Genomic DNA, 144,179 nt, shown 5'->3' on the forward strand with positions numbered 1-144,179 from the left:
TCCTCTTCAATAGGGGGTTCTTTAACCTCACCCATAGTGGGTTTCGTCTTCCTGCTAAAGATAGACATGATCATGAAAGAGCTATAATGTGGACCAAAGGCACGGCAACGTGGAATGAAAGAGTCAGTTATGTTAATCACCTAATTATAAGAAGAGAGGCGCTTGCAAACCCTACCGCTTGATAAAGAGAAGTCAAAGGGACGCGTCTTTTCGAGTAAATGGGTCATGAAACACTCACTACAACCCATTTATGTACTGGGAAAAGATAAAGATCATACGACAGATAGTAAAGACAAGAATTAACCAATCGTCGGGTATTAAATTCTAACGTTCATTTAATAATTCAGTTCAAAGGCTGCTACAACATGTCGCAGCTTAAAATGGGTTAATCGAAAATTTTACAAAAACTATATTCCATACCAACTGACTAGCAGCACCAACGTAAAGCACTAGATGCTGCAAGGATAGATAGAAGCAACATAAGACTAGCTGCTACAACGTGTAGCAGTTCCTGGCGATAAGCTGCTACAACGTGTAGCAGCTACGTAGGATTAGCTGCTACAACGTGTAGCATTTAGTCTAGCGTTATATTTTATGATGTAGCTTCTGCAACGTGTAGCAACTATTGGAATACCTGCTACAACGATGTAGTAGTTACTGATGATTAAAATAATTTAATATTTTTTATTATCAAGTTAATATACATAACAATATTATTTTTATTATTTTACCAGCTCTATATGTACTGCTACAAGGTGGACTCGGCAACTTCACAATACATATACTAACTGCTACACCCTTGGTATAAATAGGACTTACCAAGCGGCAACTCATTTTAGCTGCTACAAGGTGGACTAGCCAACTTCACAATTCACAGTACATTTACCGGTGATTTATATTACAATAATCCAGCTTTTATTTGTCCCTTATAGCAGCTACTGTTGATGGACTGCAATACGTTCTAGCAGCTACTGCCTAATAGACTACCACAATCTGTCAGTATATACATAATATTTGGCTTCTATACCCTGTATTAGCTTCGCAAGGGTCACGAGACAGCAGTATATTACAAAACACGTACACATCCTAGACTTATTTTATGGGAATCACAAAGTCATTACAATATCTGTATCAACACGTTTACACCCCCACCTTGTCATTAATCCAGTGTTTGCTATTAAAAATTTTATGACCAACAAGAAAACTAAATTCTCTCAGTCCAGTTTGTCCAAAATCTGGTGGCCTCCGGTACATTATGTTGGATCGTGAATTTCGATAGAGGGGGGGTGAATATCGATTTAAAATTGTCGAAAGTACGCAATGGAAAATACTAAAATGGAACAACGCTAACACAAGTAATTTTTTACTTTGTTTGGAGCCTGTGGCGACTCCTACTCCAAGGTCCGCACTCGTTGATGCTTTCGTTGGGTAATCCACTAACAGTTCGAAGATATAATTACAAGATTAAAGTATAAGAACTGTTGGAAAAAGGAATACCGACAATAGAACAGAAAAATAAAAACGGCACGTTGTCGGTCGCAGCGTCGCAGGAGCACGGCAGAGCAAGCAATGAAAGATCTTGTCGTTGTCGATTTAGCTCCAACCTTGATCCTCCTTATATAAGAGATTCGGGGCGCCCTGAAGTGACATAGCCGAGCCAACCAGGAAGCTCCACGTGTCGAGGCGATGCAATAGATAATTTTTGTACTCCGGGCGCTCGGATCCCTTCCGGGCGCCCGGACCACTCTTTCTCCAGGAAGTCCTTCTCCTACAAGAAATGATTAGTCCGAGACAAAGTGCAATTTAAATTACCCCTGCAAAACAAAGTGTTAGCATAGTTATAATCACCAAGCAGAGTATTAATTAGATTCCGTCTCTCCGAGACCGGAATCTAGTCGAGATCTCGACTTAGAGTTTTGAAATGGTTCTAAGTCGGATCGGCGCCTAAGTTCCCTTCCCAGGAACGCGTCCTCACAGTCACTCCCCTCTAGTGACTTACCTTTACTTACCTGCCAGACGTCCGGTCAGCCCTTCGACCCGTCTGGACTTCGTGCAAGCTATCCGGTCAGCCCGTCGACCTAGCTGGACTTCGTGCCAGCTATCCGGTCAACCCGTCGACCTAGCTGGACTTCGTGCCAAATGTCCGGTCAGCCCGTCGACCCATTTGGACTTCGTGCCAACTATCCAGTCGGCCCGTCGACCTAGCTGGGCTTCGTGCCAGACATTCGGTCAGTCCGTCGACCTGTCTGGGCTTCTTCTGCACACTCGGTCAGAGTGTTAGATCAACAACAAAACTAACCTAACTTGTCATTCATCAAAACCTGGATTAAACCGTTAGTGCTAACCGCACCAACACATTAAACTCTCAGTGTATCGCATAACAAAAAATGCACAATCTAATATGAAAGATACAGTTAATTTCACACTGTTAATATTATATTTGCTAGCGGAAGTATGGAGATGTATAAATATTATGATTAAACATATGTGCTTACGATTTTACTTGTGTTGGACCCGGGATCGTAGATACCTCAAAGTCCCTTGACATTAGGGACGGTAGCCCTGGATACCACATTTCATAGTAGGTTGGTCCATATTTTAGAAAAAAATCAACCTGCACGAGTATGAAGTTGTTAACCAATACAGACATACATCTAGTGGATTATGAGTTAATCAACATGGCGGGTACTCACAGATTTTTTAAACATTGAGGTGTATAGTTCTGAGGATCCAAGGGAGTTATAGTACATGTATTTAGCTTCTTGGAGGTCTATTATAAGTAGGTGTCAGTGCTCATCTGCATTATTTAATGGACAGAATATATACCTGAGTGGCTTGTCAGTGTCAGTGCTTGCTGATAGCCCAAATGCCTCATAAGACAACATTTCAAACAATTCTTGTGCTAGCAAACAAGAATTGTTAAAGGAATATATGGAGAATAAAAAAAAAGATAGGAGGAGTTGACATTATACTAACAACAAATCCAACAGCATAAAGTATAGATGGCCAATACGGTATGCCACAGGTTTTGGCTTCCTCTGTAATGATTGCAAAATATGTGTTGATGCAATCACTATCTGTGCCTATAGTCCAATCAAAAACACATTGGAAAGATGACATATCCAATGAAATCATTCCATTGGACCATATTGCCTTTGTCGTTGCCCTACATAAAAAAATAAAACATGTCCATAAATTATGTTGTACAAGAAGAGTGTCTATTACTGCTACAATTGGAGCAGTTACATAATTTATATGTGTCATACCAACTTATATATCTACCATGGTTGATTTTATTCATCAAAATCAAATGTTTGTTATATAATTAAATTACAATACACTTCCAAAGTAATTTATCCTCGTTTTACCAATATAAGTATACACATATAATACATAAATGTATAACTCAACAAACTTTCAACTCACTTGAACTGGCTCAGTTTCAACAATGCTTCTACCACCACAATGTCTTTGGTTTTTTTAAAATATGTCTTCGCTTGATGAAAAAATACATGGAGAACATTTTTCAGCGAGAGACTAATTATATGTGATATAGGAGTAAAAGACAAAAGATTAAACCAACCAAAATCAAACCTTTATGATTTTATATTTGTGTTTGACAAGCGCATGCAAGCGTTTAGAAGATGAAGTTGTGGCCGCTACATCAGTAGATGAGTCACGGCCCTCTTGAATATTCCCAGGAAGCCCAGTATTTTCCTCTCCACTGCCCTTAGCAACCTCTAGCTCATGTTCATCTCGGAAAGTGACTTTTTTAATTTTTTTGGCCAAGGGCACTAACTTAAGCTCTACTGTTGTTGAGGGTGTGATTCTCTTTCTAGCACTCTTTTTTCCCCTTGTTATTGGTCGTTTAGCAGGTAATGCCACTATATCTTTGCCAATTAACTGACTTTGAAGATCTGTAATTTTCCTCTCTTGCTATGCTATAATTTACTCTTTTATTTGTATAATTCTGTCATTCTCACCAATTATTTTATCCTTAGAAGCTATTAAACTTTCTGCATCCCTGACACTTTTTTTTATTCTCCTCAGTTAACTCACTAATTGTGGCCTCCATCTGGCCAATGATCTAGTCCTTGCCCTCAACCACGGACTCCAATCGAGAAATGTCGGCGTCCTTTGCTTGACAATTGTTGCAAGCCTCTTCCTCCTGAATATCTTCCGGAGTTATTTGCTCAGTAACTTGATCAGGCTTATCCAGAGCTTCTGCTGCGTCTGCAGGAACTGGGTGGGGAATTTCCTGAGCATAGGCTGTCTCTTCAGGAAATTGCTCAGGAAGTGGTTCAGAATTCCCCTCACCAGCTAATTGTAAAAAACCCTCGGCAATTTGTTGATCAATATACTCTACAAGATCTTCTATGGAATCATTTGAGAGCAGGTGTGTCTCTAGGTACGATGGACTTAAATCAACAATTATATTGGTAGGCGATATTTCTGCGATCCTAGACTTTATTGTCTCCATCGTGGAGCCTGACCACTTCCATCTACATATTCTTGGAAGGGCATGCTGTCTATAAGGATCCATTATTATGACATGTTCACACATCCAGACCTGCAATACAATAAAATAAAATTGTTTAGGTATGATACTCTCTGCATAAATCTTAGAAAACTATCACTATATTCAGGGAATTACCACCAGGAGATGTGCGAACCCTCTGAGCATGGGAGCTTGATTTCCCGATATGCCCTCTGGTTTCGGCCTTAGTGAAAGCATCGGACCAATGGCCAGTAGCTGTGGGTTGATATAGTCATATACAGCCTTACACCAATTATACCTAACTAAATTGGCAAAATCATCTACGCAATCTATTAGTGATTGTACTGGTAATCTAGATATACTGCTAGTAGTAGTAAATAAAACAGTAATAAAAAAATATAGTATTAATAATTGGCAAAACAGAGTATCGGATTCGACAGAGGGGGTTGTTTGCTGAGGTTGATCATCCTGTTCTCTAGCTCCTTCTGTGTACACTCCACATTCTGGAAGTGTTGAAGAAATAGTGGGGAGGTGGCTGCATGCTGTTGCAGATTTAATTCAACGCCTTGGTCTGGGAGTCCCAAAATCAATGAAACATCTTTCCTAGTGAAGCTAATCTCCTTATTATGAAAGATGAAGCATCTGTCTTACACGTCCCAATTGTCAAATATATTTTGAATAAGGCTTCGGATATTTACAATTTCAGACATGCCTATTGCCCAAGCAAATGGGAATCCATTGACCATCTCCATCTGTCGGTCGTTTATGTGGAGTGATGATATAAACCCCTTGAAGTGAGGGTAGTTACTTTTCTAGTGCACTTTCTTGTGATATACATGGGAAGCAGTAGTTCTTTGGCTTACCATTTTAATTCTGTAATTCAAAATACATGAAACTGTTATTTTTATACCATATTTACATACATTACAATGTCTATTATTTGTTTTAGGTAGTACAATATGAATTGTATATTATACAACATACGTATTGATCACGTTGTAGCAGTTAGGGTCAAGTAGCTGCTACAATAATAAGAAGACAATCTCGATGTAGGGTTTAATCACAACGTATCAATAAATAGGGTTTACCTACATTGAAGCAGTTCAGCTACAGTAGTTGCGACAGAATAGATAAACATCTCTTTTGAACCCTTGATTCTCTCAAAGTAAAGCCCTCACTCATTACCGAACTAAAGACATTAAACCAAATTATTGCAGCTAATGATGGTTCAAAACCCAAAAGATTCAACCTATCAAAGGAGGCGAAGCTTTGGATGAGAATCCTACCACAATACTTACGATGAAGGCGCAGCTTTAGTTGAGGTGCCAAATCGTCGCGGTGAGGTTGATTTAGGAAGACTCCGTGGGCCACCGATATACTATAAATGAATTTACTTCCAAATATTTGTCACACGGCGAGTATAGGGGTTAAAACTTGGTCCGGTGAGGGTAAAAATGTAATTGGACAATATATATATATATATATATATATATATATATATATTGCACAATATTTACAAAAAGGGTAATTGGTAAGAAAAGGATATTTGGACCGTTATCTCCAACAACGTATAGCAGCTTCTGACGACTAGCTGCTTCACCCTGTTGCATTTGTTTCTACAACGAAATGTAAGATACCTCATTTACTTGATCTATCTAAAAAACTGCGATTGCTATGATCAATTTTTGGTTAAAAATGCAGGCAGTTAACTGCACAAGGTGTGGCAGCTACATAGGGAGATATCTACTACATTGTGTAGCAGTTATGAGTCGAAATAGCTGCTACAAGGTGTAACATGACAGCAAAGCAAAGAGAATCAAAGGCGTTATAGCAGCGGAAATATTTTTAATTCAATTTTTTAGCAAGTTTTTATACTGCTACAAAAATATGGCTTCTACAAAAATGACTAAATGAGTTAACTGCGCCAAGTTGTGGCAGCTACATAGGGAGTTAGCTACTCGAAGGAGTAGAAGTTATGAGTCAAAGTAGCTGCTACAAGGTGAAGCTGTTAATAGTCTGTTATATAGTGGAAGTAGCCATTCGGAAAGTGTAGCATGGTAGCAAAGCAAAGGTGGAGCAGCAGCAGAAATCTTTTTAAATCATTTTTGTAGCATGTTGATACACTGCTACAAAACTATGCCTACTGGGTTAATTTCTGTTGGAAAATAGGCCTTACTAAAAAAAAGACTTATTGAGATAGCTACTACATATATATATGTCCATTCGCAATCTGTAGCAGGACAACAAACCAAGGGTGCTGAAGGCAGCAGAAAATGTGAGCAAAAATAATTTTCAAATCAAGTTAATATACACAATACAAAAAGTATGGCTACTACGTTAATCTCTCTACTAGAAAATAGGGGTGCAAGATAGACGACTTACGAAGTTAGCTGCTACAAGGTGTCACAGCTATACGGAAAGTTAACTGCTGCACGTTGTAGCAACTACCTCTCCGTGTAGCTGCTACACATTGTAGCAGCATTGTAAGGTCCAAAGTAGAGCAAACAGTTGTTGCAGCCGTCGACCTAGCATAATTTTGTCATAGCATAAATCGTTCCCACCATCTATAACGACCAATCGAAGATGAGCTGCTACAAGGACGGTTTTCTGCGAAGTCGTTGATGCAACGTTTAGAAGCGAAGCAACGACGAGGTGATTGGGAAATACAATTATACAATTTTTGTAGGCTATAACGGTGTGAATTAACAAATTAAAATGGAGTGAGGTGGTAGGGTCTCACTGCCAGCTTTGTGATTGAAGACGGCGGAGAAACTTTTCCGCCGGGAGGACAAGGGACGAGTTTAGGGGGAGAGCGTGCGGCGAGTACGTCTATTCAACCGGTCGGTTTACCGATTTATCGGTTCCGATTAATTCCAGTTAACCACATTTTATTAACAACCGGTTAACCGACCAGTATTATTACCGGTTCTACCGGTTCCGGTTGGTTAACTGGTTCCAACCAAAAACCGGTAAGACCGGTATTTTAAGGCCCCTTGGGCCTTGGCCGCTTTCCCGTTCCCTCCGAGTTTTGGGTTTGGGCCTTTGCTTGGTCACGGACTCATTGTCTCCAACGGCGGAGATGCAGGAAATTCAAGGAACATAGACTTCTTCTTCCCGTCGCTGTGGCTCCAGCGGCTGAACAAGGTATCCCAAAGCTTCCACTGTCGGCTCATCTCGGTGGATGTGCACTCCCTTCTCCACTCCGGCAGTTGCAGCGCCGACCTCACGGTTCGTGGACGGTACTCCCGCGCCGCTGTTGACACCAGATCATCTGCCTCGGACGACGACGACGACGAGATCGACCCAGATCTAGAGCCACTCTCCTCGACGAGAATCTGGCGTATGGTGATCTGCATGGCTGGAGGCTTCGCCGCACTCTCCTCCGACGAATGGAGAGCAAGTGAGTGGTCGAAGACAGGGTAGACGGGGAGGATGCGGCCGTGGGAGAAGAGCTCATCGGCGATGACGAAGGGCTCATCGCAGGTGCCACCGATCAGGAAGGTGAACTCGAAATCGTCCTCGGGTTGAGAGGGTCGGTCGTCTTTGTCGGAGCCAGCGCTGTCTGCGAAGGCGGTGCTGGCGGAGGGCATGAAAGAGTGAGTCGTTGGGCGTTCCATCATGGTGCGTTTTGGGGCTTCCGTTCGGCGCCCGAAGTACGACTGTACGGGGGATTTATCCAGGTGAAGTAGAAATGGTTGCTTGCGGATTGCGGTCTTGCAGAGGAGTCCAAACTATTTACTCCAAGTCTCCAACCACGTGTGGGCTTGCATGCTGCATCATCGCTGTTCTTTTAGAGGGTATAGCTTTTAGGGGACCTGCTCTTAACTGGTTTACCGGTTAAATCGGTTTAAAAAATATTGAACCGAAAATCGAACCGGTTAATCGGTTAACCGGAACTGGTAAGTTACCGGTTCGATTCAGTTTTTGGTTTGTCGGTTATTTTGCATAGCCCTAGCGGCGAGGGAGATTTTAATACTACATTTTCGCGGCGGGAGTGCGAGGTCGGCCGGAGAGGGAGGTAGCGTGGGAGAGAGAGAGAGAGAGAGCGGCGAGGGAGAGGGAAGGGAGCGAGGGAGAGAGAGAGGTCGGCGAGGGAGATTTTAATTTGGGTAATTTCAGCGGCGGAACTTTTGAACAGAGCGGCGAAGGGGAGAGAGAATAAAATGCATATTTTATTTGTGGGGAAACCGAGCAATATGAAAAGTCGTACTGCTGGGTTAATCTCGGCTAGAAAATAGGGTTGCTAGAAAAACGACTTACGAAGTTAGCTGCTATAAGGTGTCGCAGTTACACGGAGAGTTAACTGTTGCACATTGTAGTGCTACCTCTCCGTGTAGCTGCTACACCTTGTAGCAGCAAAGTAAGGTCCGAAGTAGAGCAGACGATTGTTGCAGCCGTCGACCTTCCACGTCGTAGCATAAATCCTTCCGACTTGCGGTTGTTGCAGCCGTCGGCCTTCCACGTCGTAGCATAAATCCCTCCGACCTTCTACAACGATCAATCCAAGATGAGCTGCTACAAGGATGATTTCCTGCGAAGTAGTTGATGGTTGTTTAGAACTTCAGCGGCACGGTGCTTCTTTATACAATTATACAATTCTTGAAGGCTATAACGGTGTGGATGCACAAATTAAATTACAGTGAGGTGGTAGGAGCTCACAGCAGCTGTGCGATAGAAGATGCTGGAGAAACTTTCCCGCCGGGAGCGAGAAAGGGGGAGCGAGGGACGCGTTTCGAGGGAGGACTTTGAAGGAGGAAGCGAGAAAGGGGGAGTGAGAACGACAAGGGAGATTTTAATATTAAACAGCCACCGGTGGGAGAGAGATGTCGGCCGGACATAGGACGCCGGAGACGAAGGGAGCGAGAGAGAGAGAGCGGGGAGGGAGACGACAGAAGCGAGGGGGAGAGAGAGAGCGAGGAGGGAGACGACAGAAGCGAGGGGGGGAGAGAGAGAATAGTAGGAATATTTTATTTATAAAAAAACCGAGCTGGCAACGCCACGTCTGCACGTCGCTCACGGTCGCGCACAAAGCGTATATATACTAGTTACACAAAGTAGATGGTGGCTTCTGGTAAAAAAATGGATTAGGGGATGAACCACTCATAATTGTGGTCGGATCATGACCGTGATTCAACCATAATTGATTGTGATTCTTCCTTGGATTCACCGTCCCCAGGTTATGTTTGGGTCAGGGCGGGTGGCCAAAGGTTGTTCGGAGGCCGCCGGAGGTAGGCAAGTGGTCAGGCTGCTGAGTGCTAAGCTGGGGGCGGCCTCCAGACGCTCGTCCTAACCCAAACTATACCTTAAGGGGACGATGAATTCAAAAAAAGATCACAACTAATTACGATTGAATCGTAACTATCATAATCCAATTTTTTTAATCCATAAAAATTTAATTCATTCTTAATCCAATTTTTTTTATGGATCAGAAGAGGATGATCTGCTCCCTACATGACTTAGTATTTATTTTAGATTGCTAAATAAAATTTATCTTTAGTATTTTTTATAAAGCATCAATATCTAAATTGACTAAATGATCACAAGTCAAAAACTCATGTACCAAGGCCAACGGGCTGCTTCTATACCCGTGCGATGAAGTCGCGAACTAAGTCCTAGGCTAGATCTTTAGCGGTATAAATAGACGGCAGATCCTCTAGATCGTTTTTTGTGGTCCAGGGAATGGTTCCTTGATGTGGATTGGTGAAATGAATGGTCCCTATTCATAAAATAGATGGAGACCATTCATCTCCACCAATCCACATCAAGGGACTATCCCTGGATCGCAAAAAGCGGTCCAGAGGATCCGGGCTGGTATAAATAGTATACGAGACAATAATAATAATAAATAACGATGAATTAGATAATATTAAATTTGGGATGATTGATTTGATTCTATAGAAAATTTTTATTGATCAATAAATCGGGAAGCACTCGTACTAGATAGCTTAGCTCTACTCGATCACAGACATTTTTACATTACAACACTTCTAACAGAGGAATAAATAGTTAATTTTGGAAGAATTTATTGTGAGCATCTTTCAGATATGAATGTATCCGATTCAAAATGAAAGAACTTGTATGAGTATCTCAGTTTCAATTTAAACATTGATTTGATTCACACTCCATGTTTTGAGAAGGATTTCTCATATGGAAAGAGAAAAAAAAACGGAGTCTTTCTCTAAAAAAATGCGTTTAGAAAGGACAGATGTATAGAACCTCAAAATGAAATCTCTTCTAAACATGTATGCCATGGTTTCTTATTTTGACAAGATGAAAATATCTAAATTTTACCATCCTTTTAGAGATTTTTTCAGAGCAATTGTTGATACTAAGGATACTAAGCAGTAGACACAAATTCCCAACATCCCATAGTTAAACGATTTATTTTAAGGAAAAATTTCTATAAATATATTGTTACTAGGATCGAATCATGGTATATGAATGGTAATTTGATGTTCTTTTACTGTATCATAGCTTTGAGGATATACGTGAGGTAATATAAGATAAATTACTAATTAAGGAGAGAAGAGAAATTTTTATAAAATTTAAAAGAGTAATACGATGGAAACTTTATGATTTACATATGACATGAAAAAAAATTATTAATATAAAAAGATATTTGATAATTTAATGAATATGGATGTGAGGATTGAATGCAATTTAAATCCGACCTATTATCCTTCCCAATTATTACAACCTAAATCTTAAAATCTATCCCAAATTATTTCATATAATTTATTTTAATTAGGACGTCCATTTAATTTTAATGGTGAAAAAGAGCACTTATGAGTCATGACTGCTCCTTTTGATTTTTACCTTTTTTTAAAAAAAATATGGAAGGTGCTTTTAAAAAAACGATTTTTAGTAAATCGACTGTGCGGCTTTCCTCGTTAAATTTCTCACGCCGTCGCCGGCGAAAGGAGCCCTCAGTCGCCACATCTCCTGCCTCATCACTGGCCGTATCTATTCTCTCGCTCGACTCGCCTCGCCTCGCCTCGCCGCCCACCTAGCGTATTGCGTTCTCCATGCCTGCCGAGGAGACTGCCGCGGATGGCCCTGCCATTCGAGCCCTGGGTTCCCTCTTCAGTCTCTCCGAAGTTTATCTTTGGTGAGCCAGCATATCGATATCCTCCTATTCCCGTTCTCCCTGAGCATTGGCTGTTCCTTTTTTTCTGTACTTTCTACATCCTCTTTTTGCTAGGGTTTATCTTTACCTCGTGTGCTCGGTTTTACATGGTCAGGGATGATGCTAAGGCTAGCGATTCGGAGGTCTCTGATTGCATCGTTAACTTGGAGGAGGATGAGGAAGAACCTATGGTACTTTTTCCTTTTTTTTTTTTTTTTTGAATCCAGCAACCAGCTTTTCACTTGCGCGCTCTCGTCAACTCTGCTCATGATGATGACCTTGATGTTTTGGATTTACCTAAAATAAATAATTTACTGTTGAAAACAGTTGGATAAAGCGTCAGCATGTAGAGTTGCCTCAGTTCATCAGTGCTCTGCGAAAAAGAAATATATACGTTTTCATTGTTCTTAAAGGTAGCTTAGGGTCATCTTTAATCATGGGCTTTACTATAAAAAAAACTAGAATACATTGTTAAAAATCACCAAGTAGATATAAAGAAGGCAGAAGATACTATACAATGGAGAGTTTACTCTAAATTTGAGAAAAGAGGAGTCTTATATAGAAGATTAGGTTGTATCTACCACAAGGTCAATGTAATGATTCTCATTGGTGCTCAATATACTGACGTGGTGATTAACACAATGAATTTAACTAAAATTAGATTGAGTTTAGATCTTCCTAATGTTGTACATAAATGCCACTTTAAGGGAGGCTTGCTTAAAAATTCTCATATTATGATCAAATGAAAAAAGACAAACTTAATTTATTTAAACTATACCTCTTAAAATATCATGATCATCAAATCAAGTTGATCCCAACTATTTTGGTTGACTACATGATTTTTTTTCCTCCATTGAACTTAGCAAACAAGGCTCTATTGCCATCATATACATGTCTTCAGAACCACTATGTTAATTATAATCTTCATTGATCTCTATATATCTTATACCTTCAGTTATTGATTGAATTTATTTAGTTTTTTTGCATGTGTAATTGTGTTTGAACATGCTCATATCTTTCTAACCTTCCTTTTCTCACCTTATCATCTATTTGAGCTACTTAGTTGCCATCATTTAATTTTTCTTTGAAGGAAAATATCGAATTAGCTCATCACATGGCTACTCTTGGACTCCCTGTTTCTTTTGGTACAACCAAACAGGTAAGTTGTGATTGAAGATCAGTAAATATGTACTTGCAATTTTGTTTTCCTATTGGTGTGCATGCTGCACCTTATATTGTTATTTTGCCATTTGCTTGCCTATCTTTTTCTTTCATTGTAGAGGAAGACAGCTACTCCAAGGAAGAGAAAGTCAGTGCTTGTGAAATGCAAGTTAGTTTACAATGATACGGAAAACCAACAACCTGGACTGCTTGAAGTTGAACAGGGAAAATATTCTTTGCCAGATTTTCTTCCTAATAGCACAGACAGAACTATTGAAGGTGAATGTATAGCCTCTGACAGTGACACTTTGGAGGAAAACTCCAGTGGCTGTGTTCATGTTGATTCTATTCCTGGGTGTGTGAGTGATACTTCTGTAATGATCAGCAAAGCTACTGAAAGTCAAGTTTGTGCCAAAATGGTAACATCGAACCATATGGTTGATGAAATTCAGACAAGTGGAACTGATCTTGGGGCCGAAGACTTATACGAGGCCTGCAAGCTTTCACCAGATATTTTGGAAGATTCAAGCTCGGGTTGTTATCCAGCATCACCTAGCAAACAGGTTAATCCTCCTATTTTGTCTGATGTTAATAGAAAAGAATTATGTTCTCGATAACAATTGCCATGGCTGCATAACTGTTATTCTCTTTTTGGTTTTTGCAGCATCCTCAAAGTACTTATGTCAACTGGGAATTTGGTGATTGGATGATAATATGGGATGATTTTTATGGGAGGAATTACTTTTACAACTCGAAAACTCAGGAGACAACATGGTATGCTCCTCCAGGATTGGAGTATTTGACAAACTCAGGCAGCATATATACTTCTAATGGGTTGTCTGCTGATGCAGCTCAAGAGCATCCATATTATAGCTTTGACTATGATGCTGCCAAAGATCAGGATACAAACATTGTTGAAGATGGGAGTGAAGTAGCAGAACCTTTGGAATTTGAAAATGCAAATAATCTTTCCTCACATTCCTCTGCAAAAACTGATGATGCTAGTGGTATTAATAGTTTTGCTTCGCATCTCAAAATAGCCACCGATATTGACAAACACATGGATAGTCTGTTGATGCACCATTCTGCTTCCATCAGTGACTATGCAATAGGTTAACCTAGACCTCCTCCATCAAAATTCTCTTTATCTTTTGCTTGTCCAATCTACATAGTTTTAATGAATTTCAGTCTGTTTATTGTGGATGTCCAACGTAAAATTGTTATATTCTGTCTCTAAAACAGAGGAGGATGCTGTTCAACATTCAGATAAACTTGAAGATAAGCCCACTTTCAATGAGTCATTCGATGTGCCTGATGAAATATTTCCACTCGCCATAAGCAATTGGTATATTATTATTTCACTTTCTTATCATTCAAATGTTGTTCACAATCACTCATCTAAGTTTCATCCTGGTATTTATTTGTTCTTGTACCTTTTTCAGTTTGTCCACTTCCTCAAATGATGTATGTTATGATAGAGGTACAGAAAATTCTAAGGTGGAGCAGCTTGATAATAATCTTGATTCTACTGTTATTGTCAAAAAGGAATCGAGAGAGAGAAGCCATAAACCTGGTTAGTAAAATTATATTGCTCGTATGCAAATGCCAGAAGCACTATTTTTTGTATTCTTTGCATCATTTTTCTTTGAGTTAGATATAATGTTCTCTATGGGGGAGAAAATTTGTAGTTCAGGATATTTTATGGAGGGTACTCGGGGGAGTGTAGGAGTATTCTTCCAACCAAAATCTGTATTGTATTCTGCATTGAGTATTCTAATTTTCCTGGTAAAACAAATAAGAACTAGAGTTTGTTGGAACCTCACCACCATCCTGGTGGCAGAGAGTGTGGCAAGCTTGCCTCAATGATGGGGTTGATTTCCATCTGAGCACATTCCATGCAATTTATTGACCTTATACTTCATTTTTGTTTCAAATAGAAAGAATTTCTTTTGACCTGCTCCATAATTATTAACTTTTAGATAAAAGATCCTCCCTCCCCGTTCCATAACTTTTTATATAATGTTCTTGCTATCCCCATTTTGCAATTAAGCGTCATGGTTTTGGGCCATAAGCATCACTTAGATTTATGTTTCTCTCCTTTCAGAACCTAAAATTCAAGCATCATCTGGAGACATTTCTGCAAATATTTTCAAGTATTGGTTCCAAAGGTATTTATTGTTTTCGCGATATGATAGAGGCATAAAGATGGATGAAGAAGGATGGTTTTCTGTCACACCAGAGGCTATTGCAAGACATCAAGCAACTCGTTGTGGCGGTGGTATTGTGATTGATTGTTTTACTGGTGTTGGTGGAAATGCTATCCAATTTGCCATGAAGTGCGTCAGTAAATTTTGTTTTGGGAAAGATCATCCTTAAATGTTTATTATATATATCATGCATCAGAACTAACCCTTTGACGATGGAACTATCCCTGCAGACTAGAACTTACTTGGTTAACTATAATTACCAACTGTATCCTCGTAGTTATATGAAATTGGCATCCTAAAAATGGATGTTTAACCCATGGATTAGACGCCTAGCTGAGCAAAACTCTTCCATGATTGCGATTCATTGGAGGTATAGAAAATAAGTGCGTAGCAGAATTAAAAATAATAAAACAAGTTCAGAGTCTTTGGTGACTCATACTCCAAGACATAGGTCCTTTGACCTTTCCGATGGGTAATCCACTATCAAATCGCTTCTTTACAAAAGATAGGTTGGTAACAAGACTACCAACCTTAGAATATAATATGTAGAAAGAAAACGAGAGTAATATAAAGCAATAACTACACGTGATCCAAGTCAAGGCTCGTTTGAGCACGTAGCGGCGTTGTGTCATTCTTGCGTCGTTGAGGCTTGAATGCGGCAGAGTATTGTCGTTTCGAAGCTTGAAGCGTAGTAGAAAATATTGTTATGGGAAGGCTGGCCAAACCCTTCTTTTAAGCAGTGTTGGAGGCGCCTCCAATGTGCTCCGAGGCGCCTCTCGGCAACGAAACTCTATCCTCAAACTTTATCCGCGCGAGGGTGCCTTCGCCCTATCCAGGGCACCTCCATTCAACTCCGAGGTGCCTTCCCACAGTCGTAGCTCCGAGGCGCCTCGATCATTGTTCATTCGAGGCTAACTTTTGCACTTTAGCATCTGCAAAATATGTTAGTCCAAATAACAAAGATACCCTACAAAACAGTGTTAGCTAATGAATAAAAGAAATAGATTTATGACTTAGATCTTGTCTTACCAAGACCAGAATCTAGTCAAGTCTCAACTTAGACTTTCAAAATGGATCTAAGCTAGACCAACACTTACAACTCCACTAGGCTCTTCCTCACTGGATCTCTCTCCGCCAGTGCTTACCCTTACTTACCTGCTAAACTTCTGGTCCTCCAGAGCTGTTTGGACTTTCTCTGGTCTTGCTTGCTGTTTGATTAATCTGATTTACTAAGACTTATCTGTAATATTGAGTTAGCACAATAAATATAATTATCATTATTAAGAATTCGTTGGTTCGGTCGACCGTGCGAGGTCGACCGGAAATCAGTCGGTCACACATGCTTGATGTTTACTCCTCCAACACTATTCATTACCTAGCGTTACTTCCCTCTAGGGTTGTCTAGCTTTACTCACTAGAACTTCTATTGTCTAACTTCACTCACTAGGATTTCCACCACGTAGCTTTACTTACTAGGATCTGGCTTCACTTACCAGGACTTCCACTTGCCTAACCTGCAGTTAGGACTAGTCACTCATAGACTTCTCACTTGCCTAACCTCCAGTTAGGGTTTATCCTTGCCTAACTTCCAATTAGGATTAGTCACTTAGTAGACTTCTCACCTGCCTAACCTTTGGTTAGGATTTACTCTTACTAGTCATCTAGTCCTTACCAGACTTCTCTCTTTCAAACATCAAATCCTGTTTGGATTAACCCTTAGTCAACTTGACCCGACATTGGTAAATTGTCAAATATCGAAACTCTAGATGCCGATTGCACCAACATATACGACCTCAGTAACCTGGGAGTAGAATTTATTGTTTATAAAGATGTTTATTCCTTTCAAGATAAGAAGTTTTCGGATAACTAACTTCAGTTTTGCTTTAGTAAGGTGACCATTAGTTTCTACAAGATTTGTTTACATTCCATGGTTACCTTGAGGCTTTTCTTGTCAGATTATCAACTAAACCTGCATGTTTTGGAACATGGAAAAATTTAGCATAATCAGAGTTGTCAGAGTTATTAATATGTTATGGGTTTAGTTCCACATGGTGTATATAGTTGTAGGGTGGTATCTTATATAAATTTGGAGTAATAGTTCTCTATGGAAGAACAAATGAATAATTCTCTCTCAGCTTCGACAAGCATATGGTGGGCCAACCAGCATCATTTGGTGAAAAAAAATTGGTTTAAGCACTTTGCTCAAAGTGATCTACTACCATAATTCCTCTGAAAAAAATTGTCAGCATCATTCCACAAGCCTAAAAAGTATAATATTGGGTTATTTAATTTTCTATTATAAAACATATACCATTCATGCAGATTGTTGTGCAGTTTTGTTATTCAGTGTTTGATAACATATTCAGTGTTTCAATATTGTTGTTTCAGGAGTGATCATGTTATTGCCATCGATATTGATCCGCAAAAAGTTGAGTATGCATATCATAATTCTACTATCTATGGTGTTAATCACAAGATAGACTTCATTCAAGGTGATTTTTTCAAGATAGCAGTTCATTTGAAGGTATGATTTCCAGCTAAATTCAATATATATACAGTAGTTTCTAACATTATACAAATAATTTCTTATAAGATGCAATACCATTTATTCCCAACATTACCATTCTTTACCCATATTTCATTGTTTATAGATCAATTTGTGAAGGTGCCTGCAACCAAGTTAGTAAAGACCTTGGGCGTCATTGTCAAGATCCTTGATTTAAATGTCTTTCTAGAATTGGATTCTTTTGTTTTGTTTGCAAAATATAGTTTTGAAACATGCTGTTGAATGATCTGTTCGATTTCAATTTGCTTACTTCATATTCATACAGATATTCCTTTAAAAATATTTTTTTCTTTCATTTTCTTTTCATGCTTGTATATATAAGTTCATGACTAGGTTTAGCTTGGGACCTTTTGTTTTATGGCTGAAGTATACCTCTGTAATTGACTCATTGATCTGATTTTTTAGTATTCGGATGTTTAGCAGAGTAGTTAATTGATGTATAAGTAATCCAGAAAGGATTAACGAATTGACAAACAGATATTTAAATTTCCTTATGACTGCTTGCTTCAACTGGAGTTCTATAGTAGCAAAATGATTGGATTATCTAGTCCAACTATTTTGGATATCAATATCTCGGCTTGTTGTAATTATCCAGGCCAATATCTTTCACTAATCTGCTATTACCTTGGTTGGTTGAGTGCAGGAATTTTTGTCATATATTGGTGAAATATTCGAATGATAGATCTAGAATTGTTTTACTTGAGAAGATAACTTTAATGCATTTAATCATATGGTTGTTATCTACCCATTTGACTTTAATGCTGTAGGGAGAGACAGTTTTCTTATCTCCTCCTTGGGGTGGACCTGATTATGTAAAAGTACAAACCTATGATCTCAGGACCATGCTTAAGCCTCATGATGGGTTTGCCTTCTTTTTTGTTGTTACTAATTTACAATTTTCTAATTCTGTTGTTGTTCTTTATTAATGAATTCATTTGATCGATTTATTAGGTTCTTTCTGTTTAAATGTGCAACTATGGTTGCCTCCAGAGTAGTACTGTTTCTTCCTAGAAATGTTGATTTCAACCAGTTGGCAGACCTTTCTTTATCAATGGATCCTCCTTGGAGAGTTGAGGTACATCGAATTCTAAATTGGAGCATGATTTTTGTGTGGGTTGACTGAATAATGCAGACAGTCTTAATTCTTTTTGGATATTATGATTGAAAAAAATGTGATTGTCTCTAATTTGTTCAAGCTAAATGCATTTTCTTGATCTAGGACTCAGTTTTTCAATCCACAAGTTGTGAATTTGAATCAGGGTATTACATCTTAGTTCTTAAAGGTCCAATTATTTGGGACAAAAAATATGAGGCAAATGAGGAAAAGGATCACAAAATTACATAGGAACTTCATCATTTATGTACAATTTTATGATCCTCTCTCTCATATCTTTCCTCCAAGTTGGACACTAAATGCTAACACCAAGATAAATGATCACATACTTGGCACAATAAAATGCCGAGGATGACTATGTTGCTGTACTATGCAATATTGTTTTGTACCAGATGACATATTGGTAGATGAATTATATTTCTACCTGTATGAAACCTAAGCTGTCGACTCAATTCTCGATCGAGTGGTGTCTCATGTAAAACAAGAAGTTTCATATGAGGACTACCAAATTTCTGTAGTGTGGGTGATGCCTTCAAGAATTTCATCTCCTGAGATTTCGCTAATACTAGAAAAGTTCATGCTGATTTGAACATGTTCTATATATTACTTTACTACCTGCATTAGTTTTATCTCGGATATTCAATGATATGTTTAGAATTGAAGGTGTGAGAGCTATACTCTACCTACATCTGCCTTTCCTCTATTTCAGGTCGAGAAGAACATACTGAACGGGAAGTTCAAAGCTGTTACTGCATATTTCAGTCGAACCTGAGCAAAAAATATGCTACTGAAGTGGAATCTTCAGTTTGCTTTAGCGACTGAAAGTGCACATCGGTTTTCCTTCTACGCCCATCCCCAACGTTCAGATTAGCGACTGAATGTGTTACTATCGCTGTAACAGGGTGTTCAGTGACACCTTTGCTTCTGATAGCAAAAGAAGCCAATATCTGCACCTGGAGATGCATATAGATTTTGTTTGTATGAGTACGCCGAAGGAAATTATATTTGTTAGTGCCCCTATCAGATCAGAGTATGATGTTCTTTAGGGGGAATGTATATTATTTATAGCCAGTCACCTTTATGTTTGCCTTGATTTTGTTTAAATGATTAAAAGTTGTATCTCTTACCTTTTGAGAAGCATTAGTGAATTTAAATCTGCAGAAAGTTGTCTATTTATATGGATTCATGCCGAACTCACATTGATAGAGCTGTAAATATGCCGAGTGAAACATTGTGGTGTTTAAACTTGTTTAATTGAGCCGAGTCTTAAATGTACCAAGTCGTTAAAATGATTCTTCAAGTTTGGTTTGATTTTTTTTTTTTTTATGAGCTTAGCTTTAATTTTGATCCGTTTAGATGTTATTGAACTTGTAATTCAAATTTGTTTGATTGTTTGAAACTTTTGCATTTTAAGTTTGTTTGATTATTATTATTAAGTTTGATAATATAAATTTGTTTGTTCACTTCGAAAGTTTTTTTTTATTTATTTAGCAAGTTTACGAGAGTATTATTGATGAACATTATTTACGAATATTAACAGACTTAACATATATGTTTTAAAGCTTGTTCATTTAATTAGAATTGTTCAAGCTTGTTCATTTAATTAATCTTATAAATATTAAATGAATATCAATAAGTTTTTTATCAAGTGGAACATTAAATTTGTTCACGAATATTTTATTCATTTATAAACCTATATATTCATTAGCTGATGTTGCTCCCATGAGTGATATAGTTGGTACTTACACATGATGTTGTTGTAATAGGTCATATGATTGTTTCCAATGTGTGCATGATGTTGTTGTAATAGGTCATGTGATTGTTTCCAATGTGTGCAAAATATATCGGGTTAACTGATCCTATGCAAATGACTACTGTGTTGAATGAAATTCTCTGTAATTTATTTCATTTTCAGATCGTATGGGATAATCTTAGAATGACTCTTATTGTTGTTTTATTATTTTGTGTTCAAAACTTCGTTAAGGGTCTTTTACAAAATAAAAACAATAAATATAGAGGGAAATTTTTTTTAAAAAAATTGATAAAATCAATTAATCTTGTTGACTATCCCAGAGATTAATATTCTTTGGTTATATTTCCTATTTGGAGAAAAAATTTCTACAAATACGTCATAATTGAAGATCGAATCATGAATCCTAAATGACGACCTAGATACCATAGTCCCGAGGACAACGGTAAATATAAAGAGAAAGAACAGTCCGAGGTTATTTTTGCAAATTAAATCCACGATTTTCAAATCAGACTACAATTTTATTGCGTCTAAACTCCCCTCCAAACGATAAATATAAACAGATGATTAAAATAAAAAACGAGCAATTCTTCAACCACCAGCAACAGCAACTAAACTTATCCCATTAACGGTGAGATCGGCTCTACGACCAATTTTATAAAATATAAATAAAAAAAATGCGTGTCCGCGAGTATGTAAATTGCATCAGTTATGTTCAAATATAATGCGAAAACAACTAATGTTTGAATATAGTTTTCCCAACAATCAAACTCCAACGTATTCAGCCAACAACCATACAACTCACGGTGGTCTAAAAGAATCGAAAAGCTAAACAATGTCTGATTTGATAATAGATAGCAAAGGAAGCATCATAGTTGTGACGACAACTAAATAAACAGCCTTCCCCTTCCATTTCCCAGGGGCGGTCAGTCCTTCCTCAACTCCATCAATTCCTGCCGGATGCCTGATGCATTTATAACGACGATTTCTACTTTATCACCCTGCAAAAACATCATTCCGGAGGAAGATGAGTATTATTGGATGAACAATCAAGCCAAACCCACAGCAGTTTTGAGAGATATACTGTGTATATGTCTCTTTCGGTGGCTGATGCAAAGACATCTTTAACCAAATCAACTGCCTCTGCTTCGGATAGAGGTGTGACGGCATCCTGTTCAATTCAGTGAGGATTAAACCATTAAAATAAATTCAGAACCAATTATTAGAATGAGAAACATACCTTTGCAGGTAATAATAGGGGACTTGGAGATTTTAGCTGGTTGTCCAGAACTGGTATGATAAGTCCTGCACCGGTGCCCTGGGCACTGTAGCCAACTCTCTCGTAGGAACCAACAGCATCATATGTGAAAACACAGCCCTTTCCTGAACAAGTCGGTGATGTAACTACACAGAAGATCAAGTACATTTTTGAAAAGTGGAGTTTGAACTGAGTCGATGAGAATTTATACCATCACTGTCAAGCCCGCCTAGGATGTTGAAAGTGTAATATGGGAAGAAGCGCTTGTAGTAGAGGGTATTAGACAAGAGCTGAGCCATCGCAGGGCAGCTCATTTGTTTGTTGTGTTGATGCTGATAGATCTGCAGAATGAAACAGATAAGATAATTACTAGGGATCATGTGACCAAACAACGATGTCCTCCAACTTTCTACTACCACTTCCGAAACCTTCCTATCTGGAATCACTGGTATGATTTTCATATAAACTTTAAATTCCTATTGATTTATTTGCTAAATTCTGAAAAAACTCAATTATCTGTCAGTGTAGGTGATTGATAACCACACATGACTATCTTCGAAAGGAAATTGAAAAATGCAAAAGTGTTATAAAGTAAAACCAACACATGCAAGTCAATAAAACCATTAATTTTCTCTATGTGCTATGTTTTAATACCATAAGATAAATGAATACTGATGATTAATAGTGAATTGATTCTCAAGATATCCACTGACTGCTGGAAAGAAATGCTGAAACATCTAACAGTAGAATCCAGAAAAGATACATTGGCCAGACAGAAGCCTGTTTTTTAACATTAAATATTGCTTCTGACAGTCGTTGCAAGATTAGTACAACATAAAATTTCATGGCGGTGATTTAGTTTGGCTAAAATGTCATGAGTAAAATTTCAAAATATTTATAGTGGTTAGATTATGATTCATGGATTGTTGTTATTATTGCAAGTAGCCTTTTTGTTGTTTTATTAAGGTTATTAGATGGGCCAAGTTTATTCAGGATCAAAGGTTTTCAAACAAGTAAACCAGGATTCAGTTTGAATTAGCATTCTGAATCCAACATTCCTATTTCATTCTTACAAGTAAGTTAAATAGTTTTATATTTCTAAATTCCCTCCTCAGATAACAACAAGAAAACAAAAAACCACTCAGAAAACAGGAATGAGCTTATTATTGTTCAGTACAGATTCCTCCTAAACATGTTATGCTACTCTAGATCATCTACAAGTACATTCAGTGTTAGCCATTCAAGTCAAGAATGATCGCCTTAACATTCTTGCAGTATCAAGATTAGTAGATTACCTAAAGAAACCATGACAGGTATCTGTTGACCATGGTCACATGTAAATGCAGAGGAGCCAATGAGGCCATCCACAGAATATGAACATCAATGCAATTTTGATCTTAATCGCTACTTGAGTTTAAATTTATTTTCAGATGAGCAATGCAAACATTTAAGATGTGTGGGTAAATTTGTAAAGAATGATAAATCCATCAGAATGAGATATCTCAATTCAATCAATGATATACTACAAATCTAAATCTTATACAATGCATGGAATTGAAGACGCTTGGAGATGAGGAACTTAGAAATATTCAGGAATATGACTTTAACTGAAATTAAGTATATCTACACTATAATCCATTTCTCTATTAAATGACCATTTTTGAAAGAAAAAAAAAATGTTGCTTGAATATACAACTCAAATTATGTAATAATAACTATAACAATGACAAGCTATTATAATTCCATCATCAACCAACACTGGCTACATAAATTGTGAGTTGCTTAGAAACACATCTAAATTTGTTAGTCGCTTAATTCTTAATCTTCTTCACTACCTAAATCTATAGATTATAAATAAATCAATAAATTTGGGTTTAACCAGTTGATCTATGTTGGCCTAGCATGGGCCCACATGCAGTTTGAACAAGTGACCCGAAGCTCATCCGATTCAATTTCTCATTCAGTTTTTGTAACTATGGACAGAAAAACCATGTGGATTTCAGTCTTGGCAGGAATGTCAAGCCTGAAACCCTAGTATAATCTAATATAGAGGGTTGTCTATTAATAAGATAGGTTTACAAGTTTCAACGAATAAAGTAATATTAACTTGAAATTAGGTATTTTTGGTCATTAATTAAACTGAATAAACATAATTGAGTAATTCATGGGGGCAGTCGTCGGTTTGCATCAGTACTATTGTCTAGATTGGACCGGAAGGAAGGTCAATCCAGGATCAAATCACAAACATTACTAGTACAAGCCTAAGTGCATTAACCTCCATCAGAACAACCATGTAGAGTAAGTTTTGGACTTGGCGGTCGACTATAAGCGCTGACCCGTGATTTACCTCTCTTCACATAACCTAAGAGCGGGCCATGAGGGGTGCCTAGGGTGATCGATCATAATCACCTTTTGCTACAATGTGGAGTAAGTTTTGCGTTAAATATTAATTAAAACTACCATCCATTTGAGATTGAGAAGTCATGCAATTAAAATTATCATGTATTATTCACTATGAATGTTTTCAAACAGCACTTTTGACTCTTCTACGTTCACTCAATTAGTAGACAAATCAGCAAAAATGCCTTCCAAAAAAGGCCAGTGTAAGTGATTTACAAAAGAAATCAGCAGGCCCTATAAAGGCCAATTTACTTGAAAGAATAGAAATTATGATAGATGGAAAATATAGAAAGGATAGGAAGTAATTAAAATGGATACAATTAAATTTCTCATTCATGTTGTTTACTTGAAATCATAGAAAAAATATAAAAGAATGAGTTCCCTTGCGATGCCATTATCCATGTTTGTCATTGAGGACAGACATCACGAATGAAATTATGTTGCTGAAGAAGAATAGGACAGTGTGGTTGCTGGCACGATAGGTGCTATGGTGACTAGGATTTATTGAGGATGAGAAGGAGATTGAAAATAAATTGGTATATGACAAAACTTAATCAAATTAAAAAGAGTAATCTAGTTATTATAAAAAACTTTCTTCCATTTCTGCTTAAATTTTTAAAAGGAACCAAAGTGAAATCACCCAAGTAAACAGCAATGGAAGCATCTCATACAATGTTTTTCATCCACCCACTTTCCTCTCAAGCAAACAGAGCCAAAAAAAAGTTCGACTGAGATTTGATATAAAGATTTCTATTCATGATCTAAAATTTCCATTCATCAGTGGTATCAGATCAAGTAGCATAGCACCCAAAAAAAGAAAAGATTGAAATCCTAGACAACCACCGGAGCTTGCAAAATAAAGAACATCCACGCCAAATAACCTAACGATGAAACTAAAGAACGAACTTTTCGCCACTTACCAAGTGTCTAGCTGCCAAGTTTTTCTGCAGAGCTTTCATATCGCCCTGGAAGCCAGAGGTGGCCAACACGCACTTGTCCGCCCTGCACCCAAAAAGCAACAAACAACAAAAAGAAAACATCTCCTCCGCATTAGCTCAGGGCCTAGGTCAGAATTTACAGTAAACAAAAGCAACAGAAACAAATGGAACCGTACAGATTGCAGATCTTAGAGAATTCCCGGGTATAGATGCTGTATCCGACGGAAAGCCTGGTATCGGCCGCAATCACGCAGTAGTCCGATCCGGCGATGGCGACGCACGTCCTGCACCGACAACAAGGAGGTTGAATCATAGAAGATACCGAATACCTGAAAACGAGATGGGATCAGGGGGATCGAGCGCACCCTCCATTGTTCTCGTACACCCAATCGCGACGAAGAGCCATGCTGCTACCGGCGTTGTCGATTTAGGTTTCGAGACCTCTCTCAGTACCTTTTGAGCAGCCTCGTTTCTTTTGCCTCAAGGCAAAGGCCTCGAGCGGCTTAATCGCAGCGGATTTTCTAATTTTTAGTATCCGATCCGCTCAAGGCGGAGTTTGGATTTTTTTTAAATTTTTGGGCCGGGTACTAATTTTTAGTGCCCGGCCCGCTCTTGGCGGAGTTTGGATTTGCATTTTGGGTAGGGTTCGAATCAATTTTCCTTCCAAACATAGGGCGAAGTGTAAAATAAGTATAAAATTATGTGAATGTGTATAGTTTGTTTTGGATTTGATATGTTGCACATCTCTCCGTGAGCATCCATGTTATTTTTTTTAAGGGTCTACTATCTAAGATTTAGGATTTAAGATATATATTTAGAGTAAAGGAAATAAAAATTTAAAAATAATAATAACATTTTTTAAATTAAGGATAATATATTAGATATCATGAAGGGATACATTTAAAATCTAAATTGGAAAAATACATTCAATACACGAGACAGGAAAGAGGTGAGTAGTAGCAAATTTTGCAATGCGATGAGCCACCATGTTAGCAGTTCGACTAGCAAAACATAAAGTGTTGCTAATAGATTTTTGAAAATCGAAGGTTGAAGTCACTACTTAGACGGCTATGGAAGACTTTGAGAACACCAAAACATTGTTGAAGGTCACATGAAGAGCAAGAAGGAGACTGTGATGAATAGCAAAAATTTCTGCATTGGGTCTAGTGACTAGCGCATGAGGTGTTGTCATCATGAGATATGGAGTTCGAATCTTGGCAAAGTCGAGATAAATGTCTCCATTATGTGCTAGTCACTATTTCAAAGGCTAGTAGTCGTCCGTGATCTATCTCTTTCGTATTGACCCTGGGACAAATTAGCGGGAATGTTGGGACGAATGTATTCACCTTTTTACCATCATGCAAAACATCAAAATGATCACGAATTACTGCACCAATACTAAAATGGTCATTCACTTCACTGAACCCCGCATCAACATCTATCCAAAAATGATTGGGCAGGGGGTTTGTCCACTTTCTCTCCTAAACAGGCAGACCCAAATGAGAGGAAGACAAGAGAGCAGAGTAAGCTTTTTGAAATTATTCAAAATAAGGCATGATCCATTCAATACAAATCGATTGTTTGGGCAAGTGAGAATCAAATATCTTTCCAAGTAGCCCACGCAAACATTGAAAATAATTCAAAATTTAGTCTCAATAGAACAAATGGCAAATATATACCGCAGTTTAAAAAAAGAAAGCTCATGACAATTCTTAAGATGCTCCCAAAATAAAGAACCCTTCCACAAATGAGAAATTCCAGGGCAAACTAAAAGGTAGTGACTTGTAGATGATAAGAAAGGACCACAAAGTGCACAATTTCCTTTCAAAGGAACATGATATCTAAGAAGATTCATATTAGTGGAATTAAAATCATGAATTGCAAGCCACAAAAAAATATGAACCTTAGGGGGATATGGAGAGACCAAATCGAATTCCACTAAGATAGTTGATCCTATCCGAAAGTTGAAGAGATGGAAAGTTGGGGATATGGCGCTCCCACTGACCGCTTGTAGATTCCGCTTAGACCTGCAACATAGATGACGTCAGTGCCGAGCCAAGGAAGGGGTCTCCGACGTTGGTCCTCCGACGCTCAAGTCAGTCACCGACGATGAAGTAGAAGGCAGAGCAAAAATGAACAGTAGAGAGCACAATGTCTCACGTATTACGTACCTCCGCCGATACTTGGACCCCCTATATAGAGCTCTTATAGCGCGCATACATGCTTCCCAAGGCAAGCACGCTTCCCAAAGTTTTTCCTGAAAAGACTTGTCCGTAAAGTGTCCCTGACACATTACTTTAACGGGTCGAGCATATCTCTGAAGTAATAGTGGAAGCTTTCGTCGTACGATCATCTGGTTGTCCATGCGCGGTGTCGGTGGCACCAACTCCTAAAAGGATGTCGATGGATATCAGAGAGGGTATACTGTTAGGTCGAGCGGGTTGGCCACTTGATTGGGATTTCGCCACTCTGGTGTCCTGTCCGGTCGGCCAGAACCTCACTACTCCTATGCGTGTGTCTGCTTGACCGAAGTTCCACTCTGTCACTGTCGAGACCTGTTGCCAAGCGGAGCGAGGTAGTCGCTCGACCGAAGTTGAACTCTGCTAATGTCGAGCTCTATTGTTTGGTCGAGCGGAGTAGTCGCTCGGCTCGGCTTCTGCACCCTGTCTCCTCCTCCGTTCGACGTCTAATAATTCATTGAGCGTCGGTCGTTTGACTCCTCCCCGTGTCGAAGGCGACGACGGATCGGGGCCTTCTCCCCTGGTCGAGGCATGTTTTGCCTAACCGGCCGATGCTATCTGCGCGTTGACCGCCTTGACTTTGACTTCCATAGTGGCCGCAGGGTGGGGCCCCTCATCATCACCACATCAATAGTAAAGGATGCGATGATTGAGAAGTGGGAGGGTCAAAGCAACCAATTTCAAATAAGTATGTCATTTTAATCGAATAATGACCTTTATCACTCCACTTCCAATATCTCAAGTCTTCTTAGTTCAGTTGTACCAGTGGAATATCAAGTATGTAATCCATAGGGCAAAGTAGCTCGAACTATGTCAACATTCCAAGTCCTTGAGGAGTGATTAAATATTTTACCATAAGCGAACTTGAGTTTGAGATATGCAAAGAGGTGCGACCATTAGGTAGCCCGAAATCCATGTTCTGCCATAAAAGACCTTTTTGAATTGAGATTATGGCTTCATAGTATTAATCTCCAAATGTACAAAGGTTTAGAACCCAGAGTTGCTTCCATGATATCAACATGTTTCAAATAACGCGCTTTAAGGATTTATACATAAAAGAAGAAGTAGAGCTCGGTTAAATTCACATAGCCTTCGTAATCCCAACCCCCTGATTATTTCGGTTAACACAGCTTCGTCCATCAAGACCAATGCATTCTTTTGCCATTATAATTTGAACTCTACCAAAATTTTGCACAAATATGTTCCAGCTCATGGCACAATATACTAGTAGCTTGAAACAAGACATAGCGTAGTTTGGAATAGCTTGTAACATCGATTTTATGAGAGTTTCTTTACCTCCTGCTGAAAAAAAAATGAGAGACCCATCCATTTATCTTTTTAAGAATCTGCTCTCTAAGGTAGAGAATTGAATATGCTTGCTTCGGAGTGAAAAAGTAGGAAACCCCAAATAGAGATCATTCCCCTTCACCACTTCAATTGAAAAGATGCACTGAATAGCTTGAATATTTGCCGTAGGAGAAACTGGACCGAATGTAAGTGCTAATTTTTCATAGTTAACCAATTGATTAGAAGCCCACTTGTAGGAATGGACGCAGTTCTTAATATGAATACAATCTTGCTCTGAAGCTTGAAAAATCATCAGCGAAGAAGATATGTGAAATTGATGGGCAAGAGTTGGCGATTTTAACCCCCTTAAATTTTTTTTCTCAGATTTAGTTTTAATGAGAAGGATTGAGAGCCCTTGGGCACATAAAGCAAACAAGTAAGGAGAGAGTGGGTCATCTTGTCCGGGTCCTCGATGTGGAATTAGAATGCTAAAGATAGAATGATTGACCTATATTGAGTAAGAGACCGAGGATATGCATATGATAATAAGATTCATAAAAGTCGCAATAAATCCCAATTTAATCATAATTGCCTCAAGAAAGTCCCATTCAACGTGATCAAAAGCTTTGCTCATATCAAGCTTGAGAGCATCGAATCCAGTCTGATTTGTAGTGTTGTTCCTGATCCAATGCATGCCACTCAAAGCCAATAAGGAGATGGCTTCTACGCGGCACAAGCGATCTTCCTCATCTCCATGGTGATGGCTTCTGCAAGGGGATTAAAAAGATGGAGTCTTGAGGGATTGTGGCAGAAGAGATGAGAATTAGAGAATTAGATTCACATACCTAAAAGTTACTTATATATGATATGTAACTTTATAAGTGAAACGCCATTTTATTTTTCATCTTTTATGTCCTATTCCGCTCTCCCAAGTAAACATGATATATGAATTTTTTTTTGCAATCGTCGTAGAGTAAACATAGTATTAGTTTGAATAATTGTTGATGACAAATTCTTTTCTTTTATTCCCTTAATATGAATTTAAAAAAAACAAAAATCAAATTTATATTTTTCTTGTAACCATTCATATATCAATAATAAAATAAAAAACATATTTTGAATAATTCCCGGATACAGACCATTTTGGGGTTGTCATCCACATACATCAACAACATTAAAATAAACAACACTTATCCTTTCTAGACGATTAAACCCTAATGCCCTAATAGACATTGACAACATTGATATTCCCATATGGTGCCATGCTAAGGAAGAAAAGTTTCTTCATCTTCAAGAAGACTCTCAGTCAACAAGCTATTAGAGCTAGCCTCGTGCGCCACCAACTTCCTGAGTGATCGCCAGCGTCCTGGTAACATTCTCTAATCCGCTGAACAATCCATTACCATGGCAAGAGTTTCTGGTAATCGTTGATCCAAAGACGATGCTTTTACCATGTAATCGAAATGCTAAAGGCAATCTAATCCTGTCTGAGATCTGCAGAGATGACGCGTTGGGCATGGTGGATGGATGATTGATCAACAGAAGACCTTTCTCTCCTGAAGGAAGTTTTCCTTCGATCCCACGCACAAGGAGACGAGCCAGCAAAACATCAGCGCCTAGAAATTAAAGGGGAGTCCCTGGCGAAGGCCCTTTCACGCTCAAGTCAGTACGAATCCGAACGGGTGGTTGAAGAACAATAAGAATGCTGACGCGAGAGTAAGTTGCAGATGTTTTGTGAGTGTACTTTCATCACTAAGAGGACTCCCCTTTATATACCACCTGACATAACCTTCATAATTATGAGATGGTAAAGTGTGTTAGAGGTTGTTAGGTAAAGGAGAGGGTAGACCTAGGCGATACGCCATAATTGCCCAAGGAATCTTCCATCTACTCATATGTATACTTCTTTTATCGTTTATAATTTCTTTTATCGCTGAGGTTAATGAAGAGATATGCTGTTCTAAGTGGTCGGCTGACGGGGGACAATGTGGTTCCTAAAGAAGACTCCAGAAAAATATTCTCTAACACATGGTTAGGATGTTGTCTGTTGATTATATCTTGGTTGATCCTTAAGTGGGGAGCCTGATTGGAATGTTCGGTTGCGTTTTGCATGATATGCTCCGTTGTGTATTATCTTGTATGTACCTTGGCCAACATTAAGGCCGATCGCCTTTATACCTGCTTCAGTCATTAAGCCGCTCGATTATATTCTGCACAACCTTGTTCGGAGAATGATGTGATGTCTTGGCCATGTTGGAATTCCATTCAAGAAACATAATACAACGCCTCATGCTTCTTGAAAATCTCTCTGATAATCTATGCTTTGCTAGAATTTCGTCCGAGTAAGAGTGTGAGAATAAACATTGTAGACCTGTTCGTCCTTCTACTCAATCTGGCATATAATGGGCCACTAAGCGAAATGCGGCTACGCGCTGAGAGGTTCGGTGAGTATTATACTAAACTGAGCCACATCCTATCTTTGCCTAATCAATTTTTTGTACAGCCGGGGCGTCTAAAATTTGTCTATCTTTATGACCAGATGGATACACATAGACACATTGTTGTCTAGAAATCAATTAGGGCGACCAACAATCAGGGTTGCCCGGGTGAGTACATGAGGATTTATATGAAGTAAGGAGTTTAGTTCTCCCCTTGATCATACTTATGGTTAATCCTTTATGGAGTGAGTTGATCATTTCGGCCAGCATGGGAGATCGCTCGGCCTCCACCTTAGTCGCTTCAATATACTAAATTCCTTGGTTCACTCGGCTTAAGGGCTGACTGTCCCTTTCTGACTGGATTATAACATGGTTTGGTTGAATTTAAGAACCTTAGCTTGGCTTAAGGGTTGACTATCCCTTCTCGAATAGGACCGCCACATCTTCTTGATTGACTATCCGTCATCTTGACTTTAACTACCACGTCATCTTCTGGGTTCGCTTATCATAACCCATATCATTAGTCTCTCCTTTAAATCTAGTTGAAGAAGATGTAGCCGACTGACTGGACTCAAGTCCTAATTTTGCTCGTTCGACCCTGTCACTATAGCTATTGAATAATTCTCATTTCCCTTTATGCCTTGAGAACTTAGCAATTTTCAAAAGTTGTCTATCCGCATCTAGTTGTGTAGGAGAGATTATCGAGAACATGTAGAGAGGTGCAAGGTCAGAAGAATGATTTGGTTATCATCTCCATTATAAATGCCTATTTATGGGATACTTCCACGTGGCTTCCTCCTTCATTTTTTTTCAAAACAGCCTTTGACACACGACTCCTCGTACAACTAAATGATTCCTTTCTCTATACAAATCAATGATCTGTTGCATGCAAGCTTCATCCAACGACCATCATTGAATCATTCTTTATGAAAACCCTAAATGATCCATACTCTTCGCACTTTGCCTTTCACTTTCTCCATCTTCTTTTCCGGTGACCTTTCACCTACAATGTCCCCCTCTTCTTCCCCTTAAGCAATCAGTAAGTCTTGTGCTCTCTCTTCACTTCGTGTTCTCTTATGGCTGAAGAATCTTTCGCCCCTTAGTATACTTTGACCTTCTCAAACTTTGATGCAACCGATAAAGCCTACATTTGTTCTTGATATGGAATCCCCAAGAACTATCAGTTTGTAATCACTTCTCCTGATGCCCATGCTTACCATCCTCCTAATAACCACATCACCTTCTTCATGGACCAACTGACCGTCGGTCTCCTTTTTCCTGTTTTCCCCTTTTTATCAGGAGTGATCTAATATTTTCGCATTCTTTTTAATAATTTGCCCCAAACATCATTCGTGTCGTTTGCGAGACCTTCATGCTATTCCGTCTGTTTAGCATTCCTCTTACATCTCAAAATTTCGTTTTGTTCTCCTATCTTAAGAAATCTAAACTAGGAGTTTTCCTTTTCTAAATTAGCCCAAAATTTGTTTTCTTTAAGGACATGCCTTCTTCCAACAAGGGTTGGAAGTTGTGATTCTTTTTCCTTGAGATGTCTAAGCCCGCCCCTTGGCCCACTGCCTGACAATCTTCTATTTCACCCCTTCCTGACATAGGAAATTATAAACAGGATGCTACCTACCTCACCTACCTTCTCAAGCTAAGCAGCTAACAATTTACGATTCACCGGTGGCTGCAAAAAGACTTTCTTTACTTGTTTAGCTTATGTCTCATACAAAAGAAGATTCCAACCTCTTTCGGTAAGATTTGATAACGTCGCAAAGGTTGATGCTTTTCTTGTTAAAGGTCATCCATAAGGTATACTTAGAATAATTGTTATTTGATTTTATTTTATTTTATGACCTTGTTTGCTCGATTTATATCTTGCATGTGTGTGGTGTGTGATGTAACAAATTAGTTTATTTATCGTTAAGTCTTCCATTATGCATGTTTACGAAACTTATTTTTAGCACACACCACATCGGGCATATCCCAACATGGGGCACGAGAGGTTGGTTGCCTGGTGGAATATAGGACGTCACTAAGTCAACCACCAAGGAACAAGCTGGTGCTCCCCCGGACCTCTCGCTCAGGCTTCTCGTCCAGTGTGAGTGCCTGTTGTTGACGTGGTAGGGTCATGTGGTAAAATACTGCTGGTCGTCGCTTGTTATTGTTGCTACATTAGCTTTTGTGCTAGGATATTTATCATCATTTCTAACTCTTCTTATGTCAAAGTAACTTTGGTGAGTTGTCCAACTTCTTTCATTCCTTCATTTCAGATTCAGGCAGAAATTTTCACAGACACTGTCAAATTTGATCCTGTCTGAAATCGGTAGAGATAGTGCGCTAGGTAAGTGGTTGTGTTGTTGACTGGAAGAAGACCTTTAATAAGAGAAAGAGGTTACGAACTGGAGCAAAAATTCTCTCTGCACATAGTCAAAAGAACAAACAAAATATTAGTGCCAAAACCCAAGGAAAGGATCCATGGCGAAGGTCTTCTAACACTTAAGTTAGTAGAGTGGCCGAGCAGAAAAATGGAGAGGTAAACAGTAAAGGCTCGCGCGTAAATGAGATTGCTGTAAAAACGTACCTTACCAACAGAGAAAACTCCCTTTATATATCACCTCTCATAATCTTCGTAATCATGAGGTGATAAAACATGTCAGGTGTCAGAAGCTATCGAGTAAGGAAATATGCACAACCTGGGAGACGTATAGTTACCGTCCGAAGAATTTTCCATTACCCGTGTGCACCCTTTTCGTAACTTATACCATTAATATGGTGGTTGAAGAAATGTGCTATCATAATGTGTCGGCTGACGTAAAGTGTAGAGTCACCTTCGAGGAATGTTTCATTGAATGCTCATGTAACAACAAAAGAATATTCTCTGACAAACGGTTGGTATTCTCCGACAGACTCTTGTGATTCTTTGACCATGTGGTCCCCGAATATCTCAATAGGATATTTAGCTGACCGGGTGAATATATAAAAGCATAGTACTGAATATGGTAAGACATTCAACCATTAGGGATGCTCACCCTTAGGACTGCTCAGATATATGTTGTGTGATGTTGGAGATCTGATTATGAAGTAATATAGAACTTAGTCGCCTAGGTCTAAATGACTTTATAATCGATCGGGCATATAAACTGAGTCGCTAGGCATACTTGATTCTGAAGAATGTGGAACCAGGCCTCGAAAGGCTCGATTGGTACTTTCATTCGATCAACCTTGCACTTGGAGGTTTGTCCATGAAGTGATAGCTTGAGTTTTAGAAATACGGTAGAGTTTCTTCTATGGTTTGCCTTGTATGTTGATTCTTCATAGATATACTGAGTCATGTAATTCTGATTAACTTTATACCAAGCTATCCATATACAGGAGGTCGGGCAAATGAACAGTGAAAGCCCATATATTTGACCGGCTGCATATTAAGTCGTAATCTGAGAGTGAAAGGCTGAATTTTCCAATCCCGGTCGGTCCAGTGGTAGGACGATCCTCTCTTAAACTCGAACGTATAATGGACCGTCGGATTTACACTAAGTACCTTAGCATAGGAGTAAAATGCTAGGTCTTTCGGATTTGGCCGGAGCTAAGGCTGATCGTCGGTCATCTTTGGATTGGGACCTTAGTGCTAGGTGGCACTTGGCGAGGAGCAAAATAGGGATATGCTAACTATCTCTTCTCCTTGACTTTGATTGACATGCGATTAGAGCACACTGTTAATAATAGTTTTTATGACGCACCCAATTATGTGCGCTGCGGATAATATAATATTTATACAAACGACAACGTGCATAAATAATACATTGTCAATAAATTTTTCTACAGTGTGTAAAGTGTGTTGTTAAAATTTAATATTAACCGTGTGTGGAATACGCTATTAATACTTATTATACATATATAAATGATGGTGTAAAAAATATATGTCGTCAATAATATAATATTATAAAATATTAACAATGTACTTGTGTGTTGTTATTAATTTTTAAAAAATTAAGAATTTTTAAATCCCTAAGCCTATGTTTGGATGGGGTGAGGTAAGGTTCATTGATGGAAGGGGATGGAAGGGGAAGGGAGGGAAAGGAAAGGAAAGTAATATATTTATCTTACCCTTGTTTGGAAGGGAGGGAAAGTTTATGTGAGAGGAAAGGGATGGAATGAAGATTAAATTAAATATACAAATTTACAAAAATATCCTCTTATTTTTTTAATAAATCTGTATGTGAAAAAATAAATAAGGATATAATTGTAATAATTTCTCCTTACCCTTCCTTATACCCCAATTTGGGGTAAGGAATTTCGCTTATTCCCGAGCATGCAAGGGGAGGCTTTACCCTTCTCTCCCCTTCCCCTTCCCCTTCCCCTTCCCCTTCCCCTTCATAGCTCACTTTCTCCTAAACAAGGATAAAAATTTATTTTACCCATATTTACCTTTTTCTCCCCTTTACTCACCTCCTCCCAAACAGAGGGTAAACTGCCGCATCTAATTATCTGTCAAAACATCTGCTTGTCAAAGCCCTTCGTCTAATTTTTTCCGCCCAAACATTTCGCCGAACCAACAAAACCCTTGGCAAACTTAAGCTCCCTCACCGAAATCTATCTACCGTCGAACCAAAACCCTCTTCGATCCCTAAACTCCGTCCACCGAAATCTTTCTACCGCCGAACCAAAACCTTCGATCGTCAAGCAGTAGATCCCAACGCTGAGGTGATCGACCAGTCTCTTCGCTTCCTTCGCCAGGCGCTAAGGAGACCTCTCTCACTGGCGCGACTGCCTCCCGTATGATTCTGCGGCTACCACTGGTAACGTCTAGTATACTGTTGTGACCCTTCTCTAAATCCCTAATATTCTTCTCTTTCTTCCTCCCGTATGCTGTTGCGACTGCCAGTGGTGTTGTCTGCCAGTTTGATTGTGTCGCGCGGCCGCTACAGCTGCCTTGCCTAGAAGAATCTCAAATCCCGCTCGTCACTATAGGGTTTTTGATCTCACTATCTGAGAAGTCGCCAAGGAACCTAAGCGTGTGTAATTGCCAATCCATTTTTTTCATTTTTGCCCCATCTTAGTGCTTTTTTTTCCTCCATATTTACAGGTTGCTAGATTTCTCAGATTCATTGATCTAGCATAATGGCCGCAAGTTGAGTTTTGTAATAATAGTTGCGGTTGTTTATGATAATATCTCCCTCTTTTTTTTGATCTTATCCTCTGGTTATTATTGTGATGTTCAGAATGCGAGATTACTTAAAGATGAAGCTACCGAGGAGAAAGGAGATTGTGTGAGAATGCTATATATTTGATTTAATTAGTAGTAAAAAATTAGTTAAACTAACACTAGTCTCAATTTATGTGATCGAGCTTACTCTACAGTTCTGATATGTTTTTTTTTAATGTTTTCCTATATGCTTAGGAATCTCAGATTGAGTTTGATTATAGGTTCTATCAAATTTTAGATTTTTTTGCATTTTAAATTTAGTAAAATTAGCATCTTTTGTCTTATTTCCTCAGTCAATAATTACATGGTTTATTGTTATTGTAGTAATAACTCTGCACATTTTAGTGGAACTATGTTGATGAGGATGGAAACCTTTTTCCAAATAGCTCCTGCAACCAAGCGTGTGATGTTAAGTTTTTTGGCATTATCATTACTAGATGAGCATATTAAACCTCAGGACAACGTCAATCTATTTACTTTTTACTCATTAATTGATAGAAGTTGGAAGCATGATTACTTGTTCGAGACTAGAGAAGATCAATTCTCTGTGTGTGTAAATTCATATAATCTTTTTAACAAAACTATTCTTTTGTTGATGACTTAACTTTTGATGTTATGCAGGAATCATTTGTTGGTGCTATGGCAATTGGGAATCTAGTCAAGACAACTTTTAAATTTGAGAATGTCGTAATGTAGGACATCATAGATTAAACTATTGTTTGTTGGGTTTGCCAACCATTTATAAAGCAGCATGTATTATTATTTTTGTATTATATTCTTATTTACACTGTCAGGTTATAGAACAATTACTGATGGTATCTCCAGTTCACTTGTTATTTTTTAATACAAATTGATTAATTGAATGACATGTTTTTAGTTGTACTATCTATATAATGCCCTTGTGATTTTGTAGGATACAGAATGGCTGCTAAGTGTGCACAAAGTGCATTGCTTCAAAAGGCAAAATATAACAAACAAAATCTAGGTATGAGATATTATTAAGCCTTGAGTCATGAATGTGCAACTTCGAACAAATATCTATATATTTATTTCTGTGCTTCTGTTGATGTGGGCAGTGCAAGTTTTGATGTCGGACATATGTATTGGTTGAGGTTCTCCCATTAGCTTTATTTGAACTAGTGGTTAAATCAAAATACAACTGCTATGTTGAGTGATGAATTTGTTTCCAATCCATATAATCATTTTTCTTATACAATGTAGATAGATTCAAGTCAGATTTGATGAAAATTGCTATGACAACCTTGAGCTCAAAAATTATCTCTGGACAAAGAATAATTTGTTAAACTAGCAGTACTAGATGTTGTGCTATGGTTAAAGGAAATATACTTTTCTTTTGCACTAATCAAGTGAACAATTGAAGCATTTCTTTGAGACAATTTCATTGTGTTAGAACATGATTGCATCAATTTGGCTTTTTTGGATTATATTATAGATATTTTTTAATTTGAAGATGGTTAAAATTTTCTTCTTTTTTTTTGATAATGTTCATTGTCTAGTATGTGCTAGGGGAGGGGAATTGAAGAATGATGAATATTTTATTTCTTATTCATTAAATTATCAAATTGGTATTTACCTGACACTTGTATTTAAACTTGATGTGTTCTTACGATATTTACCATGTCGTATAAAATTTCTCAAACCAACTTTATATTATTTTACAATCAAAATTGAAGAATGCGAGTCATAGAGATATCGATGATAATTCTAAATGTAAAATGCATTTGTTGATGGAGTTGTCGCAAAAGGTCGAATTGCATCTACTGATCCAAAATCAAAAGTGCATCATGTTCCTCTTGCTGGATATTGTTGGAGAGTTTGGAATGATAGAGTTTTTGTGGAGAAAGTGGATCTAATTCGACCAAATAAAGAAATGTTTTTTTTATTGAGGATGCAATAGAAAGCACATTCGCTTGGTTATCTAAGTTCATAATTTTGTATGAGTGATATAGATTTTACTTATTTTAAGTCAAATACTTTTTTGAATTTTTTATTACTAGTTTGTATTGTTTTACTTAAGTGTGTTGTTTATGGTTGTATATGATATTATAATTGTTAGTCTTGATTTTATAATTGTGTGTATGTGGTATTATATATATGTGATATTTGAATGATCATAACCGCAACGGTCGTCGCGCATTGTGAATGCTCTTAACTGCAGTGTGCAGCGCGTGTTGCGAATGTTGTTGATTGTTCTTAACTGCAGTGTGTACAGTGTGCTGTTGATTGCTCTTATCTGTAGCGTGCGTTGTGCGCTGTGAATGCTATTAATTGCAGTGTGTGGCGTGTGCTGTGATTGCTCGTAATCGTAGTGCGCAGTGCATGCTGTTGATGTCTTATTATTTTCAATAGCTTACAGTTGTGTAGTGTGCGATGCGCGCTGCGAATAACATAATTGCGCGTTGCAGAAAGTTATTTTTTGTAGTGGTCATTTTAACTTTCACATTATCCTGAGATCCACGTTTAACATCCTGTATCAATGGTATTGTTTATGATATGAGGATGTTTAGTTGGCAAACATCTAATGTAAGAGATGATGCATTTAATTGTAGAGAGCGGCTATCCACACCTCATGAATTATTAAACACATCTCATTTTCTAAATACACTTAAAAAAAAAAATTATAAGAATTCTTTCTAAATACACCCCATAAAATTCTTATATTATCCTTTCTAAAAACCCTAAAAACCAGACAGAACCTTAGCATCATCTTCCTACCTACGATTTCACCGTCGCTCCTACTTGTGCCATTTTCACCGTCACTCCTACCTGTGCCATTTTCATCGTCGCCTTCGTCATTTTCCCCGTCTCTCCCTCTTATCTCTTCACTTGGGCAACTCGATTTCTAGTCGAATCAAACAATGTTAGTGCTCATTCAAATCATTATATTATTTTTGTTAGATTTTTTTTTTAGGTTTCAAGTGTTCATGAAAATCTCTCAAATTTGAGTCATGTGTTGTTCTTCCCTGGTTTGTTGCTTGTTCATCTACAATCTGCCGAACACATCAAGATCTGTTCGGTTATGGTCTACCGAATGCAACATAATGTGTTTGATCAATGAACGTTGAACGAAACACTAAACGTTCGACCTCCAGCAGCTGAACACCGACAGATTTGTTCGGTTGTGTGTTGCTGGACACATTGTGTTTTGTTCCATTTTGAGTGGTCAAACATTTCTGTTTCTTTTCAATACATGTTGGTTGTATATCTAATTCAATTGTTTCTTTTGTGTAGTAAAAATGTTGAAAACATTTTCAAGAAGGAATAGACCAACGACTTTTGAGAGAGAGTGTTGACAAGAGAGACTTGCACGAGAGGTACAATCATTACAAGAAGAGGTACAATAATCACAAGTACTCCAATAAGAGGTATCATAATAAGAAGATGTGCATGAAAAGGTACCTCCATAAGAAAATTTACCTTCAGGAATGAATGAGGGTGCAGGAGAGCACGATCTTGTTGAAGGGAACAATGAAGATGATGAAATATTATGTGAACCATTTTCAAGTGGTCCACATGATCCATCACTGTCGTGGGGTTTTAAAATGCATGTATAACTATCTTGGATACATTTTAATGTGATTTTGCATAATTATTTTGGATATATTTTTGGAGTAGTTTAATATGAAGAATGTTTGTTGGAAAGAATTATTATTTAGAGTTTATAAATATGAATATGTTTGTCGGATGAGATTGATTGGTAAGTTTGTCAACAATTGGTGAGCTAAAAGCTAAGATCCGTGAGCAAAAGAATGTATAAACATATATACTAATCAAATGAAAACCCTTCAATCGATAGGGCAATCAATTGAAAAGCATACTCGCGTGAACAGAGCGCTCTCGAATCGATCACTTGAACGATTAAATTCCCAATCGATTAGTCGATCGATTAAGAAGCATACTCGTGCGAACAGAGCACTTCGAATCGATCAGTTGATCGATTGGATTCTCAATCAATCAGTCGATCAATTGAGAAGCATACTCGCGCAAATAGAGCGCTCTCTTTTTGTCTTTCTTTTTTCTTTTTTCTTTTTTTTTTATTGTTGGACCTGATAAGAAGATATATCAGACCCACATTAAGCTTGATATGAAGATATATCAGACTTAATGTGGGTCTAATCTCCTATAACATAGTTGAGAAAACAAATAAAAAAAAGAAGAAAAAAATAAAAACAACTAAGAAAAAAAAGAATTTATTTTTTCTAAAAACCTTTGAACAATCAATAGAAATATCGAAAATAATAATGAAGAGTATATTTAAAATTCTTGTAATTTTAGAAATCCATAAGACCTGAAATGATTATAATATGATATCTCTAAATCGATCAGTGGATTTCGATAGCTTAATTTTAAAAATTATCAAGATTATATGCATTCCCCCCTTAGCGAACCAAACAATAGAATCAGACACTCTCTAAGCTTACTTTTGGTAGCTTTCCACCTAATTACGCAGAAAAGTATCTTCATCGACATGCTCAAGACTAAAACTGCTTCGATAAGCTGATCCAGTTGACTGGATCATAATGAAACACACACTATCTATCTTGATCTTGTAGAGCAATTCATGAGCTATTTGTGCGGAGACAATGATGTGATGATCGGCCAGTGCAATGAACCTTTCGTCCATCATCTTGTCGATGAAGCAGAGCAACGAGTTGTAGTACGAACACGTTTATCAAATCCACACATCAATTCAGCAACACTGTTTTCCTACTCGACTCACAGAAGCAAATCAAAGGATCAATAAGCCCTATATACATGCTTGTCATGGATGCCAAGCAGAGCCCAAGTGATCACTTCCAGGAGTTCCATACCTCCTTCAATAGAAAAAATGAAAAAAAAAAACAAATTCATACAAATTGTATTAATGATATATATAAAATAGGATAATAGGTAATCATAGTTATTACAACTTAAAAATTAACTATTTTATTTTAATCAAAATTATTATACATAAAATATATTATATCAAAATACTCGTTACTAACTTGGTTAAAAATATTTAAACTTCATCAAAATCATTTTAAGTTGATTTAATTTATTTTAAAATAGTCATAGCAGCTATTTAAAAGCTAAATCATAAAAGTTAATTATAAAGATGGAGTCTTGGAGGGATTGCAAGGAAGAGGTGAGAAGTATGAAACGAGATTCCCGTACTTAAAAGTTAATATATTATGTCTGTAATTTTATAAGTGAAGCATCATTTTATTGTTCATCTCTTATACCCTATTTGGCACATATGAATTTTTTTTTTCTATCGTCACCGGATAAAAATTCTTTTTCTTTATTCGCTTAATATGAAATATTATTATTTTTTTTAAAAAACGAGTTTATATTTTTCTTATAACCATTCATATATCAACAATAAAATAAAAAAACACATATTTTGAACAATCGCCAAATACAGTTTGCGGATTGCTATCCATATACATCAACAACACAAATAAGTGGACTAAACACCAATGCCCCCACTGACAACATTGATCACAAACCCCAAATGACATTCCCATAAGGTGCCATGTCAGCTTCATTTGTGAAGAACAGCCTCTTCATCTCCAAGAAGACTCTCGTGGTCAACAAGCTATCGGACCCTGCCTCGTGCGCGCCACCAACTTCCCGAGTTATCGCCAGAGTCCTGGCAACCTTCTCTAATCCGCCGGACAATCCATCACAGTGGCTCATCAGATTCTTGACGTCGATAAAATTGCCGAACAAGTAGGCCACTTGCAGTAAAAATTCATTCAGAGTTTCGGGTAGTAGTTGGTCCAAAGATGAAGCCTTTACAAGATAACCGAAGTCATATACGCTGCCGAAGGCGATCCAGTCTGCGGTGGTGGAGCAGCATGGACAATGACGTACGAGACCAGCACTGTGACAGCACGCAGCAAAGCGACCGGGGTCGATCCCCTTGAGAAACAGCATTCTGAAATCGATTCCATCCGAATTGTAATCGAATTTGTCTCGACAGACGTCAAAGTCGCAGAAATTGAACTCCCAGATGAAAGCCTCTCCAACGCCGCCGGGAAGATTGCCATCGGCGTCGAAGAGGGTGAGACCGAGTTGGGTCAATTTCGACCGTTCTACATTGGCCTTCAAGAAAGCGTAGCGCTCGTCCGCCGAGAGAAGGTAGTGCGGCTTCTGCGGGAGGAGGGTGCATCTCGGGAACTCGGTGTCGAAAGACACCATGGGAAATCGAGGGAGCACTTGGGCGATGATGGAGAACTCAAGGTCCAAATTTGAAGCCCATACTCGTCGAACCCTCACCGGTCGCGGCTGCCCCCGAGGACGAAGAAAAGTCGCCAGCGGCTGCTGCTCCTGAGGATGAAGAAGATCGACCGGATGCAGCTGCTGAGAGGTTGCCATTGCTGATCGCAACGGCGCAGAAAACAACAAGAATCACCGAATCGCCGAATCGCCAGAGCGCAGAAAAGAAAACAGAGGAAAGAGTGATAAATGGCCGGACTCCGGCTAGGGGCATATATTTATAGTAAGTCGAAACCAAATGGGTTTAGGATTCGGAGGCGGTGCTCCGACTCCGGCCGGGTTTCCGGTCACCGCACTCTATTTTTATTTTTATTTTTATTTTTATTTTATTCGTAGCGTTGAAAGCAAGCAATTCATTTGTAATGCTGCGGCGCTGCGACTCCGGCTAGGGTTTCGATCACCGCCGCCAATTACGATTTTTCAAGAGACTGACTCACTCCGGCTAGGTTTTCGATCACCTCCGCCAATTACAAGAGACCATGGGAAAGTGCAAGCAGAGAGATCAAACGGGTTTTCTCATAGGAACTACAGCTTGGGTGCGACGCTCCAGAGGCCTACAATGAAGATGGGGCAAAGGATACCAGCAACAGGGAGGCACTCTCATATGGCAGAAATCCACGATCATGCATCTCATCCACTCATGACATATGCTCAAAGAAGAACTATTTCATCTGGAAATTCTCAAGATTATATCCATTCCCTTGAGCGAAGTAACCAGCAGAATCAGGCACTCTCTCAGAGCTTGCTTTCGGTAGCTTTCCGCCTAATTATGTAGAAAAGGATACTGAGGAACTTTATCAGGATTCAGAGCATGAAACTGTTGAAGAACTAACTAGCATGCAGAAGCTGGAGATCGAGGACAATTACTCTGAAAGAAAAACTCCAGGTGAAGAGGGATCATTGGTGTCTGCCGAAGTAAAAAAAGATGGTGGCGCCTACTAGCATTTCAAGTTCGAAGGTAAATCATAATATTTGTTTGTACATGGTTTATTATGAATTTAAACTCTGCATATTGCTTTCATACCATCACAAACAGTAACTTCTTTAAATAACTGACAGTTTTTCAATCATTACCTAAAGTATCTAACCTTGTGAACATGAGTTTTAACCATTTTGTTGCAAAGCTAAGCTCCGGTTTCCTTCATATGCATCCAAAATAGATGGCTCTTGCATGGTTTGATAAGATGATGTTGAGGCAAATGCATACTTCTTACCTCTTTCAGATTATAATACCAACAGACGATCAAGTTTTGCATACCTTCTATGACTCTGTACAATTTTTTGTTTGAGCAATTTTTCATTTCCTAAGTTGTCTAGAGGCTTTAAATGCGAACAAGATAAGATATACAGGCATCACCTTAAGGAAAGGAAATTTCTTTTAATTTATCTAACTTGGTCATGGTGTACATTTGTTACTAAGTCTAAGATAAGATATACAGGCATCACCTTCAGGAAAGGAAATTTCTTTTTATTTATCTAACTTGATCATGGTGTACATTTGTTACTAAGTCTGTCAGGTTTGAAATCCTATTGAGGAATGGTGAGGAGCTCATAGATGAGATGATGCAATCATAATATACTGATGCTTAAAATTACCATGTTGATTCCACAAAGTACACAATTAGGATATTTCTTTATTGAGACATACTTTCTTATTACATTACAATGTCGTATCATGTATCAAATTTCACATCGTTCTTTTGTATACAAGGACAGTTATATTATAAAATAGAAATACTTAAAATTAAGTATCTTTTTAAGTTTGAAAAAGTTAAATGTAATTCGATCTTCATTCAACAAAATATATATTAATATAAGCGAATGTTCTGAAGTTTTATTTTTTACAAAAATAGTGCTATGCATTTCAAGCCATCAGTTTTGTCCTATGATATGAATGTTTAGGTTCAATCCATGAAAACTAGGTGAACAGTTAATAATTTCCTCTTACAGTTTTTAGAAGCTGAATAGTGCATACTTATATGCCTGTTTTAGGTTTCCTAATTTGATATTCTTACTATATAAATATACCTAGTTCCATTGATGCCACTTGTATTGCCATTTTAGAGTTTTGGTTGCTAAGTCATACATCGAGCCTTTTCCTTGTATTTGTTATGTCACAAATTGCTGCATCGCAGTTACCTTGTGATGGTGATATGTAACATTTATTTGTACTGACTGTAAATATTCAATTAATTTAATGTATTTCACAAAATTATTGAGATTCACAAAATGTGTATACGGTGTGTGAGCTTTGATGCTTCTTTCAACCTAAGTTTATCATATCGCAGTTATCCTTTGTTCTTGACTGTACTTCAATTGTCGTCACATTTTAGATTTTTTTTTTATTTTAGGATGTAAGGTTAGGCTTGTACAGAGGAAATCATGTCTCAAGTCAGAGAATGAGGATTCAAAAAAGGGTAGTTCAATGCCGCCCCAACATTGATTCAATGACTCCAAGTTTTATTTCAATTTTTGAGTCTCTGGTACTGACAGAGGAAGAAAAGGCCAAACAGAAATAGTTATTCCTGTCTCTAGAGAATTTGGTGTACAGAGAATGGCCAAATGCTAAGCTGCATCTTTATGGATCATGTGCCAACACTTTTGGTGTCTCAAAAAGTGACATTGATGTTTGCCTTGCAATCAATGATTGGGGTTTGAACAAATCTGATATTGTGTTGAAGTTGGCTGAAATTCTACAGTCCGGTAATTTTCAAATTGTCAGGTAACTGGCATGTATTCTCTCATATAGATGCATGTGCTATCATTGGACGACTTTGTTTTCTTGAATGGTTATTATTTTTATTATATTTCTCATGTTAATGATTTTTTTGCCAAACCAAGACCCTGGTGAGTCTATATTGTGTCGGGCACGCCATCTTCCCATCTAATAATGTGATGTGTTTGACGCCTACATACATCAGGTTCTCCATACTCAAGTTTTAGTGATTTATTTCCAAAAATCTATCACAACATCATAGTCTGAAACTACATCTTTTGGAGAGCATTGTCAATGAGGTCCTATGATGGTTATGAGCCTTAGATTTGCGATTATGAGATTCACATCCTGATTGACCTGAATCGAATGGCCAGTTCAATCAGGCCCAAGTGTAATGTTTATAGATGATTCAACTCGCCCTTTCAAATAAAGCAATAACAAATTGCAGCCTCAACCAGTTCACCAGATGAAAGAGGAAGAAAGAAACACCCTCACTAGTTTTGGTACTGCTACTTGCTTGTACGTCCTATAGGCTATAGCAAGGAAGCTACTGAGGGAATGAAGGATTATTGGTAGATTCTGTTTAACGACATTGACTAGAAATGTAGGGAGACAATATTATAAAAAGAAAAGAAGGGGAGATCAAATATGTTAACAGAATTCTTCAGTTAAATTTAGGTGCTGAGATCCATGCATGATATGTACCCTAGTTTGTGTAGTATGGCACCTAAAAAGGCATGCTTGCATGGATACCCAGTGATTCATCCTATGAGAAATAGTCACAGTAGATATATGCTTTTGTATTCTAAAGATCTCTATTTATCCTCAAAATATCAATTTAATTAATATGCCTCTGGAGGATTTTAAAACTATGGTGGTGTAGGTTTGGGTGAAAAAAAAACATTTGGATTTGTTATGCAAAGGAGTCATCGACTAATCATGTTATCGTTCGAAGATCATAGCTTAGCTTCTGTTTTCTTATGCTGTTTTATTTGTCCTGAATGAATTGGCTTATTTGATTGTTTTTCAAACAGGATATATAAATAGACCCTTGCCATAACAATTTTCCTAAAATTACATAATTTTGTAGGCACTAACTCATGCTAGGGTTCCTATAGTGAAGTTGATGGATCCAGTTACTGGTCTTTCATGTGATATTTGTGTCAATAATCTTTTAGCAGTTGTTACACAAAGCTCCTGAAAGATTACGCACAGATTGATGAAAGATTACGACAATTGGCTTTTATTGTTAAACACCAGGCTAAATCTCTTCGTGTCAATGAAACATATCAAGGGGCACTTTCTTGCTATGCGTGAGTTGCACTACTGATACACAATCATAAGCTTATAGCATCTACGGGCTAAATATAGGATGAAGATAATTGACTGTGATTTATTTCCAGGTACGTGCTAATGTGCATCCTTCTGCAACTACGAAGACCTGTAATTCTTCCTTGTTTGCAGGTATGAAGCAATTTTATTCTCTTTTTGTGTGTGTGCGTGTGTTAGCATATACGGTCCTGAGATGTCTTTATACTCTTTCAAAAAGGGTTAATTCATATCCTATAAATCAGAACTACTGAGCAAGTGACTGGTTTTATTTGAAATAAATGATTTACCGAAGGAGACAAAAAAATGAAATTTCACCTTCACTGTAAACCATCTTCTTTTGATTTTCTATTATGTCATCAGTTAGTCGTACTCTGTAGATTTTCTAAGAATTTCACCAATACAAAATATATCTTTGGTTTTTTAGTCACCTTGTCTGATTCCAGGGCATACAGGTTGATATGAACTTTAGAATATTAGTAATTGCTCTTACACTAATAAGCATTTTTGGAAGTGCCTCTTATTTGAGGAATAAACTAGTTGGCCAGATTGTGTGACGAAATATCTAATCTACTTGATGTTGGCTTCTGATTGAGTAGTTTGGGCTAATTCTTAATGCAACCGATACTTTATTCACCAGATATGTTCTTTCTAACTTTAGTTGGACACTGTTTGAGAAATCCTTAAAGAGCCAACCTATTCGAGTTAATTGTGTTATCAGGTTGAGATTATGCTGCCCTGGACTACATTTACAATCTTTTTTTCTCATAAGATTAGCACTCTCTCCAGCAAAGGCTGCGTACAAGATATGACTTAAAAAAAATCATTTTGTTATCCTTTATTATTTAAGAAATCATCATTGTTAACATGATCTTAAAGTCTTTTGGATGTAATTATCGCATAATTTTGTTTCACTAAAATCTTGATATTTATGTTTGTTACGTTGTGTGGTTGAAGATTGACTTTGATTGTTGTTGTAAGCATGTGGTTGAAGATGACTAAACTTGCACCCTTTTGAGTCTTAACAGGCAATGAATACAACTTACAGTGTCACTGTGGAGAATACCAAATGCACCTTCTTCGATCAAATGGAAATGCTCCGCGACTTTGGCATCGGGAACAAGGAAAGCATTGCAAGATTGATATGGGCATTCTTCCATTACTGGACATATCATCATGATTATACAAATGATGTTATATCTATTCGCACAGGGAGCATCATCAGGTAATGTCATTCGTATTTTCTCGACACGAGTTCTTCAGGCTTTTGCAGTTTGGTAATTACTCCGGCTGGAAATGCCTAGCTTAGTATGGAAATGTATGTCTAGCTTAGTATTTCTTTCTATTGTTCTTTCTAATGCAGATCGAATTTGAAGTTTTCCTTGTCTACAGCATCTTCATTTCTTGATTCTCCATTCAGCAGTATCGTTGTATGTTCGTGTTAGGGGATCGAGATCCTTTTCGTTTATACTTCTCGCTTCATTCAAACTTATCCATTTTGTTTTAACTTCCAGTAAGCAAGATAAGGACTGGACGCGGCGAATTGGAAATGACCGTCACCTGATATGCATCGAGGACCCGTTCAACATCTCACACGACCTTGGTCGGGTAGTCGACAAGTACAGCATCAAAATCCTAAGGGAAGAGTTTGAACGAGCTGCTGACATAATGCAATACGACCCAACTCCCACCGTCACCCTTTTCCAACCTTACGAAAGATCATGGAAACTACTTTTTGTTAAGGTAACACAGTTTACAATAGATTATTCCTCGAGTTGTCATTTTTATATTAGAAGGTGAGTCTTGGTACAACAATAAACGGATTCGAATCTTGAAAATAATTTTTTTATAAAAAACAAGGTAAGACTATGTACAATGGATCATTCTTTAAGATTTCGTATGACGGGAGTTGTTTGCACCGGATAATCTTTTATGTCATATTTATATTAGAAAAATAAATAAAAATAATTTGTGTACAATGGTGAAGAATCAACTGGGAAGTGGCTCAACAGGTACACACATTAGTTGAGTTGGGGTCCACTGGCCATGTCAGGTTTAGGCTCCCAGCTCAGCCTCATTCGTACTGGGCTTGGCATTGGCTCGTAATCCTGCATCAACATGGTCAAGAGTTAAACTGATTCGATAAGCTGATCCACTCGACTGGATCATAATGAAACACACTATCTACCTCGAGCTTGTGGAGCAATTCATGAGCCGTTTGCGCGGAGATAATGATGTGACGGTCGGCTGCTGCGATGAACCCTTCGTCCACAGCCTTGTCGATGAAGCAGAGCAGCGAGTTGTAGTACCCATCCACATTTAGCAAACCCACCTGCCCATCAAATACATCAATTTAGCAACCCTGTTTCCCTATTCGACTCCTTGAAGCAAAACAAAGGATCAATAAGCCCTTTCTACAGGTTTGTCATGGATGCCAAGCTGAGCCCAAGTGATCACTTCCAGGAGCTCTTCCAATGTTCCATACCCACCTTCAATCCCATCAAAAAAAAAAAAGCCAATAAGCAAATTCATACAATTGTCTAAATGATATATAAAATAATTGTCTAAATGATATATAAAAATTCGGATATAAATAAAAAAGATGTCTTAAATTATGTAAATTGTCAAAAAAAAAACATCCTTTTTTGAATGATATCAAGATGTTTTGTATTCAAAACATCTTTTATTACTTGATAGTTATTACAATATGTAAAAATAACTATTTTATTTTAGTCAAAATTATTATACTTAAAATATTATTATATTAAAATACTCTTTAATCAAAATTATTTAAATTTTATCAAAATCACTTTAAGTTGATCAAAATTATTTTAAAATAGTTGTAAGCTAACTAAGTAACTAAATCATAAATCCTAAAATCTTAAATCTTGAATTGTTTTATATCAAAATATTTTTTACCAATTAATTGATAAATCACTTTAAAATAATTATAACAATTACCTAAGTAGCTACTGCACAATAGATATTATAATACTATTACATTGTTGTATTAGCTATTACATATTACTGCAATAGATATTATAATACTATAACATTATTGTATTAGCTATTACACATTGCTATAATAGATAATATTAGAAGTAAGGAACTATGTTATATTAACTATTTTATAGGTATTATATATTGTAATAGCTAGGGATGACAATTTTCTTTGAATTCAATAAAGGATCTAATACTTGATCCGAATGAAGGAGGGCATAAATCTGATCTTCTCCTTGGCTTCTCCCCTTTAACCTATAGATGTGTATTCTATTTGTGTTTAATTATATTTCTTTGATATGCTATTAATTTTAATATGCTTTTATTCAATATGTTAGTTGGATGAAATGAAAAAAAAAATTAGTACAGAGATATCTAATCATCTAATTGGGTATGAGAATAAAGATAGATATCCATCCTCCAATGGGCATAAAAATGAAAGTTGAATACCGTAATGAGAATGGAGCTCGATATGAGGATGAGGACTAAGAATATGCATTCTAACTCAAACTCTATCCATTGTTATCTCTAGCGGTAGTTAGTTATAGGAGAAATGATATGATGCTCAATGTCTCTTGTGCGACCGTAAGTGAAATCCGATATGGGTTATCTGACGAGGTTAAAATCTAATTTTTTTAATTCCTATCTCATTTGTATATAACAACTTTTCTCTCTTTCCTCTTAAATTAAAATAAACAATTTTTCTCTCTTTCTTCTTGAATTAAAATAAAATTCTCATTTTTCTCTCCTATGATTGGATGCAACAATCACTGTGATACTAATTTTTAGTGGTGTGTTGTAGCAGCTACTACACAGTTACTGCTACAGCGATAACAGCTATTAAACAGTAGCTACTACAATATAGCAGCTGTTGTACCTGCTAATGTATCGTTGTAATAACTACTTTATCGTTGTAACAATTATTATACTGTTGAAGTAGTTATAACTACTATAACATTATAGCCGCTACTATATAGTAGCTACTACAATATTGTTGTATTAGTAACATAGTAATTATTGCATACAATAATAGGAGAGAGTAAAGAGAATTTTATTTTAATTAAAAAGGAAAGAGAAAAAAAATTTATTGCACGAAGATGAGAAAGAAATTTTTTAAAAAAATTTAACCTTATCAAATTGTCCACGTCAGACAACCTATGATTTCTAATTTATAATAGTTATAGTATTACAATAACGCTCATAGTAAATATTCGTTTAGGTGATTTATATAATTTAGAATGTCCTTTTGATTTTGGCCTCAGAAAAAATATCAAACGCTGCATTTTGTTTACCAGGCAGCGCGATGAAAGCGTCGGCTTGGCTAGCCATCTCGGCCTTCCTCTGGTGCATGCCCGCCACCGCCCTCACCTCCCCCACTGCCGTCCCTGTTGTCTGCCCATTCATCGTCCCCGACTCCATCAGGATGCATGTTTACTACCAAGGAAAACAGAGCACTGGCAGCTGGCTAGCTGCATAATAATACTCCTACCTCACTGAGCATCAAAGCCCTCGGAATCACTCTGCAAACACACCACAGTCTGAGACACAGAGCATGAGAGATCAGAAACAGAGAGAGAGAGAGAGAGAAAGAGAGGGGAGGGAGTAAACCCCAAAACATGGCGACCACCATCATGAACAGCTCTGGAAACGTGCCCCATGAGCCCTACGCTTCCTCCTCCATACACCAAGTCGATCTTCCTCTGCACCAGTTCTTGACCGAGCTGAGTCGCCGCGATCTGGTAGATTTCCTTCTTCCCGCGGCTGCTGCCACAGAACACGCACACCCTCCTGAACCTGGACTTGCAGGAGGGTGGCGGCGCCGCCACCCTGTTCTCCTCTGTTTCCATCGAAACCGCCAGACTCCTCATCCACAGCAGTCAACTGCTTGCTTGCTTGCCTTTTATGCTCGCCTCCTTCGCCTCCTTCCTCCATTAATAATTAATTCCGCAATCTGGAAGCTTTATGATGCTGCTGTTGCACGCAGAGCCTTGCAGGACGGCCATGGCATGGCCCAGCAATTAATTAACAGAAACAATTGGCCTCAATCATGCTTAGGTTCGGTTTATTAGTTTAAGCATTATGATAATTAGATTTTTAAAAAAGGATCTCACTGTTGGAATTAAATAAAGGATGATCGAACTCTATTTATTTTCTGATAAGGTTTAGACCTATAGGATTCAAGTTGAAAGAGATTATCTTAATTCATCATTCGATCGTTATTGCATGCCTAAGAAATTGAAAAACTATTTTACCACTGCATTAGTATCTCGGGTCAATAGGGTGTAGTTGGCAAGTATCTAACGTAAGAGGTGGTGTATTTAATTGAATTTGTGCGCCCCTAATAACACCTAATGATAGATAGGGTGTTTGTTTGCCAAACAAGCTATGGATAGGGTGTGCTATGATTCGGTTGGTCTATGTTTTAAAATTAGTATAATGTAAAGTAATTTTGATTGATATTAAAGTAATACTAATTATAGAAAAAAAAATAGTCTGGTGCATGAAGTTCCTGCTATGTAGGGTCCTAGAGAAGGATTCATTGTACGCAACTTTATCCTATTTTTTACAAAAGACTGTTTCTAGGTCAATAGGTTGTTGTTCATGATATAAGGGTGTTTAGTTGGCAAGTACCTAACGTAAGAGGTGGTGTACCTGTGATTTTTTGGTCACATGACAATAATTTTAACATTGCGCCAAGACTCTCCTTCTAGTAATTCTAATTATAAATATTTAAAATATTTGTTATTTAAAAAAAATATTATGATGTAGTTATTTACAACATTTTGTATAATAATTTTGATTAAAATTATTTTAAAATTTAAAATGAATGCGATAATTCATAGAGGGCACAATTTTTTTTGTTTTTTGAAAATACCTCAATATATATTCCACTTAACTTTTATATTTAACATGAAGTACATTATTTTTTTCCTTTTCAAAATACTTTTTTTTAATAAATAAAAACTCTAATTATTTGTATGAAATTGTCGTCGATAACTCTAACTATCACTACAAATTACTACCCGGCTCGACTAATAACCAAAACGATAGTTTTCAGAGTGCGATCATTGCTTTTGGCTATGAAATCATGATTAGGCCGGTTGTGACCAAACCGATTGTGACTGACTAAGTCAGAATTTTATGATGAAAATGTTCGTCATAACCCGATAGTCATTTCTCGACTAGTTGTTGGGGCGCTCCTAATTCCATGTTAGTTATATATCTTTGTGAAATTTGATAAGTTTCAAGTATTTTTGATAGTTAGTGACATCTTTTAGTAAATTATCGATCTTAATTTTATCGCTAATAAAAACAAAAGACACTACGTCGAGGGCGACGACAGCCAAGACCAAGGTGAAACAGGCGATCTTCCTCATCTCCATCTGTGATAAGGCGCCCCAGCACAAATGCACTTTCTTGTTGATGAAGTGCAGCAGCAATAGCTGGTCTCAACCGATTAGTAATGGTACGAGCAATAATTTTATAACAAGTGTTACATAAGTGTTGCGTAAAGAAAGGGCAACACCTCTCAACCTCTAATGCGGAAGAAGAGGAAGAGAGGAAGAGATCGTGTGGAGCAACGAGACAGAGATGTACAAGAAAGAGCAAAGACTGGAGAGAAGAAGAAGAAAATTTATCGTGATTCGGCAACGTGCCTACTCTACAAAAATGACCGAAACTTTATTAGAATTATCTCTACACAAGAGAATCACATTCAATGATTCTCATTATACAATATATTTATAATGATCCATATAAATAGTGTCTAAATCCTATACCTGATAAAATCGTAAAAAATTTCTATTATGAAAAACCACAATAGAACTCTATTATGAAAAATCGTAACAAAATTATATTCTATTATAAAAAATCGTAACAGAATTCTGTTACAAAAAATCTTAACAGATTTTTTTATCCATGACGCTCATTACATTGACCTTCATCCAAATATGAGCCACCAATCAACAATCTCCGCCTTAGCGAATATTCATCTCTTCGAAGAACATGAGTATCTGAACAAAACTCTACCTGAATCTTTGGGTCTGGACTTCCTTCCTTTAGCATCTAGAGATATGGATCATGTTCAAGCAATGCTTGAACTTCTCTGTGGTCACTAGCTTTGTCAACATGTCTGCAGTGTGAATCTTCTCAAGTTGAATTTCCGAGGAAACAATTAGTTCTCTGATCTTATGAAACCTCATATCAATGTGCTTTGTTCTCGCATGATACATCTGATTATTCGCAAAATAGATAGCACTCTGACCATCGCATAACAACTTGACTCCACCTTACTGAACTCCCAATTCTCTGACCACCTTGTAAGCTATAAAGCTTCCTTCGCTGCTTCAGCTACTACCATGTACTTCGAATCCGTAGTAGATAATGCAACAATAAGTTGTATCATAGATTTCCAATAGATAGGTCCTCCTGCCACAGTGAACACGTATCTCATAGTAGACCTCCTGTTATCTAAATCTCCTGCATAGTTTGGATCTACATACCCAACAACTGAAAGATATTCCGATTATCTACTGAATATGATGTCATAATCAGTTATATTTCTCAAGTATATGATGATCCATTTCACTGCATCCCAATGTGATTAACCAGGATTTGAGAGAAATTTGCTCACCATACTAACTGTTTGCGCTAAATTTGGTCTTGTGCAAATCATGGCATACATCAGACAATCAATTACACTGTATAAGGAACCTTTGACATCTCTTGGATCTCGTCATCTATCTTTGGACACTATGTACTAGATAACTTGAAGTGATGTGTCCGGGGTGTGCTCATCGACTTTGCATTCTTCATGTTGAACCTATCCAGTACCTTCTCCACATTGCTACGTTGAGACAACCATAATTTCCCTGTAGCTCTATCCCTGTGAATCTCCATCCTAAGAATCTTCTTAGTTTCTCCCAAATCTTTCATGTCAAATTCTTTGCTCAATAACTTCTTTAATTTGTTGACCTCTTTCATCTTGTTTGTAACAATGAGCATGCCATCTACGTACAGTAATAAAAAAACTAGTGATTCATCTTCAATACTCTTTACATATATGCAGTAATTATACTCACATCTCCTATATCCATTTTGAATCATGTATGAATCAAAATATTTATACCATCGCCTAGAAGATTATTTCAATCTATAGAGCATTTTCTTCAACTTACAAACCAATCGCTCTTGTCCGGGCTGACTAAATCCCTCTAGTTGTGATATAAAATTTTGCTCCACTAAATTTCTATGAAGAAATGTCATCTCCAGATCCATTTGCTCCAACTGCAAATTATGATGTGCCACTAAAGCTAACATCACTCTAATTGATGTATGTTTTACTACTGGAGAGAAAATTTCTTCATAGTCAATCTCTTTTCTCTGTGAATACACCTTTGCTACCAACCTAATCTTGAACTTCGCTTCGTCTCCCTCTAACATTGCTTCTTTCTTCTTGAATATCCACTTGCACCCTATAAATTTCTTTTCTTCAGAGCTTCGTAGTGTAGCTTTCTGAGCGTAGAGATAAAGAGTAGAATGAAGAATCAGTGTCTTGAATGTAGAGCCTTCATCTCTTTTTATAGAGTTGGAACAGATCCTTATCTGGATCAACTCTTATCTGGATGAAGCCTTATCTCTATCCACATCATCTAGCTTATCCTCATCCTGATCCAAATCATAAAGATGATCTTTTGCCACATCATCTTCCATGTTAATATTTCTGACAACTCAGACCAAACCCAGTCGGTCTACCGAACTACCGATTCGGTCTCTTGAATCAGTTTGGGTCTAGTTCAACCCGAGTCAAGTCCGATTCACCCATTTGCATTTGTCTACTATCTATTTTGCTTCTAGCTCCAGGTTCTTGCAAAATAATCATACAAATACAAACAAGCAACCTATCCTATATTTGTAAGTCTACTTGATCTATTAGACTTACCTTTTGCTTGGAGGTCCCTACTACAAGTCTATCACCTAAGGGTCAATCCCTTAAGATCAAGCCGCATTCCTATAAATCCACCCGACCTACTAGGGTTCTTGCTTGGACTATATCCAAGACTTTAACATTACCTAGGGTTATCTCCTCGTAGAATTTTCACTACCTAGTTTCACTCACCAAGATTTCCACCACCGGTTATCTCCCCTAAGATTTCCACTACCTAACTTCATTCATCAGGTCTTCCACCACCTAGGATTACCTCCCCCTAGAATTTTCACTACATAGTTTTACTCACTAGGACTTTCACCACCTAGGATTACCTCCCTCTACAAATTCCCTTTGCCTAACTAAATTAGGACTTTTTCTTGCTAGTCTTTTCGAAACATTAAGTCCTATTTGGATCAACCTTTCGTCAAACTGACCAGAGTTAGGTACATTGTCAAACATGAAAATCTTAGAAGCTAATTACACCAACACTTCAGTCCAAAAATTCTTTGCTAGCCCTGCATTCAACCTGAGACATCTTGCCTTCTTAATGATTGTCCTATTCAACCTTTACGCCACCTCGTTCTACTGGAGTGTCTGCGAACCGAGAAATACCTCATTATCCCATGTTACTCACAAAATTCCTGAAACTTTAAATTTATGTACTCAGTCTCATTGTCTGACCTAAGACATTTGATCTACCTTCCAGTTTGGTTCTCCACTTCAGTTTTTCATAGTTTAAACTTTACAAAATTTTATGACTTATGACGCATAAATCATGTCTAGATCTTTCGTGAGTAATCATAAGTAAAACTCATAAAATACAAGTGTCCTCCATGTGATGTTATACTAGCTAGTCCTTATAGATCCGTATGTACGTAGCCCAAAATCTCCTTCATCTTTATTGCCATCTTGATTTGCACTTTGCTCTATTTCCTAAGAACACAGAATTTTCATACTTCAAGCTTGCACGTCTTGACACCCTTCAACAAATCTCTTTTGTGAAGTTCTAGCATCCTAGTTTCACTCATATGCCCTAGCCGCATTTGCCACAAGACAATATTTTCTGATTCAGACTCCACCGATAACTGTAGTTCCTATCAACTTGTACATATTCCTTGCTATCTTTTGTCCTTTCATTACCGTCAGAGCTCCTTTGATGACCTTCATCATCCCGTTCACTAACTTACAATTGCAATCAATATCCTAGTTAGATTAAATTCTTTTTTAGGTTTGGTATATGTCTGATATCACATAAAATTCTGATCACATCATCAAACATCTTAATTCTAATGTTTCCTATGTCGATGACTCTGCAAGACGCATCATTTCCCATCAACACTGAACTAGAATCCACTGCCTTGTAGGTATCAAACCTCTTTTTGTTTGGAGTCATGTGATATGAACATGCAGAGTCTAAAATTCATGCACCCGCTAGTTGCTCCGAACTCGACATAATTGATAGCATATCTCTATCACTGCTCTTTGAATTTTCTTTTTTCAATTATGTTTGCAGATTTTGTCGAACTACCTTTTTTCTCTGCAACATGTTTCTTTATCTCTAGACAATCTCTCTTCATATGACCTTTGCCTCCACACTTGTGGCACAAGATCATCTTCTTCCTTCTCAACTTAGAATCAGCCTTGTTGTCGTTACCCGATCCATGTCGAGATTTGCTCCTACCACGCTCTTGGTTGTTATTTACCACAAGTCCTTTTCCTTGAGAAACTTCATCGCTTGTTTTCTTTCTTTGGTGAAAACTTAGCAATACACCTATGATCTCCTCTGATTTAAGAGTTTTCTTACCTCACATTAAAGTAGTAACCAAATTCACATATGTAAGAGATGAAGGTAAAGAATTTAGCAACATCAACACATTGTCTTTTCCTTGATTTTCACATCAATCCTCTTCAGACCACTCATTATTTGGTTGAATACGTTGATGTGCTGGCTCAGATCAGTTTCCTTTGTTATCTTCAGCCTGAATAATTTCAGCTTAAGATACAGCTTGTTTGTCAATGACTTTGACATATATAGCTTTCCAGCTTTTGCCAAACTGTCATTAGTGACTCCTCATCCATGACATAGTACATTCTATCATCCGTAAGACAAAGCATGATTGTTGCCATTACCTTTGCCAAAAGTTCTTCTCAATCCGATCTCTTCATACTTTCTGGTTTCCTTTTTTCTAGCACCTTTACCATGCCTTGTTGCACCAATAAATTCTTGATCATTTCTCTGTCATAATATGAAGTTTCCGATTCCGTCAAACTTCATTATATCAAACTTCCCAGAAGTCGTCCACGATGTGTTGAAGAAATTTGGCAAAACCTTGCTCTAATATCAATTGTTGTGTAAAAAAGGGTAACGCCTCTTAACCTCTAATGTGGAAGAAGAGGAAGAGAGAAAGAGATCGCGTGCAACAACGAGACAAAGATGCACAAGAAAAAGCAAACACGAGAAAGAAGAAGAGTTGTCATGGTTCGACGGCGTACTTACTCTGCAAAAACAATCGAAGTTTTATTAGAATTCTCTCTAATAAAAGAATCATATTCAATGATTCTCATTATATAATATATTTACAATGATCTATATAAATAGTCCTAAACTCTAGACCCAATAAAATCGTAACAGATTTCTGTTATGAAAAAATGTAACAGAATTATGTTATGAAAAGTTGTAATTATATAAAAAAAAGTAACATAATTTTGTTACGAAAAATCTTAATAGATTTTTTCCCCATGATACTCAAACATTGATGTTCATTCAAATATGAGTCACCTGTCAACAGTAAACTTATGGGCCTAAATTATTTCCATGAAGAAGAGTTTGGCATCTTAGGGATGAGAGTAATAAGTGTGGAATTCCATCCATCCCTTCATATCACCATTATCATTTAATATATGAAGGACCGTAGAAATTATCGCGTGGTCGACCGAGGGTCAATTTTTTTGAAAGAATAATGTCGTAAATCCATCGGGCGCCAAGGCTTTTGAGGGGTCCATGTCAAATAAAGTTTTACGGACTTGACCTAAAAGGGACACAAAGTGAATCATTCATGAAGAATTTACAGTAGGCTCAATGCGAGAAACAACCTTCTCAAATTCTCGACCATTAGCATTAGAAGATGTGAATAATTCATCAAAATAATTGAGGAAAATATCCGCTATCTTGTTTGTCTTGGTGCACCATACTCCATTATTAAAAACAATCCATTTATGTGATTGTTTCTTTCTTTACCCCGAGAGAGAAAAAAAAACAAGAGGGTAAAACTATTTATAACGATATCATCAATTTTGTCATATGAGGAGGCTAGTTATGGACGTTAGCGCATTCGGAGGTAGCTGTAATTTTGTAGAAATTAAAATTATTTTAAAAAATTTAGTCAAAGTACTTGATGTTGCAGTTTTTTTTTTAATCAAGTCAGCTACTCTAAAGCAATTTTAACCAAAGTGGCTTAAAATAGAAAAATTTATAGGAACATGAGAAGATACGGCGGTTAGGGTGGCCCCTCGAAGTGGGTTCAAGTTCAGGAGGTCGGTTAATATGGTGGTTAAAATTAAAGAAAAGTGAATCTTCAAAGGCAGTATAGTTGATCCTCGTAGTTGAGGGGTTATCCGATCGGACTGTTGGGCCAGTCGAATATCGAATTCCTCAATATTGATAAATAGCTAAAAACGAGGCAACACTCTCCAAAGTAAAGACTTCTTTATCACTGGAAGATAATACAATTAACTGGCTCGGCCAAGTAGTACAGCCGATGGAAACTATGGTTCGATCGAATAGACTAGGCAACCGGTCCAATTGAACTTTTTGGCTAAATAGATATACCAAGCGAGGGATGAGTCCCCGACAACGCTCTATAAAGTCGACCGGCTTGCCCATGCAAGCAATTACCGATTGGGTCACAGGAGGAACTCAATTGGCTTGCCAGGTAAGCATATGATAGGTTCCTCAACCCAATGATCTCATATTCCTTTTTAGCATTTTGTGTCATAAAAGATAGACAATATTCTATATGCAAACTGTAAATTAGAAGCTTCCAGCCGGAACGCAAAGATTACGAGTCCATTTTGAGAAGGGTGTTAGAGCATCTTTATGGTCTGTCCTTTTCAAAAAATATTTTGAGATTCGTGCACAAATAAATAGTAATACTATAAAAGGGGTCTTCATCTACAGACGCAAGTATGTGATGCTACGTAATTTTACATGCTCACAACGACTGTTCATTTTACTGTTCATTCGACTCAACTCTATCACTGACTTAAGCGTCAGAGTGCCTACGTCGGGACCCCTTCTCTAGTATGGTATTTGATGTTCCCTTTGGCATACAGAATTGCTCGGAGCCACATTTTGCTAAGTCAAAGTCTTCGCACAATCAATATCTGAGCCACCTTCCCAGTGAGCCTTTTTCTCCACTTTTGAACAAGATCATTAGATTTTTTTTAATAATAATAAGAACAAATGACATCATTTTAATTTTGGCAATTTATCAAATGATGCACCTGAGATTCTGAATTAACCAAAAGACACATGCTATTTTAGTATTGACCAAAAAACACACATTTTTAAGTGCACTTTCTGTTTTACCCTTTTGACAAATCTTACTTTTTTAACCATTTTTTTCTACCATTTTTCGCTCTCTTCTCTTTTATCTTTTCTATGCATGCAACTTCCCACTTATTTTCCCTCTCCTTTCTTCTTCTTTTTTTCCCCCCTTTTTTTGCATATATGCATAATATATGAATAACATTTTATAAGGTTTAATTAATTTTCTATAACATTTTAATACATTTGGAGAAATCAAAATAAATAATGGATAACATATTTAAACTTCTTATAACCTCAGAAATTCACATGAAATAAAATGGATGCAATCAGAGATATCTATGTCTATCAGTGGATTTTGACCAAAATCTACTAATGGACCTAGAGAGCTCCAATTGCACCCATTTCAGTTCCTGTGGATTTTTGAAGTTGCAAGAAGTTCAAATATGTTATTCATTATTTATTTCAACTTCTCGAAGGTATTAAAATGTAATAAGGAAGAAACGTAAAAAATCTCCACGTTGGGCTCGATAACATATTTTGGGCCTGATATAGAAAAATATCAGACCCAACATGGACTTGATACGAATGGATGTAAATTACTTTTCCCACCCCCTCTTACACCGCACCCCTCCCCCCTCCTCTCTCTCTCCCTGTCAAATATCATTTCTATCATTTTTTTTCTTTATTTTTTTATTTTATCAATTTTATTTAATTTTTATTTAGTTTTATTTTTTAATTAATTTTATTTATTATTTTTTCCTCCATATTTATATATTTTTTAATTTTATTTAATTTTTTTAGTTAATTTTATTTATTATTTTTTAATTCTATTTAATTTAATTTATTATTTTTTTATCTAGTACCAACCCTACGGATATGGAGAGAGGTACATGTAGGTACACATGCGACCTTAGGTCATTAGTTCTTGAGAATCGACTTCTGACTATTACGTCAGAGATGTCATGCGTCCATCGTCTGTGCTACACCGTTTTTAAAATTTTAATACTTTAAAATTTATAACTAAACAATAAATAAAATATTACAAACATATAATAAAAAATAAATTATTTAAAAAGAATAAAATTGATTGGAAAAAACAAAACCAATAAAAACAAAAGAAATAAAACTTAAAAAAATGTGAATGTGAGAGAATAAGGAAAGAGTATAAAGGTAAAAAAATTACGTGGGTAGGGAGGTGAGGATATTTGAAGAGGTGGGAAAAGTAGCTCTCTGAATAGATTTATATTTTAGTCAATTTTTTTATTAAAATTTTTACATCTCGAAAGAAGCAGAAATATGCAATGAATGACATCATTGAACTCCTTGTAATTTCAAAAATCTACAGAATTTGAATAGTTGCAATCTAAAGTCTCTGGGTTGAGTTTTAATCAAAATCCATTAATTGACTTAGATATATTTGATTGGACCCAGTTTAAGTCCTATGGATTTATAAAGTTGCAAGGAATTTAACGATATCGTCTATTGTATATTTTGATTACGTTGGACCTGATATAAAAAAATATCATGTAATGTACATGCATGCATCCAAAGAGAAAGAAAAAAGAAAAAATACTACATAAATATGTAGATGTAAGAGAAGAGAGCAATTATTCTCAAGGGTTAAAATAGAAAAAGTAGTTGATTAGTAAAGATCAAAGTCTAATATAATTTTTGATTAATTTATAAATCTAAATACGTCGTTGATTAATTGTCATTTTAATTTATTATCAAATATTTCCACTCATTTACATGATATAAACTTGAAAAAGGACAAATTCTAAATGTGGAAAGACATCCTTTCCTTCCGCGTCTCCTCCGCGTCCTTCGCTCGACTCTGGGCATTTATTTATTCTCCTGATGGTAAAAGATGCGTTCCTAATATTTTTGTTAGTCTCAAGATTAATATAGAGAAGGTAAATTATAAATAATTATTAATTTTTGGAATAATGATTAATACATAAGAGAAATATTTATCTTGATTTTATCGAGATTCGAATCTCATACTTTATTATGATAATACTTCATGTGTTAACCGTTAGATCGTCTTGTAGAGACACATTTATTTATTCTCCTGCCATATGTTAATATATATTATATTTTTTAAAATCATATAATATATCTATTATATTAATACATATTTATATTTATTTTAATATTAACCCTTATTAATTACGAATCCAATGTGAATTCATTCCTCTCTTTTTTTACCCAACTTTTTTTATTTTTTTATATATTTTTTGATACAATTGAACGTGGTTAATACGTGGTATTATAACACTTATCTACGTCGATTGTAACATTATTCGAGTGTTATAACACTCTTATATTCACATTATTGTAGATTAATATGGTGATGAAGAGAGACCCATTAGAGAAGGATCAAAGTGAAAAAGGTCTAATGAGGTAGAGGATAAAGTTAAAGTGATTAAAGGCCCAAGATGGCGGAGTGGACGATGTTGGCCGATTGGACATGCCTATCGGACGTGACAATCCAAACGATCATCCTTTGAAAGCTTGAAACTAGAATTAAGAGACAAACTGTAAACTCCTCTGCCCATCGCTACCTGCTGAGTGGCTTGGTTATCCGGTCGGACAAAAGGTAGTCACTGATAGTAAAGAAGCCGAATAGAGGACAAGTTAGTGGCTCTGGTCAGTACGACCGAACTGGGTCATCCCAGCCAAGTGGGCTTTGATCAACTAATCGTAGGACTCATCTACATATCTCCTCGTACTCTTTTAGAAGTTTGTGCCGCTGCCAACAGAGCATGTCTAGCATACAAATCGTACTTTAGAATCTTCTAGTATGTCACATCAAAGATTTATGTGCTCATTTAAAGAAAAGTGTAAGAAATACTTTTTAATTTGTCTTTTCTTAGAACGCTTTAGAAAATATGCATCTACTTTGAGATGCGTGTATAGACACTATAGTTGTGGCAAAAAGGCGAAACGCTCGTCCCCAGCGCCCCCGCCGTACCCGACCCAAGATCATCATGAGAGAGGTAAATCGCAGCATCCGAGCGGACATGTAACATATGGTCCGTAAAACGCAGATCAAAGGATGGATCACTCTCCACCATTGGTGGAGAGTGGTGACCCCCACTTATTTTACACGTGGGGCCATCACTCTCCACCAATTGTGGAGAGTGGCCTTTCTTTGATCCATGTTTTGAGTACTAGAAGATCTGAGCTATAATTCTTTGACCATACAAACTATATGTGGTATGAAAATTGAAACGAAATGAATCACGTATAATAATAATAATAATAATATATTAATTAAACACATTATGCATAGCACATTATTTTGAATATTAAATAATTAAAATTACTTTAATATTAACCAAAAATATTATTATAATTTTAAAACATAGGACCAACCTATTCATAGCACACCCTATTCATAGGGTACCATTTTAGATTGTTCATAGCGTGTTAGGCAAACAAACACCCTATCTATCTTTAGGTGTCATTAGGGAGGCACCAAATACAATTAAATGCACCACCTATTACACTAGATACTTGCCAAATAAATCCGTCATATCAGATCATGAAAAACACCGGACCGGCGACAATAATACAGCGGCAAAATATATTTTGATCGAGTTTTAACTTTACAAATTAAATTAACAGATGAATTTTTTTAATAAATTATTAATCTATAAACTCTGGACTGATAGATTATCTGTTGAAAATATTTTTTAATTTATCCTGATGATCGATTAAAAATTTTCATAAGACTAACTTGGATATTCAATACCAACTTGAAAAAAAATGAAATTAGTGATAATCTCTTTCAACTTGAATCCTATAGGTCTATATACCTTATGAGAAAATAAATAGAGTTCGATCATCCTTTATTTAATTCCAACAGTGATATCATTTTTTTAAAAATCTAATTATCACAATGCTTAAACTAATAAACCGAACCTAAGCATGATTGAGACCAACTGTTACTGTTAATTAATTGCTGGGCCATGCCATGGCCGTCCTGCAAGGCTCTGCGTGCAACAGCAGCATCAAAAAGCTTCCAGATTGCTGAATTAATTATTAATGGAGGAAGGAGGCGAAGAAGGCGAGCATAGAAGGCAAGCAAGCAAGCAGTTGACTGCTGTGGATGAGGAGTCTGGCGGTTTCGATGGAAACAGAGGAGAGCAGGGTGGCGGCGCCGCCGCACTCCTGCAAGTCCAGGTTCAGGAGGGTGTGCGTGTTCTGTGGCAGCAGCCGCGGGAAGAAGGAAATCTACCAGATCGCAGCGACTCAGCTCGGTCAAGAACCGGTGCAGAGGAAGATCGACTTGGTGTATGGAGGAGGAAGCGTAGGGCTCCTAGAAATTGGCCCAAAGAAAAGAAAATAGCAATTTTGACAAAATCTTATATAATTAATTATAAGAAAAATTTTAATTCTAAAATGAAAAGCTAAAAGTCTAAATCACGTTAAAGGATATAAATAAATAATTTTAATAAATTATATCCCTCTAAAACTTATGATACTATAGTCAAAAGCATTGAAAGTTTATCAAATAATAATCGGAAGCACTAAGAGGAGTGAACATTGGTAAATATATTTGCTATATATTTGCAGTGAGGAAGTAATAAAAGGTAGTGTGATAGCGTCAAGCTGTAGATAATGACGAGTGAAATGACAATTTATCTCAATATGCTTTGTTCTATTATGAAAAATTATATTGCGCGCAATCTGAATGACACTCTGATTATCGCGATAAAGAGCGGTAGATTTCTAAAGAAAATTTTTCATATATGCAAGCAACCAACGTAGCCAAACAATCTCACGAGTGATGATAGCCATGACATGATATCATCTTCTGTAGAGGATATAAAAATAACATCTTGCTTCTTGCTCTTCCAAGAAATAAGAGAATCTTTAAGAAAAATATAGAAGTCTGTGGTCGACCTATGATTCGTAAGGTCGTCCGCCAAAACAATATCAGAGTATGCACAGAGCTCTAATGAGGAAGTAGAAGGGAATAAGAGACTCTGAAATTGAGTTCCCCGAAGACACCGAAGAATGTGAAGAACAACAGCTCAATAAACTGTGGTCGATCGGTACAGTGATAAACTAACTAATCACATGTACATCATACGTAATATCAGGACGAGTCATAGTGAGATAAGTCAAGCTTTCCACAACTGTACGGTAGAGGTTAGGATCTAACAAAGGAGAACCATCTGATAGAGAGTACCTAACATTAGTCTCAAGGGGAGTATTAACTACCCTGTTGTCAGTGAGACGTGCATGCTCAAATAAATTAGCTATGTACTTTGACTGATACAAGAGATAACCTTTAGGTGAAGAGGCGATCTCATCCTTAGAAAATATCGTAGTAAATCCAAGTCTTTCATAGCTAAACAACGAGCTAATTCAAACTTCAAAGACTCAATTTTATCAAAATCAACATCAGTAATTATCATGCTATCTACATATAAAGATAAAAGTATATGACCTCATGCGGCGTACACTTAACAAATAAAGATGAATCATGATTATTGGGACGAAAGTCAAGCGAGGTAATCACCATGGAGAACTTCGCAAACCAAGCACATTGTGCTTGTTTGAGTTCATAGAGAGCTTTGCGAAGCCTGCAAACTTCACCAAATCGATGAATACTCCAGGAGGAGGCACCATATACACTTCTTCTAGAAGATCATCATTCAAGAAAGTATTCTTGATATTCATCTGAGATATTTTCCATTAACAAATAGAGACAATGATAATTAACATACAAACAATAGTCATTTTAACAACAGGGGTAAAAGTTTCCTCATAATTCATGTCATACTCCTGAGAGTAACCTTTAGCAACAAGACGAGCATTGTAGGATCGCTAGAGAGGGGGGGGGTGAATAGCAATCATCAAAAATTATAAATTAAAATTAGTTACATAGCGGAATAAAGAATATGGAGAAAGAAAAACCAAGCACTAACATATGTAGTTTTTTACTTAATTTGGAATCTTCGACGACTCCTACTCCAAGGCCCGCACTCGTCGAGTGTTTTCGTTGGACAATCCACTAATAGTTCGAATGATTACAAAATTTAAGTACAAGAACTATAAGAAAAGATTACCGACAACAGAGAAAATAAATAGATCTTGATCGCCGGTTGTTAGAGGAGCTTTACAGCGTCGTAAAAGCTTTTTTGGAGCGCCACATAGGAATGAAAGTCATAGCTGATGATGTTCTAAAACTGTTGGTCGAAGGTCCTTATATAAACTCATTTCGGGCCCCTAGAACCCCTCCGGGTGCTCGGACCGTTGTTTACATGGCAATCTCTTGTCGAAATTTTATCCATAAAGTTTATCCACTTCCAGGTATCTGGACCCCATTCGGGTGCTTGGACAGTTGACGCAGGCTCGGCCATCGACGTACTCCAGCTCAACTTTAGGATAATTTTTCTGGTTTGGGCGCCTGGACCAGCTCCGGGCACTTGGACTGCACGGGTGCCTGCGGCTCACCTGGGCGCTCGGACTCGCTCTTTTCCGCTTTTGAATTTCTATAAAAAGGAGTTAGTTCAGGCAAATAACAATATATTTATCCTACAAAATAAAGTTAACATAACATTAATAAGATAAGAGTAATAATTATATCTTATCTTTTCGAGATCATGATCTAGTTAAGGTCTCAGTTTAGGTTTCCCAAATGGACCTAAACTGGACTGACGCCTACAGTTCCCTCAACCGGGAACGCGTCCACACTGTATCTCTCCTCTAGTTGTTTACCTCTTACTTACCAACTACAGTCACTTGACTTGTCTTTTGACCTACTAGGTCTTCCCGTCAGTTGTCAGGTCCACAGACAACTGGACTTCGACCAATTGTCAGGTCCCGCAGACCTAATCGGACTCCCGCCAGATATCGAGCCCCGCAAACCTATCTGGACTTCCCACCAGCTATCGGATCCTGCAGATCTAGCTAAATTTCAGTCTAGTGTCAGGTCCTCCAGACCCATCAACTCCTACACACTTGGCAAAGTAATTAGGCCACAAAACACTCTAATTTTAATCTCTTTATCATTAATCAAAATTCAAGTTAGATCATTAGTGCAAATTGCACCAACACTTTGTACCGTTCAATAGAACCATTAGATTTAGTTTGGATCTTATAGACCCAACAAGAACCAATGACGTGTTTCATTGGTGATAGAGGTACCAAATCCAAGTATGAGTATGATGTAGAGCAATTAATTTCCTGTCCATAGCATTTTGCCAAAGAGGATTACCAACAACTTTTTTATATGACAAAGACTCAGAAAGATGATGAACAGAGGCTACAAAAGAAGCAAAGAAGAATAATAACAAGAATAAGCAAAAATCAGGTAGTTTAGTAGACTTACGAGAATGTATAAACTGACGAATAGGATTGTCCGCAATCTGTAGAGGTGATAGAACAGTGAGCGGGAGGGGGAGGGGGAGCAGATGTCTCGAGAATACAAGATTCGATGAAGCTGTCATGTGGAAGAGTAGCCGTGGGGGAGGCTTTGTCGGTGTCTGTATTAAAGGGATCAATGTGAATAAGATCTGCATGAGTCATGTCATGTGGTAGAAGAGGTATGGAGAAGAAAGGAATATATTCAAGAAACATAACATGATGAGAGACATACACTTTTTTACTAACTGGATCAAAACAATGATACCCCTTTTGACCAACATCATAATCAAGAAAGACACAGAAAGTAAACTTAGAGGACAACTTATCACACTCAACGTGTGGTCAGAGAACAAAACAGATACAACCAAAAACACGTAAAAAGGAATAATCAGGAGAATGACCATACAGTTTTTGAAAAGGAGACAAATCTAAATTGTGAGAAGTTGGAATCATATTAATTGCATGAGTAGCAGTAAGAACTGCTTCTCCCAAAAAATACTAGGAACATCTGCAGACAATAAGTATGAACAGGTTGTCTCAACAAGATGTGTATGCTTTCTCTCTGCAATCTCATTTTGTTCAGGTGTTTCTCGACATGAGGTTTGATGTATACTATCTTCTAATGTAAGTAAATAAGAAAATAATACCTTTTGATGCAAGTAAATGAGAAAAAAAATATTAAAAGTGTACTTGCCCTCTAAATTACAACAAAAACACTTGATAATCACCAAATATTAAGTTTTGACAAAAGCTTTAAAGTCATTGAAGATGGTAAGATAATCATATATGTGTTTGATAAAATAAACTCAAGTATAGCGAGTGCAATCACATTAATAAAAGAAACATAATGTATTGATCCTCTTTTGTAGCCCACACACATACACACAAGAATGAACAAGATCAAAAGAATTAGGCGAAAAAGATAGACTTTAATTAAAAGGTAACGCGAAAAATTTTGCTAGTTTACAATCACTACAATTAGAAATATCATGACCTTTTAAAGTTTCTATACTCTAGACGAAGCTAAAAATTATAAACGAGACGCTAAAACATGACTTAGATGAGTATGCCACAAATAAAAATCAAAAGAAGAACGACTCAATTGAAAAAAATGACAAATCAACTCTAGAAGCTGCAACATCTGGTACTTGAAACTTATCCAAGACAAAGAGTTGAAACCTCTGATACTATGTAGAAATAGACACCAAAGAAAAAAAAAGTAGCCATCTTGATTTGAAAATCCAAAAAGTGATTGAAAAATAAAGAGTACAAAGCTTTATATAGTTAGTTACAAGAAAAACTTAAATCCTAAATTAAAAAGGTAAAAGACTAAATTATCTTAAATACTATAAACAAATATTTTAATAAATTATATAATCTAATAGGGCTCATGGGGCTCGTTTCCAAAGTTGTTCATGATGATGGTCACCTTGTTTTTGGGTTTAACCCCCCCCCATTCTCTTTGCTTTTGATCTCTCATGCTATGTGTCTCAGACTGCGGTTTGCAGAGTGATTCCGAGGACTTTGATGTCCAGTGAGGTACGAGTATTATTATGCAGTTAACTGCCAGTTCTTTATTTTCATTGATAGTAAACACGTATCCTGATGGAATCGGGAATGATGTATGAGCAAATAACAAGGACGACACGGGGGGAGGTAAGGGCAGTGGTGGGCATGCACCAGAAGAAGGTTGAGATGTTATAGTATTGTAATAGCTATTGTGTAGCAGCTACTTAGGTAACTGTTATAATTATTTTAAAGTGATTTTGATTAAGTAATTGGTAAAAAAATATTTTGATATAAAAATATTCAAGATTTAAGATTTTAGGATTTATGATTTATGATTTAGTTACTTAGTTAGCTTATAACTATTTTAAAGTAATTTTAATCCACTTGAAGTGATTTTGATAAAATTTAAATAATTTTGATTAAAGAGTATTTTTAATATAATAATATTTTATGTATAATAATTTTGACTAAAATAAAATAGTTAATTTTTCATGTTGTAATAAACTACCGAGTAATAAAAGATATTTTGAATATAAAACATCTTGGTATCATAAAAAAAAGATTTGTTTTTTGACAATTTACATAATTTAAGACATTTTTTTTATTTATATCCGATTTTTTATATATCATTTAGACCATGTGTATGAATTTGCTTATTGTTTTTTTTTTTTTTTGATTGGATTGAAGGTGGGTATGGAACACTGGAAGAGCTCCTGAAAGTGATCACTTGGGCTCAGCTTGGCATTCGTGATAAGCTTGTAGAAAGGGCAGGTGGGCTTGCTAAATGTGGATGGGTACTACAACTCGTTGCTCTGCTTCATCGACCAGGCTATGGACGAAGGGTTCATCGCACCGGCCGACCGTCGCATCATTGTCTTGGCGCAAACGGCTCATGAATTGCTCTACAAGCTTGAGGTAGATAGTGTGTTTCATTATGATCCAGTCGAATCAACTTATCGAAGCAGTTTAACTCTTGATCATGTCGATGCAGGATTACGAGCCAATGCCGAGCTCAGTACGAATGAGGCTAAGCGGGGAGCCTAAACCTGACATGGCCAGTGTACCCCAACTCAACTAATGTGTGTACCTGTTGAGCCACTTCCCAATTGATTCTTTACCATTGTACGCAAATTATTTTTATTTTTTTTTCTAATGTAAATATGACATAAAAGACAACCCGGTGCAAAAATACTCCCGCCATACGAAATCTTAAAGAATGATTCATTTACATAACATTATTCTACTTTTTACAAAAAATTATTTTCAGAATTCGAATATATTTATCGTTGTACTAAGACTCCCCTTCTAATGTAAAAATGACATCTCGAGGAATAATCTATGGTAAATTGTCTTATCTTACTTTACAAAAAATTATTTCCATGATCTTGAGATTACACGATAATAATTTTACGATTGTGTTAAAGCTCAACCTCTTCTACCTATAATAATTTTATATTATCTTATTTTATCACTAAGTCGACTCACCTAGGAAATAAGTTAAAAAATAGGAATCATCCATAACACAGTACAATCTATACACAAAGGAGCTGAAAGAACACTGCTTCTCAGAGAGGAATATACATATTTAGCATTCAGTGTTGAATAGCATTCACCTAGCTCCTGTCAATTTGTCTCTGCGGCGATCCTGGTTCATAAGGCTGGAAAAGGGTGACGGTGGGACTCGGCAGCTCGTTCAAACTCTTCCCTTAGGATTTTAATGCTGTACTTGTCGACTACCCGACCAAGGTCGTGCGAGATATTGAACGGGTCCTCGATGCATATTTGGTGACGGTCATTTCCAATTCGCCGCGTCCAGTCCTTTTATTGCTTCCCGGAAGTTAAAACAAAATGGATAAGTTTGAATGAAGCGAGAAGTATAAACGAAAAGGATCTCGATCCCCTAATACGAACAAATACAACGATACTGCTGAATGGAGAATCAAGAAATGAAGATGCTGTAGACAAGGAAAACTTCAAATTCGATCTGAACGATAGAAAGAAATACTAAGCTAGACATACATTTCCATACTAAGCTAGACATTTCCAGCCGAGGAGTAATTACCAAACTGCAAAAGCCTAAAGAACTCGTGTCGAGAAAATACGAATGGCATTACCTGATGATGCTCCCTGTGCGAATAGATATAACATCATTCGTATAATCATGATGATATGCCCAGTAATGGAAAAATGCCCATAGCAATCTTGCAATGCTTTCCTTGTTTCCGATGCCAAAGTCGCGGAGCATTTCCATTTGATCGAAGAAGGTGCATTTGGTATTCTCCACAGAAAGAACAATCAAAGTCGATCTTCAACCACACAACTTAACAAACATAAATATCAAGATTTCAGTGAAACAAAATTATGCGATAATTACATCCAAAAGACTTTAAGATCATGTTAACAATGATGATTTTTCTTAAATAATAAAAGATAAAATGTTTTTTTTTTGTAAGTGGTATCTTGTCCGCGGCCTTTGCTGGAGAGAGTGCTAATCTTATGAGAATTTTTTTTTGTAAATGTAGTCCAGGGCAGCATAATCTCAACTTGATAACACAATTAATTCGAATAGGTTGGCTCTTTAAGGATTTCTCCATCCGTGTCCAACTAAAGTTAGGAAAACCATATCTAGTGAATAGAGTATCGGTTGCATTAAGAATTAGCCCAAACTACTCAATCAGAAGCCAACATCAAGTAGATTAGATATTTCGTCAAACAATCTACCAACTGGTTTATTCTTTAAATATGAGGCACATCCAAAAATGCTTAGTAGTGTAAGAGCAGTTACTAGTATTCTACAAGTTCATATCGACCTGTATGCCCTGGAATCAAACAAGGAAGGTGACTAAAAAATCAAAGATATATTTTGTATTGGTGAAATTCGTGCGCGCGCGCGCAAACAAGGAAGAATTGCAGGTCATCGTAGTTACAGAAAGGGATGCACATTAGCACGTACCTGGAAATAAATCACAGTCAATTATCTTCATCCTATATTCAGCCAGTAGATGCTATAAGCTTATAATTGTGTATCAGTAGTGTAACTCACGCGTAACTCGCGCGCGCGCGCACACACACATACAAGGAAGAGAATGAAATTGCTTCATACCTGCAAACAAGGAAGAATTGCAGGTCATCGTAGTTGCAGAAAGGGATGCACATTACCACTACCTGGAAATAAATCACAGTCAATTATCTTCATCCTATATTCAGCCAGTAGATGCTATAAGCTTATAATTGTGTATCAGTAGTGTAACTCACGCGTAGCTAGAAAGTGTCCCTTGATATGTTTCATTGACACGATGAGATTTAGCCAAGTGTTTAACAATAAAAGCCAATTGTCGTAATCTTTCATCAATCTGTGCATAATCTTTCAGGAGCTTGGTGTTAACAACTGCCAAAAGGTTATTGACACAAATATCACATGAAAGACCAGTAACTGGATCCATTAACTTCACTATAGGAACCCTAGCACGAGTTAGTGCCTGCAAAATTATGTAATTTTAAGAAAATTGTTATGGCAACGGTCTATTCATATATCCTGTTTGAAAAACAATCAAATAAGCCAATATATTCGAGACAAATAAAACAACATAAGATAACAGAAGCTAAGCTATGATCTTCGAACAATAACACGATTAGTCGATGACTCCTTTGCATAACAAATCCAAATGTTTTTTTTTCATCCAAACCTACACCACCATAGTTTTAAAATCCTCCAGAGGCATATTAATTAAATTGATATTTTGAGGATAAATAGAGATCTTTAGAATACAAAAGCATTTATCTACTGTGACCACTTCTCATAGTATGAATCACTAGGTATAGATGGAAGCATGCCTTTAGATGCCATACTACACGAACTAGAGTACATATCATGCGTGGATCTCAGCACCTAAATTTAAGTAACTGAAGAATTCTGTTAACATATTTGATCTCCCCTTCTTTTCTTTTTATAATATTGTCTCCCTAAATTTTTAGTCAATGTCGCTAAACAGAATCTACCAACAATCCTTCATTCCCTCACTAGCTTCCTTGCTACAGCCTAGAGGACGTACAAGCAAGTAGCAGTACCAAAACTAGTAAAGGTGTTTATTTCTTCCTCTTTCATCAGGTGAATTGGTTGAGGCTGCAATTTGTTATTGCTTTATTTGAAAGGATGAGTTGAATCATCTATAAACATTACACGTGGGCCTGATTGAACTGGCCATTCGATTCAGGTCAATCAAGATGTGAATCTCATAATCGCAAATATAAGGGTCATAACCATCATAGAACCTCATTGACAATGCTCTCCAAAAGATGTAGTTTCAGAATATGATGTTGTGATAGATTTTTGGAAATAAATCACTGAAACTTGAGTCCAGAGAACCAGATGTATGTAGGCGTCAAGCACATCACATTATTAGATGGGAAGATGGCGTGCCTGACACAATATAGACTCACCAAGGTCTTGTTTTGGTAAAAAAATCATTAAAATGAGAAATATAATAAAAATAATAACCATTCAAGAAAACAATGTCGTCCAATGATAGAACATGCATCTATATGAGAGAATGCATGCCGGTTACCTGGACAATTTGAAAATTACCAGACTGTAGAATTTCAGCCAACTTCAACACAATATCAGATTTGTTCAAGCCTCAATCATTGATTGCAAGGCAAACATCAATGTCACTTTTTGAGACACCAAAAGTGTTGGTGCATGATCCATAAAGATGTATGAGAGAATACATGCCGGTTACCTGGACAATTTGAAAATTACCGGACTGTAGGATTTCAGCCAACTTCAACACAATATCAGATTTGTTCAAGCCTCAATCATTGATTGCAAGGCAAACATCAATGTCACTTTTTGAGACACCAAAAGTGTTGGTGCATGATCCATAAAGATGCAGCTTAGCATCTGGCCATTCTCTGTACACCAAATTCTCTAGAGACAGGAATAACTGTTTCTATTTGGCCTTGTCTTCCTCTGTCGGTACCAGACTCAAAAATTGAAATAAAACTTGGAGTCATTGAATCAATGTTGGGGCGGCATTGAATTACCCTTTTTTGAATCCTCATTCTCTGACTTGAGACATGATTTCCTCTGTACAAGTCTAACCTTACATCCTAAAATAAAAAAAATCTAAACGTGATGACAATTGAAGTACAGTCAAGATCAAAGGATAACTGCGATATGATAAACTTAGGTTGAAAGAAGCATCAAAGCTCACACACCGTATATACATTTTGTGAATCTCAATAATTTCGTGAAATACATTAAATTAATCGAATATTTACAGTCAGTACAAATAAATATTACATATCACCATCACAAGGTAACTGCGATGTAGCAATTTGTGACATAACAAATACAAGGAAAAGGCTCGATGTATGACTTAGCAACCAAAACTCTAAAATGCCAATACAAGCGGCATCAATGGAACTAGGTATATTTATATAGTAAGAATACCAAATTAGGAAACCTAAAATAGGCATATAAGTATGCAATATTCAGCTTCTAAAAACTGTCAGAGGAAATTATTAACTGTTCACTTAGTTTTCATGGATCGAACCTAAACATTCATATCATAGGACAAAACTGATGGCTCGAAATGCATAGCAATATTTTTGTAAAAAATAAAACTTCAGAACATTCGCTTATATTAATATTTATTTTGTTAAATGACGATCGAATTACATTTAACTTTTTCAAACTTAAAAAGATACTTAATTTTAAGTATTTCTATTTTATAATATAACTGTCCTTGTATACAAAAAGAACGATGTGAAATTGGATACATGATACAACATTGTAATGTAATAAGAAATTAGATTACAATAAAGTAATAACCTTATTGTGTACTTTGTGGAATTAACATGATAATTTTAAGCATCGGTATATTATGATTGCATCAGCATGTATATCTTGTTCGCATTTTATGCCTCAAGACAACTTAGGAAATGAAAATTTACTCAAACAAAAAATTGTACAGTCATAGATAGTATGCAAAACTCGAGCTTCTGTAGGTATTATAATCTGAAAGAGGTAAGAAGCATGCATTTGCCTCAACATCATCTTATCAAACCATGCAAGACCCATCTATTTTGGATGCATATGAAGGAAACCGGTGCTTAGCTTTGCAACAAAATGGTTAAAACTCATGTTCACAAGGTTAGATACTTTAGGTAATGATTGAAAAACTGTCACGGTTATTCAAAGAAGTTACTGTTTGTGATAGTATGAAAGCAATATGCAGAGTTTAAATTCATAATAAACCATGTACAAACAAATTTTATGATTTACCTTCGAACTTGAAATGCTAGTAGGCGCCACCATCTTTTTTTACTTCGGCAGACACCAATGATTCCTCTTCACCTGGAGTTTTTCTTTCAGAGTAATTGTCCTCGATCTCCAGCTTCTGCATGCTAGTTAGTTCTTCAACAGTTTCATGCTCTGAATCCTGATAAAGTTCCTCAGTATCCTTTTCTACATAATTAGGCGGAAAGCTACCGAAAGCAAGCTCTGAGAGAGTGCCTGATTCTGCTGGTTACTTCGCTCAAGGGAATGGATATAATCTTGAGAATTTCCAGATGAAATAGTTCTTCTTTGAGCATCTGCCATGAGTGGATGAGATGCATGATCGTGGATTTCTGCCATATGAGAGTGCCTCCCTGTTGCTGGTATCCTTTGCCCCATCTTCATTGTAGGCCTCTGGAGCGTCGCACCCAAGCTGTAGTTCCTATGAGAAAACCCGTATGATCTCTCTGCTTGCACTTTCCCATGGTCTCTTGTAATTGGCGGCGGTGATCGAAAACCTAGCCGGAGTCAGTCGGTGTCTTGAAAAATCGTAATTGGCGGCGGTGATAGAAAACCTAGCCGGAGTCGCAGCGCCGCAGCATTTCAAATGAATTGCTTGCTTTCAACGCTACGAATAAAATAAAAATAAAAATAAAAATAAAAATAAAATAAAAATAGAGTGCGGTGACCGGAAACCCGGCCGGAGTCGGAGCACCGACTCCGAATCCTAAACCCATTTGGTTTCGACTTACTATAAATATATGCCCCTAGCCGGAGTCCGGCCATTTATCACTCTTTCCTCTGTTTTCTTTTCTGCGCTCTGGCGATTCGGCGATTCGGTGATTCTTGTTGTTTTCTGCGCCGTTGCGATCAGCAATGGCAACCTCTCAGCAGCTGCATCCGGTCGATCTTCTTCATCCTCAGGAGCAGCAGCCGCTGGCGACTTTTCTTCGTCCTCGGGGGCAGCCGCGACCGGTCAGGGTTCGACGAGTATGGGCTTCAAATTTGGACCTTGAGTTCTCCATCATCGCCCAAGTGCTCCCTCGATTTCCCATGGTGTCTTTCGACACCGAGTTCCCGAGATGCACCCTCCTCCCGCAGAAGCCGCACTACCTTCTCTCTGCGGACGAGCGCTACGCTTTCTTGAAGGCCAACGTAGAACGGTCGAAGTTGACCCAACTCGGTCTCACCCTCTTCGACGCCGATGGCAATCTTCCCGGCGGCGTTGGAGAGGCTTTCATCTGGGAGTTCAATTTCTGCGACTTTGACGTCTGTCGAGACAAATTCGATTACAATTCGGATGGAATCGATTTCGGAATGCTATTTCTCAAGGGGATCGACCCCGGTCGCTTTGCTGCGTGCTGTCACAGTGCTGGTCTCGTACGTCATTGTCCATGCTGCTCCACCACCGCAGACTGGATCGCCTTCGGCAGCGTATATGACTTCGGATATCTTGTAAAGGCTTCATCTTTGGACCAACTACTACCCGAAACTCTAAATGAATTTTTACTGCAAGTGGCCTACTTGTTCGGTAATTTTATGGACGTTAAGAATCTGATGAGCCACTGTGATGGATTGTCCGGCGGATTAGAGAAGGTTGCCAGGACTCTAGCGATAACTCGGGAAGTTGGTGGCGCGCACGAGGCAGGGTCCGATAGCTTGTTGACCACGAGAGTCTTCTTGGAGATGAAGAGGCTGTTCTTCACAAATGAAGCTGACATGGCACCTTATGGGAATGTCATTTGGGGTTTGTGATCAATGTTGTCAGTGGGGGCATTGGTGTTTAGTCCACTTATTTGTGTTGTTGATGTATATGGATAGCAATCCGCAAACTGTATTTGGCGATTATTCAAAATATGTGTTTTTTTATTTTATTGTTGATATATGAATGGTTATAAGAAAAATATAAATTCGTTTTTTGGTTTTTTGTAAAAAAAATAAAATTTCATATTAAGCGAATAAAGAAAAAGAATTTTTACCCTGTGACGATGGGAAAAAAAAAATCATATGTGCTAAGTAGGATATAAGAGATGAACAATAAAATGATGCTTCACTTGTAAAATTACACACATAATATATTAACTTTTTAAGTACGTGAATCACTCCAAGACTCCATCTTTAACGAGTATTTTGATATAATATATTTTATGTATAGTAATTTTGATTAAAATAAAATAGTTAAGTTTTAAGTTGTAATAACTATGATTACCTATTATAAAAATACTAAAATAAAAGATATTTAAGACCTCTTTTTTATTTTTATCCTATTTTCATATATATCATTAATACAATTTGTTTGAATTTGTTTATTTTTTTTTTTTTTTCATTTTTTCTATTGAAAGAGGTATGAAACTTCCGGAAGTGATCACTTGGGCTCAGCTTGGCATCCATGACAAACATGTATAGAGGGCTCATTGATCCTTTGATTTGCTTCAGTGAATAAATAATTATAATTATAAATAATTATAATCTTACCCAATTCGGCAAAAAAATCATTTCCGTAATCTTAAGATCACACGACCTATAAATAATTATACTGTTGTGTCGAGACTCCTCTTCTACCTATAATAATTTTATTTTATCCTTTATCGCTAATCAACTCACCTAGGAAAATAAGTTACAAAAATAGGAACCATCCACAACATAGTGCAATCTATACACAAAGGAGCTGCAAGAACACTGCTTCTCAGAGAGGAATATACAAATTTAGCATTCAGTATTGATTCGCATTCACCTAGCTCCTGCCGATTTGTCTCTGCGGGGATCCTGGTTCATAAGGTTGGAAAAGGGTGACGGTGGGAGTTGGGTCGTATTGCATTATGTCGGCAGCTCGTTCAAACTCTTCCCTTAGGATTTTGATGCTGTACTTGTCGACTACCCGACCAAGGTCGTGTGAGATGTTGAACGGGTCCTCGATGCATATCAGGTGACGGTCATTTCCAATTCGCCGCGTCCAGTCCTTATCTTGCTTACTGGAAGTTAAAACAAAATGGATAAGTTTGAATGAAGCGAGAAGTATAAACGAAAAGGATCTCGATCCCCTAACACGAACATACAACGATACTGCTGAATGGAGAATCAAGAAATGAAGATGCTGTAGACAAGGAAAACTTCAAATTCGATCTGCGTTAGAAAGAACAATAGAAAGAAATACTAAGCTAGACATTCATTTCCATACTAAGCAAGACATTTCCAGCCAAGGAGTAATTACCAAACTGCAAAAGCCTAAAGAACTAGTGTCGAGAAAATACGAATGACATTACCTGATGATGCTCCCTGTGCGAATAGATATAACATCATTCGTATAATCATGATGATATGCCCAGTAATGGAAGAATGCCCATAGCAATCTTGCAATGCTTTCCTTGTTCCCGATGCCAAAGTCGCGGAGCATTTCCATTTGATCGAAGAAGGTGCATTTGGTATTCTCCACAGTGACACTGTAAGTTGTATTCATTGCCTGTTAAGACTCAAAAGGGTGCAAGTTTAGTCATCTTCAACCACATGCTAACAACAACAATCGACGTCGATCTTCAACCACACAACGTAACAAACATAAATATCAAGATTTTAGTGAAACAAAATTATGCGATAATTACATCCAAAAGACTTTAAGATCATGTTAACAATGATGATTTTTCTTAAATAATAAAAGATAACAATATGATTTTTTTTTAAGTCGTATCTTGCACGCAGCCTTTGTTGTAGAGTGCTAATCTTATGAGAAAAAAAGGTTGTTGATGTAGTCCAGGGCAGCATAATCTTAACCTGATAACACAATTAACTCGAATAGGTTGGCTCTTTAAGGATTTCTCAAACACTGTACAACTAAAGTTAGAAAAACATATCTGGTGAATAAAGTATCGGTTGTGTAAAGAATTGACCCAAACTACTCAATCAGAAGCCAACATCAAATAGATTAGATATTTCGTCACTCAATCTGATCAACTGGTTTATTCCTCAAATATGAGGCACATCCAAAAATGCTTAGTAGTGTAAGAGCAGTTTTTAGTATTCTGAAGTTCATATCAATTTGTATGCCCTGGAATCAAACAAGGAAGGTAACTAAAATACCAAAGATATATTTTGTATTGTTGAAATTCTTAGAGAATCTACAGAGGTCGACTAACTGATGGCATATTAGAAAATCAAAAGAAGATAATAGCATGGTTCACAGTGAAGGTGAAATTTCATTTTTTCTCTTTCGGTATATCATTTATTTCAAATTAAACCAGTCACTGCTCAGTAGTTATGATTTATAGGATATGAATTAACCCTTTTTGAAAGAGTATAAAAATATCTGAGGACCATATATGCTAACACACACACACACACACAAAGAGATAAAAATTGCTTCATACCTGCAAACAAGGAAGAATTGCAGGTCTTCGTAGTTGCAGAAAGTGGATGCACATTAGAACGTATCTGGAAATAAATTACAGTCAATTATCTTCATCCTATATTCAGCCAGTAGATGCTATAAGCTTATAATTGTGTATCAGTAGTGTAACTCACGCGTAGCTAGAAAGTGTCCCTTGATATGTTTCATTGACACGACGAGATTTAGCCCAGTGTTTAACAATAAAAGCCAATTGTCGTAATCTTTCATCAATCTGTGCGTAATCTTTCAGGAGCTTGGTGTTAACAACTGCCAAAAGGTTATTGACACAAATATCACATGAAAGACCAGTAACTGGATCCATCAACTTCACTATAGGAACCCTAGCACGGGTTAGTGCCTGCAAAATTATGTAATTTTAAGAAAATTGTTATGGCAATGGTCAATTCATATATCCTGTTTGAAAAACAAGCAAATAAGCCAATTCATTCGAGAAATTAAACAACATAAGATAACAGAAGCGAAGCTATGATCTTTGAACAATAACACGATTAGTTGATGACTCCTTGCATAGCAAATCCATATGTTTTTTTGACCCTAACCTACAGCATCATAGTTTTAAAATCCTCCAGAGGCATATTAATTAAATTGATATTTTGAGGATAAATAGAGATCTTTAGAATACAAAAACATATATCTACTGTGACCACTTCTCATAGGATGAATCACTAGGTATAGATGGAAGCATGCCTTTAGATGCCATACTACACGAACTAGAGTACATATCATGCATGGATCTCAGCACCTAAATTTAAGTAACTGAAGAATTCTGTTAACATATTTGAACTCCCCTTCTTTTCTTTTTATAATATTGTCTCCCTAAATTTTTAGTCAATGTCGCTGAACAGAATCTACCAACAATCCTTCATTCCCTCACTAGCTTCCTTGCCACAGCCAATAGGACGTACAAGCAAGTAGCAGTACCAAAACTAGTAAAGGTGTTTCTTTCTTCCTCTTTCATCAGGTGAATTGGTTGATGCTACAATTTGTTATTGCTTTATTTGAAAGGACGAGTTGAATCATCTATAAACATTCTACTTAGGCCTGATGGAACTGTGCCATTCGATTCAGGTCAATCAGGATGTGAATCTCATAATCACAAATATAAGGGTTATAACCATCATAGGACCTCATTGACAATGCTCTCCAAAAGATGCAGTTTCAGAATATGATGTTGTGATAGTTTTTTGAAAATAAATCACTGAAACTTGAGTACGGAGAACCAGATGTATGTAGGCGTCAAACACATCACATTATTAGATGGGAAGATGGCGTGGCAACACAATATAGACTCACTGAGGTCTTGCTATGGCAAAAAAATCATTAACATGAGAAATATAATAAAAATAAATAACCATTCAAGGAAACAATGTCGTCGGATGAGAGTACATGCAGGTTACCTGGACATTTTGAAAATTACTGGACTCTAGAATTTCAGCCAACTTCAACACAATATCAGATTTGTTCAAGCCCCAATCATTGATTGCAAGGCAAACATCAATGTCACTTTTTGAGACACCAAAAGTGTTGGCACATGATCCATAAAGATGCAGCTTAGCATCTGGCCATTCTTTGTACACCAAATTCTCTAGAGACAAGAATAACTGTTTCTGTTTGGCCTTTTCTTCCTCTGTCGGTACCAGAGACTCAAAAATTGAAAGAAAACTTGGAGTCATTGAATCAATGTTGGGGCGACATTGAATTGCCCTTTTTTGAATCCTCATTCTCTGACTTGAGAAATGATTTCCTCTGTACAAGTCTAACCTTACATCCTGAAATATAAAAAAAAAAATCTAAAATGTGACGACAATTGAAGTACAGCCAAGATCAAAGGATAAATGCAATATGCTAAACTTAGGTTGAGAGAAGCATCAAAGCTCACACACTGTATATGCATTTTGTGAATCTCAATAATTTTGTGAAATACATTAAGTTAATTGAATACTTTAAGTCAGTACAAATAAATGATACATATCACCATCACAAGGTAACTGTGATGCAGCAATTTGGGACATAACAAATACAAGGAAAAGGCTCAATGTATGACTTAGCAACCAAAACTCTAAAATGCCAATACAAGCGGCATCAATGGAACTAGGTATATTTATATAGTAAGAATACCAAATTAGGAAACCTAAAATAGGCGTATAAGTATGCACTATTTGGCTTCTAAAAACGGTAAAAGGAAAATATTAAAATTCATATATTAACTATTCACTTAGTTTTCATGGATTGAACCTAAACATTCATAATCATAGGACAAAAACTGATGGCTCAAAATGCATAGCAATATTTTTTTAAAAAATAATACTTCAGAACATTAGCTTATGTTAATATTTATTTTATTGAATGGAGATCAAATTACATTTAACTGTTTCAAACTTAAAAAGATACTTAATTTTAAGTATTTCTATTTTATAATATAACTGTCCTCGAATACAAAATAATGATGTGAAATTTGATACATGATACAACACTGTAATGTAATAAGAAACTAGATTACAATAAAGCAATATCCTAATTGTGTACTTTGTGGAATCAACATGGTAATTTTAAGCATCAGTATATTATGATTGCATCATCCCATCTATGAGCTCCTCGCCATTCCTCAGTAGGATTTCAAACCTGACACGCTTAGTAACAAATGTACACCATCATACGACAATGTAATGTAATAAGAAACTAGATTACAATAAAGCAATATCCTAATTGTGTACTTTGTGGAATCAACATGGTAATATTAAGCATCAGTATATTATGATTGCATCGCCCCATTTATGAGCTCTTCGCCGTTCCTCAGTAGGATTTCAAACCTGACAGCCTTAGTAACAAATGCACACCATGACTAAGTTAGATAAATAAAAAGAAAATTCCTTTCTTGAAGGCGATACCTGTATATCTTGTTTGCATTTAAAGCCTCTAGACAACTTAGGAAATGAAAAATTGCTCAAATAAAAAATTGTACAGAATCATAGATGGTATGCAAAACTCGATCTTCTGTTGGTGTTATAATCTGAAAGAGGTAAGAAATATGCATTTGCCTCAACATCATCTTATCAAACCATGCATTTTGGATCAGCTATATAGATTTTATCCCTCCAATGAATCCTATACAAAGCTATCGCTAAGAATACTATAATCAATTAGGTGTCATCTTAGCCCACTCATTGCATACGAAGAAAACCGAAGCATGGTTAAAACTCATGTTCACAGGGTTAGATACTTTAGGTAATGATTGAAAAATATTTAAAGGACATGTAGCATTAGAAGATTAAAGATTTGAACTAACAATGAAGGAATGAGTAGAGGTTAATTGTCACAAGATATTCTACAGACATAATTAGATGCTATGAGAAACTGTCACAGTTAGTTAAAGAAGTTACTGTCTGTGATAGTATGAAAGCAATATGCAGAGTTTAAATTCATAATAAACCATGTACAAACAATTATTATGATTTACCTTCGAACTTGAAATGCTAGTAGGTGCCACCATCTTTTTTACTTCAGCAGACACCGATGATCCCTCTTCACCTGGAGTTTTTCTTTCAGAGTAATTGTCCTCGATCTCCAGCTTTTGCATGCTAGTTAGTTCTTCAATAGTTTCATGCTCTGAATCCTGATCAAGTTCCTCAATATCCTTTTCTACATAATTAGGTGGAAAGCTACCAAAAGTAAGCTCAGAGAGTGCCTGATTCTGCTGCTTACTTCGCTCAAGGGAATGCATATAATCTTGAGAATTTCCAGATGATATAGTTCTCCTTTGAGCATCTGCTATGAGTGGATGAGATGCGTGATCGTGGATTTCTGCCATATGAGCGTCAAAATGCTTGCCTCCCTGTTGCTGGTATGCCTGGTCCGTCTGCCTCCTTTGCCCTATCTTCATTGTAGGCCTCTGGAGCGTCGTACCCAAGCTGTAGTTCCTATGAGAAAACCCGTTTGATCTCTCTGCTTGCACATTCCCATGGTCTCTTGTCGCCCTGTCATCAATAACACTCCGGTTGGCAGATCCAGTACCGAGGTCAGTGGCGCCTCTGTCTTGTAACCTCTGGAACCCCGGTGGCGCACGCACGGAACTGCTACCATTTGGGCCCTGAAGAGCCGATTTCCGCCTGGCTGCCTCCGTATGATCGGCAAAAATCGTATCACTCAGAAACTGACCATGATTTTGAGTAAAATCGTTTCTTTGAAGAGAACCAACAAGAGGCTGGACGCCTCCCGAAGAAAAACCTAATCTCTGTTGATCGAAAGGAAAGAACTGGCGGTTCCCGGAGCCCGCAGCAGCCCTAACATCCCCACCGCGCGGGCGAAGGAACCCCGGAGGAAAATTACCTGGAGGCAACAATAAAGCAGGGGTAGGGGAGAAAGGGAACTCGGATAGGTAGCCCGTCGGAGGAGGGCGAAGGGTCTCGTGGGGGTGGAACAGGTGGCTAGGCCCTACGACTGCGACGGCGGGGTCGAAGTGTTGCTGGGGGGTAGAGGCGGATGCTCGAGCGGGTTGAGGCGTCTTCTGGAGGAGATGGAGGAGGAAGGCACCATCCAAAAGGGACGGGGCCGCAGCAGAGGTGGCAGGGTTACCTTGAGACCCAGTGGCCTTGTCGACGGAAGAGGAGGATGAGGAGGATGATAAGGCAGCGCCGTCGCGGCCGTCGGCCATCCGCCTTCCGCGCTCGGTCGGCGGCGGGAGAAGTAAGGCTTGGAGAGAGGAGAATAGATCTCGAATCCGGGTATAGATCACGCTTTCTTTTTTTAATTTAAAGGAAAAATAAAAATAACTCGCTTTATTGCTTTTTCAAGGCGATTTATTATTATTATTTTTCCTTTTTACTTAAATATTTTATTGATTTATTTTGTAATTTTTAATTCGGTGTAAACTGGAAAAAAAATAAATGGATATTTTCAAAAAGAAAACACATAATTTTGTTTTTTAAAAAAATCAATCAATATAAAAATTGATAATATGATTTTTATTATGCTAAAATTTATTTATTTGTAAACTAAGTACTAAAAAAAGAATATTGTCTGGGTCTTTATTAAAATCTTAATATTAAGTGCATATCATTATCATTGAAATGTTAAGTAATTTATTGATAAAACATCAAAGATTAATGTTGATTGAAAGCTAAACTTCATGATAATAATCTCACCTAGATAGGAAGGTTTGACAATTGCAACCTCGGGCCTACTCGAATATTTGTAATTTGATCTAATGTTTAGTTTGTTGACCTTAGTTTAGATGTTAGTTTACTTGTGTTTATCACCTTGCCATATTATTTCAACCACGAAATGACTTCTCGAAGGGAAAAAAAAATTATGAAAGACAATGTATCTCACATTAGATAGGCTTTGTATGATTAAAATTCTAGTAATTTATCTTCATTCTATATTGCATAGGGATAGTCCTAAAGAGCCTGATATGAATTATCATCTTTTACTATACTTTATGCCCTTTCATGATCAAGGAATCTTCTAGAAAAATTTTGATCGCTAAAATATTCCTCAAGGAGAGAGGAAAGATAGAAAATTTAAATTTCAAAGAAATACAAAAACAAAAGTAGTGTATTTGTCTATTATATTTGGGAGAAGAGTATAGAAGGAAGAAATTATTTTATGCTTAAATTAGGGGGGAAAATGATGGATAGATATAAGGTCGGCCTTAGATTTTGAAAGGTCCGGTGTAAAAAAAATAAAAAATAGACCCTTTGTATTTATATAAAAAAAATAATAAAATTGATATTATAAAAATAATTTCATTAACAGAATAAGGATTATATTTTAGCATAATAAAAAGAGATCAAACAAACTAATTGAGTAATCTAAAATCATTTTTTGTTTAATCATGCATCAAGCTAAATCAACATGGATCAGATAAGAAAACTCTATCTAAATTGAAGTCTCAAATGGTCTTAAGCGTATGTGTAGTGTCAGTGGGCATCGGTGGTGGCGCAACGATGCAACGACGACGATGACACTGAAAATCACAGTGTGAGAACTAGGAATGTGGCTGTTAAAGTGGACGAAAGTGAAGAGTTTAAGTGTGAGATAAGGAGCAAAAATGAATTTAGAGTTTAGGAAAAAATAGAAAAAAATAAGGAAGAAAAGATATGATCAAGCTCTCTCCCATGGATATTTATCTCTTTTATTATTAACACTTTAAAAAAAAAAAAACTACAATCATTTTAGCTTTTATAATTAGATTTTTTTAAATTAATTTTTTATTCAATAAATACTAACATATTTTTTACTAATAGAAGTGGGTCCTACCCGATGTGGGGCCCCGTGCGCCGACCCCACTTTACCACCCTAAGGCCGTCCATTGGATAGATCCTGAATCAGATGCTTGGATTGATATTTTTTTAACTTTTTGCTCCTAAGGTTCAGGTTAAAATAAAAATAAAAAACTAAGCATTTAATGGGTATAATAATATATTTAGGATTTATATTTGAGGAAATATGGTTTTTTTTTTTTAAAATATATAATCGGGGAGCCTAGATTGAATCTAATATCTCACCAAGGTTTTCGGTCGCTTGATTGAATCCAGGTGTCCCGACTGATATTGCGGACAGTTACACAAATGATTGTCGCATAGGGTATCAAAATCCTATAAATATAATATACACACTATTATGATAGTCTCTTGATTGAATACAAGTGTCCCGATTGATATTGCGGACAGTTACACAGATGATTATCGCATAGGGTATCAAAACCCTATATATATAATATACACGTATGGGAGATGTCTATATATATATATATATATATATATATAAATGAAATTGTTACCTTCACATCTGTGTGGACACCCTCATAAGTTTGAAAGCGATGATCCGAGGTTTTTTTTATTTAGGTGGGTATGAGATGTGCAAAATATTAAATCTTTTTTATATATAATTTTAATATGCCACATTTTTTACCGTACACCCCGTGAGTAAAAAAAATTATTTTTGTTTTTTTGTTTTACTTAATATTATAATTCAATCAAACTCCTTGACATAACTGAAAATTAAAAAAATAAATAAATAAAAATAAATCTTTTACACTGTGCCACCGTGGCTTCCAGCGTAACAATGTTATATATTTATTTTGATTATCATCTAGAAGAAATTAATTTATTTAAAAATCAAATAAAACTTGATTTCTTTATATTTATTCAACTACAACAAAGAATCCAATACTCAGTATTTTTAAAATTTAAAAAATATTATACATTTGAATTTGATTATAAGAGCAAAGAATGTCGTAGTCATTATTTTAACCTACTTCCCATCTGTCACAGATATAAAAACATTTCAGTGGTATCATACTTTCTCAATTTTCTAGACAGTACCGACTTTAACTAATTAATAGATGATTTAAAGACACTGAGTTTATTATTATAATTTCGTTACAAGGTTCCGAATAATCTGGGCCGTCAATCCTTCCCGCCCGCGCGCCGCCCATTCACACCGTGGCAGCGTCCATTTGTTGCGCCGCTCCGGCCATCTACGGACGTCTTCTCTCGTCGGACGTCGCCTCCCAAGAGGCGCACGTCGTTGCAGACCCTATAAACGGAGACCCACCCCGGGAATGGCTTCTCGACACTTACAATCCCATCGAGACACATCGACACACATCAAGATCATCGGCAACAATGGCTTCTTCTTCTTCGCCCATTAACTCTATCTTCAACGTCTTCCAGTTCCACAAGGTCGACCGGAACATCTACGACAAGCTGATCGACCATGGCACCGAGCCCGGCGTCGCCCGCAACGTCGTCGCCCTGTTCATATGGCTCGACACCATCGGCCTCGACGTCCTCTCCTACCTCGACGTCCACGCCAGCAACTCCTTCGCCTTCTTCCGCCTCGTGGCCGAGGCAGAGTCCGTGCTCGACTGCCTCCGCTGCGACGCCCCTCCGCGGGACTCCACCCTCGCCATCCCCGTCATCGCCTCTCTCTCCGACCAGCCCATCGACCTCGGCTTCTTCTATTTCAACCGCCACGACGCCGCCAAGCGCATAGCAGGAGTCCTGGACGGCGCCGGCAGGGTCTTCTTCGACGACACTCTCTACTCGTCCTTCCTCCGGTACGAGGCGGCCTGTCGGCGGAAAGCCGCGCCGCTGCCGGAGGAGCTGGCGAGGACATACGAGCTCGGCGCCACGGCTACGACATCGGAGGACCAGCGCTCCCTGTTCCTCACTTTTTCAAAAGGATTTCCATTAACAAAGGAGGAGATCGAAGCATACTTCAGAGAGTAACTCGATCGATTAACAACTTCATTAATAATCAGTCGATGATTGATCGATACTAATTGTTTGATTAACTAACAGGAAGTGGGGGGATTGCGTAGAGAAAGTGGCGGTGCAGAGGCCGGCGGCGGGGTCGCCGGTCGGACCGCTGTATGGGAAGGTGGTGTTCACACGAGACGGCTACGCCGGGCTGGTGCTCAACGATACAAAGGTGTACAAGTTCGCCATCAACGGCAAACAAGTGTGGGCCCGCCAGTTTGAGCTGAAAAGGAGCAGGAACTAATATATATATATATATATCCAAATAAGTTTTAGTAGATTAATTATTTCCTTAATATTGTCTCAAATGTTGTCTTTGTTATGAAAATTTGTAGTTCAAAATCATATCTGCATTATGAAATTTATATTAAAGAAATATTTATACATTTTTAATGCCTTTCCACCAAAATTTTTTATATATATACACTCACCTCGACTGAGTGAGTCATCCAAAAGTGCACTATACTCTGTGTTCCCTTTCGTCTCAAAACGCTGCCCGCCCAGATGCGATATCCTTAATAGATCCTTCCATGGTTGTAGAAGGTGGATTTCTCTGCAAGCGTAATGGAGGATAACAATCAACATTTGCTATAAAAACAAACAACCTTTAAGCGAAATTCACCTCAATGGCCGAAAGATCGGACAAAGGATCGATAGGTCGGCCTGCAGATTCCTTACGATCCTTCAATCCAACATTATGATCTGAAAAAGCATAAGTAGTATGATGTAGAACAGAAGAAACAAGTGCAACAAAGATGAGATAAAAAATCAGAAATAGAAGTCACTGTTTTAATGTAATCCAGATAGGTGAAAACCGTGAAATCGTGGATCTCATCAATGCATTTTGTCCCAACTAATGTCTCATATCCAGTGTGGGGATATCGTCATGATCTAAGAACAAAAAAAGAAATCTTATCCAAGAACAAACTTACACTGAATAGAATTTCCTCTTGATTGACCATGTTTGTTCCCATCCTCAATTCTCTCTTTTCACAAGAGTGTGCCACGCTCTCAATTGCTGATGATGAGTGCAACAACAAGAAAACGAAATATCACTCTATGAAAGTAATCATAATGCAATTTCAATAATGATGTGTGACAAAGGTACTACATCATCATGTAACATAAAATATGCAGATTATCAGAGTACCACATGAGAAAATAGTCATATGATATTTTAAAAAGGAAACTAAAAATTTTAACAACACAACAGGTTATGATTATATCATTATATGTTTCACTTGCACAATTTCAATATATTGTCCCCTGTATTGAACGGTACAGACTTGAAACAAAAACAATGTTTAATTTAGATTGAATTCTAATTCGGATCAAATTCCGAATAATTATTACTCATCTAGATACAATTTGACTGAAGGTTTCATTATAATGTATAGAAGTCAGATCAATCCACATCACCACATGTATATGTACTGCTTTACTGCATTCACATTCTTAACAAAATCACACAGTGCCTAATATTTCAATTGAGCTATCTACATCAAGCTAATTTAATAGTCCACATCTAAATTTAATACTTCCAAAATAGATTACATTAACTAGATGAGAATAAGCTAATTGATCTAGCTTATATTTAATTTAATTTAATTTAATAATCAATAAAATAAGAAAGATATATCTTGGCTAAATAAGAGTCTGTAGATGCAAAAGAATGGTTAATTGAATAACTTAGGAGCATAATTTTCAGCATAAACAGTTAATCATTGTATTCTTGTATGATCAGTAATGATTGGAAACTAGGAAAAAAATTGCAGTTTGATAATCATTCTAAGTGCAGATGCTACATCAACTGCCAAAGTGCTTTGTCTTTAAGCCCAAAGGACTCTTTTTAGGATTGGAAGGAGAATTATGACAAATATTCAAGGAAAATAATCTGGATCATAGGAAACTAAACAAACAGTTCACCGAAGTTGAAAGGATGAATCGAAATTATGCGTATTGAATCAAGTATCTAACAAGCACCTTTAGTCGATGGTTGACTGACGGATGTATGCTAATCTGGCTATCTTCGACCTCACCCTCCTCCTCCTTCTCGTGGTCGGAAAGGGCGACGTTGAAATCGAAGGCCTCGGTGCGCTCGTTGAATCCGAGACCGATGAAGGCGTGCTTTTCCCGGCCGTCCTCGATCTTGAGAATGAAGTAGCGGGAGGAGTCGAGGGCGGGCTCTACGGAGCTCTCGCGCTGGTCAGGGAGCACGAATCAGGCGGCGAAGAGCTCGCCGGCCGGACAAGATCTTGTCGGACTGCAGCCACTCGCCGCATTTGTACCCACCGCTACTGCTTCTCGGCGGGATCTGGTACACTGACGCTTCGCGCACCACCAACAGCGTGCGTTCGAACTCCTCCTCATCCGCCGACGCTTCAACCCCTCGCGACGACGACATACTTCGTCACCGGAATCGAGGTCGCAGTGCGGCGGAATCTGAAAATTTCCCACGAGATCAAAACTTCTTCATTTCGCGCAATCGAAACTCCGACAAGAACAACTCGTTTTACCTGGATTGAAAACGAACCGAACAAGCAAGCGATCTGAGCATCAACAATCGCCCTTCGCGACATCCTTCCTCTGCTAAATGTACCGGTATTTTCTTCTTTCTATTTGACTCCCCTATTTTGTTGGAAACATATTTGTTAATATATATATATATATATATATATATATATATATATAAAGCCTATTTTTTCATCTGTTTCGGCATGGAATGGATCGCCACCTATCATACGATCCCCAGATCCCATTCCAAATCAGACGGGTGAGATCAGCTCCCTCGATCAATCAAACGGTAGTATATATGTACGTGTATTGATATGCGATACCGATCACCACACCACTTCCGTTTTCTCTTTCCTCTCTCTCTCTCTCTCTCGCGCTCAGAGGTCCAACGAGGCAGCACTCCGTCGCGCTCCCCTTCGTCGTCGAGTTCGACGAGCTCCGCGAGCGCGAATCAATCTTTCGATTCCGATCCGTATCGGCCTCCCAGGCGAGTGGCGTTCTAGCTCGATTTCGTTCGCTCAAGCCTCCGAGTCGCGTAGAAAGACGATCTCACGAGTTGAGAGGATCTGTCTTATTCGGTTTCGAATCTGGAATCTTGTTATCAATTCGACCGCTTCTTGTTTGGGATTGCAGGTCTGGGCACTCGGATATGGATGAAGAAAGGAAAGGAGCGAGAGGATCGTGTCGGGACACTTAGGGTTCGTCTTATGTGATTTGCTAATCAAATATTTTGGTATTTTTTGGATTCCTTCGACGGGGAAAACTCGGAGATCTAGGATTTCTTATATTGTTCTTCTCGCGGGGTTTGATTGGTTGGAATGGATATCGATATTGTGAGGGATATGGCGTCGCTTGACCCGGAGCTGCTGCAGCTCCCGGAGGTATCTCAAGTGGCTCTGAAGGAAAAACCTAAGATAGCCGAGGAACTGTTCTGTCAGTGGCTTTCATTATCCGAAACAGGAAAATTGGTTCGTCTTCTCTCTTATCGTTCCTGTGATTGGTGATGTAAAGAGCTCATTTTTCTTTCTGATGTGACTTCTTGTAGAAGTCATGAACTATTTATTCATAATGCTTTTGTTGGTAATAGGTATGACTTGGTATGCCAGTAATCAAGTTAACCTAATTGTCTCGTCATTGAAGACTAGTTTTGATTCTTAAATTAATGCATATAATGCCTTGCAATTCTGGAACGAGCATTTATTTCTATCTATTTAAGAAACAAGGTAATGCTTTCTAGATTCCGTCAACAAACTCTAGAGTCAAGTGATACTGATATATTGCTAGTTTCTTAATCTGCCGGATCAAATCAATTGGTTGAATTAATATCATAGCACCAAGATGATTTGTCCAACTTTATTGTTTGAATGCCAATATAATATATCCTTTTGAGGGTAAGTATGTAATGTTTCTCTATGCCAATTCAATGAGCCAAACAAAAAAGAAAATACAATAGTTTAGTGATCGTAGGTGTTGGTGAATGGTAAGGTTGCTTATTATGGCGCTTTAGAAAATTAAGGTTTATTTTTATGCAACTATACATTTGCATCTTGCTCATTCTAGATACGAGCTTGGCTGAAGTCTTGTGCACTAGGAGTCTAGGATTGCATCCTTTTATAAGGATGCAATGATAAAATTGACTTACCTTATGTCATATTGTCCTGTGATTTCAACCCGGACAAGATATTGAATTAGTGTGGCTATCGGATCAATGGCTCAACTGATCAAAGCAGTTGAACAGTTGAATGGGTTGACACAGCAAATGCAATCATGATTCATTCGTATAAATATAAAATAATACATATCAATTCAACTGAAAAACATTGCATTGTCTGTGCTGCCACATGAATGACTTATTTCGCTGGTTTTCTAAAACAATGAGTGAATTATACTTGTGTAAGAGTGCCATATTTCTAGTGATACACTTGATGAGTTTCTGGATAGTGGATAATTTAACATAGAACCTTGATTCTGGTTGTAGCAGACAGTTTTTGTGATTATTTCAATTTTCAGTCACTTGAGTTATAACTTGGTTGTTGCAGACTAGGATAGCATAATTAAAAATTAGCTTTAGACAATAAATGATATGGAGAGTTGGGATACATATGCACTTTTTTTTTGGAATCCCTATGTCATAGTTTCTGGAATTTGTTGTGTTATGCTAAATTTGGCTTGTTCTTGCATGAGAATGTATTAAAACTAACAATTTTATCGGGTCCTTTTCTCTTTGAAGTCACACCTGGCATTACATTTCTTGAATGGACAAAAGGATTTGTTCATCACTTACAGCTTCAGTTGATATGGATCTATCTTATAATCATGGGGCGGATAGGGTTTCCATTTATGAATAGTTAGGAACAATACACATTACAAACTGAGTACAATAGAAGAAAAAAATTTCTGTGAACCCTTTTAAGAGATGAAGTGGACAATTATATTTTCTAATCCACCCTAAAGTTCCTTTCAGCTTGATTGTGTTTTTATATCTTAAGTAAAATTGTTTTTGTTGAGGAAATATCTCTTAGATAAGTGGTACTTATGTGATGAATGTTTGGAAAATGTGAAATAGCTAGCTTTTGTACTGGCTACATAGAAACTCTCTTAGTAGGATAAAGAGTTTGTGTATCTGCAGTGAACTAAAATGCATTATATAAATCTGGAACACTTTATTTGGACATGCATCAAGTATTTATAACTTAAATTAATTAGTGGTGATTATGTTCTCATTTTTGTTGTTACCAGAGGCTCCAATGAGTTAACTTGTATCAGTGATATTATTAGATTAAGCATATATCTCAATGTAAAATGGATACTTTCTGATAATTGCAGATCTTAAAGGCGAACATGAAATTGATAATTATTTTTATTTGCAACCTTCAAAAGATTCTCTAAGTTCAAGTTCTTCCAGGAGTCTAGTCTGCATTAGATTTTCATTATGAAAAATTTATTTGATGTTTTTGTTTAAGTAATTATTATTATTTTGATAAATAGTTAAAAAGCTGCTAGACTCATTAAACACACTAATTATATTTAGCTTGATAAGTAGTTGTAGTGCCCCGAACTTCAAATTGTATGATCTATAGACTAAAACAGAACATTAGCTAAACGGATTTGTGCTGTGCAGTAGACTTTTAGAGCCTAGATGTCCTTGTCAGGTTGATTTCATATTGCATATAATCCTTAATCCTCATGTCGGATATATATATATATATAATCTAGAGTAACTATGCCTGATCATTGCCTCGTTGTTTCAATGAGTTTTCCCATGACCGTCATATCTGCACCCAAAGGAGCTGGTGGTGAAATATCATGTTGTCCATTAAATTCCAATTTTAAATGAATTAATATTTATTTTTATTTAAGGTAAAATAAGGACCTACATTTTTTGTAGTATCTCGATTAATGTGCTCCATCAATCATATTAAGTTATTATAAAGAATATTCCATTCTTTTATATGTTGTAGGACATAAAAGTTATTCCAAATGAGGTAGAATCTTTTTGAACTTTTTCCTAATGAGTTTCAATTGAGCTTTACAATTTGGTATGATTCTTGATTTGGAAATTCACCAAAATTATTCACGATACAAACCACATGGTATCCTTACCTACAGTCATATGATCTTATTTTAAGTGCCTAACAATTATGGAACTCTTGTTTCACATGAACTTCTCATCTGTGTTGCTGATTCCAGGTAAAGTCATTGATTGAAGATGCAAAAGGGAGTTCACCACTTAACGTTCCAGGCAGTTCAAGCAGTTCAAATTCTATAGGAAGCAATTCCCCACCTTCCATGTTTCCTGCTGGCAGTGTGCCTCCTCTCTCACCTAGGAGCACATCTGGGTCTCCCCGTTTTTTGAAGCGTAACCCAAGTGTCGGACCTTCACCCTTTGGTTCTCCACTAAAATTAGTCAGTGAACCTGTCAGAGAAGTTATACCTCAGGTACTGTCTTTTGATCTTTTTTTTGCTATGCAGACTAGACCGTCTCCTCTAGATGGTCAAAATTTTTCTAACTGATTTATACCATGACAGTTTTACTTCCAAAATGGTCGCCCACCTCCAAAAGCATTGAAAGAACAATGCTTATCTAGAATTGATCATCTTTTCTTTGGCAATTTGGATGGGCTACAATTACAAGGTTAAAGTGCTTCCAATACTTGGTCATACTTATAGTGGTTTGTTATTTTTCAAGGCAATCATTAAGACAGTATTCTTTTCCTTTTCAGAATTCAAAACAGTGACAAAGGAAATATGTAAGCTACCATCATTTCTCTCCACTTCCCTTTTCAGAAAATTTGATGTTGAATGCACTGGAATGGTGACAAGGTATGCAAAACCAAGAAACTATCTGCATTTGTTCTGTTCTACTGTTTAATTGTGACAATTTATTGTGTGTATTATTTATGCATCTATTGTGTGTCTGTATTGAGTTCTTTGCACTTTTCTATGAAGCTGTGGGGTTTATTGGCTTTGCAGTCTGAGCCCTCTTTTTCCTCTTTCCAAGGTTCATTATAAATTTTTAAAATGTCTTAGTGCCGATGGCTGGTAATTAATTTGCTATAGTGCATTCATCTTATAATACATTGTTCATTCTACGGTTCTTCCTCGTGAATGCACCTAACACAGTGTCAGTTTGTATCGGCTTATATGTTCATAACCAGATCTCCCATAAATTAGCAGATAGGTAATGTACTACTGAAGCCTACTTGATGGACTTAGTGGTCCAGATGGTGAATCACAGTTGACCTTACGGATGGCTAACTGTCGTTCTTGCTTGTGCAAATTTGCTGTAAACAGCTGTCAGAAAATTTTCAATGATATTAAATTCTTGGATTAAACTATTTGTCTTCTAGTTCACAATTTGTGTTATTTTAACTTATATGGTGTGTTTTAACTGCAAATCTAGGATTATTATCCATATCTAGCAGGATGCAAATGGGACCTGATATGTAGGAAAAGCAAATAGGATTTACCAGTGATACTTTTTTTCTGTGGGGAATAGAAGTAACAGTATTTAGCTCTAGGCACCATAGATATAAGTTTTCTTCAACCCTGGAGGGGGCTATTTAATATGCTTACTTCTTTAGGGCTCTTTTATAATCCTTATTATAATATTGTGCTTCATGATATCCTTTGACTATCTTGAATGGTTTTTAATTTCCAGGGATGCATTTATTGAATACTGGATTAGTAGCAACTTGATGACAAAAGATGTGGCTACTCAGATCTTTACTATTCTGAAGCAAGCAGACCACAATTACCTTACTCAGGTCCTTCTATTGTCTTTTTGTTTTTCATAATACATGTAAACTATTTTATAGAATGGTTGACTAAATAATGTAGTTATCTGTTTATCCAAAAATTGATTGTAGAATTCTGACTGAATTGTAGGATGATTTTAAACCTGTCCTGTGAGAGCTTTTGGCATCCCATCCAGGTTTGGAGTTCCTACAGGGGACTCCAGAATTTCAGGATAGATATGGTTTGTAATTATCATATCTGCACTATATTCTCATTTTTTTACGCTTTAGGATGTGTTGGTTGACTCATGATCATGGTGCCTGTGTTTACAAACTATATACTTCCATACACAAATTGTGCTTTCCTTGTAGAAGTTTGCATAAGCTTGGTCACCTTGTGATAGTCCACTGGTGCATTGAAGATTTATTTCTGCTCATCTTTTCATGTTGATATTCTAACTTCAACTAACGAGATCAGAAAGCTAAAGCAGTTGTCTTTACAAGTATCTGTTGTATAGAGTTATCACCTTGTATCAAGATATAGCTCAGTCATAGATCATCTTGATTGTGCTATGCTTGCATTTGTGTCCATCATTTGGCGATAAATATTTCTGAGTGAAATTCAACTGATTTACATTTAAGTGATATTCAAAGTATATTCCCAGTTCTCAGCAGAAGTTTCTTAGATTTTGGTGTCATGGTTCCTAAATTACCAGTCTATGCCAAGTATTTGTAGGTGGTTGCACTTTTACTATACTGATATGGACTAATGCATGAGCGTTGGTACGGAATGGTACCAGCAGGGAGAAGGTGGAGGGAGGGAGAGGAGAAAAAGGAAGAGTGTGAGGGAGTGAGCGAAGACAAAAATTCAGGTAGAACAAGGGAAAAAAATTATACTATGGATTGTGTACCAGTGACTGTTATGTACCAGTCACATGGCTTGGTAACAAATGAATTTTAAAGTCTCTATGATACTTTAGTTTTTACATAATATGATGTTCACATCCTCATCCTGTTTTACTAGAGTTTTTTCTAATGAACTAGAAGCTAAACATAATCAACCTATAATTGCTGAACCAATCTTCTCAACATAAAGGTTCTCGTAAAGCACAAGAGGGCCATGCAACATCTATATCAAGATAGATTTACACAGTCGAAATTATCTTGGATGCACTTTTATATGCATTGCCAAACCCAATTGGTTCTAGCATGATTACAATTATACCATGGATTTTGTTATATGCTCACTTATTGAATAACAAAAATCTAATATTACTTGTTTGAGAAATTGCTTAGAGTTCATGATTAGTGTCGAAGCTTGAATGCCCTATGTCTATAGTTCTACATGGATATGCAGGGTACTCCACGTTGTGCATATATTGAAAGGATACCTCCCTCATAAGTAATTGTATCTAATAGGAGGAAGGAGACATCCTTGTAATATATATCTAATATACGCCATGAAACATGTTGAGAATTGTAAAACTTTTTAGCTTTGGCATGTCTCTACACGAATCACATCCATCATGTCATTAGAGCTAAATCTAATACTACTGAGCCATGATGGGCATGAGACAACGTATTGAAGTTAGATTGCTCTTCATCCATAGTCTCACATGGACAAGTGTAGTAGTCCACGGTACTATAAGAGGGTGTCCCTGTAGGAATCTTATGCATAAAATAACACATAACGCAGTGAAAAAAGGATCTCTCTATCCTTGCGAATACTGTATATTACGTTTTCCTATTCTATCAGATAGAATGGTTACCTTTATTGCGTGCCCAAAGCAATTCCGGCAGCAACTTGTCTTTGGATGCAAATTTCAGCACGATCAAGTGTTCGTGTTTCTACAGTATCTACACAGACACTTTCTCCGTCTCATGAACTCACGACTTGGAGAAGAAACAACTTTTGTTAAGCAAGCAAAAAGCAAGGAAGCTTCGGCCAAGAGAAGAGGAGGAAGAAGAAGAAGAAGAAGACTAAAGGTCTCATTACACAAAATGCATTGCAAAAAATCCTTTTATATTTATCCATTGAATACTAAGGGTTTTTGCCCTACGGCCTTCCTCTTTCAATGTATGATTAATCCAAATTAATCATCATTTTGTCCTCTTTAATGAGTGGATTCAATTGAGGCTCACTCAATGAGGCTAACTCAGATTAGACTCCATCCGACCCAATGAGTCTAACTCGCATTGAACTCAATCCAATAATTGGATTTAGTTGAGTCTAACTCAACTCAATCGAATAATCTTACGGTCTATCACATTTTAGTCAAACTAAAATAAATCCATCTCCAAATCAACATGTTCTTTGTGTCACCCAATAGACTCTTGTAAGGTTGACAATGTATCTAAACCACTTTAGATACATAAGCAATGAGTGACATCTAGCAATGCATCATTGCTACCCAAGTGACGAGAATATCAAGATTCAACCTAACCTTTATGTGTCTGTTATCTTATATGACTCAGTCCTTCTATCCTTGATATTTAGATTGATCGAGGCATAGACCGTGTCATCCTCTTATCAATCTTTGTGTTTCTTGATCCCTAAGTAGACACACTCAATCAAATAAGCTCAATATCTCATATTGACTAATTTGAGCATGACCATGCATTCTTGTGTCCTACTTAATGAAGGGGCCCACAGAAATCACTTCCGTCATATGGAAGGGATAGATCCCATCTATATCATTCACATCCCTTGGCATAACTTATTGCATACCCAGTGATCGACTTTATAGTCCACCTTGTTATAGGTGACGTTTGTCGATACCAGAGTACACAACTCCTTATGCAGGAACTGTAGTGACTTCAGGTCGAAGGACTATTCATACAAATAGTCACGAATGTTTATGACACTCATATAATGATGTATGAAACATTCTCATGATGGGTCAATTAGTACATATTTTCTAATATATATTCATGTGTTAATTTGATATTTTATATCTATGACTTGTGAGATTAAGTCATCAATTAACTTACATGCTAGTCTCAATGCATTAATATTACCCTTGTATATTAATGCTTGATTAGGAATAGTTAAGAGTAATGCCTATATATATCTACAGTCTCTCACTATTAATGCAACCAATTGATATGCTGTAGATTAGAACCTACTACTCGAGGGCATTATTATGTTTTTTCATCTGCCACATATTTGAAGGAAATATAATAACTATAAACTTTTGTCTTTTATTAATGAAATATAATACAATATGTCAACAATTGGCTCTTAGGACTTACATTAACCATCCCCTCTTAAGTGACTTGCCATTTTGATATGGAATAGGCTCCACACCAATTTAACAATTAGTTACAATAAAAAATATTTTGATTTATTGAAGATACAAGGCATGGACCTGTACATTATACATTGGACAGTGATGTCAAATTTAATTTAAAAACATTTTTAAAAAAATCAAATTGTAAAATTAAAATATTTGAATCAGACTATATGACTTGAGAAGTAGCTAATAGGAAAACACGTTTATAGTGAAAAATCAGTAGAAAACTCAAAGTGTGTGTTCATTGTTTTATTTTGGTTCTTAGAAAAGGATTTGCAATCTAATCATCAAATTGAAACAAATTTAAACAAAACTCTCACAAAAATGAACAATGCATGTGTAAATTTCTTAAAATAAAAAACTCTAAACGAAGAATAAAGGTACGCTCTTAGGCAAAAATAAAAAAGGCATGTCTTATTTTCATTATCATCAAAAGGGCATCCCATTTTGAAAAAAAAAATCAAAATGACACCCCATTATATTTTTCATCCCAGAAATGCCTTTATTCCAATGTCGCTGTAGCAACTTTGGTATCTACTCCAAGCAATTTTGAATTGCTGCTCTATGTTATATTATTTCTGATCGAAATTGGTCCATGTTGTAGCAGATTTGATCAAAATTGTTAGAATCAAAATTATTTCAATAATATTTGACCGATTTTGACCAAGTTGGGCGAGTTTTGACCAAATTAGAGCAATTTTAATTACTATTTGACTATAATTACTAAGTAATCTTGAGCAGTTGGAGCACTTTTGGCTAAAGCTACACTGGAATAAAGAGATTTTTGGGATGAAAAATATGATGGGCACCCTTTTGATATTTTTTCAAAATGAAGCACCCTTTTAATAATAATGAAATAAAGGACGTCCTTTTGATTTATGACCTATACTCTTTATAAGAAGTTTAAATGATACCTCTCATATTGGTGAAACTGAATGGTATATGACATTCTTGAATAAAATTTATTTCTATTGAATTTTAATAGATTATTTTTTTAAGAGAATTTAAAAAATTATCAATATTGTTGGTGACAGAAGTTCTTTAGCTTAAAACACAGATTCACCATGTCCTCTTCATCAATTTGGAAGCTTCAAAATGAATTTTGTTCTCCTTATATTGATTTGGAATTAAATTAGGGATGGAAATGAAAGAACAAACTCTTAAAGTTAACTCTGAAAGCAACGCTGTTAAATTATGTTAGGGTGACTATTTGCCTACATCTGTAACTTCTTTCTTGTTTGGGGAGCTCAATAGTGCCTTGCAATACAAGTCCTCTTCTAAAAGTCTGTTAGAATGGTTTAGAAAATTCATTTGGCCATATCAATTTGATGCAATTCTTAACGGGACTCCAGAAAAACATTCCATGTAATTTTATCTATTTGTATCGATTAGAATGAAGAATCAGGGACATCACAGAATAATACACACCCTAATAGCAAACAGCTAACAAACTATTAGCAGTATGCTAAGGGAGCAATTTACGTGCAAATATATATATATATATATATACAGTGAAATTATGCTGCGGGCGGGGCGTTCTGTGGATTGCCGTCCGTGACTGTTCATTTCAGTTTTTTTTTAAATTTTTGTTTATTTTTTTTGGCTTGCAAGTATGCCATTTAGGGTTCAGGGGGTTGGGTTATAGTATTAAGTATAAAAACAAAATTTCAAATAGAAAAGAAATTTAGGTGCTCAAGGGGGTGCGGTGTAAGGTCCGTAGGGTATCATCTCTCTCTCTCTCAAAAGGAAAAAAAAATCATAAAAACCCTTATCATCTGACAAGGGATTAGGGAAAATAGTCATTAAGATTTCTATTTTTTGGTTCGACCATATTGGTTCAGGTGAATGGCAATTTCAACTTGTTGGATGTCTGCATATGCTGCCCCCTAGGTCTGCTCGTCATGCATATTGAAGCTAACAATATGGAGATCACTAATGCTATATGCATACAATCCGCAAGCTGATCCTTAGGTATCTGCCTTTTGAAACCATGGTTACTTGATCTAGTCTCAGTTGTCAATTGTGACAATTTTATGCAGGAATTCCAACAATAATAACATTTTTATCTTAAAAAACAACATTTATTAAATACAGGATAAATTGTTGAGGTTGCAGTTTCACATTCCTACAGGTTTGCATGAATTTTTTGAATTCTAACTGTAGCGAAGTGCCAAGGTCATATTAGTATGCATTGAATTCAAACATGCACTAGAGTATGAGTTTTTTCCCTGATTTTTTCAATATTACTTGGTGGCTTAGTAGGCTGACCAGTATGTAAGATCACATGTGAGACTTCCACCTAGGTAGTTGGTACCTCGTCAATTCATTTAGCAAATACTTAACCTTGGAGGGAAATTGTTAACGTCTAAATTTGTGAAGAAATTATGATATTCAAATTTGAAGATAAAATTGTTGCTCATTAGAATCCATGATTTTCTAATTTACCCTTAAGTTTTTTAAACCATTGGAGAATCAAGAAGTTGCTTATTCTTAATGCCCATATACATAAAAACCTTGAAATTTTTTGAATTTTGAAGGATATTTTGTATTTTGTCATTTATATTAAGGGATTGGTTTGAAGGTCAAAACTCATCCTATTTAATTTCTGAATTCATGATTTTCTAATTTACCCTTAATTTATTTAAACCATTGGAGAATGAAGAAGATGCTTATTCTTAATGGCCATATACATAAAGACATTGAAATTTTTTGAATTTTGAAGGATATTTTGTATTTTGTCATTTATATTAAGGGATTGGTTTGAAGGTCAAAACTCATCCTATTTAATTTCTGATGACTGTCATGTAATGGTTGATTGTAGGTTGTTGCTCGTAGTTTTAAATTTATGCTTGTCTCTGTTGTATCTTCAATATCAAGAACTTAACGTGTGTTTTTAGCAACATATTTGATTATGACTTTTAGAAAGCCATGCTACTCTTTAAATTTTGACTTTTCCCCCCCTATTTTTGATCTTGAATCTTTTTTCCAGCTGAAACTGTCATATACAGAATTTTCTACTATATGAATAGATCTGGCGATGGCCAACTTACCCTAAGAGAATTGAAACGGGGAAATTTAATTGCTGCAATGCAGCATGCTGATGAAGAGGAAGATATTAATAAAGTTTTGAGGTGACTTCTTGTATATTTTTTTACTTGAAATGTTGCTATTGTTTAATTTCTGTTCTGCCCTAATCATTATGCTATCTTTTACTAGTGGGTGATTTGTTATGTTTATTCTTCTTAGGGCTTGCCACTTAGTTTAAGATATGATTTTTGTTGTTTCTGGAGTGAGAGAATAAAAGGTTTGTTAAGTTGGAAGGAAAGACAATAATCTATGGCCTTTCATCTGTGTGTGCCTGTGTATCAGTGTATCTGTCTTTTTTGTTGCATGTGAGGCTTAACACTTTTCTCTCTGCTAAACCAGCATTATTTCAAGGACAATCCTTGTTCAGATAATCTATCGCCTTCATCTAAAAGGATGTGTGTCTGTGTGTACCTAAATCTAACTTTTGATCCGAGACTAAATTGACAATACTGATGACTCTATAAACCTAATACGTCTAACAAGATTGACTATTAGCGCTTGTGTGTGTGAACACCAATAACTTTATTAACCTGTTACCTCTAATGTGGTGTTTATTTGATTATGATTATGATTATGATTATGCAGAGCATCTCTGCCTTCTTGGTGGATGTGAGGCCTAAAACTTTTCTCACTTTATGCTAAACCAGCATGCCTTCAAGGAAGTCCTTGTTCAGATATAGTATTGTTAAAGCTGTCGGGTTAGGATGTATGCATTTTTATTTGGTTTTATATTTTGTAGCTAGAAATATATTTAGTGAAATATTTAAAAATTTAAATGGTTTTATATGTTTTGAGTTAAATTGAGTTTATATGTTAACATTTTTTATTTGTTTATACTACATTTGTAGTTGTTATATTTACTTATCTGTAACAACAGATATTAGGGAATAGACAAACTTTGACTCCCTTTCATCTTTGTTTTCAAATTTCAACAAATTGACACATTAGACACTTTAGCTTCAACATCTCTGGATAAGTAAAAAGTGTATAACATGTATCAAAATGAGGCTTTAGGAACTATTCACGTCTGATGAAGCATTTCATTTGAATAGACACATAAAGACTTGTATACATGGATTTGCACACCCCTGTATATCCTCTCAACATCTAAATGTCTCTCACCAAAGAAACTATAATTATGGTCCCTCTATACAAATGGATCATAGATGACATGGCAAGATGACATACCTTTGTCAAAGTCCTACACCCACGGTAATACTGCCCAAAGACTCGCATCGCCTGCGCCGTAGGTGGACATCTCCTAATGCATGTGAAGTCAATTTCTGATCCTCTGCCATATTTTTGTGATAGGGGGGCACCTGAAGAATAGGTGCTTCTGTGTTTCCATCACCTGATCACAAAAAGTGCATTACCTGTCTTCTTGATAATCTTGTCAATTTCTAGTGGGGAGTCGACTCTATGCCAGCATCCAGAAAGTGACTACATGATTGGGCTGTAAGTAAGCTCTCCACACTGTCTTAGCCCACACCTTCTTAGGACTAGGTTGCTTTGTAAGCCCGGACCACCCTATCATCCTGTACAAACTAATTTGCTAGTCGCCGATGAGCAGCCTCTGGTGACCCCGGCAACCATTGATATGAGATCTCGTATCCGAAAAGTCTCTTGATAAGAGGGGGATCCGAATTAGCTGTCTGCCATGCCGAAAAGTAGGTATGATGTACCTACTTGATCTAGAGTGCATTCTCCTTCTTTTGTATGCGCCATAATACCTTTGCTAAGAGAGTTAGATTCCAGGCTCGCAAGTCCCTCAACCCCAATTCACTTTCATCCTTCAGTTGCATATATTTGCCCATAATATAGGAGGATGCTTGGACGCCCACATGAAAAACCTGCATATACTATAAATGCGATCAATGATGTCTGAGGTAAAGGCAAAATGGATAACCAAAAGCATTCAATGCCTTGAAGTACTAATGTGATAAGTTGCACCTTGCCAGCGTAAGACAACATCTTCCGTGGCCAGGGCGTTGATCCGATGGATCAAGGAGTCTAGCAGGGGGTGTAATATGACATCTGAAGATGCGCTGCAACTAGCGGAATCCCCATATATCGAAAAGGCATTGTTCCCTACAGAAAGCCAGTGATGGAGAGAAGCCTTTGGCACATCGTGTCATCAACTGCCGCCAGATAGATGCTCGACTTCAGGCGATTAACATGAAGTCCAACAGTCTCCCCAAAGTCCTGCAAGCATGTGGTCAGGTCCCAACGGATGCAATATCTCCTCAGCTAAAAAGTAGCAAGTCATCCACATACACCAGGTGGGCTAATATGAGGTGGGCACAGTGTGGATGATAGTCAAAACCCATCTGGGATGTGTGCTGCTGTATGCCAAAGATCTCAATACATATACCAAATAGATAGGGCGATAGTGGGCCGCCTTGTCGTCGGTCCCTATCTCCTCGAAAATGTCCAAAAGATCCACTGTTGAAAGCCATTCAACATCTTTCTCTAGTCATCATGCCATATCACCATATCTATCATTTAGTCATCCTGCTTCTATATCATATTAAGTCTCATCAGATATCACACATACCACAATAAATCTTAAAACAGATGGAATGCTCCTAAGCTGCATTTCTATAGTCTTAATTACAGTGAAAAAAACTAAAGAAAAAATGTCTGTTCAATTGGGTCATAGAATTTGACCCATGCATGAGGTTACTGCTAGTGTCAGAGTGCTTGTGCAAAGTTGGATAGGATTATCTAGATTGCCTGATTATTGCATGCCAATTCTCTCTCTTTTTGGTACTGAATATTTTTCATGTTGGATCGTGAAACAATCTTGGGGTGAGATGTGGAACTAACACATGATTTAGAAAGGGTCAGATAGAATGTCTGTGCTGTTGTTTTTTGTTCCTTATAATGTCAACTAAGAACTTGTTTGTGGTACAGGGGCATCAACACATTATTGAGTAATCTTACTAAGAATTATTATTTAATGATTTTCTATATTAAGGATTAGGTGGATTATCCAGACAAATTTCTCTTATTTTGTTTATTGGGATTCATCTGGAGTTTGCTTCCTTATTATGAAAATTTTGGGACTTCTAGATGAAACAATTCATGCTGCAGCATAAATAGTTGAGTCTGATCTTTTGGAGTTGGTCAAATGAATCCAAAAGTCTTTCCCAAAACCTTGGTCTGGCCTGTCTTCTCAACCTTTTTTGTACTTGCCAACTATGATGACTTTAATTCTATGTTTACTTTTGGAGGGATGGAAAGTAGAGTAGGATCGTGAATGGATGAATATGAATGTGGAAAGTAGGGGGAGAAGAATGATTTCTTGATCTTGTCTCTTTTGAAGGAAGGAAAGAGATTGAGAAAATTACTTAAACAATTCATAATCTGTTGAAAATTTTCTGATCGACTTGGGGCCATCCTTCATATTCTATTTCCTCTTCTGCTTGAATTGGTAATGAAAAAAGTAGTAAAAAAATTTGTACAACCTTTCTCTCTCTTACCTTCTTTTCCCCATGGAAGTCCTAAATGAACTCATGATTTGCTATAGTAGGAACTTATCTTTTCCTTCTTTCTTTTCTACTTTACACTTAATAATAAGAATTAATTTTACAATGAACAGAAACAGTGACTCCTATTTCCTATTCCTATTCCTGCAGGTACTTTTCGTATGAGCACTTTTATGTGATCTACTGCAAGTTTTGGGAGCTTGACACAGATCATGATTTCTTGATTGACAAAGAAAACCTTATCAGATATGGAAACCGTGCACTGACTTACAGAATCGTTGAACGGATCTTCTCACAGGTTTGCATTTTTGTTTATTCTTATTAAGATATACAAGATATCACAAACTTGTATTCATTTTTCTTTTTAATACTTTGTGTTTCCTCATCTAGGTTCCCAGGAAATTCAAAAGCAAAGTTGATGGTAAAATGTGCTATGAAGATTTTGTGTATTTTATACTAGCAGAGGAAGACAAGTCATCTGAGCCTAGCCTCGAGTACTGGTATGTTGGTGTAGTTCCTCTTGTAATATGCTGGGTATGTTGTTAAAAAATGCACATAAAATAATATGCTCATATACTCGGATCTTGGCACCTAGTAGAGAAATTCTCTAAGATGGAGCAAGGATATTAATAGATGTCCAACCTGTTACACAATAGAAAAATAAGTTCTGTGAGTCATATAAAAAAGAAATTGTAGATCATGCATGCTTGAGAAGATTTAGAACTGATGCAATTTTAAGAGCTATTGATGCAGAAATTGATGACATGGATTTGTGTTTCTTAAGAGTACTCTAAAACTACAACTTTCTCCCTGACTTTTTCTTTACAGTACGTCCTCTTTCAACATACTGGGTGTATACTTAAAATAATGCAAAAAAATAGAATATATACACTCACATACAAAGATGTTAGCACCTAGTTGAGAAAATTTTCCAAGATGGAGCATAGATACCAATAGATGTTCACTTGTTACACAAAATAGAAAAATAAGTGCAGTGGGTGATAAAAAATGGATAAGAAATTAGATATTGATCATGCAGGCTGGTCAACTGGTGTATTTTTGGAGAGCTGTGATGCTGAAATCAACAACTTAATTTGTGTTTCATAAGGGTACTCTAAAGAATATAATCTTCTTCCTTAGCTGCTCTTTTACCAGAATATATTGAGGGGATTAGAATTTTACAAATATGAAGAGAAAAAAAGGAATTGCAAATGTGAGATGAATTAGAGTTCCAGTATCACTTTGCTATGAAATGAGAAGATATTAAGAGGGAGAATCAGCAGAGGTCCAATATTTCTTCTAGAGAAAAGAAGGCAAATATATTTTTAAAAAGGAATTAAATCCTGGCATCTGCAGAAAAAGGATACTAGAAGAGATAAACTACTTGATCTGTATTTTCATAGTTGCAATCAATGTTGAGAATTGATGAAACTGTTGCAGATAAAAAAAAGAGAGTTACAATTCCAACTGTTGTGATCATAAATACCTCTATCACTGTAATAGGCTGGATGCTATAGAACCGCTTACTAGCTCTTTGTCCCCTTAAACCACACACTTATTGGTCCAAAATAATGCCTCTAGAATGCAGATTATGCTATACTGCAAGTACACATTATGGAATTATCATTTTTTTTTTGATAGAATAGCACAAACAAACAAAGAGGACAAGAAATTAACATAGTTCAGTGTAACTCTACCTTCATGAAGTGAATCTGAGTTTATATAATATATGAGAGATATGAACATCACTAGCAATATAACCTTACAAATAGTTCAAAAGTTTAATGGAGGGATGCATATAGACTAACATAGCTTTCTGGTGAATAAAAATTGGTAATTTTTTTCCATGCTTAAAACCCATGGTTAGCATTAATGATGTCTAATTATTTGTCATCAAGAGAATATATACATGGATTAACTTGCATTTGGAAGCAAAGGAAATCTTTGGGTCTTTAGCTGACTTTGTGCCGCCTCTGTTGTTTCTTCATGTGCGACAAAGTAAAAGAATTTTTAATATAGCATAATTGGCATTTTAGCACTTAGTACCCTTTCATCTGTGATTAAATCAAGGAAATAGTTTTTTTTTGTAGCTTGAGGTTTCTCTTCAATTTCCACATCACTACAATATTTAGTAAGAACTTTTGTTTTATATCAAGAGAATATTTACATGGACTAACTTGCATTTGGAATTAAAGGAAATCTTTGGGTTTCTGACTTTACTCCGCCTCCACTGTTTCTTCATGTGTGATGAAATAGAAGAATATTCAATATAGCATATTCGGTATTTTAGCATTAGTTCTCTTTCATCTGTGATTTAATCATGGGTATAGAAAATTATTTTGCAGCTTGAGGTTTCGTTTCTATAACATTATAATATTCAGCGAGAATTTGTTTTGCAGGTTCAAGTGTATAGACTTTGATGGTAATGGAATCATTACCTCAAATGAGATGCAATTCTTCTATGAGGAACAGTTGCACCGTATGGAATGTATGGCACAAGAACCTGTACTCTTTGAGGACATTCTATGTCAGATGATTGATATGATTGGACCTCAGGTAATCTGCTTTCCTTATGTTTTGTATTAGGATGACTTCTGAACCATTGAAAATCTATAATTTCTTCTTTACAGAATGAGAGCTATTTTACACTTCAAGACTTGAAAGGCAGCAAACTTTCAGGAAATGTTTTTAATATCCTTTTCAATCTGAATAAGTTTATGGCATTTGAAACTCGTGATCCATTTCTAATTCGGCAGGTTAGTGCATTACCGTGCATTTGCAATAGTTTCAAGTTCTTTTAGAATTCTTCTGTGTTGATATGCTGAATTCAACACGTTCTTTTTGTATTATTCAGGAACGTGAAAATCCATCCTTGACAGAGTGGGATAGGTTTGCACATAGAGAATATATTAGGTTGTCCATGGAAGAAGATTGTGAAGATGTTTCAAATGGAAGTGGGGACATTTGGGATGAATCACTTGAGGCTCCTTTTTAATGAGTTCCTATGGTAAGAAATTTTTCTGCTGATCCTCCTATTTGATTGCTTCTATATCATCTTTAAACACACTAGCTGTAAGCTAACTACTAGCTCTTTTCTAAATTTATTGCATAAATGATACTACTTGTCTATTCCAAAACTAAGAAACAATTTGTAGTTCCTCATGAACTTGATGCAATAAATGAAATTTTATCAGCTACATGCTCATTAGTCCAATCACCTTCTGTGTAAATTTACTGTGTCATTAATCTAAAATCTACGATTGATTTATCTTAGTTATTAGTCATGATGAATCCTTTGTTTTGTCTTAAGATAATTAGAGTTTTGCAACAATGTTGAAGTAACATTCTTTCTAAGGCTCTAGCAAATTCTGATCGTTCTATCTGAGATTCAACTGAGTGAAGCTGCATTCTTCATTTTTATGAATTGGTTGTACACCTGACCACAAGTTTGGCTCATTAATGATTTAAGGACTGTGTTGCTTAAACGGAGTTTGGTTCGTTCAGGAACTAATGCTATACCAGTTATATTAGTGTTCTGGATGGTAAATTTGTATTGTAGACCTAAAATCCAGCTAAATACAGAATTGTTTATTTCATCACTTATTTTGTTTGCCTTGACATTCTTATCTGATGATGCCTAACAGAAGGATTTGGTTTTCTGGATGCTTCCCAGAAACTGCTCCAGTAGCAGCTACATAACTTGCATAAGATAAAGGTTTGCATCACATATTCCTCTGGTGAAATAGCTAGCAGGCACGCTTGATATAGTTGATTGGTCTATAATTTAGTCCAAAGGTATTTTTTCCTACTCTATGTTTTCATGATTTGCATGTGCTCCGGAAGCACTTGAAAGTTGGATCGTTCTTCTGAAGTGCTGTGGGTCAACCCCACCTATAGCAAGGTAGGCAAGACTAATTATGTTAGTCTTCAGTCTTCACCTACAACGTGACATTTTCCAAGGCCAAATATCAAGTGGATTTATGCTCTGTCCATCGTAGTTGGAACCAGTTACGGTTGATTTGTAGTTTTTTTTTCCCTTCCTTTTTTCGCAATGGGTTTCTTTTTGGAGTATAGGGACGCTGCTATATTTCTCTCCTTTCAATCATTTCCATCTGGTGGTATAACTTATCTTGGTGATTCCCTGTAATATGTTCATTAACCTTGAATTTATAATCATGAGAAATCTAACATTATTGAATTGATTTTAATCGTTCGTACAACTGTGTAGTTTTTTTTTGAAAAGTTTCTATCATGCATATATCTGCATTTTTTAAAAATCAATTTTCAAGTGATGAACTTGATATGTATTTATCTCATAATTTATACCAATGTTTTTTTATTCTTTACCGGGGGGTGTGTATTTTAACATTCGGGTGGGAGTGAATGGATTAAACAGCTTTTAATAATGTCGTTATATTGATTCATAGCTCTCAATCTTTAGTAGGAAAGTTTTTGAATTTATTATGATTATTTGGGTTATAATAGGTTTAATTTACCTTTTTAGATTCTTAAGAAATCATATTTGAAAATATTGAAGGAAGGTAAGAGTGATATTGGGAAGAATACTAAGAATAAGTTAATGTGTGCTATGAGAAGTGAGACGGGGAAAGATAGCAATGAAAGAGAGAGGGTGGTAGAGTTGTCATTTAAATATTTATAATTTGATTTTTAGTTATGGTTTATTTATAGGGATTTTTTTAAATGGGATTTGTAATTAAGGGATGTTGGTTTTTTGGATTTTTTATTGTGAATGTTTTTTGATTTATTCTAATGGTTAGTGATTTTTTTTTTATAGAATTGAATCTTTTTTTTCAAGTTCATATTATTTGATTAGTTATTTTAGTTATTTATTTTAAAAGGGTGAGACGGGAAAGATAACATAGATAGAGTGAGTGTGAGTTTGTTTTTTGTGGGGTTGGATTGGTCTTTTCAACTTTGATATTATTTGACTGATTATTTTTTTCTTTTTGAAAGGGTGAGACGAGAACGATAGCAATGTGAGAAAGAGAAAAAATAATGATAAATTCAGTTAGTTTCATTGATTAGTCTTGGGATGATCGATTTAGTTTTATGAAATTTTTTTACTGATCATCAAGATAAATTGGGAAGTGTTAGCATTGGATGGCTAAGAAGTTCAGTATCATTTAGTTGTGCTTTTTATAGAGGATAAATTTTTATAAATTTGGTGTGAGCGAATGAGTGTATGGGGGCAGACTTGAGAGGCTAGTGAGGCTCTTAGACAGTGATGAGAGACGGAGTACAATGGACTTGGAAGGGAAGTGGGAGCAATAATTCTCCTGTATATAAACATTAAGGGTTTATTAAAGGATGGACGGTGGATTAATGTATGATGTGTTGTCATCATAAGATTTGAGAGTTAAATTTTGATTAATAGTCGGGTGTCTGTTTTTCTTCATATGTTATTCAACTGTCTAAAATTAATAATCATTCGTGATTTATCTTTTCCATGTTGATCTAGAGATAAAGTGACATGGGGGTGTTGGGGTGAATAAATTATCTTTTGTCACCGTTAAATGTTTATTAAAATAAGAAAACAGCTTCAACTTAAGAAATAATAATAAAAATGTATTATTGTTGAATTTTTGTTTTGAGATTGGCACATTTTTTATAGTTTATATTTTTTAATCGAGTTAGAAACACACGTTAAAGACAAATGTGTTTATGTGAAAATAAGAGTTGAACTAGATAATATTTACAGACTCTGCCTACTCCATTAAAGAATTAATCCATTAATTTCACTCCTTTATGAGAGACAACGGAGTAATTCTCTTACAATCTCAGAAATGCTCTTTTGCAAATAATTTTACTCTTCTGAAGACGAAAAATGAAAGCTTGAGTGAGTGAATTACCAAGCAATTGAGTTGAAGCCTTCAATCTTGATTCAAGCCCCTAGAGATCTTCCAACCCTCAAACACTTGATCACCAGAGATTCAAAAATAATTTTATATGGTTACTTTGAGTAAGAGTTTTTATACAAAGGCTCCAAGAGTTACTATTTTAGAAACTTGCATTTAAATGAGGGAGGGTGTTAATTCGGATGAATTAGGTGATTTTAGATTGGATTATAGTAAATATTTTATAAAAAATAATTCAACTCAAATCCGAATACAATTCGAAAATCTTAAATTCGAACCAAAATAACTTAATAATCTGATTAAAAAAATCATTTTTTATTATTTTCTTTATAATTCGTTATTTTGTATTTCAATATTTTATCATTATCTTATTATTCTTGAGATTAATAAACATAAAATATCTTAATTTTAAAAATAAAATTTAATTTAATTGTAACAAAATTCATTAAATCCTAAATTCATGTCGATTTGGATTAATCCGAACTTGATCTGATTCTAACATAATCTGAAAATCCTTCGATCTGAATTTAAAAATTTTCAAATCAAATCCGATTTAGATTGAGTTGATAGATTAGGTTCATTTTTGAACCTTCAAATATAGTCATTAGATGTTTGCTTAGTCTGAACATAAAATAGAAACATCCATTCACTTAGAAATTCTATTCGGTCGAATTGCATGAATCCAAACGATCACATAGGTGGTTCCAGTGTCACTTGGTCTCATGGGTGCAAATGAAAAGACTCTAATCGAGTAGAATAATATAAAAATATTAAAATTTGAGTTTGAGTTCAAAATATATATATATATATATATATATATTCAAAGTTTGAAAATATAAATAGTTTTAACTAAGCTCGATTTGAATTGTTTGAATTTTGATCCCAGTTATAATTCGAAATGATTTAAAATTGAATTCAGTTTGAATTATTTGAACTTAGTTTGAATATATCTTCAAGTTCAAATTGTATAAAAATAATTAGAATTTAATTTGATTTCGGCTCACGATTAGCTCATGAACAATAGAACTAAATAGTATAAGTTCGAATTCGATTCAAAAAAAATATTTGAGCATGTTCGAGTTCAATTTGAATTTAATAATTTCAAATATGAATCGAATATTTTTTGAGCCGACTAAAAAATTTACGAATCGGCTCGATTCATTTGCGTCCTTACTTGATTTTCACAACTCTAAAGATTTATTGACAAAAGAGTAATGATATACATAAGGAAAAAATCTCAAGAAAAAATTTAGAGATAGATACATAAATTTATGATCCTATCATTTTCATTTTTTTTGACCCATCACTTTATATGTCTATTTTTGAATTTTTCCGTCACATTTTTTGCTTTTGTATATTATTTAAGTTTCATATATCAAATATGCAAAAGCTTAAAGATCTGCATGAGATTAATAGAGCTTGTTGACTCAATATAATTAAGTAGTTTTTTTTGTTGGATATAATTATTCTTGTTAAGTGGACTTATTTATAAGTTGTATATATGAATATGCTCCAGGCCCGGCCCAGAGGCAGGGTCATCCTGGGCGATTGCCCAGGGCCCCAACTTTGGGAGGGCCCACAAATATTATATATATATATATATATATATATATATATATATATATATATATTAATTATTTTAAAAACTAAGTTTTATAACTTTTCACTGTTGCACTTGTCTTTCGCCGCCGCACAACCTCAACTTTTTGGAGGGGCCCTAAACTTTTAACTTTTAAATGATTATATATATATATATATATATTAATTATTTTAAGAATTAGGTTTGGTAAACTGTTGTCTGATTTTTGTTTGTTATCTTTTCTACTAGCGACTCCATGAGACCGCGACGGCATCACAGTGAGGCTGTGACTTTGCCACTTCTTTACACAGCTGCACCACCGCCTCCGACACGTTGCTCCTGGAGGTTTTGAGCTTACGGTGCGGAGGTTTGCGAGTTGCGACGGTTGCGGACTGTCATCTACAAATCTACTCATCTTTTTCATCCAGGTATAATTATTTTAATTGATTTAAATTATAGTTTTATTCAGTTTATTTAAATTATAGTTTTACAATTATTGTAATGAAAACATTTGGTGAAATGATAATATTTGAAAATATATTTGATTCTTTGTTTGATTCGAAAACATTAAAATCATTAGATAATAATGAGTTGAGAAAATATTGTATTAACATCCACTTTTACGCATGAAAATTTATTAGATGTTGAGTTAGATGATTTGTTTACGGAATTAAAAATATTACAAGTAACTTTACCAAATGAGATAATGTCAGCAATTGATATTTTTAATTTTATGAAAAATATAGATTGTTATCCAAATGTTACAATTGCTTAGAAAATATTGTTATTGCCGTAAGATCACCTGAAAGGAGTTTCTCGAAATTAAAATTGTTAAGAATATACATGAGATCAATAATATCACAAAGAGATTGCAGGGATTAACAATTTTATCTATTGAAAAAGAGATTTTAGAAAATCTTAAAATTAATAATATTATAGATGATTTTACATCTAGAAAAACTAAAAGAAGTCATTATAAATAATTTTTTACTTTATGAAAAAAAATTAAGGGTCTATTTTGATTGTTTCGCCCCGGGCCTCCTGATTGTTAGGATCGGGGCTGATATGCTCTGAACCCTTTAAAATGATATAACGTATGCTTATTAGGTTCAGTTATTGGATGTATACCATGTATGTGTAGAACCTTTAGTCCCACATCTATTATCATCTATATGCTGATAATAGATATTCAGTATATATATGGACTTATAGTCCCATATCTATGATTATCTATGCACTGATAATAGATATGCACTATAATAGGTGTAGATAAATTCTAAATGCATGAAAGAGGAATTAAATTAAAGCGGTAAAAACTTACAGCGATCTCCCGCAGTTCGGCAATGACGAAAACTCGCTGTCGGAAGAGCGATCACAGGATCGGAAAGCCCTCCACGATTCCATGAACCAAATCCCACCGCCTCAGATGTTCTCCTCTTCTCTCTGCGTTGCACACTAGCAATTTCACACCCCCCTTCTGATCCTTGGACGCACCCCCTTTATATAGGGAAATAAATCACGGGCATAATAGACTTTTCATTACGAGTAGTGGGGAACGAGGGTCATGTTCCCACATCCCCACTCTTCCCATTTCCAACATCTCCCACTCGTCCATGGCAAGTCACTAAGACTTATTCATTCAGGTAAGTCACAAAGACTTAATAAGTCACATAGACTAGAGAGTTTGGTCACATAGATCATATGAGAACATCCAATCCATACTTAGAGAAAATGGTTCGTGTGACAGCAAGAACACTGAGCGATAATTGCTAAGAAGATTGTTACACCTTGACTTAGCCGCTTCTTGAGCAATCAATGCTAAGAAAGTTGTTACACTTTACTTTGCTGCTCATATAAATTAGAGATACACTCTGCATGACACATAGCCACTTTCCTGGTGGCACATAGCCTTTATCCAGGATCCATCCAATCTTCAAGTGACACACAACCATTATATTGGAGATATCCATGTCTTGCTATTTACCCAGATTAAATAATTTTTATTTACATCAATATGAACATCTCTAATCCCTTATAATGACCATTATGTCAAGAGCATGTTCCATATCCAATATTCACATTCATTTCTATACATAACAGAAATGGGTTGACCAGTGAATAACATCAAAAGATATAAATATATTTAATCTTCCTTTTTAGCTAGAGTATATTCATTTTAATCAGTCGCTTTCCTCGTTATGCTCCATAGACCGAATCATCCATAGCCATAGGATACACGCTAAAGTAGCAGACATTGATTAAAACTTCAAGTAAACAGCTAAATAGTCACTAAGGTAAAAAATTGAGATTAACATATAATCTCAAAGGTCTCACATAGTAGAGAAACAAGGATTCATTCTCCTACTACCTTTATTGTCGCAATAGCACATGTGGTATGAATCACATGCTACGATGTTATTCTCTTTACTAAAAAGAGTGCATGTTGTCTTCAAATTTAACATCATACAGATTTTGATCTAGATATACCTAATGTCTAATCCTGAATTCAACATATGAATTCTAATCTGGCTTTCAACAGGTTCAGTAAATGGTGAGTTCATTTACTTTGATCATTATTAACACATAAATGATCTCATCTTGACACAATTATCAAGACGACCTCAACTTATGGATCTGTCTCTAATTTCAGCTACATAAGCTATTGCATAAGTAACGGTCTTACCCCTATTTGTACTTAACAAACAGAGGTGATTGTCCATGTGAGTGGATCAATCTCCACCTGCCAACATGCTCACCAAGATCTTATATGAATGTAACAAATACAACATATACACTGAATAAATTATGACAAATGACACAATCATAACACAGTCTGATTGTTATTCCAATATTGTTACATTCTACGAAGTCCCAAAGACTTTACATGTTCTTTCAATGACTCTTTAGTCATTGGCTTAGTAAAAGGATCTGCAAGCATAACACGTGTAAGGACATACTCAAGAATGACTTTTCTTTTAGCCACAATATCCCTTACAAAATTATATTTAATTTCTATATACTTGCCTTTGCTATGATATTTGGGATCCTTAGAAAAAGTTATTGCAACTTGACTGTCACAGTAGACAGTTACTGGACTCCCACTATCCTCAGCAATTTTCAGATACTTCAGAAACCTTCTCAACCAGACTGCTTCTTGCACAGCCGCTGAACATGCCACATATTCAGCTTCCATAGTTGACAAAGCTACACAAGCTTATTTCTTGCTGATACAGGAGATGGCGCCACCATTCAGCAAGAATGCATAGCCTGATGTGGATTTTCTATCATCCAAGTCTCCAACCCAATTTGCATATGAATATCCTTTTTACTACCTTCCAGTGTCTCGGCCCTGGGTTTGACTGGAAGCGACTGACCAAGCCCATAACATACCTGATATCAGGACGTGTACACAACATAGTGTACATCAAACTACTAATAGTATTGACATATGATTTTTTATTCATCTCAGCTATTTCATCTGGAGTTTTAAGACACATACTCTTGCTCAAAACAATACCTTTCACAATAGGTGTATGTTCTATGTTGCAATTAGACATGCTGAAATGATGTAACATCTTATTTATATAAGACTCTTGTGACAGACCCAAAAGTCTTTTAGGACGATCTCTTATGATCTTAACTCCTAAGATGTATTCAGCTTCTCCCATATCCGTTATATCAAATTATGATGACAGCCACTTCTTGACTTCATTCACATATACTATGTCATTTTCAGCTATCAGCATATCATCAACATATAATGATAAAATGACATACTTTCCTTTTTACCTTTTAAGGAAAACACAATGATCCTCATTGATCATCTCGAAACCATAAGATAAAACGACTTCGTTAAATCTTATGTTCCATTGTCTTAACGCTTGCTTTAACCCATATATAGACTTTCTAAGTCTACATACTTTCTGCTCTTGGCCTCAGCAATGAAATCTTCTGGTTAAACCATATAGATTTCTTCGTCGAGATACCCATTGAGAAAAGTGGTTTTTACATCTATTTGATCTAATTCCAAGTCATAATGTGCCACAAAGGCCAAAATAACTCTTATTGATACAAATTTCACTACGGGTGAAAATGTCTCTTCAAAGTCAATACCATCCATTTGGGTATATCCTTTTGCAACTAAATGAACTTTGTATATGTTAATCGATCCATCTGCTTTCTTCTTTACCACTTATTCCCAATAGCCCTTCGGCCCGGAGGAGGATCGACTAAGTCCCAAACATGATTTTGAATCATGGACTCCATCTCTTCAACCATTGCAGCTTCCCATTTTTCTCTAACTCTACATCCCAATGCTTCCTCAATGGATTGAGGTTCGTCATCGTCAATTGGAAGTGTAACCAATGCCTCATTCTCAATATCAAACCTCTTCTTAGGTTTGATCTTACGAGTACTTCTCCGTAAGTTGGGTTGTTGAGAGGTCAACTCATGACTCGACAAATCACTCCCACTCGGTTGACTAGACTCAGGTATCCCTTTTGACACCTCTCTTGTTAATAATATCTCATCCTCCTCAAATAGAGGAACATTTTTATCAACATCACCTCTGATTGGGAACTCTGTTTCGAGAAAAGTCGCATCTCTCGAGTCTATTTCAGAGATGGTTCCATCTAATTGCTCACCTATGAAAATATAACCTTTGGAGGTCTCATGATATCTTATAAAGATACATTTCTTACCTCAAGGCCCTAGCTTTTCATACTTGTGAGAACTATCATGAACATAAGCAGCTGACCCCCAGGGTCTTAGATTACTCAAATATGATTTTCTGCCTATCCAACGTTCATATGGGGTAGATGGAACTGACTTTGAAGGCACTTTGGTAAGTATATAGGCTGCAGTTAATAATGTATCTCCCCAATAAGAGATTGAAAAATTAGCTTGCGCCATCATAGACCTAACCATTTCAAGAAGAGTCCTATTTCTTCTTTCAGCTACCCCATTTTGCTGTGGAGTTCCAGGAATTGTCAGCTGTCTAATAATCCCTCTATCATTACATATTGTCTTGAACATATTAGACAAATACTCACCTCCATGGTCAGTGCGTAAAGTCTTAACTTTACGTTCCGTTTGATTCTTAACTTCGTTCATATAACGAATTAAGCAATCCAATGCTTCAGATTTGTGAGAAATCAAATACACATGACCGAACCTAGAGAAATCATCAATAAATGTAATGAAATAGGAAGCTCCATGTCTAGCCTTCACATTCATTGGACCACAAATATTCGAATGAATTAATTGCAATGTTGATTCAGATCTTATAGCCTTACCAAATGGTTTCCTAGTTGCTTTTCCAGCAAGACAATGCTCACATATAGACAATTGAATCTTAGCCCGAGTGCCCAATAGACCCTCTCTAGCCAACCGATTCATACGTTCTTATCCTATGTGTCCTAATCTAGCATGCCAAACCTCATCAGTTATTTCTGCATCACCAGTTAAAGCAATGTTTGCAAAATAACCATCAATAACATAATTGACATCTGGTGGTTCTACATCAAGAACCATAAAATCATTTGTTAAAAAACTATGTCTGATTGACACTGAGTTAATCTTAAGTTCAACAGACCGACTGTAAAAATTAATACAATATCCTAAATCAAGAAGACATGTTACAGAAACAAGATTCCGTCGAATTTTAGGAGCATACAGGACATCATGTAGAAACAAAACTCTACCACCACGGAGGTTGAGTTTGCAAGTGCCGACTCCTTTGACTTCAACTCTTACATTGTTTCCCACATAGATCCACTTGTTGTCAGCTAGTACCCGACGGTACTCAACAAGTGTAACTCGTTCCCGAGCTACATGGTTGGTTGCTCCCAAATCTATAATCTACAAAGGATAAGAATCAGCTAACAACACTGAACTAGCAACAAAATGCTCTAGAATAGAAGATACACTTGGATTTACCTTTTTCGGCTCAGTACACTCCCGAGAGAAGTGACCCTTCTTGCTGCAGTTAAAACAATTCAACTTGTTTTTAGGTTTCTTTCCAGTCTTCTTTACTATCTTCTTGATTGAGCCCTGTCCCACAGTAGCAGCTTCCTGCTTCTTTCCCTTCCCTTTATTGAACCATTTCTTTTTCTTGGATCCAGATGATCCAGCAGAACCTACAGCCACATAGGCTTATCCAGAAATTCTTGCGGATTCAACTCTCTCTGCCTCCAATTATACATGGCATGAGACGTCAGTGAAACTCTTAATACTCTCACTGTGAGGTAGGGTCTGCTTCATGGTCTCCCAAGAATCTGGAAGTGAACAAATAATTGCTTGAACCTGTTGTTCATCAGTCATCTCATGACCAGCAGTTTTAAGCTCCCGAATCATGTTTGACATCTCCCTGAGGTGTTGAACCATTGATACATTCAGACGCTTTTTGTAGCTGTCAAACTTGATTGTCAGCTGGCGAAGCTTGCTCAGACTTACTCCACTATATTTTTCTTTAAGGGCTACCCAGACTGCATGAGCCGAAAGGTACGACTCATACTCAAAAGCTAGGTCGTCTACCATTGAACTAATCAATATGCCCTTTGCAGTGGAGTCCTTTTTCTTCCATGGCTTATAGGCATCAAGATCTCGTCTGTGTTGTGCAGTGGGACCATCTACAGGTACTTCCATAACCTGATTTACAACCTCTAGAACTTCTTGTTCCTCAAGTACATATTGTATCCTGAGGTGCTAGATCTTATAGTTATCCCCATTAAGTCTTTCACCTTTGTTGAGTTCAGCTATTATGTTTTTGGTTGCCATAATCTATCATAAATAAACACATTATTTAGTATTCAGTGTAAATCATATGCATGCAATTTATGATTGACACAATATTACTTTGAGTTGGTTTACAAAATCAAGTGACAACTATGTTTTCACTCATCATTCGTATGACCAATCAAATTAATATTAATCAATTCTATTATATACATCCCAACAAATGAATTGATCATTTTTAATATCATGAATTCTTTAATTAAATGAACTAATCATTTAATATATCATGATTTCTTTAATTAAATGAACTAATCATTTAATACATCATGAACTAATCATGCATCATGTCAAGTAAACAACATAAATAAATGAACATATCATTAACATAAAATTATGCTACATAATGTTAACATATAACTAATTGACATGAATGAAATTGACTAACATTGTTCATACATAATGAAAATAACAGAACCCTAGAAAACTAGATAGGCAACTACCACTCCCACTAGGACAGACACTAGTGCAGTGGCAAAAATAATCCCTCTTAGCCTGGACTCATTTGAGGTAATCTCAGGCAGGACAACTTCAAGATTCTTTATAGGATCCTCCACACACTCTCCCAGATCCTCTTCAGATTCATCTGGATCCTCCTCTGGATCTTCAGAATCTTCTGGATCCTCCTCTGGATCTATAAGATCTTCTGAATCCTCCTCTGGATCTTCAGGACCCCAATAGAGATGAAGTAACTGTCTGCACATATCTGAATATGAGACGTGTCCATCATAATCATCCTAAAGTTGGAATGCTATCTGCCTAAGATTTTTCGACAGTGAATAGACTAGAGCCCATCTCCTGTGTGTGTCTTGGACTGGAAACTTTTCTCGCTCGAGTTTCCAGAACAACCGATCGAGCCGACCAATAAGCCATCTGAGTCCTTGAACAGGGTCGAAATCAAGCTCCTTAAATCTACTCCCAAAGCTCATGTTGTCGTAAATCACGACTAGCCATCTGAAAAATTAAAAATAAATAAGTCAGTACAAAACCGACTAACCAGTACAAAATCGGCTTATTTCAATTTATACAGGCATAGTACCAACATAATAAATCAAGAAAAACAAATCTTCTCGATTTTTAGGAGTTTAGATCGACAATTAGAATTGATCTAATTAGTCAGACTCATTGAATCGGTTGATTAGTGATCTAGATCGTAAGCTTGGTCCATTGTCCTTAATTAGAACAAATCTAATTGGACAGGGATTTTGTACCTATGTTCTGTTACTTTTAATCTAAGTCCATTTCTACCAATTTCAGACTTATTGATCAAATTCAGGTCCGTTTGATCAAACCAATGCCCATTGGTTTAAGTCCGGTCAATTAGAACAAATCTAATTGTTTTGATCAAATCTGACCCAATAGAATAAATCTGGTCATTTGATCATATTTGGTCCAAGTCCAATTAATCAACCCAAATTGATTTCAGGTTTGGATCAAATTGGTTCAGTTAAACCAACTAATGATTTAAATATGAATTGAGTCTAATTGAATCAAAATTACTCTAGATCATTTATCATAAATGGTTAATTAATTGAACTCAATATTAAATTAATTACCACATGCAAATATAATTAATGCTACAGTAAAAAAAACAAACTGTGCAAGGATTTTTTTTATTATAAACTTTAAAAAAAGCTAATCCATGAAAGAAAAAAAACATTTTTTTGTTTTCCTTTTTTTTATAAACCTACTGTTTTGCATAATATTTGCATGCGGAACGTGAGAACTTATCTGTTCATGTTTTTATTATTATTATTTGATTTTTCAAAATAAAATTTTTCCTCACACGAACTGTTCTTCTGTCGATTTCTCCACCACTGCCCACGTTCTCACGCCGCTCAAGCCACGCACGCTGCTCACACAGCGACGAACGCTGGTCACGGCACATCACCTCCCCTCTACAGGCAGCCTCACAGCGACGAACACTGTGTAGAAATTGCAAGAGGCCATCTTGGGCATGCCGCCGGCTAACATAAATGTTGTCGCCGGCCATGGATCGTTGCCACCAGCGTCCACTAATGACGCAAACCTTCTGCAGGAGGCTGCCATGAACACAGTCACCGACCAATATCGGAGACAAATTCTTTGGGTGTTTCTTGAGGCCTATGGTGTTGGCAATTGAAGCAAATCGCGACATGGACGCAATCTAACTCGGCTACGACAAAACTAGACAGAGGCGGACTCTGTTCAGGGCAACAATTTTAAACAGGAGATCGTACATGCATTTAGAACTAACACAGCTCTGATACCAATGTAGATAAATTCTAAATGCATGAAAGAGGAATTAAATTAAAGCGGTAAAAACTTACAGCGATCTCCCGCAGATCCGCAATCGGCAATGGCGAAAACTCGTTGTCGGAAGAGCGATCACAGGATCGGAAAACCCTCCACGATTCCACGAACCAAATCCCACCGCCTCAGATGTTCTCCTCTTCTCTCTACATCGCACACTAGCAATTTCACACACCCCTTCTAATCCTTGGACACACCGCACCCCCTTTATATAGGAAAATAAACCATGGGCATAATGGACTTTTCCATTATGAGTAGTGGGGAACGAGAGCCATGTTTCCACATCCCCACTCTCCCCATTTCCAACGATAGGTTGGTCCCCAAAGGATTAGGGCATCTTTGAGACGTCTCTTCGTTTCCCATTGACGAAGAGAATTCGGCGCCATCAATCCTAGCTCCTCTGGAAGGCCAACTTTCTTCTCCTTTTTCTTCTTTCGTAGGATTGTTGGATCGATGAGCTTTACACGAAGAACAATGACAATTCCGCTACATTCAATTTATTTGTAATTATAATATTTATTTTCTTATGTCATGATCTCGATGAAATGAAGATCCATGCTCATATGTTCTTGATTTTCCTATTCGAATTCTCATTTTGATTGTCTAGAATTAATGCAGCTTAGGTTTTTATAAGAATCATCAATTGGTATCAGAGTCATGACTCTTTTTCATCGATTTCATGATTTAAAGTTTAAGTTTTTTCATTGATTTATTGTTTGTATGCTAGATTAAGTTTTCTAGTATAATACAATTATTTGATCGTTGAAATCTTTTGTATAGAAAATCTAGGAAGGACTTGATCTTCTATGTAGCAATGGTTTAATAGATTTGTTTAGTCTACCAATAGATTATCAAACCTAAAACATCGAACAAAATCGATAGAAATTGATTAAGAATTTTTCTTAAATGATTTTTTTTTTTTGCCAAAAACACGTGACTATGTCATTTTAATCGATTAAGTTTAATTTTTAATGGATTAAGACTAGTGTTTTATAATTTTTTTTATATCTTGTTTCCGTTGAAACAATATAATGCATTATATATATATATATATATATATATATATATATATAATATACTGTTTCGTTAAACAGCATTAAAAAAAACGTAACATTTTTTTAGCTTATAAAAAAAAATGCATTGAATTTTTAATGTATGAATAACTAAGTAATTTAATATTATTTAATTATAATTATAAAACGTAAAAGAAATTTTAAAGAGTTCTATATATAATTATGTAATTACATATAGTAGGCTTTCGAATCTATTAGATAATCGATTGGATCATACCAATTAACTACTATAAGATATTAATCGATTAATAAGTCTAATTTTATATTGTTAAGGCTGATTAAGTAATTTCTGTTCGAATTAAGTTTTTAATATTTTCTTGAGTCTATTTACACAACGTGCTACTAAGTTGAACTAATATGTCGGCCCAAAGAAGACACCTTAGATAGGTTTAGTACATTTTGTGTTGGTAGACGTATATCTATACTAAAAGTAATCGACCTAAAGGAAGATTACTTTTATGCCAGATATATGCATAAGGTAGCTTACAACTATAGAACAAAATATTATTTTGTTCAAATCATACACAAAATATGTCGACCCAAAGGAAAACATATTATGTGGCCGATTAAGGTTGTTGTGAGTTATGAACCAAAATATAACTCATTTAAAGTATCATATTATGCGCACAATAAGTTGGCCCAAAGGAAGACACATTATGTTGTCAATTAAAATTTGAGTTATATTAGAGAGTATTGCTAACAAATAATGTGTCGGCCCAAAGGAAGACACATTATATTGTACTTGGTATATCATAAAGAGCTTATTTATATGCATTTAAAATTTTATTTTATTTAGAATTTTATATTACTTATATGTTCTTGGCTTTAATTAAATCGCGAGCTTAAAGAAATTTCTCTCTTTAATTTCAGTGCAATCTGTAACTGTCAACATTAATAACATCCCAACACTAACTGGTTCGAATTTTACTGAATGGAAAGAATATGTGACCGTAGTCTTAGGCTGCATGGACTTAGACTATGCATGAAGGAATGATCATCCCGCACTTCTGACCAATGCTAGCACTATAGAGTAGAGGGTTGAATATTATTTGTGGGAGAAATCAAATCGTATGTGTCTAAGTATCATGAAGCTTTCCATACCGGCACCAATAAAGGGCTCAATAACAGAGGAAAAAGATGCTAGGAGTTTCTTGGAACAATTAGCAAACCGATTCACCTCAAATGAAAAGGTCGAGATACCACACTTCTTACGAAGTTGGTAACCATGCGGTATAATGATAAAGGAAACATAAGGGAGTACATTATGAAGATGTCCAATATAACGACAAGTCTGAAAGCACTAAAACTCGATATGTCTGAGGGTATGTTAGTGCATTTCGTCTTGATGTCTCTGCCTGCACGATTCACTCCTTTTAAGATATCGTATAATACTCAAAGGGAAAAGTGGACATTGAATGAGCTTATTGCACAATGCATGCAAGAGGAGGGGAGACTAAAGATTGAGACATCTGAGAGTGCTCACTTAGCATCTGGTTCTCAAAGTGAGATCAAGAAATGAAAGAGGATCAATAACAAAGGAAAAGGAAAACAAACTGCAGATTCTAGGAGTTTTCTCAACTTTGTTAGTTCAGAAGTCAATCTAGCTATTGTACCCACTGACAGTTGGTGGATAGATACCGGTGCTACTACTCACATAAGTGTCACTATGTAGGGTTGTCTTAGGAGCCGACTTCCACTTGATGGTGAAAGATACATCTATACAGAAAATGGAAAGAAGACTAAAGTCAAGTCGATTGGTGTTTTTTAAGTTTGTTTAGGAACCAAGTTTTTCTGGATTTAGAAAATATATTTATTATACCATCTTTTCGACAGAATTTAATTTTAATTTCTTATTTAGACAAATCAGATTATTCTTATTCATTTAGAAATAGAATTTTTAGTATTTTTTTTAATTCAGTGTTGGTTGGCAATGGTTTCTTGGTTGATAAGCTTTATAAATTGAACACCTTTACTCCTACAATTGACAACGTGATAATGCATAGCATAGGTACGAAACGTAAATTGATTAACGAGAATTTTTCCATGTTGTGGCATAGACATTTAGGACATATATCCAAACAACGCCTAGAAAGGTTAATGTCACATGGAATTCTGGATTCCCTTGACATGTCAGACTTTGATGTCTATATAGAGTGTATCAAGGAAAAGACCATTAACAAAAAGAATAAGGGGGCTAGCCATTGTAGTGATGTTTTGGAGCTAATACATTTGATATTTGTGGACCATTCCCTAAGACATCTTGGAATGAACACACATATTTTATTAGCTTCATAGACGACTATTCTGGATTTGACTATTTGTACCTTATTCATGAGAAATCGTAATCTTTGGACATGTTCAAAATTTCAAAGCCAAAGTTGAACTTCAACTAGGTAAGCAAATTAAAATTGCCCGATCCGATTGTGGAGGTGAATATTACGGTTGATATGATAGATCAGGTGAACAACGTCTAAGACCTTTTGCGAATTACATTGCTGAGTGTGAAATTATGCCTCAGTATACCATGCCTGGTACACCTAGTCAGAATGGTGTAGCTGAGCGTCGCAATCGAACCCTAAAAGACAAGGTAAGAAGTATGATGTCTTTCACTTCTCTACAGAGTCCTTGTGGGGTGAAACACTCAAGACTATAGTTTACTTACTCAATAGAGTACCTAGTAAGGCAGTAACTAAAATCTCATTCGAGATGTGGATGGGTAAGAAGCCTAGCATTAGACACTTACACTTCTGGGTTGTCCAGCTGAAGCTAGGCCTTACAAGCCTAATGAAAGAAAACTGGACTCAAGAACGGTTAGCTGTAATTTTATAGGATACTCTGAGAAGTCAAGAGGGTATACATTTTATGATCCCTCTAATAGATCCTTTTTCGAAATAGAAAATGTCAAGTTCATTGAGGACAGTTGGAGTAATAAAATTAGGGAAGTATCTTTTGAGGAAAGCATTGACGATTCTCCTGTGATTGCTACTAGTGCGATCAGTAGCGGTATGGTTACCATACCGCACATTATGGGTATCACACATCTGGTGAGCGTAGTGAACCAAGATATTCCCATGATATCTCCAATGCACTTGGTGGAACTTGGCACTAAAATTGAAGTATTACCTCATATTAATGAGCAAGTACCTCTTTCACCTCAAACACAAGTACCTTTAAGACGATTTACAAGGGAACAGAGAACCACGAATTCTCGTGATTATGTTTATCTCTAAGAGCATGATTTTGACATAGGGTTGGAGAGTGATCCTACATCTTTCCAAGAAGTCAAACAATGCTCTAATCCTGAAAGGTGGATTAACGCCATGTAAGAAGAGTTGAAGTCTATGGCGGATAATGACGTTTGGGAACTTGTCGAATTGCCTGAAGGAAAGAAGCTCGTTGGCTATAAATGGATATTTAAAACCAAGCGGGATTCAAGGGGCAATGTCAAAAAGTATAAGGCTCGTCTTATTGCCAAGGGATTCACTTAAAAAAGAAGGCATTGATTATAAGGAGACTTTCTCACCTGTGTCGATGAAAGACTCCCTTAGGGTAATCATGACACTTGTAGTTTATTATATTTAGAGCTACATCAAATGGATGTAAAGACTGCATTCCTCAATGGAGACATATAGGAGTCTATATATATGATGCAACCAGAGAACTTTGAGTCTAAAGACTCAAAACACCTAGTATGTAAATTAAAGAAGTCCATTTATGGTTTAAAACAGGTATCCCATTAGTGGTACCAGAAATTTGATTAAGTGGTTATCTCATTTGGATTTAAAAAGAACCCCGTTGATTAGTGCATATATGTCAAGTTCAGTGGGAGCAAGTTTTTTATACTTGTTTTGTATGTGGACGATATATTGCTTGCGAGTAATAATAAGGGCATGCTGCATCAAACCAAGTCATTTCTATTTAGAAATTTTGAAATGAAAGATCTTGGTGAAGCATCCTTTGTTTTAGGTATATAGATCTATCGTGATTGTTCAAGAGGCATTCTTGGACTTTCACAATAGGCCTATATTGAAAAGGTGCTTATAAAATATGGTATACAAAACTGTACACCTGGTGACACACCCGTGTCAAGAGGTGACAAGTTCAGCTTACAGCAGTGTCCACGGCTTAAACTTGAAATAAAGGAGCTGGAGCAATTCCCATATGCGTTAGCAGTGGGAAGTCTCATATATGCACAAGTTTGTACTCAATCAGATGTATCATTTATAGTGAGGATGTTAGACAGATATGTCAGTAACCCAGGACCGTCACACTAGAAAGTGGTAAAGAGAGTGATGCGGTATTTGCAAAGAACTAAAGGACATATGCTCATGTATCAGATATCAGATCATCTGGAGGTGATTGGATATTCAGACTCCGATTTTGCTGGATGCTTGGATAATAAAATATCTACTTTAGACTATATTTTCATGCTTGTTGGAGAGACTATATCTTGGAAGAGCATTAAGCAGATGTTAGTAGCCACTTCTACTATGGAGGCAGAGTTGGTAGCATGCTATGAAGGATCCAATCACGGGATTTGGCTACGGAACTTTATCACAACATTACAGATCGTTGATGACATTGACAGACCACTGAGGATCTACCGTGATAATAAAGCTACAGAACTTTATGCCAAGAACAATCGTAGTTCGTCGAAGTCCAAGCACATCGACATCAAGTTTCTAGCGGTTAAAGAAAGAGTTCAGAGTTTTCAGATTATGGTAGAGCACATCAGCACTGATTCCATGTTGGTTAATCCACTCACCAAAGACTCGGTGCCTAAGGTGTTTCATGCGCATGTTGTGGATATGAGAGTCCTTCTTATGGAAGAAGAACTCATCTAGTGGGAGTCTGTATTTATCTTATTGCTCTATATTTGATAATAAAGACAATATTTTGTTTTGATTATTGTACGTACTTAAAGTTCAAAACATTAATGGAAATTTATATGTTTGTTTGACACTCTGACTGTGATATCATCATTTACTACTACTATTTAGCATTTAGTGTTTGAAAATATGATACAGATTTCTTTTGGAATAATAAAGTGGATCATGATTTGTTATTGTAGTTTAGCATAAAGTATTTTGCAAATATGATCTAACCTCTTTTGAGGTTATCTTAGGACCAGTTGAAAATTGACATGTACTGATCACATTTCATATAATTTTCACTCTACACATCTACATCTTGATCTATGTCATTAATGACATTGGTATTGTGATTACTGTTAAGGCTTGTTACGATCATATACAGTAGCTATGACCTCTTTAGTCCTATACTAATAAAGTTAATGGACCAGATTGTTTGCAAGGGTATCTTATACTCATAAAATTTGATATCAACTAAAGTTTTACTTGTATTCCACATACAACTCACATATAGCCTAAGTGGGAGATTGTTGGATATAATTATCCCTATTAGGTGGGCTTATTTGTAAGTTGCATATGTGAATACGATCTGAACCCTTTAAAGTAATTTAACTTATGCTTATTGGGTTTGGTTATTGGATGTAAACCATGTATGTGTAGAACCTTTAGTCCGGCATCTATTATCATTTATATGCCTATAATAGATGTTCAGTATATATATGGACTTATAGTCCCATATCTATAATTATCTATGCGTTGATAATAGATGTGCACTATATAATGGGTTGGTTCCCAGAGGATTAGGGCATATTCTTTGAGACGTCTCTTCATTCCCCATTGACGAAGAGGATTCGGCGCTGCCAACCCTAACTCCTTTGGAAAGCCAACCTTCTCATTCTTCTTCTTCCGCAGGATTGTTGGATCGACGAGCTCTACATGAAGAACAATGACAATTCCGCTGCATTCAAGTTCTTTGTAATTACAGTATTTACTTTCTTATGTCATGCTCTTGATGAAACAAAGATCCATGCTCATATATTCTTGGTTTTCCTATTCGAATTCTTATTTTGATTGTCTAGAATTCATGCGACTTAGGTTTTTACAAGAACCATCATTCCTTAGCTCAATGGCATGAAAAAATAGTGATGAATCGGGTAAAAATCAAAGAGCTCCCTTTTTTATTACGTGATAAAAGATGATTCGTTTGTCTCTATAGCCTCTGTTAATTTGTTTCTAAACTAATACGAAGGAATTAAATTACATGACTACTAGTCATTAATATAATGACCCAGATATGAGAAAAGCTTCTCTTTTTGTTTGAATCATTAAAAGACGTCTCCTCATTTATTAACATCCCATCTTGTCGCTGTATATTTTACTTTCCAAAAACACCCTTATTTTTATTGTCGTTGCCGTAGCTACAAGAACATAGCTATTCCATTAGTTATGATCCAATAAACTACTATATACTTATAACAATTATGATTTTATAATTTTCACAACTACATAGTTTCTAATAGTACAATATTGACTGTGTTAATTAAAAATAAAATATTGATTATAATTTATAACTATTATAATATAATATTGACTAGTATTAACCAATGTTGATGAGAAATAGAATGGTCATATGTGATAGTTATTATTATTAGTGTTTATAAGAGTTAAATTGTTATAACAATATAATATGAAAAATAATATACACGGGACAAAAAATCTTTAAGAAAATATTTAGGATAGACATATATATAAAATGATAGACCTATAAAAAAAAAAATAATGGATCATAAATTTATATACCTATCTCAAAATATTTCTTTAAGATTTTTTTCATGCATATCATTGCTCTTTAAAATATATTACTAACACAAAAAAATGTGACTCAACATGATTAAAAAAATTACTTCTCCAACAATAATGTTACACACACAAAACACAATACACAAATCAATATAAAATAATAATATAATTTTATTACATCTTATTGATGTTTAATATGTTCGATCTAAATAAAATGATAAAAGAAACATTAATATTGTTTTTGGAACAACATACAACAATTTTTGGAACAAGAATTTTATTACAATGCAAAATTAAAATATATTTGGAAGAGCATACAACAATTGTTTCTAAGATTTTAAAATAATAAAATAAACATAAAAAATGGTCAAACCACTAAACTTAAGAATCACTAGAAAGGGTAAATTAATAAAGCAAAAATGCTAACAGTATGTAGGCCAGATCACGATTTAAAATAGTCGTTCTTTAATTTTAATCATCTAAGATAATTATAATTTACGATAATTATAATTTACGATTTGAAATTGTCAATTCATAATTTGATTCACGGTTCGTCAAGATTTAAGATTATTATATTATATTTTTTTAAAATTATAAATTCATAAAATCATTTACCACACAATAATCATAGTAAAAAAATATTAATTAATTATTAAATAATTAACTAATAAATAAATAAATGACTTTTACTCTTCTGCTAAATTATTGTAAATAATAATATAACAAAAACAAACTATTGATTAGTTATTAAATAATTAACTAACTTATACAAATATAATAGTGGTAATTAATTGGTTAGAATATTCGGTGCTTATTTGGGAGACCTAGGTTCATGTTTTAGCACAAACAACTTCTTTTTAACATCTAAGAAAATAAAAAAAAAATCAATAAAAATATTTTTTAAAAAATAAAAAAAATTGTCGAACTCAAACCAATAGTTTGATAGGTTAATGGACCCCTTAATCATCATCTGCTCGACAAGAGACATGGCTGGTTACAGTTCAAGACCATAACTAGGTCAATGGATAACTAACTCGATTCATGCCCGTAACCTGGGTCAACAGGTTAACCCTATAGGCGGGCCAGCTTCGGTTAGGTTCCTACCCGTGGGAAGGTCTAACACTATGAATTATTAAAAAAAAAATAACATCAACGGGATATTAATCATAAACATACTGCCTTATGTTGGTAAAGAAGTATCATACAATTTCAAATAGGTAGAACCAAGCGTCATGATGTCAAATTTATTTGATAAGATAATTAAATCAAATCAAATCTAAAATGAACTAAGTGTAAGTATTTTGAATTAGTTTTGATGTTGATTAATCAAGTTAAGTTAGGTCCTGTAAATTTTGATATCTTGTGTCTAAGTATCCAGGAACTTAAGATCACAAGAAGTTGAGCAGAAGACACATAGAGCAGGAAGAATACACTGTTAGAGCGAGAAGGACGCATGTGGTGCGTTGTTCAAGGGATGAGAAGCCAGAAAAAAGTCTGCTCGAGAAATATGTTGGAGTTGGGTTCGGGTGAGCTCAACTCCGGAGACTAGAGCATCACCCAAGCGAGCAGAATGAAAAATAGTCAATACTGAGATTAACCATTTAGATTATTGGTGCAATTTTCCTAGGTCAAGGTTGACCAGGTTAACTAAACTTGAATTGGCTCAAGCTTGAGTCGTAATGAGTGAGTTTTGATATTTGACAATATATGAAGATTATTTTGATAATGTATGGAGATTGCAAGAGTAATCGTCTGTTTAGGGAGATTGGTCAAGGGTGACCAGTCTAATGTGAAGAAGAGTCAAGTAGGTATCAAGATTGACCAGATACTTAACTGAAAAGTCCTAATTGGAGGTTAGGCAGGGGAAGTCCAACAGGAATGTTGGCAGAAGATGAACATCCAAGTGGGTCAGTGTTGATTGGACACTTGGTGGGAAATCCTAGTGAGTGAAGTCTGGTAAAATACCTAGTGAGTGAAGGTAGGAAGATGGGAAATCCTGGTGAGTGAAGTCAGGTGAAAGATCTAGTGAGTGAAGCTAGGCAAATGGAGCTAGGTGAAAGCCCTAGTGAGTGAAACTAGGCAGTAAGGAAATCTTGATAAGTGAAGCCAAGTGAAACCCTAGTGAGTGAAGTTACGAAGTAAAGAAGTCCTAGTAAGTGAAGCAAGACGTGTGGAAATCCAGGTGGATCCAGGGTGACCGGACACTTGGTGACAAAGTTCTAGCAGGTTAAGGTTGACCAGATGCTAGGCATGAGAGAGTCCCCACAGGTCATGGTTAACCGAATGTTGGGTTTGGGACCCTAGACTTGAGTTAGTCAAGTTAGGGCTGGTCAATTGATCAACCGATCGATTGAACTAGAGTCCAATCGATCAGCCGATCGATTGTGAGAGTGCTGCGAGAAAAAGGGACCCAATCGATCGACCGATTGATTGAGAGATATTTTCGTGAGCACAGAGAGGTTCCCAATCGATCAGCCGATCGATTGGAGTTGGATTTCTCGTGAGGTTGTGAGGAAGCCTGAATCGATCGGTCAATCGATTCAGGATATTTCGAGTGAGAGCATAGAGGCACTCTAAATTGATCGGTCAATCAATTCAAGCCACCCCAATTGATCAACCGATCGATTAGGATATGACCGTTGCACAGGATGCGAGCTTTAGACGGCTGAGATTGCTTGGATCTAATGTGACAATCGATTGGGATCAGACCCAATCAATTGGGATCCCTAGGAAAGCAGAGTACAAAATAGTCGGCGAGCTTTCTTCTCCGTAGACTTCTCTCGATATTCTCCACCGAGCATACAATTTTTTCCTCCAGTTCTTGAAGCATCTTGGGGACAAGTGTTGCTTCACTTCCAAGAGTCAAGAGACATCCTCAAGATACGCAAGATCAAGCAAGAAGAGGTTTTCTTTTATATTTCTGTATTTACTTCTTTCTTCAAGTTATATCTTATTGTGTGAGTGTTGTACGAGGTTTCTCCACCTCCGGTTATTTCAAGGAGTTATTTTCTTAGTGGAGGGTGTGCTCGGTGTATGGATCCTTAGATTGGTTACCTCTTCTTGAGGTGAATACCAAGTAAATCTACGTGTTAGCATTAGAGAGCTTGACTTCAATTCTATCTGTTGCAAACCAACATCTATGAAGCAAGCAAATGAGCTATTCGCCCCCCTCTAGCTCCCGAAGTGATCCAACAAATGGTATAAGAGCGAGGCCACTCTTTACTGGACTCATCGCCGGAAGGGCAATGAGCTATAGGAAGAAGAAGTTGAAGCCCAAATTTCATTGGGTCAAAGACTCAACTTCAAGATGGAATTCCGAGATGCACTCGGATTTGACACAAGGGTGTTTCCACCATTCATAATGACAAGCTTCGATTCTTAAAAATGAAGAATAAAAAACTTCTTTATGATGGAGATAAATCAATGGTTTGCTCTAATGGAAGAGTTTGAAGCTCCAACAAATGGCAAAGGCAAGCTCATTAAGAAAGACAAATGGAGCAAGGAGCAAATCTAAAGATGTGAGGCAAATGACAAAGTGACCAAGCTATTGGTCAATTTATTGCCTAGCAACATCTTGAGGCGAATTGGAGATTACAAGGATACCAAGGAGCTTTGGAACAAATTGGCAAGACCTTATGAAGAGGCCTCCATTGCACCAAATCAAAAGAAATCCAAAGAGGGCAACTCTTTGGATCAAGAAGAAAAAGTAGAGGACTCCGAAATTGAGAGATGCTCAACATTGAAAGAAGAAGAAATTCAAGAAGCTTCATCCTTAATGGAGTGTAACAAAAAAGGCAAAGAGGGAGCATACTCTTTGTTTCATGTGCAAGAGGAAGAAAATGAAGAGGCCTCCACCTCTAGGATTGAGGGAGAGCTGGAGCATCAATGCCGGATCAAGAAGAAGTCTCTTCATCCGGATCAAATGGAGAAAGTGCCACGTCTACAAGCAAAGGTATAGAGATTTCAATTTGTAAGAATAAAGATCACATTATTTTCTTTGAGTGTAGAGAGAAAGAGCATTATAAGAGTAAGTGCTCTAAGTTGACCAAGAAGAAGAGTCAACTGGCACCGAAGGACAAGGAGAAGCCCAAAAAGGTTGACCCCGTGGTATGCAAAGGCAAGGAACACATCGTATGTTTTTCGTGCAATCAAAAAGGACATTATCAAAGTCAATACCCTGGGTCAAGGTTAACCAGATTAACTGAACTTGAGTTGGCTCAAACTTGAGTCTTGATGTTTGAATTTTGATGTTTAACAATATATGGAGATTGCAGGAGCAATCATCCGATTGGAGAGATTGTTGGAGGAATTCCCCTCTGGTCAAGGTTTGACCAGTCTGATGTGAAGAAGAGTCGGGTAGGTCAAAGGGTTGACTGGATACTTGATTGGGAAAGTCCTAACTGGAGGTTAGGCAAGGGGAAGTCCTGGTGAGTGAAGCCAGGCAGTTGAAAATCCTGGTGAGTGAGCCAGGTGAAAGACCTAGTGAGTGAAGTTAGGCAGTTGGAAAATCTTGGTGAGTGAAGCCAGGTGAAAGACCTATTGAGTGAAGGTAGAAAGGTGAAAGTCCCGGTGAGTGAAGCCGATTAGTGGAAAAATTCTAGTGAGTGAAGCTAGGTGAAAGACCTAGTGAGTGAAGCTAGGCAGTTGGAAAATCCTAGTGAGTGAAGTCAGGTGAAAAACCTAGTGAGTGAAGCTAGGCAGGTGAAAGTCCCGGTGAGTGAAGCCGAGCAGTGGAAAAATCCTAGTGAGTAAAGCTAGGTGAAAGTCCTAGTGAGTGAAGCTAGGCAGATGGAAAGTTCTGGTGAGTGAAGCCAGGCAGATGAAAAGTCCTAGTGAATGAAGCTAGGCAGATGCAAAGACCTGGTAAGTGAAGTCAAGCAGATAGAAAGTCTTGGTGAGTGAAGCCAGGCAGATGAAAAGTCCTAGTGAGTGAGAAGCTAGGCAGATGCAAAGACCTGGTGAGTGAAGCTGGGCACGTGGAAATCCAAGTGGATCAAGGTTGACCGTACACCTGGTGTTGGGAAGTCCAAGTAGGTCAAAGGAGTGACCGAATACTTGGCACAAGGAAATCAGATGGGTTAAGGGTGACCGAACATCTGGTGGAAGGAAGTCCAAGTAGGTCATGGAGGACCAGACACTTGGCACGAGACAGTAAGTTCAAGTGGGTTAAGGTTGACCGGACACTTGGCACGAGGAGAAAAGTCCAAGTGGGTCAAAGGGTTAACCAGACACTTAGTGAAGAAGTCTCGGAAGGTCAAGGTTGATCAGATGCTATGCATGAGGAGTTCCAACAGGTTATGGTTGACCGGATGTTGGAATTAGGGGCCCTTAAGCTTGAGTTAAGCAAGTCAAGGGTGATCAATCAAAGCCCAATTGATTAGCCGATCAATTGAACCGAAGTCCAATCGATCAGCCGATTGATTGGGAGAGTGCTGCAATAAATAGCAGTCCAATCGATCGACCGATTAATTGGGAGCTTATATCGTGCGCACAGAAGCCTTCCCAATCGATCAGCCGATCGATTGACAGTTGGAAATCATGCGCGACACGATGAATCAATCGATTCAGGCCTTCTCCAGTAGAGCATAGAGGCACTCTGAATCGATCGACCGATCTATTCAAGCCTCCCCAATCGATTGGTCAATCGATTGGGATGTGACCATTGCGAAGGAAGCATCGACTTTAAAGCCGTCTTTCTCGCAGTGACTCCAGTGTTCTTCCTCTCCACTTCTTGCGATCATTTCTCACAGGCTCACACCAGTTTTTGAAGTTTCTTGGAGCAAAGTGTTGCGGCACTTCTAAGGTCAAAAGGCGTTCCACACAAGAAGAAGAAGCAAATCTAGGGTTTCATGTTGTAAATCCTTTAAGAGATTATTTATATTTTGCTTTTATTTTCTTCTTGTTGTATTGAGAGGTTGTACAAGCCTTCTCCGCCTTCGGTAGTTACCAAGAAGGAGTTATTTCATAGTGGATGAGTGGGTGAGGGCCTGATCCTTGGATTAGTCACCTCTTTTTGAGATGGATACCAAGCAAATCCCTTGTGTTAGCGTTGTGAGAGTTGCTTGATTGTTTTACGCTACAACAACATCATCAAAGCAAGCAAACGAAGTGCGACGAGCTATTCACCTCCTCCCCCCCTATAGTACTAATCGACCCTAACAATCATCATTGAAAAGTTTGACACAAACTAGTGCAAAACATTGAAGTTTTTAAGATCTTCTAAGGTTGTATCAATCTTTGAAAATAGGAATTATTTTCTTAGAAAACTATTTTTTCTTGAAAGTATGTATCTTAAATAATGTCTACAAGAATTTTCATAATTTTTAGAATTTTGTAGAATTATTGGGGCATTTCTAAATTTCGGCTAAAATTTGATTTCAGGAAATAAGAAACTCAATCGATTAGCCGATCGATTGGGAGAGTTCAATCGATCAGCCGATTGATTGAACTGGGTTTTCTTGTGAGCAGAAGCTCATGAAATCGATCAGTCGATCGATTGACTCTGTCTGGATTGATCAGGTGATTGATTCAAGGGCATTTTTCGCGAACAAAAGCTTGCAGAATCGATCAGTGGATCGATTGAGTCCCAACTTCAATCAATTGAAAAGATTGATTTTGACTGTAAATGTCTGATTTCAGCCCAGTAAGTCATTTTTAGTCTCATTAACCATTCCTAACCCTATGAAATTCATTTTTAAAATATTTAAGGATAGTTTTCTTGATGAAAATAAGAGTAGATTGGTTAATAAAGACTAAGTTGAAGTTTAGGATGATGTTGAGTTTCATTATTAAATTTTAGACCTCAAAATCAACTTTTGGGTTTCCTAAAGTTAAATGAACTCCAAATATTGTTAGTGCGATGATAAAAGTTTGGAGCATATTTTGAGGGGGAGCTACTCCTTAAAGACATGAAAATAATTTTTGGAACCACAGAAGGTTGTAAAACCTTCGTTATAGTAAATGTTCAAGGTTGAACATTGAAAAATAATAGAAGAGTGGATATCTTCATTGTTTGAGTGTTAATGCTCAAGGATGAGCATTGGAGATAGTGAAAGGTATGAGACCTTTATTGTGATGTTGTGAACAATGAATGAGGTTGTGCACAACGTGGAGATAACTCTTCAGGGGAAGAGTTTTGATGTATGCCAAAGGGGGAGAATATAGGGTTTAAGTTAGACCTTTATTACCCTAAGGGGGAGTTTACCCTATAGGAAAGGGAGAGAATGAAGGAAAACTCTCATTTATGTTTTGGCATGAAGAAGAGGTTGAGGCTATTGAATTTCCCTAACTTAAATGTATTGTCAAACATCAAAAAAGGGAGATTGTTGGTACAATTTTCTTAGGTCAAAGTTAACCAAGTTGACTAAGCCTGAATTGACTCAAGCTTGAGTCGTAATGAGTTTTAATGTTTGATAATGTATAAAGATTGTTTTGATAATGTATGGAGATTGCAGGAGCAATCATTCGTTTTGGGAGATTGGTCAAGGGTGACCAGTCTAATGTGAAGAAGAGTCAAGTAGGTCAAAATTAACCAGATACTTGACTGAGAAGTCTTAATTGGAGGTTAGGCAGGGAAAGTCCAATAGGAAGGTTGGCAGAATATAAAAATCTAAGTGAGTCAGTGTTGACCAGACACTTGGTTAGAAATCTTGATGAGCGAAGCAAGGTGAAACAGCTAGTGAGTGAAGCTAGGTAGATGAGAAATCCTGGTGAGTGAAGCCAGGTAAAAGACCTAGTGAGGGAAGCTAGGCAGATGAAAATTCTGGTAAGTAAAGCCAGGTGAAAGCCCTAGTGAGTGAAGTTAGGCAGTAAAAAAATACTGGTGAGTGAAGTTAGGTGAAAGTCCTAGTGAGTAAAATTAGACAGTAAGGAAGTCCTAGTGAGTGAAGGTAGGCGCGTGGAAATCCAAGTGGGTCTAGGGTGACCGGACACCTGGTGACGAACTCCCAGCAGGTCAAGGTTGACCAAATACTAGGTATGAGAGAGCCCCAACAGGTCACGATTGACCAGATGTTGGGTTTGGGGCCCTATACTTGAGTTAGTCAAGTTAGGGTTGGTCAATTGTTCAGTCGATCGATTGAACCAGAGCCCAATCGATCAGCCGATCAATTGGGAGAGTGTTGCGAGAAAAGAGAGTTTCTCAATTGATTGGGAGATATTCTCACGAACACAGAGAGTTTCTCAATTGATCAGTCGATCTATTGGGCACTGCTAATCGATCAATCGATCGATTGAGTACCACCAATCGACTAGCTGATCGATTGGAGTTGGATTTCTCATGAGGTTACGAGGAAGCCTGAATCGATCGGTCAATCGATTCAGGATATTTTCAATGAGAGCACAGAGACGCTCTGAATCGATCGGTCGATCGATTCAAGCCTCCCCAATCGATCAGCCAATCGATTAGGATATGACTGTTGCACAGGATGTGAGCTTTGGACAGCTGAGATTGCGCGGATCTGAAGTGGCAATCAATTGGGAGCCCTAGGAGCGCAGAGTATGAAGCCGTTGGCGAGCTTTCTTCTCTGTAGACTTCTCCCGATATTCTCCACCGAGCTTACGATTTCATCCGCCAGTTCTTGAAGTATCTTGGGGACAAGTGTTGCTGCACTTCCAAGAGTCAAGAGGCATCCTCAAGCTACACAAGATCAAGAAAGAAGAGGTTTTCTTTTGTATTTTTGTATTTATTTCTAGCTTTGAGTTGTATCTTGTTGTGTGAGTGTTGTACTAGGTTTCTCCACCTCCGGTTGTTCCGAGAAGGAGTTATTTTCTTAGTGGAGGGTGTGCTCGGTGTGTGGATCCTTATATTAGTCACCTTTTCTTGAGGTGAATATCAAGTAAATCTATGTGTTAGCATTGGAAAGCTTGACTTCAATTCTATCCGCTACAAACCAACATCTATGAAGAAAGAGAACAAGCAAACAAGCTATTCAACCCCCTAGCTCCCGAAGTGACCCAACAAATAGTACTTGAGGCGCCTTAGATGGAACTGGAGGCGCCTCAGATGAAAAGTAGCTAAGGCGCCTCAGATCAACCCAAGGCACCCTGAATGAGATTGTGTTAGACCCCATGATTGTTTTGATGTGATCAACTAAGTTGGGTTAGGTCCTGCTTGTTATTTGATCCCTGTGTCTAAGTGTGCAGGAGCTTAAGAGCGCAGGAAGTCGAGCGGAAGACACAACTAGCGAGAAGGACGGCATGGGAAGGGAGTCAACAGGCTCGGTGCGTCCGAAGGAGAAGAGAGCTGCGGAAGAGTACACCGGTGGACGAGAAGAACGTGCGTGGCGTTCGAGGGACGAGAAGCTAGGTCGGAAGTCTGCTCGAGGAGAAGACCGGAAATTAGATTCGAGTGAGCCATATTTCGGTTGGCCGTAATCACCCAAACATTCAGAGCCTCGGAAGAAGAAAACAAGTCAAAAGGAGCTGGAAAAGCTAGGTGGAGGCACCTTCAATGAAGTGCTAAAGGCGCCTGCGCTACCTGTAGGCTTGGAGGCGCCTTCATTGCCTTGAAGGCGCCCTCAACCTTGTCCAGGGCACCTTCTAGGCCATTGGAGGCGCCTTCGACCTGGCCAAAGTGCCGTTTGTAATTGGATAGAGTTTTATCCGGTCAAACCACATGGAGACGCCCTCAACCCCTTTGGAGGGGCTCTCAAGGCTCGAGATAGAGTTTCCAGGAGCTATATAAAGGCTCCTAAACCTAGGAATTAATCAATCAACTCTGTATTAAGTTCCTAGCAACTTCTGAGCGTTCTTAGTGTATAAAAAAGGCTTCTCCGCCTACTACAATGAAGGAGACATTCTAGTGGAGTTGTTCGACTGCCTTGGATTAATAACCCCTTGGTTTGTAACTAAGTTAAATTTTCTGTCTCTCTTTTATTACTGCTATTTTATATTTTAGTGTTGTTATTATTTTTTGAGTTGAAAAGTCTTGAGGAGGGTATTCTTTATTTGCAGGCAATTCACCCCTCCCCTCTTGCCGGCCCCGCTGCACCAACAAGTGATATCAGAACCCAACCGCCTTAGAAGGACTAACCGTCGACTGAAGCACAAAGATCAAAACGATGGCTGGAACAAGCATTCATCCCCCGAAGTTCGACGGAGACTTCACTACATGGAGACGAAGAATGGAGGTATTTTTTAAAACGGATTTTGACATTCTTCTAACTATGAAATTTGGTTTTACAGCTCCAAAAGACAAAGAAGAGTATCAGTGGACAAAGAAGGAGCAAGCCGATTTCGTGGCCAACGGATAGGCGGAATTTCATCTGCTCAGCGTTCTGCCACCCTAGGAGGTAAGTCGGATCGGAAGCTACGACTCCGCCAAAGACCTTTGGGAGAAATTCCTGGAGCTCCACGAAGGCACTTCAGAAGCGAAATTAGCAAGGCGGGACATTCTCCGGACCCAGCTGACAAATCTCCGGATGAACAACGATGAAAAAGTAGCGCAACTTCAAGCAAGAATTAAGGAGCTGATAATACAACTGAACAACCTCGGAGAATCGGTAACAAATCGAGACTCAATCCGGTATGCGCTCAACGCCTTCCCAAGGTCTCCAGAATGGGCGTCCTTAGTAGATGCATACTGCATCTCTAAGGACTTTGAGGTAAGTGTTAGAGTGTATACTAAAAGCCTAGCTTTTGGTATAAACATTTATCTAGAAATAAGAATCACATTGGTCAAAGTCTACATTTATGATAAATGTAGTTGTTCAATTAATTTATATTGTATATAACATGGTGTGTGGTGTCACACACAGAGGATCATGTTATCAGTACCTTATAAATTATAAACAGTAGCTCACGACCATAATGGAAAGGAACAAACCATTGGAAGGTCGTAGTGTAATTAGGTATTAGTTTATCTTAACTATATAATTACACTAGTACACTTAGAGTGTATTGAGTAGGACCATTAGAGGTCGTTTCTTTTATACTGACTTTATAAAGAAACAAAGACCTCAGTTATTATGGAAGTGTGTGCTCTTAATCCTAATATAATAACAAGCACATATATTTGATATTTATTTCTTTAATTTATCAATGGGTGAGATTTAGTTCGATGAATCAATAAGCCCGATAAGTTGGGAAATGATATCACTTATAGTGTGTGTTGTTGATTATAGAAGGAAACTGTGTCCTAGTGATCTAGGTTGAGAATGTCCCCAAGAGGAGCTCATAAGGATTGTCATGTTAAACCCTGCAGGTGGACTTAGTCTGACATAACGATGAAGTTGAGTGGTACTACTCTTGGAGCTAGATATTAATTAAGTGAGTTGTCAGTAACTTACTTAATTAGTGGACATTTGTTATCTTAAACACAGGGAGACTAATACACTCATGATAAGAAGGAGCCCAAAATGTAATTTGGGATTGGTGCGGTAGTTCAATAATAGTTCTCTAGTGGAATGAATTATTATTGATAAAATTAAGTTGTGTGTTCGGGGCGAGCACGGGATGCTTAATTTTATCGGGAGACCAAAATCAATTCCTCCTCTCGGTCCCTATCGTAGCCTCTTAATTATAGAGTACTATACCCACCTATACCCACCTTCTTACCCATCCTATAGGGGCCGGCCAAGCTAGCTTGGAGACCAAGCTAGGGCCGGCCATGAGTATGTTCATGGGTGAATTCATGTGGCCGTCCCTATTAAAATAAAAGGAATTTTAATTTTAAAATTTTTCTTATGTGGATAATATAATTTAAAAGAGAGTTTAAAATTTTAAATCCTTCCTTTTATAAGATTCTACAAAAGATTAAGAGAAGAGTTAAAATCTCTTTCCTTATTTGTAGATTAAAAGGTTGATTTTAATTTTGGTAAAAACTTTCCTTTTAATTATATTCATGATTTAAAAGAAAGTTTGAAAATTAAAAATTCTCTTTTATTAGTTTCTACAAAAGATTAAGAAAAGATTTAATATCTTTCCTTATTTGTAGATTGAAAGGAGATTTTAATTTTTAGAGATAACTTTCCTTTTTGGAAATTATCCACATGTTTAAAAGAAAGATTTTAATTTATAAAATTTCTTTTTATTAACCAATGATTAAAATTATTGGAGAAATTTTTATAAATTTCTAGAAACAAATTAGGAAGTTTTAATTTTTGTTTTAATTAAAACTCTCCTTGTTTTGGGGAGAAGAGTGGCCGGCCATTAAAATTTGAAAAGAGAAAATTGTTTTAATTAAATAAATTTTCCTTTTCAATGGAAAAAGAATTAAGGAAGTTTTTATTAAATTTTCCTTATTTGCCAAGACCAAGGATTATAAAAGAGGGGGTAGAGGAGGCTTCAAAACAAACGACTCTATTCTATTTTTCCTCTCTTTTCTCCTTGGGTGTGACCGGCCCTTTCTTTCCTCTCCTCTCCTTTGTGTGGCCGAAACCTTCTCATGGTGGAGATAGCTTTGGTGGCCGGAACTAAGAAGGAGAAGAAGGAGAGAAAAGAAGCCTCTTTTCTAGCATCCCTTGGAGCATGGTGGTGGCGGCCGAACCTCTTCATCCTAGGAGAAGTTTTAATGGCCGAAACTTGTAAGGAAGAAGAAGGTGCTAGGTGGTTCTCATCTCGGAAGATCGTTGCCCACACAACGTCCGAGGTTAGAAGAGGAATACGGTAGAAGATCAAGAGGTCTTTCTAAAAGGTATAACTAGTAATTTTTCTTTCCGCATCATACTAGTTATTTTTGGAAATAAGACTAAATACAAGAGGCATACGATTCTAGAGTTTCGAATTTGTTTTCGATATAGTGTTCTTTTGTTTTTCTTTTCCTTGTGATTTGATTGTTCTTTTCGGTTAACCTAAAGTTATTTTAGGAAATTAAATATTAGCTTTCCATAAAAGGTTTTGTCTAGTCGGTGGTGGTTGCTCCCATATCCAAGAAGGTCATGTGCCTCGCCACGTCAGTACTGGGAACCAATTATTGAAATTAATATTTAATGGAATTAATAACTTAAGGTGACTTGGGTCGAACGTGTTAAGTTCCGCAGGAGATCCAAGTCAAAACCTAAAAGAACAAATAGATTAAGTTTTGGATCAAACGTGTTAAGTTCAGCGATCCAAAATTTAATTTAAAAGAACACATGGTAGCTAGGAAAAGGTTCAGACCTTTATACAAAATTTTTGTACAGTGGAACCTCTAGGTTTTCCGAGTAGCAACCAACAATTGGTATCAGAGCTAGGGTTTTGCCTCTGTGTATTTGGTATTAGTTTAATTATGCACATGTCATACATAATTTAGGCAGGTTAATAGTAGGATGTGCTAACTTTGTGGATGCAGGATCCAACTATTATGACTTTTAGTTATTATGTGTGTGATTGGACCCTTGGACATGTCAAGGGCATTTATCTGTGTGTACATGATTGTATTAAAATACAGCAGGAGCTGTATTTAGTTTTATTAGGATTATATTTTTGATCTAGATACATGTACATTCCTTTTATGGAATATAGGATCAAAATGTAAAATTCTATTTATGTCGCGGATCGAATCTTGCAAAGCGTGGAACCTTCTAAGGACTAGAGGCGCAGCGGAACTAGGAGCAAGATGGATGCGACAGCTAGATCCGGTGGCGGTGGCCAAATATGGCAGCAGCTTGGGATGACAACACATGGAGGACAACTAGAGATAAAAGCCATAATAGTTGAAAATTAGATTTTCTATTTATTGCTTTTATATTGTGCTGTGTGTGCATGTTAGTATACATGACTAGTAGGCTAGCATAGTTAAAATTCCTCGTTTATAAATAACTAAGTGGGAGAGGGATTTTTAAATAAATCCCATGGTCTCCATTACTGGTTTGTAAGTGATGCAAACAAGCTTGCGCGTTGGCTCTGAGTGCCTTCCTCCATAACGGATGAGCTTGTTTGTGGATCACTAGAACAGACTTTCATTTTTGGATGACTATAGGAAGTTAATTAAGAGCGTGTGATCTTCCCCAACGGAAGGGGCATAATCTTATTAATGGACTTAGTGTCAAGTAATGGTATACACTTAGACACATCTAATAGTATCCTCCCCATCGGAGTCACTGCTATTATTTGTGTGACCAAATGAAACCAACTATTAATTTGTCATAAAACTAGGTTGACAAGATAATAAAATTAAAGGGTTAAAACCCCTCTTACAAATGATTGATTTTGTATACGTCCACACTAACGTGGCATACAAAATTAACGGTGTTTGAGATAATTTTATTTGTCATAAAGATACGTTGACAAGATAGTTAATGGGTAAAACCCTCCTTTTACAAATGTTGAATTTGTATACGTCCACACTAACGTGGCATGCAAAATTCACGGTGTTTGAGGTGTTGGTGAATTTAAATAATATTGTTTGAGGAATCAATATTTTATTTTAAATTCAAAAAGTTTTGACCAAATATTTGATCAAAGACAGATCAACTATTAATTTTATTCGTCATAAAGTAAAGTTGACGAGATAATAAAATTAAT

General features: G+C 36.7%; 7 protein-coding genes, 1 long non-coding RNA gene and 4 pseudogenes across 19 annotated transcripts; 6 read left to right on the plus strand and 6 right to left on the minus strand.

Moving 5' to 3' along the window:
- The first annotated feature begins 11,360 nt into the window (after nt 1–11,360).
- On the plus strand, nt 11,361–19,844 carry LOC122016164. Its single transcript, XM_042573386.1, has 12 exons — nt 11,361–11,606; nt 11,740–11,815; nt 12,715–12,783; nt 12,905–13,348; nt 13,450–13,897; nt 14,028–14,130; nt 14,228–14,358; nt 14,890–15,121; nt 17,381–17,516; nt 18,326–18,420; nt 18,510–18,633; nt 19,382–19,844. The coding sequence occupies exons 1-12, from the start codon at nt 11,524–11,526 to the stop codon at nt 19,442–19,444; spliced, it is 2,004 nt and encodes a 667-aa protein (XP_042429320.1). The 5' UTR covers nt 11,361–11,523; the 3' UTR covers nt 19,445–19,844.
- A 1,247-nt stretch (nt 19,845–21,091) lies between these two features.
- On the minus strand, nt 21,092–25,518 carry LOC122017238 (proteasome subunit beta type-1). Its single transcript, XM_042574799.1, has 7 exons — nt 25,384–25,518; nt 25,195–25,302; nt 25,001–25,082; nt 21,892–22,021; nt 21,663–21,805; nt 21,507–21,593; nt 21,092–21,423 (listed from the first exon to the last, which is right to left on the minus strand). The coding sequence occupies exons 1-7, from the start codon at nt 25,422–25,424 to the stop codon at nt 21,349–21,351; spliced, it is 666 nt and encodes a 221-aa protein (XP_042430733.1). The 5' UTR covers nt 25,425–25,518; the 3' UTR covers nt 21,092–21,348.
- A 9,963-nt stretch (nt 25,519–35,481) lies between these two features.
- Nucleotides 35,482–37,057, plus strand: LOC122013994. Of its 2 annotated transcripts, none has more exons than XR_006120603.1 (2): nt 35,482–35,782; nt 35,869–37,057. It is a non-coding gene; the product is annotated as an uncharacterized LOC122013994 (long non-coding RNA). The 2 variants fall into 2 exon arrangements; XR_006120604.1 differs by having other exon boundaries at nt 35,482–35,759.
- A 4,634-nt stretch (nt 37,058–41,691) lies between these two features.
- LOC122014112 (probable CCR4-associated factor 1 homolog 9) lies at nt 41,692–42,570 on the minus strand. The gene has a single exon (XM_042570297.1). The coding sequence runs from the start codon at nt 42,568–42,570 to the stop codon at nt 41,692–41,694; it is 879 nt and encodes a 292-aa protein (XP_042426231.1).
- Nucleotides 42,017–48,429, plus strand: LOC122014113 (annotated as a pseudogene).
- On the minus strand, nt 48,403–51,536 carry LOC122016473 (probable cytokinin riboside 5'-monophosphate phosphoribohydrolase LOGL10). 2 transcript variants are annotated; one of them, XM_042573769.1, is made up of 6 exons: nt 51,125–51,536; nt 51,006–51,054; nt 50,809–50,908; nt 48,935–49,005; nt 48,705–48,848; nt 48,403–48,624 (listed from the first exon to the last, which is right to left on the minus strand). In XM_042573769.1, the coding sequence occupies exons 1-6, from the start codon at nt 51,382–51,384 to the stop codon at nt 48,538–48,540; spliced, it is 711 nt and encodes a 236-aa protein (XP_042429703.1). In that variant the 5' UTR covers nt 51,385–51,536; the 3' UTR covers nt 48,403–48,537. The 2 variants fall into 2 exon arrangements, with proteins under 2 accessions (XP_042429703.1, XP_042429704.1); XM_042573770.1 differs by having other exon boundaries at nt 51,006–51,036; nt 51,125–51,535.
- A 12,527-nt stretch (nt 51,537–64,063) lies between these two features.
- On the plus strand, nt 64,064–69,964 carry LOC122014114 (annotated as a pseudogene).
- A 419-nt stretch (nt 69,965–70,383) lies between these two features.
- LOC122017046 (UTP:RNA uridylyltransferase 1-like) lies at nt 70,384–76,671 on the minus strand. 10 transcript variants are annotated; one of them, XR_006121256.1, is made up of 7 exons: nt 75,919–76,671; nt 75,173–75,794; nt 73,452–73,995; nt 72,142–72,365; nt 71,990–72,051; nt 71,001–71,206; nt 70,384–70,713 (listed from the first exon to the last, which is right to left on the minus strand). XR_006121256.1 is itself a non-coding variant. In XM_042574518.1 (6 exons), the coding sequence occupies exons 2-5, from the start codon at nt 75,203–75,205 to the stop codon at nt 71,737–71,739; spliced, it is 420 nt and encodes a 139-aa protein (XP_042430452.1). In that variant the 5' UTR covers nt 75,206–75,794; nt 75,919–76,153; the 3' UTR covers nt 70,384–70,704; nt 71,001–71,736. The 10 variants fall into 10 exon arrangements, 2 of the variants coding, with proteins under 2 accessions (XP_042430452.1, XP_042430451.1); XR_006121255.1 differs by having other exon boundaries at nt 71,001–71,839; XR_006121252.1 differs by having other exon boundaries at nt 71,840–72,051.
- Nucleotides 76,672–77,766: 1,095 nt separating this feature from the next.
- Nucleotides 77,767–84,312, minus strand: LOC122016172 (UTP:RNA uridylyltransferase 1-like). The gene is made up of 6 exons (XM_042573398.1): nt 83,026–84,312; nt 80,966–81,337; nt 79,682–79,905; nt 79,528–79,591; nt 78,430–78,626; nt 77,767–78,138 (listed from the first exon to the last, which is right to left on the minus strand). Exons 1-6 carry the CDS (start codon nt 84,217–84,219, stop codon nt 77,901–77,903), a joined length of 2,289 nt encoding a protein of 762 aa, XP_042429332.1. The 5' UTR covers nt 84,220–84,312; the 3' UTR covers nt 77,767–77,900.
- Nucleotides 84,313–87,196: 2,884 nt separating this feature from the next.
- LOC122014115 lies at nt 87,197–88,076 on the plus strand. The gene is made up of 2 exons (XM_042570298.1): nt 87,197–87,798; nt 87,875–88,076. The coding sequence occupies exons 1-2, from the start codon at nt 87,197–87,199 to the stop codon at nt 88,074–88,076; spliced, it is 804 nt and encodes a 267-aa protein (XP_042426232.1).
- A 52-nt stretch (nt 88,077–88,128) lies between these two features.
- On the minus strand, nt 88,129–90,456 carry LOC122016987 (annotated as a pseudogene).
- Nucleotides 90,457–90,676: 220 nt separating this feature from the next.
- Nucleotides 90,677–109,659, plus strand: LOC122016174 (annotated as a pseudogene).
- Nucleotides 109,660–144,179: the final 34,520 nt, after the last annotated feature.

This window comes from Zingiber officinale, chromosome 8B, assembly GCF_018446385.1.
Source record: "Zingiber officinale cultivar Zhangliang chromosome 8B, Zo_v1.1, whole genome shotgun sequence".
NCBI classification, from domain to species: domain Eukaryota; kingdom Viridiplantae; phylum Streptophyta; class Magnoliopsida; order Zingiberales; family Zingiberaceae; genus Zingiber; species Zingiber officinale.

What these genes read in the sequence shown, in the direction of transcription:
- LOC122016164 (XM_042573386.1), top strand. Translation starts at nt 11,524, where the DNA reads ATGCCTGCCGAGGAGACTGCCGCGGATGGCCCTGCCATTCGAGCCCTG. An exon ending in AGGATGAGGAAGAACCTATG is followed by an intron (nt 11,816 to 12,714) that starts GTACTTTTTCCT and finishes TTTTCTTTGAAG; the next exon opens with GAAAATATCGAATTAGCTCA. An exon ending in CCACTCGCCATAAGCAATTG is followed by an intron (nt 14,131 to 14,227) that starts GTATATTATTAT and finishes TACCTTTTTCAG; the next exon opens with TTTGTCCACTTCCTCAAATG.
- LOC122017238 (XM_042574799.1), bottom strand. Translation starts at nt 25,424, where the DNA reads ATGGCTCTTCGTCGCGATTGGGTGTACGAGAACAATGGAGG. An exon ending in GTGTACGAGAACAATGGAGG is followed by an intron (nt 25,303 to 25,383) that starts GTGCGCTCGATC and finishes TTGTCGGTGCAG; the next exon opens with GACGTGCGTCGCCATCGCCG. An exon ending in TTCTCTAAGATCTGCAATCT is followed by an intron (nt 25,083 to 25,194) that starts GTACGGTTCCAT and finishes TTTTGGGTGCAG; the next exon opens with GGCGGACAAGTGCGTGTTGG.
- LOC122014112 (XM_042570297.1), bottom strand. Translation starts at nt 42,570, where the DNA reads ATGGCAACCTCTCAGCAGCTGCATCCGGTCGATCTTCTTCATCCTCAG.
- LOC122016473 (XM_042573769.1), bottom strand. Translation starts at nt 51,384, where the DNA reads ATGAGGAGTCTGGCGGTTTCGATGGAAACAGAGGAGAACAGGGTGGCG. An exon ending in TTGGCATCCATGACAAACCT is followed by an intron (nt 48,849 to 48,934) that starts GTAGAAAGGGCT and finishes TTTGATGGGCAG; the next exon opens with GTGGGTTTGCTAAATGTGGA. An exon ending in AATTGCTCCACAAGCTCGAG is followed by an intron (nt 48,625 to 48,704) that starts GTAGATAGTGTG and finishes ATGTTGATGCAG; the next exon opens with GATTACGAGCCAATGCCAAG.
- LOC122017046 (XM_042574518.1), bottom strand. Translation starts at nt 75,205, where the DNA reads ATGGTGGCGCCTACTAGCATTTCAAGTTCGAAG. An exon ending in CTAGCATTTCAAGTTCGAAG is followed by an intron (nt 72,366 to 75,172) that starts GTAAATCATAAA and finishes ATAATTTTGCAG; the next exon opens with GCACTAACTCGTGCTAGGGT. An exon ending in CGCGCGCGCGCGAGTTACGC is followed by an intron (nt 71,840 to 71,929) that starts GTGAGTTACACT and finishes ATTTATTTCCAG; the next exon opens with GTACGTGCTAATGTGCATCC.
- LOC122016172 (XM_042573398.1), bottom strand. Translation starts at nt 84,219, where the DNA reads ATGGCCGACGGCCGCGACGGCGCTGCCTTATCATCCTCCTCATCCTCC. An exon ending in GTAATTTTCAAAATGTCCAG is followed by an intron (nt 79,906 to 80,965) that starts GTAACCTGCATG and finishes ATAATTTTGCAG; the next exon opens with GCACTAACCCGTGCTAGGGT. An exon ending in GGGACACTTTCTAGCTACGC is followed by an intron (nt 79,592 to 79,681) that starts GTGAGTTACACT and finishes ATTTATTTCCAG; the next exon opens with ATACGTTCTAATGTGCATCC.
- LOC122014115 (XM_042570298.1), top strand. Translation starts at nt 87,197, where the DNA reads ATGGCTTCTTCTTCTTCGCCCATTAACTCTATCTTCAACGTCTTCCAG. An exon ending in ATCGAAGCATACTTCAGAGA is followed by an intron (nt 87,799 to 87,874) that starts GTAACTCGATCG and finishes ATTAACTAACAG; the next exon opens with GAAGTGGGGGGATTGCGTAG.